The 124,486-nt window shown below is 41.2% G+C and overlaps 4 protein-coding genes across 26 annotated transcripts; 3 read left to right on the forward strand and 1 right to left on the reverse strand.

Annotated features, from left to right (window-relative positions):
- The first annotated feature begins 21,527 nt into the window (after positions 1-21,527).
- GCM1 (glial cells missing transcription factor 1) lies at positions 21,528-43,338 on the forward strand. Of its 2 annotated transcripts, none has more exons than XM_039725305.1 (5): positions 21,528-21,722; positions 23,274-23,526; positions 24,471-24,583; positions 25,567-25,695; positions 37,587-43,338. In XM_039725305.1, the coding sequence occupies exons 1-5, from the start codon at positions 21,621-21,623 to the stop codon at positions 37,638-37,640; spliced, it is 651 nt and encodes a 216-aa protein (XP_039581239.1). In that variant the 5' UTR covers positions 21,528-21,620; the 3' UTR covers positions 37,641-43,338. The 2 variants fall into 2 exon arrangements, with proteins under 2 accessions (XP_039581239.1, XP_039581247.1); XM_039725313.1 differs by lacking the exon at positions 37,587-43,338 and adding an exon at positions 28,192-28,948.
- On the reverse strand, positions 42,328-61,249 carry FBXO9 (F-box protein 9). Of its 3 annotated transcripts, none has more exons than XM_039725271.1 (13): positions 60,920-61,249; positions 57,068-57,145; positions 55,925-56,083; positions 55,431-55,488; positions 52,942-53,041; positions 49,741-49,871; positions 48,462-48,576; positions 47,815-47,933; positions 47,445-47,535; positions 46,359-46,454; positions 45,568-45,661; positions 44,737-44,891; positions 42,328-43,706 (listed from the first exon to the last, which is right to left on the reverse strand). In XM_039725271.1, the coding sequence occupies exons 1-13, from the start codon at positions 60,920-60,922 to the stop codon at positions 43,598-43,600; spliced, it is 1,308 nt and encodes a 435-aa protein (XP_039581205.1). In that variant the 5' UTR covers positions 60,923-61,249; the 3' UTR covers positions 42,328-43,597. The 3 variants fall into 3 exon arrangements, with proteins under 3 accessions (XP_039581205.1, XP_039581215.1, XP_039581226.1); XM_039725281.1 differs by having other exon boundaries at positions 57,068-57,141; positions 60,920-61,188; XM_039725292.1 differs by lacking the exon at positions 55,925-56,083 and having other exon boundaries at positions 60,920-61,058.
- A 70-nt stretch (positions 61,250-61,319) lies between these two features.
- Positions 61,320-88,920, forward strand: CILK1 (ciliogenesis associated kinase 1). Of its 15 annotated transcripts, none has more exons than XM_039725155.1 (15): positions 61,320-61,459; positions 61,659-61,755; positions 66,818-67,079; positions 68,957-69,011; positions 70,503-70,624; positions 71,946-72,025; positions 74,365-74,497; positions 75,034-75,205; positions 75,768-75,935; positions 78,430-78,726; positions 79,813-80,003; positions 80,838-80,992; positions 82,331-82,462; positions 84,742-84,855; positions 85,318-85,651. In XM_039725155.1, exons 3-15 carry the CDS (start codon positions 66,979-66,981, stop codon positions 85,470-85,472), a joined length of 1,875 nt encoding a protein of 624 aa, XP_039581089.1. In that variant the 5' UTR covers positions 61,320-61,459; positions 61,659-61,755; positions 66,818-66,978; the 3' UTR covers positions 85,473-85,651. The 15 variants fall into 15 exon arrangements, with proteins under 15 accessions (XP_039581089.1, XP_039581100.1, XP_039581120.1 ...); XM_039725166.1 differs by having other exon boundaries at positions 66,897-67,079; XM_039725186.1 differs by having other exon boundaries at positions 61,340-61,532.
- Positions 88,921-90,179: 1,259 nt separating this feature from the next.
- LOC120510821 (glutathione S-transferase 3) lies at positions 90,180-118,843 on the forward strand. 6 transcript variants are annotated; one of them, XM_039727068.1, is made up of 12 exons: positions 90,180-90,302; positions 92,582-92,688; positions 94,477-94,528; positions 95,244-95,376; positions 96,488-96,629; positions 97,605-97,736; positions 112,618-112,734; positions 113,525-113,576; positions 116,674-116,806; positions 117,128-117,269; positions 118,261-118,392; positions 118,542-118,843. In XM_039727068.1, the coding sequence occupies exons 2-12, from the start codon at positions 92,602-92,604 to the stop codon at positions 118,662-118,664; spliced, it is 1,245 nt and encodes a 414-aa protein (XP_039583002.1). In that variant the 5' UTR covers positions 90,180-90,302; positions 92,582-92,601; the 3' UTR covers positions 118,665-118,843. The 6 variants fall into 6 exon arrangements, with proteins under 6 accessions (XP_039583002.1, XP_039583038.1, XP_039583018.1 ...); XM_039727084.1 differs by having other exon boundaries at positions 90,223-90,378; XM_039727077.1 differs by lacking the exon at positions 90,180-90,302 and adding an exon at positions 92,067-92,107.
- Positions 118,844-124,486: the final 5,643 nt, after the last annotated feature.

Here is a 124,486-nt window from a genome sequence, read left to right on the forward strand (position 1 = left end):
TCTATAAAATGGGGATAATACCTCTCCCCAGAATGGGAGCATTTTTGCAATTTCCTTTTAGCACCCCTTGCCCCTAGGTGATTGTTTTAGAACCCTCTCTGATTTAAGTGTTTAACATTGCAACAACCCCAGATAGGCTGGTGATGGACTTGGTAAAAGAGAGCTACTTACATGGCTGTCTGTCTTTTCCCTTGCAGGCTCTTCAAACAAAAAACATAGACCAGGGAAATGGGTTTACACTTCGTGTGAGAGGCTCAGAGATTTCATGCTATGTTGGTCTCCTCTGGGAGGGTTCTCTGAGTGCCTGAGGTAGTTGCTAAGACAGTTTCCTCTCCTTCACATGCCAGTTCAACTATGGAATTATGGAATTGTGTGTGTTTCTAAGCAAGGCTCAGTAAGATGCAGTTCTTTGGCTGTTAGGCCAGATCTCCAGGAGGTACCTGTAAAGCAGAAGCCACAGCACCAAGCTGGCCTCCCCGTGTGAGGCAGCAGAGATGGGGCTGCTGCACTGCAAACCTCTCCTTCACGGTTAATGGCATGTGGTGACAAAATCCAGTGACTTTGTCCAAAACTGGCAGGAGATGCGACCTTGGGAACATCAGCAGTGTCTACACCCATGTGGCAAAAACTGTGGCTCCTGGATATCTTCTGCAGTCTCAGCAGCAACTGAGTGTCTATGGGTTAGATCAGACATCATCTTGCCATAATCGATGGACCCAAGCACGAGCCTTGGTGTGGCAAAAACTGTGGCTCCTGAATATCTTCTGCAGTCTCAGCAGCAACTGAAAAGTGTCTGAGAGCTGGATGGGTTAGATCAGACATCATCTTGCCATAATCGATGGACCCAAGCACGAGCCTTGGGTCTGCCCACCTGGCTCAGCTGCCAGTGCATCATCTGATCTGGGGCAAGTAACAGCCTTTGAGTTGCCTCTGTTCCCTGATCAGTAGTTTTCCTAATAGCTGGGATTGGTGCCTGGGACTGTGAGAGAGTCCTCAGAAAGGACTTCTTGTGTTGTGAAGGCAGGAGAGTTGAAAAGAGATGAACTGCTGCCAAGAGGATGGAGAGGTTTCATGTAAAGGTGGCTGAGGAGAATGACACAGTTCAGTTATTTGCAGAGAGAATGACCAAGCTACAAACCATTAGGTTAAGATCTTGTGCAGTTCATGAGCTGACCAAATCCCTCCCTGCACTCAGGCTCTACAGCCTCGGTGATGAAAAGAAATGTTAAGCTTTTGTTCAGCTGTGAATGGGATAGGTAAGCTCAAATGCCGGAAAGCAGCTTTTTTAGGGTGATCCTGCTGTTGACATTGAGTGCTGCATCATGGATGTGCAAACCACCTGTGGGACTGGGATCACTCAGGAACTGGGATTCTTAGGTTGGCAGGAAGAGGAAAAGCAGAGAACAATTATGGAAATCTTTGTGGTTGACCATGTATTTTACTTGATGCAAGAGAGATACTAAGTGTTGGAGCTTATGATAGGACTTAGAGCCCCAAAACTGGGGTAACAAAAGCCCCAAACCTCATAAAGAGCTATTCTGTGGGTTGCCTCTGCCTTTGATATTTGGTAGTTGTCTTGAGTTTAAGTTGATAAAGTGTGTTTCTTTTATGAGACTGGAATGTATGTTGTTAAAACATAGTGTTTTTACAACAAGTGTATGCATTATTCAAAAAAAGAGATGTAAGAGATGGATGCCAAAGAGAAGTATAAATAAAATCAGAGGCCAAATTACTTGAGCTGTGTGGGTTCTGCAGGGAATCCCGTTGCACAATGCAGTGAATGGTGAAATACAGGTAGAGATCTGTTAGGGAAATGCTGCTCCAAGCTGTATTGGTACAGAGAATTAATTTACGTTGTCATTGTCATCCTCTTGCCAAGAATTACTGCACCAGCAAAAGTGATTAGTTGTGATCATCAACATGTTTCACAAACTGATTTATAAAGCAAACTTTGATTCCATTTTTGATTTTTAAATCATTTACTTTAAATAGCTGGATATACAAAACAATATCCATACATTTCTCAATTTCATTAGAACACATTTGTATGAGCAGGGGAACCTGGAGTCCCCATTGCCTCCCATGACATGAGAGTAGTAGAGGCATTTGTTTTTATGTCAAAGGTATTAAAATAATCTCCAACAAAAAGGAGGGGAAAGGAACAAAGGTCCAGTAAAAAAAAAGGGGAAAAAAAAAGTATTATGTTTAAATGAGTCAAACTGGGATGTGGAGAAGGAGGAAAGAAACTTACATGTCTTGTGTTTCAATGATATATAATGTAGATACTATATTTTCTATAGAAGGAATGTAAAAGGTCTCTGGTAGATGGTAGACATAATAGTGTGATTTCAGTATGATGACAGGTTTCAGAATAAATGTGAAGAATGAGCAAAGGGAAGTAAAAAGAAAATGGGAGAAAATGTAACAGTGCTTTTCTGGAAGTAATCACATCTGATTGACCCATATTGGCTTTTAATAAAAAAATACTGTGTAGACAAAGGAAATATATCTTCCATGCCTCTGGAATGGGTAGTATTTTTAATCTTGGATATCGTTATGTAAACCAGAGGGTGTGGTGACCAGCAACAGGATCCATGGATAAGCAAGGTCAAACTGATGAGCAGATGCTTTGTCTCAATGCTTTCAGCCAGAACGGAGCCCATTAATAATGTTTTAGGAGAAACCCTGGTATAAAAACCAGGACTATTGGCAACAATGTTTGGAGATGACAACATCAGAAAGCACTGTCAGTGCCAGGAAAGATTACATCTACATTGACTACCTTGATGGCTGGAGTAAGAAATGGAATTACTGTAAATCCCCCTTAGGTACCAGTAACAGAATTTCAGCTGTTTCCATGGGAGTTCCAGTTGGACATGACTGAAGAGAAGGAAGGTATATTTCAAATCATCTCTTCAACAACTTAAAGCTGCAACTGCGAAGAAAAAAAAAAAGGGGGGGGAATCTCTTATTTGCTAATTGGTCCATTTTTAGTAGGAGGAATGTGCTAGCGTGGGAGGATGAGGCTCTAGCAGAACTTCCTTTTGATGAATACATCAGCTCTCAAGAAAACTGATTTTAAAAGATCTGCTGTACCGAAGAGTTACTGGGATGGGCAAAGAAATGGAGAAGTTCTGCAAAACAGATGTTTAACAAGAACAGTGTTGAGAAGGCATGTAACCTCAGCCAACACAGGCATCACATCAGTAGATTCAAATTTTTGTGAAGGAAAATGACCTATTTTAAGTGTATGACACAAATCAAATGGGTATAAGCTACCCAAGAGTCTTCCTAGGCTAGAAATAGGGAGAGTGCTTTTTTTAGTGGAATATGGCTCTGGAGCATTTTTCCCATGAGAGTAGTGTGGAGGTCTGGGGGATTGCTTGAAGATGGGTCACTGACCACTTCTGAAGCTGGTAAAACCAGGGGTGGGTCCCCCTGGTGTGCTGCTCTGCATTCTGGCAAAAAGCAGCTGTTGGTACCTCTGTGAAAGTATATCTAAGAAAGGGCAAAACAGAGAGAGGAGCGATGACAAAAGTGTGAGAAACAGCCCTGTAGACACCAAGGACGGAGAGGAAGGAGGGGAGGAGGTGTTGCTGGAGCAGCTTCCCCTGCAGCCTGTGGAGAAGCCTGTGGCCAAGCAGATCCCCACACTGCAGCCCATGGGGGAGCATGTGGTGGGGCAGGTGGACATGCCCTGAAGGAGCTGCAGCCTGTGGAGAGCCCATACTGCCAGATTTTCCTCAGGGACTTCAGCACATGGGAAAGGCCCACACTGGAACATGAGCAGGAAGGAGGAGAGAGGAGCTGCTATGGACTGATCAGAACCACCCCCACAGCACCTGGAGCATGGAGGTGGTAGACAGGTGGGAATGAAGGAGTGAAACAGCCTTGGAAGAAGGGAGTAAGGAGTAAGTGTTTTAGTTTTTGTCTTTGTGTCTCACATTCAGCTCTATTTTAATTGGAAATAAATTACATTCTTTTTTCCCAGAATCCATTTGGGCCATGACAATTACTGCTGAGTAACCTTCCTGTCTTTATCTCAAACCTCAATCTTTTCATCTTATTTCCGCCCGCAATCCTGTTGAGGGGGAGAGAGAGCAGCTGGCTGGGTGTCTGGCAGGTGGCCAAGGTCACCCCACGCCACATGGACCTTTTGTTCTCTTACAAATCAGCAGGTCAGGCAGAAGGCAGCTTCCTTGATCAGAAGGAAGATCTGCTAAAGGCCACGAGGTAGCAGGCACCAGAAAACCTGAAGGCCATTGTGGTACATCTGGCAGTCTTGTAGTCTGGGAAAATATGCTCCCTGGAATGAACCAGCTGCTTTAGTTTTGGGGAATTTTCTTGGTTTTTTTGGTTGTTTGTTTTGTTCAGTTTTTGTTTTGTGGGGACTTTTTGTTTATTTTGGTTTTTAAAATTTTTTTCTTGTTTTTTCCAGATCCAACACATGTTAAAGCAACACATTTTCCAGGAATCTGTCCTGTAATTCTTGGAAAGTTTTTAAAGGCAGTGTAGGAACCTCCTGTTTGCTAATGGAAGGTACTGCAGTGGCACAAGGTGTGAAGGAAGCCTGTGTTCAGAAGAAAGGTCCTGAATTCCCTCATGAGAGGAGCTGCCTCACACCCACACCCTTCAGAGGCAGCTGGAGCTCAAACGGGGATGGTCCAGCCATGTGACAAAAAGAAATGCAAAACCGTACTCATTGTCACCTTTCATTTGGGAGCAGGTGAGACTTCAAATGTACTGAATGTGTTGACAAAACAATGCAATCCCACAGAGTTCTTTACACCTGTGCATTTGCTGCTCCTGTGCTGGTGTAATGGGGAATGCACAATCCCTGGGGCACAATTGCACTTTTACTGCCTGAAACTTGCCTAAGTGGATATTCACAGCATTTCCACCAGGATTAGCCAGCACCAGAGGTAATTTTATGTGGTGATAAACTACTTGGTAAAAATACTTACAGTGAAATGAAGTGAATTTTTTTCCACACTTACTAAAGCAAGGTATTGTGGTATTTGTGTAATTGATTAGACATATGGTGTCTCGTCCCATTTAGCAAGCAGGAAGCATGTCTTTATCAGCTGTTCTGTCTGCTGCTAGAGGCCAAATGTTTACTAAATGCTACTAATTCAATTTCACCAGCTGTTGTAGGAAATCAGAATCTCAGCTCACCTACCAGAAGTAAGAGCTTTATTAAAATAAAATTTTAAAAAAATCTGTAGCCTTGTAGTTAAGTGCCTTTCTTCCTTTAAAATCAATGTCATTCTCAATGCTTTAGTGCCTTTCTAAGTCTAGCACCTTTCTGTATATTTAGAAAGGATCGCCTCTCTAAAAGATCTTCTGTTAATTTATCAAGTTGCTTTTTTCCCACAGCACTTGGGGTTGGAAGGGAGTGTGAGACCAGCTCTTGGTGTGCTGGCCTATTAGGGACTTGAGACATGTTTGATGCAAATGCACTTTTGCTCAGTAGAATAATGATGAGTTTGTGAGAAAGACCAGGAAATACATCCCATGCATATAGATGGCATAACTATTATAATCCAACTATTATCAGCTGTGCTTCCTTTTAAAATTGTTTGCACAGATTTTTTCAAATCATCATGAAAAAGACTCTTCTGTTCTCAGAAGTTTTAATAATAAGGTAAGAAGTAGTCTTTACATCTGACTCTGGTTTCCATGCTAAGTAGATGTGAAGAATTGCTGCCCAGTCCTACTGTTATGAAGCTGTACAAGTAGATTTTCAAATGAGTGGGAACTCCTGAAACCCGAGCAGGCAATTTGGTGGTGGATGCTCTGCTTAGTTTCCTGGTATTTTTGCAACATGCAGTATTTGCCCAGTTTCCTTGCAACATAGGAAAATAGGAATAATTAGCAACTAACTCTCTTGCTCAAAAAGGAGCAACAAAGTTTCAGAAACCTCCAAAACTATGAGGCCAACTTCCTGGCTCCATCCATCCAGAGCACTTAGAAAAAAAATACAGTCAATGTGAGATTTTACTTTTTGAGGTAAAAGTAAAAAAGTCCCAAAACCAACTAGACAAATACCCACCCCCAGCTGCTTACAACCAAACCCCATTCATCTCACCTTGCCAGAATAATACTAAAACTAAACAAACAAACAAAAAAACCTAAACACAACTATGTTCACTTTTGCCTTCTGGCCTCAAAATTGGAGAGAGTAGATCTAAACAATATCTGCAGAGGTGTTTTCTCTCTTAGGCAGATGATTTTAAGGAGATTCAAGAATGGTGTAAGCAAGCACCGGGGTTTTAAAGCTAATTCTCCAGTAGTGAGGTGTGGTTAAACCCAGGGCTGCTGTCAGCCCGGCTGGCTGCGAGGGGCATGGAGGAGGTGGCAGCGGGCCCGGTAAGTGCGGGAGCATCCAGGGCCAGAGGGGCGCGGGGGATGCGCTGTGAGCGATGCCCTCTCCTGGCGACACCTGTCCTGAGAGGGCACAGCTGGGGACACGCTGCTGCTCCTGCACCCGCAACCAGGAGCATTTCATAGCAAGATGCAGCTGACAGCAGTGACAAATGTGCCAGCATTTAGTACAGGCAAGGACAGCAGATCAGTATCTGTACAGAGAGATAGATATTTCACAGGCAGAGTCTTTTTCCTTGTGCTTGCACTGTAGTGTGTTCTTCGAAGATCCTGTTTAGCCCCTTCCTAAAAGAGGAGGACTGGGCAGAGAGGTAAGTGTCAGGTAAACAGAGCTCCTGACCCCTATTGGAAACATCTGCACAGTAGTTCCTGGTAGTAGTACAGATGATCAGAGTATGATTGCTTTTGAATACCACATCCAAGAATAAACCACTGTGTTGTCTTCATTTCACTGCTGCAAAGATTTTGTAATCAAGAGCATTTCCTCGTGTGGAAACAGGGGTTATAAAGGGAGAGGAGATTAAAAGCAAGCATATCCTATATAATGGCTTTTATAATGCACCTGACCTTGATTGCACGAATAACCTTGGGAACTTTGGCTTTCATGGAAAAGCAGGAACTGTTTTGTTTTGAATTATCAGAATACTGATCTGTGCATCCTGATACACAGGAATATTTAAGAGCATTTTATAGGTAGAGGTGAATTTATGCCTTAAAGCAGGGAAGAAAAAAAGAACAAATTCATTAAACTCAGGCCAAATCTCAAATCAAATGTATTTTCTTATTAAAGCTTACCCAGTAATGGTTATTAACATAATACATCACCAGCTGTCCCGCACATACAAGTGACTGGTAATTATTTAATAGCACTCAGTATTTATCATGCTTTATAGTAGATAAATTTAGGTGAGCAAACCCCAAAATATCTGGCCTTGTAAGAAGACCATGAAGGGTGGTGCTAGGACAGCAGCTTCTCTGCATTACAGAAAACAGCATCCTCCCTGCTCTGACACCTCAGTAACAGAAGTTTAGCTTGGAAAAAATGAGGAAACACTTCAAAGGAAAACATAAACAGGAAGCAGAAAACACAAAATGCCAGGAAAAAGAGCTAATGGGGAGAGAGGCTCTAGTAGGCAAGAAAGAAGAATGCCCTCATGGCAGTTTTGAGAAGAGGGACAGGAAGAGAAAGTGGAGAATACGAGCTGAATTGCTCTCATTTTCAGCAAGGCAAGGGAGATTGTGCAGAGATGAGAAGGTTACACTGGATCAGTTTTCTGACTGGCTGCAGTTACTGTCTCAGCAGCAGGTTTTTGAGGAACACCCAAAACCATCCCTGCTCTCTGCAGAGCAGCTACAGCTCAGCTTGACACAAGGGCAGGTTTCCCTTAAGCAGCATTAAGAAATATGTTCCCTGTCTTTACTCCTTTCTTCCTTTGGCCTTACCTCAGAAGACACAGTCCCCATCTAGGCATGGATTTGCTTCTCGTGACCTCAGTCTGGGTCTAACCATTGCCAGGTCTGCTGAGCCTCCTCCTCTCCTCTGCACAGAAACCTGGGGCTGCACTTCCACCACACATGGGGATGTTGCTTTTGCTGCAAGCATCTTCTGGACTAGGCTACCTGGTCATGTTTTGTTGAGTGGAAGCTCCTCTGCCTTTCATAACCCTTGTCTCCAGTCTCGATGGCTCTTGCTGAGTAGAATCATTTAAAGTATCTCTAGAGGGAGAAATAGGTTGACATCGGAGAGGCACAAATAGCATCCAACACTGGTGTTGAAACAAGTGCCATAGATCTTTGTGGCCATGTTAACCCTTGATGCCTTTAACAGTGCAGCTTTGTGGGTTGTGTGGGAACACCTCTCTCCTGGCACCTGGCCTCTGTCCTGGACAATGGGAGCTCAGCAAAAGCTGAGACAAATCCTGCAGGAAAATCAGAATACAGTGCAGTATTGGAGCAGTGGAAGAGGTAGGGAAATGGTTACTGGGCTTCCCCCTCTCCTCATTCCCTCTGATCTTCCTGGGCCCATCCTCAGCACTATGCTGTGCTGGATTATCCCCTGAGGAAGTGAAGGTGGCCAGCGTCTGGGAGTGAGTTTTCAGTCTGTCTCCTCGCTGGAGCTCCTGCAGTAACATACTGTCCCTTCAGGTTGCAGTCCCTACTGCATTGCTCTGACAACATCCCTGTCAATCATCCCCCAGGGAATATACATCCATTGCCTGAACACCAGGTGTCACTGAGGCCCTAAGGTAACATTTCCTTGGGTTTTATTTCAGATTGTATTTTTTAGTTATTTTGTTGAAAATATCATGGGGGGTTTTTTCCCTATGGAAAAAAAAAAAGTCTGAATTTCTGTCAAAGTGATTTATAGAAAAACACAACACAAAAATACTCTCTCACAAGCAGTACTGAAACATAACTTGAAAGAGAACACACAGCCTTCAGTGTCCAGAAGTCTGCTTGATATTGTCATACTAAAGAAGCCATCTATAAAAGCAAGCCTTGTCCCAGCAGCTGCTGAAAGAGCAATTCACTTCTGTGGAGCAAGTTTTTCTCAGAATAAAGATCAGAAACATATTTATGATTGAACCAGAAGTGCACTTTTGTTGCAGAATTGTAATAACTTTTCTGTCTATTGAGATGCAGGATCCTCTCAAGGGAAAGCTTATATATTAATCATTTAAGGTATAACATGAAGAAACGAGGTCATAAGGAGACTGAACAAGTTCTAAAAATAATCTGGTGGAGAAATGAAGAAGTCTGCAAGATGCAAAATTAGAGGACACTCTGACTTGACTCTTTTGTCCTTTGAAACTTGAAGATCCCAAATCAAATCCTGACTGGGTCTTTAGGAGTATAAGAACTGAATACGTAAAGGTAACATCCCAGGATTAACTTTTAATTGGGTGAGATTGTTTACCCTGCCCACCAATGCCCAGCAAGGATGACCTTTTTTACTAACTCCATTGGGCTTTTAGGCAAAATGAGATATTTGGAAGTGGCTTGTCTATACCTAAGATGTCTGAAGTCTTTCAATTGTCCTCACTTTTTGAAGCTGCCTATTGGCAAAGCACCTGTCTGCCAGAGAGCACTGAGGTTCAGGGAGCTGCAGAGTAAAGAGGGGGACACCTCACAGCTGTTCTCAGCTGCCTCAGGGTGATAAGGAGGAGGATGGACAGAGTTTTCGTGCCAGGGCACAGAAGAAGACCAAGAGGTGCAATGGAAGGATAAATGCATAAATTGCAGCAAAGGAAATTATGATTAAATGTATGGAAAAAAATCCTTCACAATGAGAGCAGTCAAAGACTGGCACAGGCTTTCCAGGGAGGCTGATCTCTATCCTTGGAGATGTTCAACAGGTCAGGCCCTGAGCATCCTTCTGTAACTTTGAAATTAGCTTTGCTGTGAGGTGGGTGCTCTCCAGAGGGACCCTTTACACCAAATTATTCTGTGATTGTGTCAGTTGTCTGTGACAAAGACAGACATCTGAGATGTAGTTTACAGGGGGGAAGCAGCTGTGATAAAATCACTACTCTGAAAGAGTGGAAATGCTGTGCCTTGGACTCAGCCCAAGCCAAGCATGTCTGCACAGGAGTGGAAGGCTGGTGACAGCTTTGTAGCATATGAACTTTGCATAGATGAACTCTGAGAGTGACTGAGAGAGAACCTGGTTTGTAACTAGCACTACTGAACTACCCATTAGTAACCCAGTGGTGCTTATTTGTTCCTCTGTCCTACAAGGTTTCAGTCAAACAGAAGAACAAGCCTTAAAGAAAGGCAAGTTATAAAGATAAAAGAGCAAAGCTGGAAGAGAAATGTGTTGCACACTTGGGGATAAGGAGAGAAAATATCACCAAGAGCTTGCAGGTGATGTTTTTTTTAATTTGTTTCACCAAAACAACAGCCTGCTATCTCCTACTGACAGAAATAAAGACATTTTTCAAAGATATGTTGGTATTCTTCATCAGTGTTCTCTTGGATTGCATCTGGGAGACCGTGCTGCTCCCTGTGACAGAATGGTGGCTGATGGCACCTACAACTCCCTCTGTTACTGATTACACGGTGTGCTAAAGCATGCATGTCAGCTGCCCTTACACTGCCGTGCCTCTCAGTGTCCTGACTGTCAGCACTCGCTGTCTCCAGGCTTTCAGTGGTGCGGAAGACAGCTTTGTTCCTGCCCTGGGACACTTTGTTCTCCTGCTCTGCCAGAGCCCCACAGGAACATTGCCGACTCCTTTCTGTAATTGCCTACACGCGGCAAAGTCAAAGACTCCCAAGACTGGGGAGCCCAAATCATGTTTGGTGGGGTTCTGCTTTTTTTTTTTTTTTCTTCCCCTCTTTTTTGGTCTGTGTTCTCATTCCGTCCACAGACAATAAAAGACGCAGATCTCTATCAGGTGGACAGGGTTAGGAAAGTAAAAGCGAATGGAGGAGGACAAGGAGAGGAGAAAGGCCGGGCGAGGGCCGGGTTGGGCGCGGGCCGTGACTCACCGATACGGCAGCGCCGAGCACGGGCAGCCCCGCCAGCATTTCCAGCTAGAGACATCATTTATTGCAGTGAAATGATTCACTGACCTTAAGAAGCAGCCAGAGGCTTTCTCTGGAGACTGCTGGAGAGGCAAAGTAATCTAATAGATGGGAAACTGCACTGAATACAGTTTTTTCTTGGTCTTGTTAATGATCTCAGCATGCACTGCTCATTTCACCACTCTAAATAGTTGGCAAGTTGTTCCTGAGATTTTTCCAGTCATTTTAGGGCTGGTTTTCAGTTACCACTGAAGATTGTAAGAGATATTTTGGCTGTGTAGTGTTAGCTTCCCAAAGTGATGTTTGAGACCTTTTGTAACATAGGTGTCCATCTCTTACTTATCAACATCACTACAGAGCACTTTCCTCTAATAAAATAAAAATCCACCCTAAGGCAAAACTAAGGCACAATTTGGGTGCAAACTGCACACAGCTTGGAGCAGAAAGAAACAATTCAGATGAGCAGTGGGTTTAGGTGACTTTTGAAGTTTGTTACTCCCAAATTTAAAATTCTGGAACATTTTTTCAATTTCATGCAACTGTGCTAAATATGAAGGCACAGCACATGAAACAGGAGCTAGTAACATCCAGGACAAACAGACAGTGTCTGTCCAGAGAACAATTTTAGGACTTTATACTTGTTCCTTTCAAATCTGCGCTTAGGAATGGTCGCCTCAAGTTCCCACGTGATTCAAATGGGAACTTGCCCTTTGAGCAGCTCAGGTGACATCGAGATTCCTGGAGTTGTGCTTGAGCACCCACAGCAGAGTGGTGATGGTTCTCTGTGCCATCTCTGTAGAAACTGCTGATTTCTCAATATCCTGAAACTCAGGCCAAGTCTTCTGCTGTCTGTAGACTACAGCAAAGCTCTGGTTCCTTACCAATGAAGAGCCAGTAGCAGGAAACAAATTCAGGAAAACGGACACGGGCAGCTGACTGCCCCACAACATTTCACCTGGGGATACTTTGGGGCTGTTCAGCAAGGAAAGTGCCTGGAAGTCTCTTCACCTTGTGAATTATTTCCATGGTTTGTCAAAGACAGGGACAGAAAATGGATGAGAGCAATGTGCAAGGACATTGTGCATCCTGCACCTGCACAAAGCCCTTTCCCATCTTGTTCTGTTTTCCCTCTGTGTTTCATTACATAGTGGGTTTGATACTAACAATAGATGTTTATCCCAAATCCAGCCAGCTTTTTTATTATTTTCCCTAAGAAGTTGTTTGTTCTGAATAAGATGACTGATTCAACTTTTTTTTTTCTTTTGAACATTTTGTTGACTAGGAGTGAGAAAGGCAGCTTAAACTTTGCATTCCAAGTAGTTTCATGTTTCTACTTTTTTTTTTCTCTTGTTATGTGACTAGTAGATGTTGTAATGGTTGCTATAGTCATGGCTGAAAAGCCCTTTACACAAATTCTTTGTATATAGATAAGTGAATTCTATGGCTTTAAAAAAAAAAAAAAGCCTTAGTGAGTTCAGCTCTTGCTGTCAGCAGCAGTCTCGACCTCCAGGATGGTCCCTCATTAAAGTGATACTCAATCCTCACTTTTCCACATGTGCCTCAGAGAAGCTGCATGACTAAGTGTTAATGCCAGTAGCCAGTGTTGCCCCTTTTGTTGGTGTTGCTTTTCTCTATTTTCCTGTACAAAATCTTCTACGGATTAATTTCTGTGTTTTGACTGCCTTAAGGGATCAATAGATACTAGTAAATTTGTGTGCTCAAATATGCAAAATATGCAGCAAAGGTAGAAGATACCATTTTTATGTCCAAGGTAATTTATAAGAGCATCTCTTGCTTGTACTTACTTAAAACTTACATAGTTCAAATATTTTACATTTCAAATAAGGAGAAGGAGCAGCAAAATTAAACAGCAGCTATGAATGGAAGTCATCATTTGCAAAGCCAGAGGACTAAACCATAGTCAATACATGTGGAAAGGAGAGAAGGCTCAGCAGATGAAGAGGGGATAGTAGGAATTTGTTTCTGAGCAGGGGGCAAGCAGTCAGCTTTTGAAGAAGGCATGAAAACTGCTGCCAGTTAGAGAACTATGACACTATTTTAACAGCCCTCTTCAAGTTGTAGTTCTTCATATGGACCTTTCCAGATCAATTTGCTGCCTTTGTCAAGGTGGAGTCATGCACATACTGTGGAAGGAATGGACAAGAATATTCTGACTTTGTCTTTCTCACTTTGCAAGAACTTCTGCTTAGCAGCTTTGAAGGTAATTGGAAAGGGTGTAAAAAGCAATTTTCACTTCCTTGTCAACAACAATTGAAAACACACATTTTTGCCACAAAATTAGAAGATCCCCAGAGAAGCAAGGAGCTAAAAAGACAGCTAGAAAAAAGGTAATTCAGAAAACAGCAGTAAAATTATTCTGGGCTCAGTGTTTTGAAGTGAGTTGTGCAGCACCACAGCTCCGTTGTGTCCATAAGGTTAAGATGTATAAATAACACCATAAAATAAATAGGAACTCCTGCCATAGGTTGTGGGGGTCTCTGCAGGATTCTGCCTAAACACACAAGTTCCCTGTCTGCTGCCGCCTCTCATTTGTTGCCTTCCTGTTTCTGGTGGCCCCACAAAAACAAGGTCTAGGTTTCCAGGGCAGTCAATGACAGCTTGCTTCTGGTTAATGGACACTGTTCTGTAACTTCTGTCCTTGGTCTCTGCTTTTCCATTTGATGCCAGTAGCAAGGTCCCTGGTCTGTGGCACCAGGACCACATTGCACAGTGCCCCCCCTCACTGCTATGACAGATACAAGTCCAGAGGCTTCAGTTCAGAGCAGTTCCAAAAAGCTGCTGGGTTTCTTCTTCATGAAGGACAAATGGACAAGCAAAATTAAGAGAAAACGAAAGACAGGCTTGTCCTTCTGTGCTGAGAGGCACACGAGGTGTAAGGAAACCCAGTGGTGCTTACCAGACTGCTGCTGCAGTTTGTGCCACAGCACAAGAGCAGATACGTAGGCAGTCACTGGAGGGTCATCAGATTACCTGAACATTGCTGCTCCATGATATTAGATATGCTGAAAACCGTACTCTATCTAGTTTCAAATGCACAGTCCATCTCCTGAGAGGGCAGTGGTTTCTTTGGAGCAGTCTCAGAACAACCCACAATACCGTGCTACTCATGTGGTTGGGCTTTTACAGCAGGGCTGCAAGAGCTAGAGCCAGCAGAGCTAAGTGACCTCGGCAGAGCAGCCTGGTCATGCAGCTGCAGAGCCTCCAGTACCCGACCAGCTGCCTTGCTTTTGGAGGCATACCCACTTTTGGTGAAGTGGGGGATCAGGCTGCAGGAGTACCTGACAAGTCTGTCAGTCATTCTGCAAACATGAGTCAATCAAGGCAAGAGCAGAGGTCAGCCTCAGAGCTAAAGAACAAACCAGGCATCCTGGGCTACTAGTTTTACTGCCTACTATTCTATACCAAAAAAAAAAAAAAAAAAAAACCGCTGCCTACTATTCTATACTAAAAAAAACCCCAAATAAAACAATACCCCCTACTTGGAAAATTTGTAGGTATTGTAGATTGTAGATCATTGTAGTGCACTCTCCAGATAGCTGGGGAATAGGTGAGTGGGAATGGAGAAAGAAAGTGAGGCAAGGAACATGACATGGGGAACAATGCTGCTGTCATCACTTCTGGGAAATTAATCTGTTAGCATGTGAGTACCTTAGCTGCAGTAGAGAGTCCATTGTACTTTCAGAGAACAAGGTGTTGTCTTGTGCCATTACTGGAGTTACAGGTATCCTAATATGAATCCATGCTGCCAGTGAAACAAGGTCTGCAACACGGCTACCACAGATAGAACCAGGAGAGAATACAGGGGGGTGCACAGGAAAATGTGCGGGTGAAGTCCCACCCACAGGGGTACTGTAGATATCAGACCAGCTCACAAGCCTGAGAAACTCAGTTGTGTTCCTTTTCCTGGAAGAGATACAATAGCAGAGTCAGGCAAAACTTATAAGAAGAGAGATTTTTCTCAAGCCAGTCTTGAGAAAGAAATAGCTTAGAAGTGCACTAGTGTGATAGATAAGCACCAAGTGAGAAAAGGACATGTTGGCCATAATATCGACAAAGAAAGATGTGATAATTATCACCTGATCAGTAGAAGCAGGGACTGCCCATGTGGGTGGACTATTGAACGCAGGGAGCTCCTGATGCAGGGAATGATTGGCATCTGACTCCATTGATTCAGAATGCTGAACAATTGCCTTATTAAATGATATTATATTGCTTATACTATGCTATATTAAAAAATACTATACTACTATACTATACTACATACTAAAGAAAACTCATGACTGTCTCCTGACAGTCAGGACACAGCTTCAAGTGATTGGCCAAGGAAACAAAACAATCGTTAGCAGAATCCAATTGCCAAATTCCTTCAGGTAAACAATCTTCCCAACACATTCCATATGTGCAAAACACCAGGAGCAGCAAGCAGAAATAAAAGTTGTTTTCCCTCTGTGCTTCTCCAGGAAAAAAAAAAAACTGAGAGAGAGAATTATGTCTCTCTCTGTTCAGAGAATGTGAATGGCACAGGTGGACATATCTGTCTGGATTTGGCTTGTTACCAGTTTCCATAAGGCAGAAGTGTAGCTGGCCTTTACAAGTTTTGTGAAGGACATACAGAAATAGCTGCTGGGGATTGCTATGAAGGCCAAGGAGAAAAATTTTGAATAGAGGGTATTGGAGCAGTTTTTGTTGGGTTGCAGCAGATGAGACCAATGGCATGGAGGGAGCTGAGAAGTTCCAGGGTGTGACAACGTCAGGAAGCTACACCAGACTGGCAAACCTAAGCTTATAGCTGGGATTCTTCTCTCCTAAAACCAACAGAGATAGGACCTGGAATAAAATAGATAATCAAGTGTAATCTGGCACTCCTCAAACTGTAAAAGATCTGATCTTGTGTCTCTGTTAATATTTCCAGCAGCCTGCTGCATACTGAGCCCAGCCCGGCAGGAAGAGTAGCTGTGATTCTCAGGAGTGAAGAAAGTTGTGCTCTGTTGCAAAGCAAGTGACCAGAACAAAGCTCAGTTTCCCCACGCAGTGCTCCTTCTAGTGCTCAGGCTGTGGAAAAGTTCCTCTCATTCTTGAAAGTATGGCAGACCAAATCAGTTAAACTTTTACAGTTCTGCCTGAACACTTGAATCTGTGAGATAACATTGGCAGTAGAAAGAGGAACACACACAGGATCTCCACAGCAGCCGAGTACACCAGAATCTGGCTGTTTGAAGCTAGGGCATGACTAACTGATAGGAGTTCATTTTGGAATTACCTGCAGCTGAGGATGGATTTGGTAGCTATGATACTCCACCTGACCATGGAGAAAAGTAGAGCATGCTGTCAGAGATATCAGAAATTAGTCAGCTCCAACAACTCAAAAATTAGAATGCATATTGCAGCAACAGAGTGGGAACAAGGAAAACAGCAATCATAGTGACATACCAAATTCCTGTTCTGAAGCAGAGGGACATGAAAGACAACTTATTTAGCAATTACACATTCTTTAAATCACAAAAGGGAAAATCACAGGATTTTAAGGAAAAGAAAAACACAGCATTCAATAAGTGAGTCAATCCATGAAATGAGATTTCGCATGTACGTGATGTTCATGCCAGGCAGAGCTGCAAAATTAAGTGTATTTATACCAGCCGCAAAGACAAGATGAAAAATGGAATATCAGATCAAGAGACAAAAGGACTGAATGCCTGTGGAATAGCTATAATGAATTTTACCCCAGTAAATTAATATGATGTCTAGAGCATCACATGTTTTGCAGAGTGTCTGATATGTTAAGACAGAAAAATAAAGAGGTCAATAAAGTAAATAAAAAACTAGACTTCACTGCCAAAAAACTATAGCTCACAGCTTTAATAAAGAGATACCAAGAAATAAAGGGAAATATGTATTTTTTATATATTCAAGCATTACAAACAATTATTAAAATGAGCTCAGGTCTCAAACCTTTCACTTGGAGCTATGTTCTTCACATGGCAGAAAAAGACACATTCCTAGAATTTGGTACTAAAACATTGTTCTGGAGAAAAGGACAAAAAAATTAACAGAGTATTGATTCTATTCTGTTCAATAGTAAGTTGTTCAACTACCAGGCTCTCAGCTGAGAACACAGCTTGGAAGCTGATTCAGATGTGGATGAATATCAGTGTCCTCAAGAAGAGGGACTGAGAGGCCTGGCAAAAATATTTACTCTGTGCAATCCAAGTGTGTGGACATGAACCTCATGTGGTAGAGACTCTGAAAAATCATGCCCCCAGCTGCATCTCTCTGCTGCAAATAGCCAGCAAAGTAAAATAGAAGATGAAAAATTAGAATATTGCAGCCAAAAGACTGTTCAGTTGACACAGAGGAAAAACTAAGATGATTGCAGGCAGCTGAGTAAGAGCTGTTCAAGAAATTACCATTCCAAGAGCAGGATTTGAATATCCCCACAGCAGATGGTCCATGTGTGCATCCTTGGTCTGTGCAGCACAGGCAGGAACACACAGCACCTCCCAAGCACTCTGGCAGAGACACTGTTGTAGCGACCTGGTTCCAAGGAAACGCAGCACGACGGCCTAATGCTTTTGGCCGCTCGGGCTAAGGACACGCAGACATCAGTGTGATAGACGGTCCAAAGGCCCTTTATTGGTTTTCTCCTCGGTATATATACCCTTGGTCCTTCCCCTACCTTCGGGGTCTGACTTTTACCTTATATGGTTAGTAAGGGGACTGGGCGGAGGCCGTGTTAGTGGGGGGTTACAACATTCTTGGCCTCTTGTCCTGCGGCTATCCTTATCTCTGGGAGTCAGGGGAGAGAGGCCCTATCAGGTTTCCGTGACAGCCCGAGATCTTCCGATCGCCTGTCCCTATTCTCTCTGCCACAGACACCCTGAGTGTCTGTACTGAGCAGTGGCCTGAGCCCGAGGGCAGGAGTGATGTAAGAAAAGAGGCCAAGATATTGATCAGTGTTTGAGCTTTGAGATGAACTCTCTGCTAATCTTGTTGGTTTACAATCTGTGGTGTAGATATGTCTGTGTTACATGATGTGGCAACCGGAGAAGCCTGCAGACTATGTCACCTGAGAAAGTGCTCTAGAAAGAGGATGTTTGGAAAAAGTAGGGAACTAAAACTTCTTTTAAAAAGTATTTTTTAAAAATTGTTCACTGGATGTGACTGAAGCAGCAAAGCCAGGATAACTACACCACCTACAACTGCTTATCCAGAGCAGTCCAGAATTCAGAAGTGTGGTAACTGAACAAAAATATGAGCTTATTAACTGTTACAGATCTCAAGGGCCATTAAAATAACAGTTCTGAGAAAAGAATTAAAGAGAAACTAAGTATAAACAAAATCAACCAAGAATTTATAAGTATTTCCATCTCAAAATACATACATCTTCCAAGACCCAGATCACAGGGGAGAAGCTTCCACTTTTGGATACTGAACAGTTGAAGATAGCATAAGCATTTCAAGTTATGTTGAATACAGAGGCAGCCAACTTGAGGCTATATCAGGACAATCTGAAAACAAAAGTTTGTCTTAGTGCTTATTGAAAATACACAGCATCTCCAGTGCATTTTTCCACAGGCAGAAACTGTCTTCTCATTATAAATGACACATCTATTTTCAGTGAGATTATGCTCTGCATCTGGGGATAATCGTATTGCTTCATCCTGCTGCCACAGTTATCAAACAAAAGGGATGAACTGGAAGATAAACTTGTTGTTATTTTTAAGTTTACAGAATGTATTTGAAAAAAAGATAAAAAGGCCAGTCTGGAGCAGTATTCCTCAAGGAGTATCAGCAGCATCTTGGTATAAACGTGCATGTTCCTTGGTTCTTGTGGAGCAGCACCATGAAACTCTGCAGCAATAGAAGTGGGACAAGAAGCATGCAAAGGCAAACAGTGGCAGTGGAGGAGAGGCAGGAGAGCTCCCACAGCAGGGTGAAACTCTGAGTGTCAGAGAAAACCATGAACTTGAGGCAAGGCACAAAGGCAGCCGTGGAAGACAGTGCATCATAGGCTATTTGTGGGACAGGTAACTCAGCCCAGGTAAAGCTCCACTGACTGCACCTGACGTCACTTAAAGGTTGTCATCACTGAAAGATGACACCAAAGAGCAAAAGGGAGACTGATGGATGCACTGCCTAAAGAACGCTCTTTGTGTGCTGGTGAAACGATGCAAGAAAGGAGCCTGATCTGGAGACTGCTTTGTGACAGGTGACATCCAGGTGCTCCTGCAGCCGAGCCTGGCAGCGGGACAGCAGCAGGCAGCCCCTGCAGGGACAGCTGCTTCCCTCGGTGCTGCTCTGCGGGCTTTGCACAGCCCTCTCCAGAGCAGGAGCCTGAGTTCGAGAAGCCTTTTACAGCTCCAGGCCTTCTTTACTCCTCAATTTCTTGTTGTAGAGGGTTGCTGAAGAACTGCTGAAATCTATGTTTGTGGTTTGCCAGATTGTCCTTCCAAATACAATTTCACAGACAATATTGAATTAATTTAACCTATAGGCTCATGTAAATTTGTAATAAACCTAATTTAGTTTAAAAATTCATAATCCTTTTCCTAAGTGGTCAACACCAAGTACTTGTAAGGAAAATAGAGGAAATTTTCCAAATCCTTGCTAATTAAGTCATAAAATATATGGCTTAAATCTCTTTCCAAATGTATTGTAACCTATCTCAGATGTTATATAGAAATAAGAATTAAATAGCAGATCTTCAAATATTATTTCTTTCCTATGTTTTTGACTTTGTCTTGCCTAGTGTTTGACTTCCATGATATATCACAGCAACACTAGTCGTAATGCTGTAGCACAAGAGTCTAGAGAAATAAGTAGTGGAAGGCTTTGCCTATAAGTAGTTAAATATGTATGATTCTCTTGAACTTCATTTTTTGTGTGCATTATGATGAAATTACCTATTAATATAGTATAAAGAAGAAATATTCCATTTTTTCTAATGAATAAAATTAAAAATCAATTTCCAAGCTCTTACTTTTCTCTCATTTAGAAAAGTAATTTTAAAATCAATGCAGCTATAATTTTGAATTGTGTAACAAATCAATTAATGTTTTAGAGCACACAGTAGTCAAGGGTGATTTGTTTAGCAAATTCAACTGAGTTTTCCAATGCAGCTTGTGTTTTGTTTGTCCTGACCTTACTATCTCCATTTTCATTGTAGTACAGTAGGAAAATACATGGAGACCTAATGTTTCTTACCGAGGTTTTTATTACTGATTTACTGTGTTCCCTTCTCCTCTGTAATACCATCTCATTTGAATCTGTTGGGTTGCCCTCCCAGTACAGTGCCCTCAGTTCAGATTCCTGAATTTGGTGCTGACTACCAGGCCCCCTCTGTGGGAGTCTGTTTCTGTGGAGGGTGTTTTGCTTCTTTTTCCCCCACAATCTGAGCCACCACATGGGGTAATGGTGCTCTGACTGTGATGCCAGAGAATCACATGGCCGAACGTCTCAAGTGCTCTGCAAAAATCCTCAAAGTCTTCCTTTAGAGGTGATAACGTAACATGAGAAAGTAAGATCACAGATGTTTTATAAACAAGTACACTAAGGACATGGAGGCTAAGTCACTTTCTGAGGGCCATACGTATATGCAGAGCCAGAAATAGCAATGAAATACATTATGCTTTTGAAAATCTATGTACTAGACTATCAGGTAGATTTTATTTCTCTCAATACTCAGTAGTCTTTAATAAATCCTTAACTGGCATAACTATAGTGACCTTCCTGAAAACACAGAAACTTTCCAGTTTCCAGAAAGCAAAAACTTATTCACCTTTTCTCTTCTTAACAAAGGAAACAAAGTTTTTCATGCATGGGATCCCTGAGGATCAAACTCAAAACCATCTCTGTATTATCAACCCTGTGTTCATAACAAATCCAATACTGCCCTATATCAGCCACAGCGAAGAAAATTAATTATACCCCAGACAAAACCAACACAGTATTTTATTAAGCTTGGCTGGTACTGAAATTCAGAGTAGGGCAGCCACATACTTAAAAAAAAAATTCAGGGAAAACCTGTTGGTTTTAACAAACATACATTGGTGGGGTTTTTTTTCAGTCTGCCATTGAAATAGGAAAATGCAGATAGCCCAACCTCCTTTTCTATACTTCCCTGGTGCAACTGGTAAACTCTCAGGGATACCAGCAATATTTGAAATGGTGGAGCACCATTTCTTCTGAAATGCTGGAGCAGAGCCCTCTTTTGCCATCTTTGTCACATGCAGAGTGAGAAATATCTAATAGGTAAGGAGCGTCTCAAAGACCCCTCAACAGCTGCTGAGCTGTTCAGTCAGTTTGGCTCCGGGAATCCAGAGCCAGAGTTGGATCAGATGTACAAAGAGCCCGTGAGCAGAGTTACATGGCTATAAACATGGTATGAGAGGAGATTGAGCAAAGCAAATCAGATGCCACAAGCACGATTTGCTTGCTGCTAATGATGTCTCTGTAACATCACAGGCTATCTCTAAGCTATATTTTCCACTGCCTTGCTGGCTTGCAAAACTTTTAATGGAACAAGTTTTTCTGGCAGAAGAACACTGATTTTTATCTTTAATGAGCAGCCTCTCTATCATTTAGCTTCAGGAAACAGCTTCCTGGTTGTAAACTGCTTGAGACTGCTGACAGCCAGGCAACTTCAAAAGCAGCCAGGAGCAACTTTCTTGCTAACTTTGGGAAGGAATTCAAAAATGCTGAAAGATGCAGATGATTCTGTTATGGAGCAGGAGGACTCTGCTTCCCGACATGGAGAAATGACGAGTTGGGATATCAATGACATCAAACTTCCTCAGGTATGTGCATGTGTCGTAGAAATTTATTTAGTTCTGACCAGTCATCTCCACCACTGATCTTAAACGCTTTCTCAGTCATCTGTGACTCATTGCCTTTATTCTCATTGTCACCTCAAGGTGTGGGGGAATTTTGCTAAAACATATTGAGAAAATATTGACATTTCCATGCATTTCTCCTTAAATGTATTATTGAAAGGGTTGTTGATGCATGAAAAACGGCAACGCTGCAAAGGCATTGTTTTCCCTGGTGGATTAGGTGCAGAGAAAGCAGAGGAAAAAAAGGTGCCTCCTGCTATGGGCACTTAATCAGAGCTGTCCAGGACTTGCTTTTTGCCCTGGGTGGTGTTTTTTGAGAAGGGAGCACAGCACCCACCACTGCCTTGCTACTGCGGGTGTTCAGTCTCATTGCAGATTGGGCTCCAGCTCCAGAGCTGTCTTCTTACATGGAGGCAAGTATTTTCAGGAGCACCTAGGGAAACCTTGCTTCATGTTTACAGGTTTGCTGAGAGGCACAATAGTCATCTTGCCCTCTCTCTGTGCTTTTTTAGTTCTCTTAGCTGAGAGTTTCAACCATGTTCTCCACTGAAAGCCCACACCCTGCACATCGACGTCACCTCCCTGTCCCTCAGCTCTGCAGATTTCTGCCAGATTCCTCCTGCTGCAGTCCTTCAGCATGCAGCTCTGCCTTTCAGCTCCCAGCCCTGCCTTCTTACTGGATCCCAGCCTCCTCCCTACTGTAACAGTGCTGTTTGCCCAAAGCCTCTATGTTCCAGAATGTCCCCTGCCCTTCAGCCCAAGGTCACCTTCACCTGCATTTCAGTCTGGAGGCATCATGGACACCCTTCCCTACACTATCCAGTGGCTACTAGGGGAGCATGGGAATTTTTCTCTTCTTGATTGATGTTCTTACTGCTGTCACGGCTCTCAGTCCTGGGATTAGCAATTTAAAGGAAATTTCTACTAAGCTTTTGTATCCCTTATTTTAAGAACTTTTCCCTCAAAATCATAATCAGGTATGGTAGATGCTTTACAGCTTACTGCATTTTACTGTATTGACTGTACCCACTGGTGTACACTGATGTGATGTGTATTTGGGGTTTTTTTCCCAGTTTTATTTTTATTGCTCCTTACTCTGTTGTCCTTGAGGCTTGCTGTTTGTTTAGGGGTTTTTTTGTTTGTTTGTGGGTTTTTGTTTGTTTGTTTGTTTATTTTCTTTGTTTTTGTTTTGTTTTATTTTTGTTTGTTTGGGGGTTTGGGAGGTTTTTGAGGGTTTTTTAGTATTTTTTATTATTTTTGATTGGTTGGTCGGGTGAATGAGAACAAGCCCCTAGCCAGGCCTTCCTGATGCTCTGGGGCCTGTGGGGAGCCACAGAGATCCATGTTTTTCCTGCCTTATCTCCACTGCTCTCTCCTGACAACCAGCATCACCTGCTGGGATGCTAGAGTCACCTAGGCTGGAGGAAACTCAGGAGAGGTCCAGCTCTGCTCAGCTCCTGGACAAGCTTTTCTCTTCCCCAGCCTAAAATATGGCTTGCTTTGCTTTTTCCACAGCATGTGAGCCAGACAGACTGGTTTCAAGAATGGCCAGATTCCTATGTAAAACATATCTATAGCTCAGAGGATAAAAATGCTCAGAGGCACCACAGCAGCTGGGCAATGAGAAACACCAACAACCACAACTCTCGCATCTTAAAAAAGTCCTGCCTTGGGGTGGTGGTTTGTGGTAACAACTGCTCTACCTTGGATGGAAGGAAGATCTACCTAAGACCAGCCATATGTGATAAAGCCAGGCAAAAACAACAGCGTGAGTACAAACATGACAGTTCATTGTATGGCAGTTCATACAGAGCAGAAATCCAAGTATAGGATACCCTTTGGATTACCCAGCCTTCCTTCTGCCATTCCTTATATTCCAATGCAATTCTTGATTTGGAACACAGCATTTTACACTTCTTATTGTTGGGGCATAGTCATCTGCTTGTTTATTTTCTTTTTTTTTTTTCCCCTAAAAGTTTTTAAATCTCTCTTTCTGCTGGTTAGGCATTGGTTCCCAGCCTTCTCAGGCCCATTAGTGAGGGTGCTGAGAAAGCTGTGCAGTGCAGAGAGTTCCTGCACTGCCCTGCTGTTCCTGCCCACCTGCGTGTCAACTTCACTATTGCACTGGCCCAAGAGTAGCTCAGGAGAAAAGTCTTGCAGGAAAGAAGTTGCTCATAAACTGTGATGACTGGAAAATAGGCCCCACAGTCACGTCACTGGAGCCAGACAATGCAAACAGAGAACATGAGCTGCACACACATTTTTAACAACACCATTCCAAACAATTGTGATTGCTCAGTAGAGCTAGTGCATACTGATTTCTAGATCTGATGAGCAATTTAGCTAAAGAAAGGTATAACTCAGGTACTCACTGAAGCCAGAACAGTGTTCTCTAGAAACATATATGACATTCCAAACTCTGACAAGAGAAAAATTAAAACTGACCATGATAATAAATGATAAAATTGTGATAAAATTGTAATAACATTTTAATAGAAATAATTTTTGAAGGTTCTATTTAATAACAGACAGAATAAAGTCAATGATAAGTTTGTTTATATTGATTTTTGCTTATGTTTGGAAGTTTTTCACATAGTTTCTCTCAGTGTAATTTCTTCTGAAAGAGCACCAAACCAGAAGTGGCAATCTGCCACCAATGAACCATTGTATCACATGTTGTATAGAGAATGTTTCCCCCTATCCTTGTTCCAGGGAAATGCTGTCCAAACTGCAGTGGACCACTGCGGCTCCTTTCCTGCCGAGGCCATGGTGGTTACCCAGTTACCAACTTCTGGAGGCATGAGGGCCAATTCATATTTTTCCAGGTTGGTATAAAATTCCTTAACATTATGTAAGTTAATTTTAAAGACTGGTATTTAAAGTCTTATTTAGCTTTTCAATTTTTTTTTCTCCCAAAAAATAGAGGTTATTGAATATGACAAGGTCAAATAAGTAAGGAGAAAAAAATTTCACAAGGTCCTAGACAACCTGATCTAACTCTGAAGTTAGTCCTGCCTGAGCAGGAGGTTGAGCTAGAGTGCCCTTCCAGCCTAAATTAACCTATGCTACTATGATTTTACAGCACAGTGCATTTTTTATTTAGGCTTCTGTGAAAACTTGTTGATTTGGAAGTGTTTTGCCTCAGGTACATAGGAACCAACAAATCCTCAGCAGTCAGAAATACCATATTATCTCTTCTCCTTCTCCAAGGAACTACACATAATTGAGAGGGAGTCTTGGAATAGGAAATGGTTGTACCCAAGGGACTGTCTATGGAAAAGGCCATCTATGCATTATATGTAACTTATATCTGGAACACAGTGTATGAAAGTGTTTAAATAATGGGCACTATTTCTGGAAGCTGTAGTCCTGGTTTAGTAGCATAACCATTTTCCTGTTTTCCACTCTTTCACTTATGTGCAGGCTAAATAAAATTAATTCTCTGTGGAAGCTAATGGAAATTAATGTTCAGATAAATACGTCTAAACTGTAAGACAAATTAAAGTGACTGCAGGGACACTGTAGCCAAGCTGCAGAAGACTTTTTGGCTTCAGCTGGGGCTCTTTGGGGGGACTGTTTTCTACAAATAAATGTGGTGCACATTATTTTACGATTTCAGAGGGTTTCTACCCCATCCCACTTCATCTGGGATATGTTTATTATTTCACCTCACAGTAACTAAATCCTATTAAATACAAAGCATTAAATTAGGCCATAATATGTGATTTTGGCCTGTGGTATAAATTCTGTTCCCTTATTATTAACAAGGTTGCTTCTACCTTTAATATACCATAATTACTTTCTAAAGTCCAAAGGAGCTCACGACCACCCACGTCCAGAAACAAAACTAGAAGCAGAAGCAAGAAGATCAATCCAAAAAGCAAAGACAGCTTTCTCTTCATCTTCTCTAAGACTAAAAAGAGTCCAGGAGATTGAGGTAACTCTTGCTGTTGATCAACAACATTTTGGTCAAGCGATCTGCGGTTCAAGGCATGGGGGAGGCTGTCTGGGCTTTGGGTCTGGGTGGGAGCAGGCTTTACATCTCCACATTCTGCATGTCCAGGATCAGGCCAAGAAGGACCAGGGCTGTCCTGAGCATCCTGCTCTTCTTAGCGCTATCATCCACAGCCAGCATCTCCTCTCCAGAGCAAATTTGTGCCTGGTAGCAGCAGGAGATTGCATCTACACTGGTAAACAAAGCAGGGCTGCAGGGCAGGCTAAGTTTCATCACCATTCAAGTGGAACTTCCTGTGCATAAGTTTCTGCCCATCGCCTTTTGTCCTATTTCTTGGCACTACCAAGAAAGAGAAAGGCATGCTCCACCTCTGCTTGTTCCCCTTGAGTTTCGGCAATAAAAGGTGAGGGTACATAACCTGTACCTGGTTTGCCTGGTTTGAAGGCAGCAGAGTGCTTTGAAGAACTTTCTGAAGCATTGATGGTAAAACACCAGCTGTGACGGGTGTGGAAACACTTGTGAAAGCATCTCCAGAGATCCTTGGGACTGCTGCATAACTGATGGAGGGGATCCCAGTGACTTTCGTTGCAAAGGCTGTGTTAAACTCAATTGTCATCACCAGTATTCACATGCAGTGTCTCTTGATGTATTAGGGGTGGTGCATTCCCCCAACCTGGTGTTAGAGGTAGTAATCCATGCCCTTTCAGCCACAGACAGAAGGGATAATTGCTCTCAGTGGGGACAGATTTCTTTAGTGGATGACATGGAGAAGCAAGGGGATCTGGGAACCCAAGAAGCAGATAAAATGTGCACACAGGAAGTTAAACCCATTTGAATAGAATGTGAATTTAGAAGCTGCAGCTATTTCTACTGGAAATACTCAGGAGGACATTAAAAACCAGAACCTCTTGACACAAGTGCCTGGGAACAAAAGCATAAGAAAAACCAGCTAATCTAATTGTCCAACAAATACAGCAATAATGCTTTTCCTATCACTGGTTTAGCTATGTTTCCATGAACACTGAAATAGTTTCTACCTAGGAAATATGACTGAGCCACATGGCTTTCTTTCTTTTATAACTGAGCCTACTGGTGAGCCTACTTGCTTAGGTCAAGTTTCCTATAGACATGTATTCATCTTTCCCTTCCTAAAGCATCTTCCTGAGACTTTCAATTGTGTGGGATTAGAAAGAGACTAAAGATGTCACAAGTGTCTAATAGTAGAGCCTGGTCTTTGGATGTTTTGATTCTGTACAGTCAGACTTAGGCCATTTAACCTCATTGGGTTTCCAGTTCACGGCTCTCCAGCAGGTTTTCCTTGGGCATAACCCATCATATTCCTGTTTTGCCAAACTAGCTGTGATAAAACTAACTCAGGAGTCTGATTTTTCACACAGAACCTGTGTCACTCAATCTGCAAAAATATATTCCAAAAAGATTCAGTTTTAATGTGTTCAATCTGGAAAATGTATACTGAAAAGGTTCAGTTTTAATGTGCTCACAAGAAATCAGGGAGTAGAACTTCAGAAAAAGGTATGAGCCCAAAATAGAACAAGTGATTTATAGGATGCTCTCCCTATGGCATCTGTGGCGGGTCTGTAGCTGAGGGTGGGCTGGGTCCTACACCAAATTGTTGGAATTTTTTCTCATGATGAGTGGAGAACAACTGAAAGGCACTTTGCTGTTCCAGCAGTCTGCAAAACCACTATAATTAAATGGATAAAAAAGCAGAATTATAAAGAAGAAAGACCTGCAATCACTCATTAGAAATGAATGTTCTGAAAGGAATTAAAGTTTGCATAATTATAATCCAATAATTGGAGCAATTAAAGAAGTTGTGAAATATCCAGAACAGAAGACCCAGAAGAATAATTATTGTGTGCTGATACCTACCTGAATGAAATTTCTGTTTGTGGGGTAAAAAAATGTAAAGATAAGAAAATTTATTAGTTAGAAATAGACTCTAGAAAAGCTGACAAGGAATATTTTTGTAGTGAAAAGATCACTTCAAAACAATCAGTATAAAATGATCATACTTAGCTTTTCCATTCTCCATAGAAGAAAACCCAAACCAGTGGTGTCAAATATATTAGCATAATTTCATTTTTAGGTCCTTCTTCAGTATATGCTGGCAGTGGACCCAAAGGGCTGTGAATGCAAGGTCTAAACAACTCTTTCAGTGTAAAACAGGCCTTGGGCAAAAACTGGTGAAACAAACGCAGAGCCAAGAGCTGGGAGCCTTGTTCAGTTTGCCCCTACAGCCCATGGGCACCCCCGCTATGGTGGGGAGACTCTGCTATGCCATCTGCTTTGTTACCTGTGTTCACAGAGCCACAGAATGGTCAAGGTTGGAAGGGACATCTAACTAAGATCATCAAACCCAACCATCGTGTTAGTTGAGTGCCTTTGTAAGCAGCTCACAGAGGAGAGGTGCTATGCCACACCTTGTTTTACTAACCCATGCCTTGCTTTCCCAAGTCTTTAGCAGGTGCAATGCCGACACAGGAGCCTTTGCCTTTGCTTCTTTCCAACCCGGATGCTCACATGCCACCTGCTAATTTCAGGGGACATTTAAGCAAAAGCTCCCAGGAGCCAACGCTGAGCAGCTGCTCTGGGCATCTTCCATACCCAAGGACAGCTGGGGAGGATGGGGCCTCCAGGGAGCCACCAACCTGGAGCCGGAGCCTGTCCCTCAGGGGGACGCCCAGAGCCGAGAGGCTGTGCAGTGTCCCTGCTGTGCCCAGCACAGCCCCTTCTCCCCAGCAGTGCACCCACCTCAGCACCCAGCACATCCTGCCCGTGGCACAGGGTGGCCATGACCCCTTCAGGTCTGGCACGGGCCCTTTGGGAGATGGATCCTGTGGGGTGAAATCCCCGCTGGCCTGCAGCAGTGGCTGCCTCTGCCTGCCGCCCCAGCCCGCGCCTCAGGCAGGGCCCTGCCCCACGGTGAGTGCGGCACAGCCTCACCCACAGCTCTCGCTGCCTCCGAGGGGAAGCGCAGGAGACAGGGGTGGGGCAGGCCACCAAGTCTCTCTCAACTACTGCAACAACGACATGTTTTTTAACCTGTACCCATTACGGTGACTGGGTTCAAATGTCCCTGCTCGCCCCTCCTCTTGCAATGGGTCCAATTCTCCACCCCTGTGGCAACTCAGACCTTAAAAGTGCTACCACAACAGGTCTCACTTTAGCTCCTCTTGCAGGCCCCAGAAGGGGCTTTCGTACCTGAAGGCTTGTCTTTGTTCCTTTTTATTTAACAGTCTTATTTCCCACCACTGTTTCATGGATCTAATAAAAGCTATCAGCTCCTCTTACTGACTGCCTCGCTGCCATTCTGGTTTGGTGGCATTTCAACCCTCCTAGATACACAGCTTGTTCAAGCCTGTGGGACTGCGGAAGGTGTGGATGGATGATCCCAAGGACCACAACTGTCATGTGCAACCTTCTGCACTCTTCAGGCGGTCCCTCTTCAGACCTAAGTCCCTGCACTGCACCAGCCTTGCACTTGTGTTGTATGGAGCTGGATGCAAGACTTCACATGGGATCTCATGAGAATGGTGTAGATTGGGAGAATCCTGCTCCTCCACCTGTGGCCACATTTCTTTTGATGCAGCCCAGGAAACATTTGGGCTTCTGAGCTGCATATGCACACTGCCAGGTCGTGTCCAATACACCAGCTGCCCTAAGTCCTTGTCTGCGGGGCTGGACCCAGTTTTAGATATGTATATATTCAAGGTGCCTTGCTCCTTTTTCCAGGAACTTTTAATTTCTTTCATTGCAGACTGTAAAGAACCCTTCAGCATCCCTTCCATACATCATCCCCTTTGCTGACCACTACTATAAGCTGTATTTCAGCAGGACCCATCAGTTCTCTACATTTGTTTAAAAAACTAGGGTGCCAAATAGGAATTTTCTTGCCTGAACTTAGTGGCTTAGACACTTTTGGCAAAGATTCCTTTATGTTTTCACATAACTGACATCTGCTTGGCTTTGCTGCATGACCGGCCTCTGCTGCTCTCTGGACTGGGTTTCAGGGACCACCAACCTCCCCTGCAGAGGCAAGCACTGACACACTGCTGCCTGCTGCCACCTCTGCAAGAAAGAGCTGAGGGATGTCATGTACAACATATGGAGCCACATTTTCTGGTAGGACAGTATTACAAAACAAGTGGCAATAAAAACTTCATAGTACCTCAGAATGGGAAGTATCATGTGTTCATCAAATAGGTTCAGTCTTAGCACTTTTCTTCCCTCCCTAGTTTTTATATTAGTTGCTAGGGAAACCACTCTCCTTGTGACGGGTGTAGTTCAGAGACATTTACAAGACAATAATGAATTGTATTTATAGAATGTTTCAAAATGTTTATTGGAATTTGTGAAACAGGATGCACAGTGATTTAAGTGGAAAAAAATCTAAATGTAGATCGCAAAATAACAGCGTACAAATGTATGTGAAGGTCAACTCACCAAAGTTTTTTTAGTCATTGAGTTACTCCCACACTAATTCCCAACTTGGCATGTTTTATGATTTTTCAGATCACTAACTCAAAGAAAGAAACTTTGATCAGCATTTGTAACAACCTCTAAGACACAAAAAGAGAAATTAATAGGAGTCATGAACACTTGTGCTTCAGGAGATGAGCTGCAGGATTAGGGACAGGCAAGGCCGCCAGGGCTGGTATCCCATAGCTGGGATTCCTCAATCCAGTCACACAGGTGAGGGACTGCACAGGGCATGGCCCCTGCCACGGCCATCTGGCTCTGTCTCTTCTTGTCTCTCCTCTGAATTCCTTGTTTCTCCACTGCAATGCTGCCAGCATCACCTCTCAGCAGCAGTGCCATTCAGATGGGTGGCTGGGAGGCTTCTTGGTAATTGTTTCCACACCAAAGTTCTATCAGTTCCCCTTACACTCACCAACCACTTTCCAAAATGAAACCTATTCCAGTGATCTCAGCTCCCCTGAGTAGCTCCCTGCCATGCCTTCTTGAGGCTTCCATGCTTGTAATCCTGCACAAGCAGGACTGTCTTGCAGTTTGGGGGGGACCCAAAATTCATGCAGCATTCATGCAGTGTTCATTGTGCCCAGCCTCTTTCCAACAGAAACACATTTCAGCCTCAAGGAGGACAGGTTATTAATTTTTAAAAAGGAGGAACTAAACCTTTGTGATTTTTCTAAGGTTAGACACAGAAAGTCTTCCCAGATTTATAACCTGCCAGGGTAATTTCCAAGCTCTTGAAGCAACTTCTATGCTGGCAGTAACTCCCTCCACTTCGGGTACGTTCAGCATGGTGGGTCAATATAGCACCAAATTTATTTCTGTTTACAAAGATACCAATCCCATCTCTGACCTTCACAAAAATTAAATTTTCAATGTGTTTGGGATATGTGAAAAAAACCCTATATGTATGATTTCTTTAAGCCTCTATTACCAGTTCTAAGGTACTATGCCCAGCTAGGCAGTGGTAATAGTAGAATCATAGGATGGTTTGTGTTGGAAGAGACCTTAAAGATCATTTAGCTCCAAACCCCACTGCCATGGGCCAGGACACCTTCCACTAGAGCAGATTATTCAGTGCCCCATGCAGCCCCCCTCTAGGTACTGGAAGGTGGTTTAATGTCATCTCAGAACTTCCTCTCCTCCAGGCTGAACAGCCCCAACTCTCTGAGCCTGTCTTCATAGAAAAGGGGTTCCAGCCCTGTGATCAACTTAGTAGCCTCCTATGGACTCATTCCAAGATGGACAGGTCCATCTTTTTTGTGTTGGGAGCCCCAGACCTGGATGAAGCACTCCACTCTAGGTGGAGTCTCATAAGAGCATAGTAAGAGGGAGAATCAGAGGTGAAAGAGCACTGGATGCATGATCCCCTGATTCTGTATTTAAGAAAATATAATGAATGCTCAGGTTATTCAGATTAACTTAATGAAGAAACATCAATTGATCTGTGAGGATCCACCCATAGATAACCCTGTGACCTTGCTCTCTCCTGCAGAAAATGGTTTTCTGCTAGGCCCAGGTGCAGCAAAGCATTAGGAAGCCAGCAGAGACTCAAGGAGGTCAGGACGTAGATGATTACACAGGCAGAATGGTTTGTTCTGGCTTATTGCTGTTTCTGATGGCTGTAGCTACTGCCAAAGCTAACACAAATCCCCATACATGGCATGGATGATCTACACATTCCTGAGGTCCTAGCTCTGAAAGCACTGGCCTAAGTATCTAAGGGCTAATTCTTTGGGACCAATCTCTGTGCATTTTTATATATAAGGGCTCTTTTGAGGCCATCAGAGCACTACAATGTTCCTCAGAATCCTACATTAGCCAGGCTGTATCTTACAGAAGCCTCACTTTTATGTTTGGAGGATTTTGACTCATGCAGCATTTAAAGGTGAAATATACATATAATGATAGGGAGCTACCCAAATAGTACAAGGCAGCAACTGCACACCTGAATTTATTAGTGTATTTATCCTGAGAACATCAGATTGAGAAAGGGTAATGTTTTTGTATTGTCACAGCAAAGGGGAAATGAGAAAACAGAACAGGGATTTGACCCACATCTCTCCAGCCCTGGGAACACACACTGTGTTTCTTCTGGCCTTCCTCTTCCCAGGACCTCTGCCTTTGCATGTGAAATGAATTACAGGTCAGACTGAGAAAAGACATATTTTCCTTGCCAACCTCTTGTACAAAGCTCCTGCCCCTGGGAAGATTGGCAAGGATTAGAATAATTTCTACAATATGATCCTAAATGCATTTTTAAATGAAACAATGTTGTCAAATTTCTGGTGGTAGAAAAGACTTCAGCTGAGAAAGCTTTAGGGGATACATCCCCATTAATTGTAAAGAGCTTTTCTTTCCTTGTGGTTTTTGGGATATTTAGTAATCTGTGTGTCTGGTATTCCTGGCAATTTTGCTCTGCTTTCTCTCAGGGTAGTAATTTGGGGCTTTTAAATAACTATGGTCATGGAGTCAGGGTTTTACTTCACTGCAAGCAATATGTAGAAGTGACCCCTGTGGTAGATCTCAGCAGGAGTATGGCCAGGAAAAGGCATTGTACTGAATCAGGATCAGTCAGCACAGATTGCATGAGTCAGGTTCAACTTCTTTGGGTGTTTAGATGTGCAATTCCAATTGCTATTCATGCTCTGCTTTGATTACTGATTGCATCTATTTTACTCTGACATCAGCTGACTTCCTTAATTTTTCTTTTTAAACTAACTGTATAATTTTCCCATCCTCCTCTGCCTCTCCTGGGTCCTCATGCCGTGTAAATCCTCTTCCTCCCTGAGCTGCTGCAGTCCCCAGGCACTAAGGGGTTTTTGTCATTCACAAAGTGAACTTCCCCAACATTGTTCATCTCCTGAACTAGGAGGACTCACCATCAATGCAGGGGAAACAGGTTAGAGAACACTTAAACAAAGCCAACACATGTAAGTCCATGGGCACCCATGAGCCCAGAGGAAGCTGGCAGGTGTTATTGCGAGGTCACTCTCAATAATCATTGAAAAGTCAGGGTGATTGGGAGGGTCTGATGACTCCAAGCAGTGTAACTTTTGTCTTCAAGGAGAACAAGAAGGAGGATCTGGGAAACTACATACTGCCTAGCTACACCTTGAAATACACAAAGGTAATGAAAAAAATCCTCTTTATAACTTTGCAAACACACATACGACTAAAAAGCGATTAAGGCCAGTCAGCATGGATTTATGAAAGGGAAATTGTGCTTAACCAATCTCAGAGCAGTCTACAGTGAGAAGGTCTCCTGAACTAGGAGGACTCACCATGCAGGGGAAACAGGTTAGAGAACACTTAAACAAAGCCAACACATGCAAGTCCATGGGCACCCATGAGCCCAGAGGAAGCTGGCAGGTGTTATTGCGAGGTCACTCTCAATAATCATTGAAAAGTCAGGGTGATTGGGAGGGTCTGATGACTCCAAGCAGTGTAACTTTTGTCTTCAAGGAGAACAAGAAGGAGGATCTGGGAAACTACATACTGCCTAGCTACACCTTGAAATACACAAAGGTAATGAAAAAAATCCTCTTTATAACTTTGCAAACACACATACGACTAAAAAGCGATTAAGGCCAGTCAGCATGGATTTATGAAAGGGAAATTATGCTTAACCAATCTCAGAGCAGTCTACAGTGAGAAGACTGGCTTGGTGGATGAGGAGAAAGCAGTGGGTATTTTTTATCTTGTTGTTAGCCTGCCTTTCAGCACAGTCTTCTAAAACATCCTCGGAGATAAGCTGATGAAGTGTGGAATTGTTAAGTGGACAGTGAGGTGAAACCTCTGCTATTTTGTGATTCTGGTAACACTTAGGATCAGCCATAGCTCTTCTCATACCAGAGAGCTGCGGTCTCCAGATGTTTCTGTTTGAATTAGCCATGTGCAGTGTAGCATATCCAGAAAGTTATCTGAAATGTGGCATATGAAAGACCCTAGGGCAGCCTTTGTGGCCCTAAAGACAGCAGCATCAGCAATGTGATTGCCACAAGCAAGCTTTTCTCTCCTTGTTGGATTATTTGATTTCTGTGAGCAATGTGAGATGATCTCAGCACAGATGATCTCTTAGGGGACAGGACAAGTGAGGAAGGTCTTTGGCCAGCTTTTCACTCTGACCTCATTTCTGCTGTTTCCAGTTAGTAAGTGAGGAAGCAGAACTGCCTTGGGGGGCACGTCTCAGATGAGTGTTTTTCATTTCTCCAAATCAGTTGTGTCAAGATTTAAATTTCACGTCTTTCTGAAATTGTGTCATCAGTGATGTGGCTTAAGTATTCTGTATCCAAGGGCTGCCCAATCTATTTGTTCTTCTGAAGACAGTCATAGAGAATACAAACCACAGCACAAGAGTGTCCTCTTTGCTCAGTGCCTTCTGTGCCTGGTGGAAGCTGTTAAGCAAAGGTCAAAGCCACATGGCAGCAAGGGCATCCAGCACCTTTTAGCTTCTAGAGGAGATAGCAATTCCCTGTGGCAGGATCAGGTCCTTCACCCCCAGCAGAATGTCCCTGCCAGGACGTGGCATGGACCATTTGGTGGGGCCTTCTGCCCCAAACACCAGGTGAGCAGTGGAGGCACAAGGACTGCCTGCTGACCTCATGTCTACAGCCTCACCCCTGGCACCTGCAGGTGCTGGCAGCCTTACATTGGACCCTGGCACCTACAGCAATGGGTAATGACTGCCACAAGAACAGCTGTGACCAACTTAATGTCTGTGGATGCTAAAAACATTGGGTGTCATGAGAAGCTGTTTGCCAAGCATCCAGATTTTCTCTGCTCAAGTCACAGCAAGGACAGGAGGTAACAGCCATGATCTTCAGTGCAGACCAGCAGTGGCTGTGGGCAGAGCAGGATCCTTCGGGGCAGGGCCCTCCAAGCTGACAGCAAAAGCAGCAGTGCATTTCAGGGTGGAGAAGGGCTGGCTTATGTTCACTGCCTATAGACTTCCCTGATTCCCCACAGAGAGGAGTGGGATTCCCTGCCTGAGAGGCTGGAGATGGTAGAACAAGGGGGTACATATGGCATGACTAGAGATTCACTGACTCAGAGGAAAATCTAGGTGTAGGAGGACAGCAGGAGAAAAAAGAATGAATATTTGGTCTTGGGATGGGTGAATACTGGATGAACAAACAGATCTTGGCCCAAATGAGTTAAAATAAAAAGTAAATGGATGGTGTCTTGCCAGTTTACTCCACTGGAGTCGATACATATTGGTCTCTGTATGCTCAGGAGAAAACTTTAGGTCAGACTGTAATCCTGCTCTGACCCTCCTGCACTTTAATGCATTTAATCACCTCACCAAGGACAGAACTTTCCAGAAGCACCAAAAACCTGCCAAGAGAAATGAAAACCAAAATCTGTTTCTCCTTGCACAGATGGGTTAATGCTTGGCCTCCAAGGCAGGAAGCCAGTGGAAAACCTCAGCCAGCAGAGCAGGTATGGCAGCTCCCTGCTGATGGGGGATTCGTACAGAGTGCTGGATTAGCAGCACAGACCACCATCACACCACCTATGGAGAGTGACAGATCAAAGCAGTGAAACACACAAAGCTCACCTGAGGAGCATCACCCAGCAGGTTACTCTGCTCTCCTCTCTTCCTCTTGCACAACACAAAATGCCCCACTGGGAATGGGCAGAGGGAATTTTTTTCCTCCAGTTCAAGCAAGTTATGTTCTGGGGTTTTATTGTTTTATAACTCAGTAGTTAATGATAGTTGTGTAGCTAATTTAACAGGGCTTCTGGTGTTACTTGACTTGCTCTAACTTAACTGAAGCACTTAGACTGAGTACTTCATTGAAATAATACTAAAACTCTTGTCATGCACCAGCCTCCTCTTGTGAAATTCCAGAAAATGCTCCTTCAGAGATAGTGAATTATCTACAGCTTAGCCCTGCTTCCTCCCAGTTCCTTGTGGAGCCCTTCCTTGGGGACCAGAGGAGTTTGCCTCACTTGTTAAATTCGCTGTTAACATTCACCGTTAAGACCTTTATGCACAGCAGTACTGATAAAGGTAAGAAAGAAAGAAAGGTTGGTGTACAGCCAGAGGGAACTAATCCCCATAACCACGATTTGCCACACCTTTATGCACAGCAGTACTGACAAAGGTAAGAAAGAAAGGTTGGTGTACAGCCAGAGGGAACTAATCCGCATAACCACGATTTGCCACTCACAAGCATGTCTGTGTCCTTCCTGCAGCATGGCAGTCTGTCCCTGAGCCACAGCACCAGCTCCCAGCCCTGGCAGCAGGAGGAGAATGCTGCTCCATGGCACCCAGCAGCCGGGCTGGGGTGGCCTCGGCAGCTTGGTGAGGGTGCAGACTCTCCACACAGCAGATCTTTCCTGACCCCACAAAAAAAGTCTGGCTTGCTCTTTCCTGTAAAACTAATGCTTTCTCAAAAGGTCCTTTCTAGGTGCCTACCAAGGGAGTGCTTCAGTGTTTTAAAAAAATTGGTCTCCTGAGAGCCCTATTCTTGTAAGAGAAAAAAATCTCATTATTCAGAAAAAAGCTTAAGGTTTTTTATCTTCTCAGTGGGTTTTTCTTGGCCACCCACACTCCCTCAAACAACATATAGCTACTCTTCTCTAAGATGGATCACTCCTTCATACTGGAAACCTGGCATCCTGAACTCCAGACAGCCTTCTCCTTCTCTCTTGTCATTGCACAGAGTGGATTCATGGTTTTCCATACTTATTCTTGAAGTTTAATTTTGCTTTGAAAAGCTCATGCAAAATTTTACCTACTTGATTAAAATCTTGGTCTACATGACCGTCACAGAAATTGTGAAGCTGGGCTTGGCCTCCTCTGCCACACTCTTCCTTGTGAATTCTTTGGGTTCTAGTAATGGAACTGTATCAAAGTATTGCAAAGATAATCTGTGATGATAAAACCTGAAAAGAGATGTTGTACAACAGGCCTTCTTCCCATGCAGAGACCAGAAATGTGTGTCTTTCCCCCATTGCCTATTTTCATTATCAAAATGTGGTGCAACTGAATCTTTGGTTCATCTGTCAAATTTATTTCAAAACTAGTAAGCAAGTTCAAAAGCTTTTGGTGGAATCTGCCAGGCATGACAGATGACTGGTTAACACTAGTTTTGTTAGAGATCTGTATAAAAGGCTCTACAGAGGCATCTGGACAGGCTGAATTGATGGTCCAAGGCCAATTGTCTGAGGCTCAGAAAGGCCAAGTGCTGGGTCCTGCACTGGGGTCACAACCACCCCATGCAGAGCTACAGGCTGGGAGCAGAGTGCCTTGTTCTGTTGGGTCTTTTGGAAGACTTTAACTGAGGCTTACTGTAAACCTGGGGTAACCTCTTCTCTGTTCAGGTGCCGTAAGTTTAAACTTGGTTTGGGTTACAATTTTTCTATAGCAAACCATCTTCAAGCTTGATGAGAAGCTGAACTGCAATTTTAGGACGAGATGATCAGGAATGCTGCTGTGCTGAAGCTCGGTGATCACCAGTTGATAACAGTGCACCTCATTGTTATTTTTTAAAATTCCTGTGGACATTAGTAGTGACATGCTGACAATACACTATATGATTATGGTTTCATAAAAGACTCTGAGTCCTTAAAGAAGAAAGAAGAAAAACTTGATTCACTGTGTTGCACACACCCAGACAAATATTCATCTTATCTTATTAGACTACTTTTTGTGGTAGTTTTTCAGGTTCTACAGACTTTGGTGGGCTTTTATGTGAAATGTTTAAAAAGGCACACTTTTTAAAGAGGGAGTAGGTTTCAAACAAAATTGCTGGCAACTGTGTTAGCCCCCCACGTTAGCCCCCCACTATTATCACTGGGAAATGTGGCTGACTTTAATATCTCTAAGTTTATTTGTCTCAGACTTTACTTGCCAGATCACCATCTGTCCAGATACTGTCCATTACTAATATGTGTACTCAAGGCAAGTGTAAGGGTACTCAGTATTTTCTCTCTCAATATTTTTATGATTAAATTTACAGGGAGAACAGATCTAACCCACTATATTAATGTTTGTCATTTAAGACAGATGCCAAATTGTCCAAAAGAAATTGAAGACCTTTGCATTGATTCAAAGTAAGGAAGTTGTGATAAGTACTCTGAACCTCAAAGGTCTTCTTGAAGTTTGTATAATAGGAGCAACATTTTCCTTGGAAATCCTCTCCACTCCCCCAAAAAAATCAGTGAGGCGTGGGAAGGCCAAACCCATTTGGATAAATAAGCTAGTAAAAAAACCCTAAAGCCCCTGATATATATACTCTTAATGATAACTGGTTGTAACTGATTATTACTTTCATACACATTTGTCAGTTTTCTTTTACATGAAAACATTTGTGTATTTTACTCTACACTAGGCCACTGAATCCTATTCCCCAACCCTGAGATGCCTGCTCCTCAAGTTATCTTGAAAGCAAGTCAGCTCTTTGTGTGAACACTGTTTGAGTCAGGAGGCAATAGAAAATGGGCTCTAGGGAAAAAGGAGGAAAAAAAAAACCTTTGTACCTTTTTTCCCTTGAAATATGCAACCGAGAGCTAATAAAACTTAATGCCCCTATAAAACATCTTAACTGGCCATCCCAGGTTAATAAACTCTGAAGTGTGAGGTACTAGAAGCTGCCTGAATGCTCGCTGCAGTAAGAAACCCCTACAGTATCCTCTTAATATGAGAAAGGATTGTTCCTTTTTGTTCCCCAAAGACAGCAGGTGATGCAACATCAAACTTTGGTGGAGACACACATCTTCAGCTCAGGGGTTCACTTCTCTGCTCTCACTGAGGCACCCCATTCATATCCATGTTTAGCAGTTTTACAGGGGGTCTGGGGAGATATTTGTTATTCCTTATTAAAGCTGTTCTATAACAAATCGATCACTTGCACATACTGCAGGGCAGGATGTCCAAAACTCCCAAAAGCATGTCTGCTTGGCCCTGGCTGGGGCCACCAACCTTGCCCCAGCAAACTCGGACTGGACAGAAATGTTCAGAGCAGGGCAGGGACTGAAATGATGACCCCTGCTTTGGGAATGTACACTCTCCAAGTGGCACTTCTTTTCAGTGCATCATCCATCATCATATAACTTTTCATACTGGCTGTCTCAGATCCCATTTGGAAGCCATGATTCTGTGATTCAGATAATTAAAATCCCTTCTAAGAGCTGGCCTTTCTGTTTATTCCCATTCAGTTGTGTTGCTGTAAATGTCTTCCTAGTGCAGAAACATCAGGAGATGAATGCTTGCCAGGCTAAATGTGTGTACCGATTGCTTGGTCCATTTCCTCTATTTTTCCTGGAATGTTCTCAAACTTTAAGTTCTAGGGGAAAATAAATATACTTAGTTTATGAAGTACAAAGGAAAACTTCACACTGTGGCAAGCCACCTCACGGCACAACAGCAACAGCGTGCACCACCCCAGGAAACGCAGGAAGCTGCATTCCAAAGCTGTTGTTTACTGCAAAGCTGCAACAACCTGCAGGGGCAGCACTACCTCGGGAATAAAATAAAATTTAAAAAGAGGAAAAATCAAGCGGGCAAATTCCTTTGCCAAAAAAAAAAAAAAGTTTGCAAACTAAATCTGGCAGATTTGTTTTAGCAACTTCAGCAATCTCTTGGATTGGAAGTAGAATTAATTACTCTATTAATTTAGTATGGAAACGTAGGGGTCACAGGGCTCATATGTAAGAGGAAATTCATTCCTTCAGAAATAAAATGTGTGGAAAAAATGTCTACTCATATTGGCTTTCACATTAAAGAAGTATTTAATTTGGCAGGATTTAATAGTGTTAGTTTCCTTACCTCTGCATCATATCCAGCTATTCCTCATTCTGAGACTAAATTAATATATGTCTTACATGTATCTTCAAAAGATGTAAAAAAACTTGCAGCTGCCAAGGAAGGATGCAATTCCCAAAGATGCAGGAATGCTGTCTTTAGAAGCAGTCGTGCCCCATTATTTTTTTTCTATTCATACTATGAACATGTGTTAAAAGGAGTTGCTCTGTACTGTAAGGTTAACACGTGCCTTGTATGATAGGTACACAACTGCATGGTGCAACTTTCAAATGGGCTACGCTACCAGAGATGAAAGCAGTTCTAGCTAAGAGAGAATGCCACTTTTATATATCCTCAGAAGGTCCATTCGATAAAAGTTTTGTTTCTCTTCCCAATCCTTTGTTTCAGTCAGTTTTAGATGGGACTTCTGGCTCTAACAGTTATTTTAAGGATTCAGGAACTAGACTCTGAACAGGCCAGAGGCAAGGCAAAGGTGTTAACTGTTCCTTTTAAGCAAACAATTATGCAAATCATTTTAATAAGCAAGCTGCTAGTCTTAGCCTAAAAGACAAAGCTTGAATCCAGACTGAGCAACAATCAAATGGAAATCCTTGATTTCTCTACAGGTGTTAGTAATACTAAGTAGCATAGGTAATAGTAATTTCAGAAATCCAAATTTCACAAATGTAGAGCAGCTTTAATGTTTTTCTCATATTGGACCATAGAAAAAATGGAGTTGCACCTCAGTATTTCAGCCATTTTAAAGCCAACAAAAGTTTCCAAATACCCCGGCACACATTCCAAGGGAATTCTTTTGAATTAAAAAAAAAAACAACAACAAAACAACCAAACAAAACAGACTCTATTGTTCTCTTCCATTAAAGAACCTCATGTAAACACCACATGTTTTTTATATCCTGACCAGTTTGGCTCAGGGCTATCGAGTGACTCAGGAGCTGGACTAGCAGCTGGACAATGTCTGCTGGCTGGTCCCCTGCTCAGGGCGCTGAATTACAGAAAGAGAAGGTTTAAGTGATGCTAATCTCCAATCAGACTGAGACAAAGCAGTTTAACATTTGATCACTTGAGCATCTTCTCTACACAAAACTGTGCACCCTGCTGTCTTTAATTCAATGCATACAAGAGATCTACCGGTCCAAGAATTGTTTCTGTCACCTTTTGTAGTCCCCCTTTGATTTTTGTAAGTTAGATTGTCTCAACGTCTTCAGTAAACTCTTGGGAAAAAGGACTGTATAGGTGCACACCTTATTCTTTTAGTCAAGTTACTAATACAATTAGTACAGGACAATCTCTACTTATACCAACTAATGTAATATGATAATTACAAGGACAATAAAAATTATAAAAACATAGAGTCTCTAGCAATTAGAGCCCTGGACTACTGAATAACACCACAGAGAATGAAGGAAAAGCAACTAATCACCAATTCTTTGCTGAAGCAGGTGCTATATTAATAGCTACACATGAACAAACAGTATTTGCTCATTAACCATTTCAAAATACAAAACTAGTTTGGCTCTTAAATTGCTTAATGCAAGCATATTCATCACATCTCAGTCTCATAGATAGAAGGCTCACATAATTTTCTTGGTGAAGGAATATTTCATATAATCTCAAAATAATCATTGCTTGAGTCTTCTTTTAAATCAACATCTCTATTTGTAACTAGCTATCTTTTCCTTATGCCCAGACTAACACATGGCCAAAGCAAGGGAAAACAAAAGGTCAGAAGAATCAACTAAGTCTTGGTATGAAAAGAGCTCTGTGTTGAAAGGCTCCTCTATTAATCCACCTTGCTTACTGGACAAGACTAAACTAATAATCACTATCATCATTTGACTCCTGTGGCAAAACTTTTGACACTTCTCAGCAGGCAGAATCAGACCTTTACCTTTCACCCTCAACAAAAAAGTGTAGGTAATTAACAGATTTTCCTGTTTACAAACTTTGCAACATTTCAGAACATCAAGCAGATATTCTAAGCAGTTGCTTTTCCTTTGAGCAATGAGAACACAATAGACTCCTTATTAAACATTCTGTTTTAAGTGAAACTGAGTCTAAGGACACAGACCAAAGTCTTGTAGGCAGAGCCTTATTACAGTAACTAGAAACATCATCAACTTTCAGATATACATGTCCTTATTGAGAACTCATGTACCTGAAAACTTCTCCACTTTTCTTAGGCAATCTGTAAGTAGTGTAATAAATAGTCATTAAGAGGTTAATTCTACCTGTAAATCTTGCCTGGCATGTAGTTTATGCATGGTAGCTCATAACTAATCACCATTAACTGTATGACAATAAGAATTTCTTGGGAAAATAAGAAATTGCAAGGGATTGCATGTTCAAAATCATAATTTATTGATGTATTTTTTAATCATGTAGCTCCTTGCAAAGATACAGTTCATAAATTATAGAACAAGTATAGTTCTTTCCACAGCTTTCATATTTTAGTCCTCAAGTCCAGGTCAGTATTTTGATACAAGACGGTCAAAGGTAAATTATGCAAAATGGCTTAAAAAAAACCTACAGTAAAAAGCTTCAGTTCTTCCAGGATCCAAGACACACATAATAAGCAGCATTACAATGTCTGCACTACACCCCCAAGCGATATATGCAGGAGAAGCAGCGTACAGTACCTGTACCAGACCTCAAGGAACACTTCATGATTAGCAGTACACAGCACCTGAACACCTACAGCAGCCTCAAAATTTATTTAGTAAAACAAATGCTCAAAGGGTTTACAGCATGTGTGGCAAGGTTAGATGATGGGTAGTAACACATTACAATCATGTCCAAGTGAGCCCTGCTTAGCTGTGTATTCACACCAGGCCAGTACACAAGCAGGACACACCACCATTTCACCCCTGCACTGTGACACTCCCCAGGCAGGGCCACGTACCTGCAAACTCATCCTACAGTACAAGGGAACAACTCATTGCATGTATCCCTCTCCCCTCTGCACACATCCCCTGGAGAAGGCAGGCTCCACTGAAATTCTACCAAGATCAAATTACACTGATGACCAACTGACTGCATTGGTGGGGATGTACCTCTGCAGTTAAATTTTATATTTTGTGCTTGCTCGCCATTGACGGGTTTTCCTTAAGGTTGACGTCAACAAAATGCCAGATCTTAAAGGCAAACAAAATAAGTTTAATTTAAAGAAAACATTTATTTGAAGTTCTTTTAAGTCAGAGTTTAACAGATGACAACTTTCTCCCTTTTCACATTTCAAGTCTTCAGCAGAGACCATACACACTGTCCCATGGACAGTGAGATTTTCCTATTGATTCCTTTTGAACGAATCGGAGTCTAGGCAGATGAACATTCACATTTTAAGCAAACTGATTAAAAATTTTTTTTTAAAAACCCAACACAACAAAACTTTATCAAATTCTTATCACAAATAAAATGTGTTTAACACTCATAAGCTTCTCAAAACAAAAATCAAAACAAAATCCCAGCAATTCACAATCAAATAGAACATACTGCCTTCAAGAAATTTCCCAGAATTTTAAAATGCTCCAAATATATACACATTTATAACTTAAGTGCTTATTAGCTACAACCTTTTACTCATGCAAAAGTTGTGAGAGGAGAAGGTGTTTCTTAGAGCGGCTTTTCTGAATATGCAGTAAAACTCTTCACTCGTGCAAAGAACAGAGGGGTGTACATCTTGTCAATGTCAAAAGTAGTAACAGCTGTCTCACCAGTTGATCTGCAAAGAGCATTGTAAAAGTTAAATGAGACACAAGTTGTTGTTTGAGTCCCTCAGGCAATCATGTTCCATAGTACTGTGTGTGCACCAAACTACAGTTGGAATAAGTGTCTTTTTTGATGCCTCGTTCTGAAAGCACTTGACTTTTAGCTGAGCAACGCTATACAGAACATTCATAGCTAAGAAACCACTTTCCCCTTCCACTCGTATTATGAGCTCCAAGACCTGAGCAGTGCAGAAACTTCATGCTGAAAAGAATGTCTGCAATATAAATTAGGTATGACAACATTAGCTTTTAAAAAAGCAATTTTTCCATTTATGGAAGTTACCAATACTCCCAAACCCCAAACAGTTTATTTCCTGCATTTTATACTCTCACAGCTCAAGAGCTGAGCTATGTTCCTATAAAAACACTGAATATTAAGAATACTGGAAGACAAGGACTAAATCCACCCCAACTGCCAACATCAAATCTGGAAAGCCAACTTGCCAGTAATTTGCAGTGTCAGCTGCAAGAACAGTGGTCATGGCTCCTGCCTGGTAAGTGATCAGAACAGCTGATCACAGGCCCATATACGGCACTGCTGAATTATACAGTTAGTAACATTAGAGTTCTCACATGAAAAGTACAGACATCTTTAGTCTGCACATCCACAGTGGAATAGATATGTATTTTAATGAATACACACTTTCTACACCCCCTCACTAACACCACATTAATTCAACCCTGATTCAGTTCTGAAATCAAATACTCTGCAAAAATCCTTTAAAGAGCTAAAAAGCTATAGTTATACTACTTAGGAAACTTCCTATTATCATTAAAACAGGTTACCAAAATCTTGGGATTTCTTTACATAAAAGTTCATAATGTATTTAAAATCAGGACCAGTTACTGTTTTCATTACATTTTATTAAAGCCACCTAAGTTTCAGACTCTTTAGATTTTCTATACTTAATACTGGACAAGTCAATATCACTTTTAATTCTACAGTTTAGTATATTTCTTTGCTCTTATTCTCCATTTACTCACCTGCAAGTGATGTGACAAGAATGATGTATCCACACAAGTTTGTTGAACCTCTGGCGCCCACTGGAGCACAACTGTAGTCCTACATGGAAACTGTGATCCGTTTCTTGAGCAGGAACTCGGCGGAAATACCTGTATTTGTGGTAATCAACTGGTTTCTGTACAGAGAAATAACAAATTTCATGACCTACAAAGATCACATTGTGCAACTATTTATCCTAAGTAATTGTGAGACCAGATTGGTTAAAACTCTCATACTTAAAAACAAGTACTACTGTTCCTGCAAAATACATAAATGTTTATGTTAATGATGGAAGAAGTTTTCACAGAAAGCAAAAGAAGCATACAGGACACCACCCAAGTGTGCATAGTCACTGTGACACTTCTTACTCTTCACAAATTTCTCCTGACTAGCACTCTGGTCATCAGAAGAATTTTTTCTGAGTTCAATTAACAAATACTGCTTATCTAGTTTTACTAGATGTTGTGGACCATAACTGCATACAGTCAAATTTGTTCTGAGAAAATGAGAATCATCCTTCTTTCCCGTTAATAATGTTGACACCTAATAGTACTATAAATGGAAACTAAGTCTAAGGGGGAGAACAACTGTTTAAATTTGAACCAGGTATTTATTTGCCTTAATAAATTATTAGATTTAGGGACAAATGTAAGTGACATACTTATTTATTTATATTTTATTTTTAAACTGTTTAAAAATTAAATTAATTTTTAAATCTTTTGGTGTAAGGCAAATCTTTGGATCCCTTAAAACACCCAGTCTGAGTAAAATCTTGTTAATCTATTTCTCCTCTATTCTATTTTTCTACGTACCTCGTCCTTTTTCTTCATTATTACAGCAAATACTTTGGTTTGATTGTCTGTTTCCTGGGAAAGGCGATAATGGCCAAGCAAGATTGCATCCGTTCTGGAAGGTAAAAAAGGAGGATAATGTCAAGGACATGAAAATATTCTGTGTCTCAAAAGTGTGATATTCTTATAATACAAGTATCAGCAATGAAACAAAGACTGACTACATAGCATAATGATACAAACTATTTCTTATTTCCATTCAGTAAAGCCTAATCAATGATATTAAATTGTGAAAAGATTTTGGAAAATTGCTTTTAATTTTCCCAAACAGAACTATAAATGTAAGTCAATTGGTTCTACCTAGCCTACTGCTAAATATTTACAGATTTCTGGTGAACACCTCAAACCTGAAGTTGCAAAACTATTTTCTGTGTTTTTATGTGCAAACATCGAAAAGTACTAACTGCAATATATCCCACTGAAATCTTCACTTGCCTTCAGTTAAGAAAGTGTGAGAAGGCAGACAGTAACAAAAAAATATCTTTAAAAGGATTGTTCCATCTACTTGCCTTAAAAATTTCAAATCACATAACCCACAAAGGAAATCTAATTACAATATCAGGACCCTAAAATGAAATATATCTTTATATAAAAATGAAAAGTTTTTGTAGTTCTTATAAACATCTATAACACAATATAAATAACATTGTTTTGCTATAACAGAACATAGAATCTGAGACAAAAGTAAATAGAAATTGCTGGGTAAAAGCAAAATGAAAACTGTAGAGCCAAATACTTTATTTCAAAATAACCTTGTGTTTTTAGTCCGTAAGCGAGGAACTATAGATTGAGGATCTTCAGGAGTTGTTAGCATCATAACTTGACCATCTGGAAAGAATCTCAAATACCTGCAAAAACATAATTACACAATGCAAACCTAGAAAATACATCCTTTTCCTGTTTGTTTGCTTTTAAAATCAGAGGATGTTACCCAGAAGGATTTAGAACTTAATTGGTAATAGCATTTGAAAACACATTTCTTCACACATAACAGAAAAAAAATCAGAAATCAAAAGAAAGTTATGAATATTGAAAGAGGAAGTGATGAAATTTTGTCACCTCTACCAAAGCAAGGTGGCTACTGTGGGATCAAAACTGACCTCAAGTTTCTCCATTCCTATCCACTGAGACCAATGCAAAACAATCTCAATTACAGCATTAGTACAAAATTAGTAATGTCATACAGACTTTTTTAGGTTCTGGTACCTGATTGATTTTTACAGTACTCCAGTACCGTGCTAATGTTTGAGACTACAGCAATAGCCATCAGGTTCAATGGTGACTATGAACAGTTTCCAGCCTCAGAGGAGACTGCAGAATGAAACAATAAATGCTGGGAGCACAAGATGAACAACAGCAAAAAATCAGGCTGAGGAAACAAATGGCAAGGCATTTACAACAAGATGAGAAAGCTCAGCCTCTTGATTTTTACAACTGATTACACATATGCTAAATGACTGATCTTGTATAATCACATGTATTCTCTTTGCTGAATTGTGTCATGTGTTGTATCAGACACGTAAAGCAAAAGTCATTTAGGGAAAGCAATCTGTAGATAATTATTAATTGTTATAAGCCTTCAAGCTTTTGCCACGTGACATGGTTTAAGAGAGGATGAAACATGTTTTTAAGCTCATTTCTAATTATCACAGAATTCTATTATTAGATCTATTATTAGATTCTATGTCTAAAACCTATTCTCAAAAAATACACATCTTACACACTGTAGCAGTCCCATTCAGTTTTACAGAATGATTATTGCCTGTGATAGCCAGGGGTGGATTTAAGGAACTTAAGAGAGAGAAACATTTCACTCACTCATTGTACTACAGCTCTACCTGTAATATTCCACTTGGTGCCATGCTCTATAGAAACCATCAAGAGACTGTTCTCCTTGACGTATGTATTTTGTCTTGCTGACATATACACCTACAGAAAAGGAAGATATATGAACAAAAACTAACAACATAAAATATTTATGATGAAAAAGCCAATAATCTAAAACTTTTGAATATGGTTTTGTTACTTAAATACATGGAAGTTTTTATTTTCATCTCTTGCACTTTTCCCTTCTCTTTGCATATATTCCACAAATTGAAATGCACAAACAAATTCAGATTAGGTCTAACAACAAACATCACAAACACCAAACCCACCTGACTGTTTTTGTCACACATAGTTACAACTATTTCCAAAAATACAACTTACCATCAAATCGAACGCGAGGCCTTTCCAAAAACATGTGCCTCCAAGATGTATATGGAACAAGTTTATTGCAGCTCCTGCCCCATATTTTCAAACACACTTGATGCCAGATTTCAGGATCTCTAGTGAAAACAAGAAAAAAGCAAACCCCATAACTTCCCTACAAACCCTGTTTATCTTTTATATATCAAAGTAACACTCTCCTACTTAGTTTGGATGCAACTAAAAGAAACTTTCTTGAACAAAAATAGCTCATAATTTAAAACCCTTGACTAATTTACTTAATCCTGGAGTGTTTGAAAGCCTTTTCTTATTCCCAGTGAAACTGAAGAACAGACTGTCATTTTCATCCAAGTACAGAACCACAACACTGCAGCACCCTGGCACTTCTCTGTGTGGCTATATGAGCATGACAACAGACCATATTTTGGAGACCCGAAACACTGATTTGCAAACAAGATAGAGCAAGTAATACTTTCTGCTAGATTTTTATTACAGTAAAGTCATCTATCTCACATACCATTTAGTAGTGTATTAAAAAACTGATTAGCTCTGTGAGGAGCTTAACATGAAAAAGTCCATGGGAAGGAAAAGCAGGACATACTAGTGCAAAAAAAGAAGTTTCAGTTTAGATAAGTTATCTACAATACCTGGCACAAATGTAAAATCCTCGACAAACAAGAGATAGTTGCTCCAATGATCTTAGATCCAAGTCACTTGAAACCACCCATCGGAAAATGTACATTAGTACTTCCATAGGCAACGCTAAAAAGAGAAAAGAAATCCTTGTTAGATGCAGCCTGTAAGTCAACAGCTTATTTATAATTCCAGGTTTGGCTTTTGACTTTCCATTAAAAAATCCTACTTTTCACATTGTAGCCCAATGCCAGAGAACAACAAAAAAAAATTAACTTAAAAGGTCACTATAGATTAGATGTGACATCCATAAAATATCCTTTTGATCCTTTTTAGCCTACTAACTTCTGAAGCCAATGTGATTTTTTTAAAAAGTTTTCTTTCTGCTATAAAAAAGTCAGTAAAAAAGACACAGGACTGGCTGGAAAGACCAACATTGTGCTCAAAGGACACATCTCCTGAGATCATTTTAGAGTAAGGTCTGCAACATCTTGTCTTTACTGGTAAAAAAAGAAAATACATTTTCCCAAGAGTACAATGCACCAGTTATTTAAAAAAAAAAAGTTTCAAAGCCTGTTTTCTTTATGTTTTGATTTGCTTCACTTACTTTATTTTCTTTCCTTGACCAAAACAAAGGAGATCAGGCCAAGATTTCAAAGTGCAACTGATAATTTAGGATGCAGAACCAAGCCATCTGTTTTTAAGAGAGATCATAGGTCATATACACTCTCTACAATTTAGATCTCATAAGGAATTCTCAGGATAACTGTCCTAGAACTGAAGCACTGAAAGTCATTAACTTTCAAAAGACTTTCTAGCTTTGTTATTTAGTCTTTCTGACCCTAAAATATATTTGTTGCAAGAATCTCATGCAGTATCAGATGAAATCAAGAAATGTAAAGATGCATAGTCTACAAAACAATTGTTTTTGACTCACACTTAAAAATTGTAATAATAACGGTATTTGCAAACCAAACCAAAAGAACTGGAAGGAAAACTGGAATACACTTAGTTCAGCAAGTCCATTCCTAGAAGTTGCTACTTTTAAGTATGCCTCTGATCCTGAAAATTCTACTCAGAAATACTACATGTGTGAAAATCTTGTGTGATAAAGACAAGATCTGGTATGAGAACAAGATTTGTTTACCTAGATGAAAATTTTTTCTCCTTTGTATCTAACTACAGAAATAAAGAGATAATATAGGTACTTCTTAAAAGGTGGCTTTTGAATGAAGGAGACAAATGTTTTAATAAAGTGAAACGTCAATATAAATTCTGCCTCTCAACTCTTACCTGAGATGTGGGTCTGGCTGACATAAACTTCAGGCTGACAAAGTTTGACTGAAGATTCCTGAAGAGTTAACTGCTGCTGGAAATCCGTCAGGAGATCTGCCATTTTGTCATCCTCTTTGCTATCCTCAACACTAGAAAAGGAGCAATGCCAACACTGTAATATTGGACAAAACATACAAACAGACATCCTCATCTTGGCATCAGTCCACTGCCATACTCCCATTCAACAGAGTTGTTTCCTGTACATTTTTAAAGCAATCATATTTCATCATACAATAAAACAACTACTGAAATGTGATCAAGGTCATTAAGACACTGCTGGAATGCCTCTGAGAGTAACAACTGGCGCTTTTTCATTAAATTCCCATCCCAGTTTTTTATTTTGTATTTCAGTTTTTTATTGAAGTTACTGAAGAATTTCTTGACCTCATGAAAAGAAAAATCTCATCTTTTACTTTGTCTAAGATATAGCATATGCAGGAAATAAAATGTTGTTAATGAGAAGTTGTATTTTGTAATCCTTCTCATGATGCAAGATATTGGAAACAATTAAGGATTATTTTTCACACTTGTGTTATTCACTAAAGAGTGATCTTTGGTGGGTGTATTCAACAGTAATGAAGGAAAACTACTTTTGTACCTATTCTATAAATAGGCAGAAATAATAAATTTCAGGAGCCAGAACAAAATAGCAGAAGAGAAACAACAAGCTTGCTACTCATCACTAAATTTGAAGGATTACTAAGTCATAAAAGAACATTACCACATTAATAAAATAAATCTAAATTTAAGTTGTATATCATAATATGATCTTTTAATAGCTGCCTGTTTGCTTGCCCCAAATAACCAGAAACAACACAAAACTCTTTGAGCACATCATGAACTACCTTTTTTTCCCTGACTTGGTATACAGGCTAATTAAGAAATCTTACAGTACCTTTTAATACTGTTCAATTCTACTCTAAACAAGCTAATAGAATGAGTTGAGACTATAAGCAAGCAACTAGTAGACCTACCAATGGGTTTTGAAGTACCAGAGAGAAGACAATTATGTTTGGGTCTGTCCTAACTAAGACTACAGTAAGATGTTGCACTGAACACACCTTCATTTTGATGATTATGATGGTCAGTCCCAGTACCTACAGGCCACACTGTAAACTGGTTTTTCAAACCTAATTGTGTAATTTGTTTTTTCTCATCAAGACTGTATGAAACACCTACAACGGTAATTCAGAAAGCACAAACTAAAATCTCTCCCAAGAAATACATCTCTACAAATACTGCTTTTAAGCAGTAGAGTAACAGTTGAGACTACTGGTTCATTTTCCCTCACTGCCACAACGTGCTCAGAACAGTATAGCAACATTTAAAAAACCAAATAAAAATCCACACAATTGTAGAATCATTTAGATTGGAAAAGACCTCTGAAATCATCAAGCCCAACCATTCACCCAGCACTAAACCATGTCCCTAACTGCCACATGTACACATCTTTTAAATACCTCCAGGGATGGTGACTCAACCTCCTCTCTGGGCACCCTGCTGAAGTGCTTGACAACACTTTTTCCTAATATTAACAGCAAAGCACACCCTGAGGCCATTTCCTCTTGTCCTGTCACTTGTTATTTGGGAGAAGGGACCAACACCTACCTCTACACAAACTCCTTTCAGGTGGCTGTAGAGAACAGCAAGATCTCCCCTGAGCTTGCTTTTCTCCGGGCTTAACAACCCTGCTGCTCCTCACAGGACTTGTGCTCCAGACCCTTCACCAGCTCCACTGCCCTTCCCTGGACTCCCTCCAGTCCCTCAATGTCCTTCTCAACGTGAGGGGCCCAGCACTGGACCCATCAATGGAGGTGTGGCCTCAGCAATGCTGAGAACAGGGGGACAATCCCTGCCCTGGTCCTGCTGACCACACTACTGCTGATACAGGCCAGGATGCCACTGGCCTTCCTGGCCAACTGGGCACACACTGGTCATGTTCAGCCAACCAGGACCCCACGGGCCTTTTCCAACACTCAGCTTTCCAGCCACTCTGCCCCAGCCTGTAGCTCTGCTTGGGGTTGTTGTGACCCAAGCACAAAACCCAGTACTTGGCCCTGTTGAAATTCACACAATTGACCTTGGCTCATTGATCCAGCCTGTCCAGTTCTCTCTGCAGAGCCTTCCCACCCTCCAGAAGGACCACTCCTGCCCAACTTCAGGTCAAGAGTCTTAATGGAGTAGAGAAAATTATGCTAAAGAAAGAAAATAATCCTATAAAACCCAAGGTTTTTACATGACTATAGTGCATGACCCGGTAGTTTTCCTAGTGCACAAATGCACAGCAAAGATTTCATGCCAGCAACACATTCAGATATGAAACTAATGGATGGAAATAAAGCACTTAGCTCATCTTGCATTCTTTTATATTAAGTCAACAGCTGCACTGGAACTGTACTGTCCTGAGCCAACAAGACAGAGCTAGTGATACCCAGTGACACGGTTGTGCTTTCCTTTTTAATTCTCCATGTTAAAACTCTTGATTTTTTGATGCAGCTATCAGGAGCACCAATAGCTGCTATGAGTAAGCAAGAATTTGGGAGGCTGTTCCATAAGCTTGTCTATGTTAGGCTGCAGGGGCTGGAACAGAAGTTTTGGCCCTCCTTAAACATGAGTCTTGGGCTCAAGTTAAGGCAGCCCTAAGTCACTGCACATCCGCTGCACTGAGGTTAGGGGTATTCTGATGTGTGCAGTGATGAAAGACTAGATCACTCAGACTGCAGTCTCTGAGCTTCTAAATGTATTGCTCTACTGAAAATGCTCTCATTTGGCTGTGTTGGCACAAGAACAGATTATTACTTCACTTAATTAAGATGCTTATTTTATTACTATGAAGCTTTAACTAATTAATCGTTTTGCCATCTACAACTTTGTATATGATCCTAAATCTGAAAATCAAAAATCAAAATAGTGACTGATGCTTTTTTTAATTAAGCAAGAGCATAACTATTTGTAATCCTTCCCCCTGACATTAGCTACCTCCAAACAAGCCTGTTACTGTCTTCAAAAAATATAGTCTACTCAAGTGAGAGTCGGTGAGATTTCCAGATACTAAGGGACTTACAACTGCATATTACAGGAGGATATTGATATCCTTCAGAAACAAAATGTCATGTTTCAGTACTCCTATGCACTTAATTAGTAAAATTTCATACTTACCACCTCTTTCCAACTCCCTCACCATCAGGGGACCGTGTATAGGTGATCTTAAATTCTATATCAGGTACAAGCTGCATGGCTAGACGATAAAACTTGATGGCTGAAAAGAAAGGTTTGATGTTCAAACATATCCGATGTCCATATTAGCTTACCAAGGCAAAGACTGCTTTCAGAGATGATTTCAGCTAAAAGCACTAAAAAGATGAAAAATGCCTTTGCCTAGGAAAGTTTGTTTAGTCTAAACTGTTAGTTTTAAATTCAATACAAAAGAGAGGAACATTAAAGACCTGTTTTCAAAACTAAAAACCTCATGTACTTTTTTAGAATAAAGAGTTAGCTTAGATATGTTTCAGTTTTTACAGATTTACCTTAATTACCACAAATTCAACTATGGAGTAGAAAATTTTCCACTAAAACATTACAAACTCCTGATGTTGTTTGGTGCTTGGCACTTCCAAAGATTTCCCAGAGAAAGAGGTTCAGGAACATCACTGTGGCAACAAACAGTTATTTAAGCTACAGAATGTCTTCCTCCTGAGTCAGCTCTGTGAATCCTTCTTAATTTAATCTGATGTATGCACATTCAATCTATTTTAATACCAGTAGTAAAATCATGTGTGTATGTATATGTTTCTTTGTATTCCAACCAAAACTCAAATAAAACATCAGTGATTGCGGAGCTCAGAATTTGTCTGATGAGTTTGAGAATCTCGAGTTTGAGACTAGTAAATGTTCCCATTTCCTTGAGTTCATGTCAGGGCCAGTGACTGACAAATAATATCCTTTGGCTGTTGAGGACTGGAAATACCAGGAGCCAGCTAAATAGAGATCAGTCTCAACTTTAGCATTTAATCTTGCAGACAAGGCCTCTACTGTACTTAAGCAAGAACAAGCTGCAGCACATAACTGTCTCACAAACATCAGGTATCAGCAGATTTCAGAAGCAGGCTTGGATTCTGGTGACCTGGGCCAGGTCAGCAAATAAAGGCCTGGTCTGAAAACAGATGTCCCAACATGTGCTCAGTAATACATCTGTGTCTGGCGTAGGACCGTGCCTCTAAGGTCTCATACAGATCTATGTGTAGAAATAGTTCAGTTCAGTTTCTCTAAGTCTCAGATCAAATTCAGTTGAGAAAGATGAATTCACACTCATGCAATCCAGATGTCTGAAACACATGAATGGAACTGTTAGATATTAGTTCTTCTTTCCTGATATGTTGAACAAAAAAGGAGTGCACTGAAGCAGATGAAGCCACAGCTTTCATTTTACATACACAATGTTTAAATAGACCGCTTTCCTCACCTTTTTTTCCTAACTTATTCAGAAAGAACCTTCACAATTGACTACGTGATTTCCTAAATATGTACCAGATTTTTAGTGCTGACATATTTTTTTTACTGTACATTTAATCCTTTACCAAACACTTACTGTATCTTAGTCTAAAGTAATTGTGCCCTGTAAAAACACGTAACAAATTAGAAACTAAGACAAGCGATTTTATTAACTGCAGGGGACTCATATTTTTTTCAGTTAATATGAGATATAAAACAAAACCAGAAATCCCTCGAAAATGAAGGAAAATTCCCATGGTGAAGTGAAAATTTTGATTCAGCAGGTGGCTGAGTTCAGGAGCTTTCAGAATTCTCTCAGATTTCAGTATCTTAACATATTTTGCACCTGCACTTTGAACACAGTGGCCAAACCCTCTGGTGGATGAGAAGGATTGCACACACATTCTGCTTTGCTTTCTTTCTCACATGAAAGAAACAGAAAATTGGTATCTCCACTACTGAACTATAGGACTTGGAAGTCAGGACAGACTTCTTACTCTCTAGACTCTGAAAACCAAATATAAGAAAAAACCTTTGAATTTCCATTTTTACTAGTGCTGATAGCAAGAGTGCAGGTAAGCAAGCTAAGCACCTTAAGTATTTTATGACAAATCTCAAAGACTACCAGATTTGAATGTTCACTGCAGGAATTCTTGAAAAAGCCATTTTAGCATGCTGTGTTAATAAAAAACAAACAAACAAAAACCCCTAAACCCAAAGAGCCCTCTCCAAAAAAAAAACCCAACAAAAACCCACACCAAAAAACCCCCACAACCAAATAACAAAGCATTAAAGCAGTAGTTTTGTTCATAGTGGAATGATGAGAACCGTGAGCGTAGGAAATAGTTTATTGCCTTAATTAATTATTACGCTAATTTCAAGTTGCAGTAGTCACATAAAGAGGCATTCTAAGATACTGTTATATTGCCTGAAAGCTAGAAACTCCTTTCTTGATGTCATTTTTGCTTTACCTCAGCCTTAGAACTGTGATATGACGGTTCCTTCCAGAGCATGTTTGTTTGCTTATCTGAATGACAGAGCTCTCAAACCACTGTTAGCCCACAATTTACATTCACTGGCACCATGCAGATTTGCCCATAATCACAGGTGTTAGATTTCTGCACAATAAGGGTGTCCATTGCAGACTTTCATATTACCTTCATAAAGGGCCCCATTTCGCTCTTCTTCCACTGCCTTCAGGAAAAGTTCTTTTGCCTGCACAATAAATTACACACAGCACTTCTTCAATTCCTTAAATTACAAGTGCAACATCACTTGCCTTAGAAAAATTTTTGACCTTACCTACTGTACTTAAGACAGAGATAACAAAAAAATTATATAAATAGAGAAGACATACTCATGTGCTACAAGACATAAGATGACTGAAATTCCCACTTAACAAACTATCTATATTCCTGCTGTTTGTCCCTTACATACAGTCTTTCAGAAAGCAGATTGTGAAGGTGACACCAAGGCAAACATAAAGACTAGAAAAATCAGTGTAGGATTATGTAGACATTAGTATGGAGCTAACAAGATACTAACCTCTCTTGTTTCTCCAGATTTAATTCAGCATTAGCTTTTAGAAAAGTTATAGTGGAACAGTAATACAGACAAATAAAACCTCAAAATGATGCATCTTTTTATGTACCTTTTCTTCTTTTGCTATCTCCTGTTTTCCCCTGGCATCAACAGACTTTAGTCCAGGTTCTCTTGATGATGCTCTGCATGGCAGAGGTTCCAACCCACTAGAACTCACACCTGGGGCAAGCTCAAACATCCACTGAGCTCTGAACATCTGGAGCTCTGCCTAAAAAACATGATTAATTCTACATAGTATCACATATTCAGACTGTATATCTTCTGAGGAGAAATTATAAAGTACAAACACAAAAAGGAATTTCAAAACGTTTCCAAGTGTTAGATGGCTTCAGTCAATTTAGGCACAGAGAGTTAGCAATTGTTTTATGGTAAATTAAAACAAAAAATGCACAAGTACTTGTTCAATCTCATTCAATAACAAAAGTGCTTGTTTTCTGGACTGTTCACCTCAGAAGAAAAACTGATGTTTCAAGAAGTGCTTGTTAGTACCATGGTTATGACCTAAGATTCCATGGAAAAGTGGTCTTTCCAGACATGATTATGTTTGTTCTTGTTCATGTAGAATTATCATAAGCAATAAATCAATTAGCTCTTAATATTAAAATTTAGAAAATCCAGGTTTTTGTACACAAGCCAGTTATCTCAGTTATCATTCAAGAAGGCAATTTATATAATATACAAATAAGACCTTACTCCTTTCTCTTTTAAAAGTATGGACAATGCTTTGTGAAATAAAACAAGTTGCAATTCCTGTCATGCCTTTTTTTTGAGCATCTTTGAAGTTACACTTTACACGTCTCTTGCAATCATCTAAGCTTGTGGGGAGCAACTACACAGAAATCTAGTCTTGCAGGAGAACCCACTTTTCTATTACACTGCTTTTATCACCTTTCTTGTCCAGTAAAGAGTGACAACTGAATCTGGAATTTGATCACAGAAACTGCTGTCCAAGTTCTACAGTTTTTCAAAGAAATTCCAGATCTGTCACAAGCTTTCTTTTCATCTACACAGATAGCTAAAGACTGAATTTGACACTTGGAACACAATGTAAAATTTATCTCACTTTTGGAAGGATAGGCAGAATAAGCATTTGTCAGATCAACAGATGTGTGGTAAATAAATGAGGATAAGTGATGCAGTTTAAATCACAGCATACTATGTTTGTAAAAACCCACTAGCACGAGAGACATACCTGAAGATTTGCTTCACCAGATCTTTCACTGTCATCGGTTCTTACCAAATCAGGGTGACAATCTTCTTCAGCTTCTGCCTAGTAAAGAGCAGTCAAATGTGACTATAGGGTCTGCCTAAGTCCCTACAGTACATTCACAAAGAACAATTGTCATGGACACACATTAAAAAAAAATAATTAAGCATACTTCCCTTTTGATGATAAAAATTAATTTTAAAATTAATGAGATCAGTTGTACTTCCATATTAATGAAGTTCATATTCAATGAAGATGGGTTTTGCATTTTAATCCAACACAGATTAGTTGTGTATCACTCGAAGGCTGGCATACCTGACTAAATACACTGTGTCTATGTCAAAGCACAGAGCAAAAGCTTCAGTATTAAACAATAATGTCCTTTGTCCAACAAATTAAAATTTAATCACTGTCTTCTCATTGTAAAGATAACCAGTAGTTTTGATTTGTTTAATATTTGCAAGAGCACAAAAATGCTTTGAATAACAATAGATACTTTACATATACATGTGAAACTAAACAAGAAATGTACTGGAAAATAAAATAAAAAGCTAGCATGAGAACTTGACAGTTGGTTTTATTTACAGTACAGCTGTGAGACAGTTAAACAAATAAAACCTGAAATAAGACCTTTGACTAAGCCTAACATGGCTCTACATAGCAAGTTAAGCCAGCTAGTTTAAGAAAAAAAAACTTAAAAAGATGCCAATTAATTATCATAGTGAAATATACTGAGATTTTTGAGTCTACACTAAAACAAAGGAAAACTAATTCTGAGCATTAGTGACAAACTACTACAATGATGACAACAACAGCAAGATGCCAGAAAGGGGGAAAAAAACCACCCCAAAATCACAACTAAGAGATTTGTTTAAGATTTTTCCTGCAGCTGAAGCAAACGAGTTTTTCTACCATTCTGCACTGAAATTCACATCTATAGTTCTGCAAGTAGATAATGCAAAGTGAGATTACGAGCAGGCAAACCTGACTTTATCACTACTACTTAAAATTTTTATTTCCCACTCCTTCCTTTTGTAGTCAGTACTCAGAGACTTGAAGTGACATTCTGCCAGTGAGATTCTACCAAGCTCTCAAAAAGAAATCCATACCTCCTGCACAGTCAAAGTGCAGAAATCAAAGCATTCTTGTACTCAGAAAATTTATACCATTTTTAGAGCACCTGGCAGTTCTGATCAAACTACAGAATACTAGCAAAGGTGATGGGAAGGCAACCTTTAATCACCCTGTCTGGGTGACAAGCACCTCCCTGGAGTTAGCACACGTCTTCAGATTCCCCAAAGACCATAATCTTAGTGGTTTGTCATCTGTAAAAGTGTTTTCACTGATGTTTCATATAATTTATCATTTACGATTGATAGACATGGTTGATTGGCTGAAGATAAACAGATATTGCATCTACTTCTACATTCTCATTTTTAATTTCTGTACATTTTTAATTTCCCGGTGGAGGAAACAGGTGAGCCAGAACACTATAAAACAGTAGTGGCATTAAATCTCAGCAAGGAGTAAATAACTTGGAAATGTCATGGGCTTTGATTCCAGGATTTCATTGCAGGCAGTTAATGCCCTGTGAGTTGTGACAGCCCTACCACATTATCAGCATCCAGGAATATTCTGTTGGCCAAGCAGAGCCAGCCTAGGAATGAGCTAGCTCTGAAATGGGTGTCTGTAAGTGCATTATTATGGCACTGGGCTGGCAGAAATAAGGCCTAATTCTGTCTGTGCAGAGTGCAAGTCTTCTGGTTTGCAGCTGAGTTATGTCCAGGCAGCTCTCCAGTCTGGGCAGAATAAGCCTGGTTTTATCTGCAAAATGCAGAAATTAGCAATTTCTGAACTAAATCAACACACTATCTTCTCATGCATAAAGCCACGCCCATTAAAACCTTTAACTCCTGAGTCTGTAAACAAACTGATTTAAGTGTTGAAACTACTTAGAAGGTTAGGGAGCTGGATGAAGTTCACCTCATTCAAAAACTTTGTATTTCACAAATCTGTTCAACTCTTAATTTTTAATCCCTCCTCTCCTATCAGCTGCCCTACTTCATTTCTGAGTCGCAGTCAGACACGGCAGTGGACCAACTGCATCCAAAATGTCATTTGATGCTCTTTGAAACCTAAATATGCTCTCAACTCAAACCAAAAACACCTATGAAGACCTGGCCTACAGTCTAAAAGCTGTCAAAAACCATCATGAAATTGATTACAACCGAAGTGCTGTCATTACCTTCTCTATACTGTATGCATGTGCAATCTGCAGTCTCTCATATCAAAGGTCTGTCTTGTGGCAGTAGTGGCAGCCTAAGTGGCCACCCCTCTGAACTCACTGGTAAAGCAATTAATTCATTGCTACTGCATAGGAATGAACTGGAAAACTGATGTCTATTAACAACCTTTCCACTGTTCATCTGACCTGCTGAAATCCCATGATTTTGCTGTGACAAAAGGGAGTAAACACAGGTAGTGTGAAGCAAGGACCTTCATGAGCAGACAGCTCATGAGATCACACCTAAAGCACTTCACAACGTGCACAAAGTGGCTCCTTGCCCTCGCTCTGAGAATACTTGTGTTGTACTTAAGAGTTTCTAAAATTCATAGAACACTGTGCCCTAACTGCTACTTAGGGGATAAATCTAGATAGTTCATCGTTGTGCTGCTGGCCTTTCTTCTGATACAAGTCAGCTGTCACACAGAACAGTGACTTCATCCTGATTGAAAGGAAGACATCATAGTGTGTACTGGCTGACTGGCTTCATTAATTTTCCATGAGGAAAGTAGTAGTCTATCAAGCCACCAAAAGGTAACTTGTCAAAAGTAAGTATCTGATTTAGGCTGCAACTCAGAAAAATTAAGTCATCTGAATAGATTCAATTCTGATTTGTTTGCAAAGCTTCAGAAACCATTTGCCAAATGCAGAACTAGTTTATTTGCACAGTTCAGTTTTGCTTTGCAATCAATAATTGCATGCTGATTTCCTCAGAGTACTGCTCACTAAACTGTCTGTAACATCACGTCCTGTAATAGTTCTGATCTCTGTTTCAGCAAAATAAAACCAAGATCAGAAACAGTTCGAAGCTGAGTGTCACCAGTTGAACAGGGCTGTTATGTGTGAACCATACAGAACTCAGGGAGGAGCAAGCACGGCAAAGCGAAACAGGGACTACCAGCTAACATTCCTCTTGGTTTTATTAAAAAAATTAGAAAGTCGCCCTATTTTTCGGTAAATGTGGTAGAAACAACACTGTGATCAAAATTAAGAGTTTTTATAACCGTGGTGAGACATTTTAACAGCTCCTGCGTGATATAAATGATTTAACTTTGAATGGTCGAGTTCTCATCATGGATACTTGAATCCATATTGAGGCGCAGTCAGTAAAGCAATGCCGAACCAAGGAGTATTTCTGATATGTTAAATGACAAACTCAACCCGAGTCCCGGGCCCGCAGAGTCCTTTAAACGACTGAGTGACTTTATGCCACCACATCTTGGGGAAAGGAAGGGAAAGGAAGGGCACGCTCCCCCGTAATGACACAGGGATTTTGTCCCCGCGTTCCTACGGAGGGCTGGATCTCTCCACAACCAGGCAGCCCCCTCATCAAAGCCCCTGCGGGGGCGGCCGTGTCAAGCCGCGGTGGGGCGGGATCACGGCACGCTTCCCACAGGCATCGCCCGGTGCCCGGGGGCGGGCAGGGCAGGGCAGGGCAGGGCTGCCTGCCGGCAATGCGGCCAGGGGGCCGCTCCCTCGCACAGCCCCTCGTCCCGGTCCCGCCCGGCCGTCCGTGCACGCCAGCCGAGCCCCCGCCGCCCGGGCCCGCTCACCATGCTGCCGACGCTCGGGCGGCGCTGTCCCGTCCCGGGGGCTCTGCTCCCCCGCTTGGTCCGTGTGTCCTCCCTGCCCGCGAGGGGCACTTAGCAGAGTTCTCGGTCGGAGAAGCGCACCACGCAGCGGGAGTCCCTGCGGGCCCTGCGGACGGCAGCCATCTTCCCGGCGAGCAGGGCCGGCGGCGGGAGCGGCGGGACACGGCCCGGGCGAACCCGCCAGGTCAGAGCGCCGCCTCCCGCGCGGGCCGCTACGACGCGCGACCGCACGGACTCCCCGTCCCAGAGCGCACCGCGGCCCGTGCCGCCTCTGCCGCCCGCGGCGGCGCGGCGCAAGGCCTGCTGGGGAGCGTAGTCCGTGGTGGAACACCAGGGGAAGCGCGGCAGAGCAAAGGCTGCCGGGAACTGTAGTGAGTGGGAATCCCGACAGGCGCGATCCCAGCAGTGGGAGCCGAGGTAAAGCGGCGATGTCCGGGAGCCGCGATTTCCGCTGCGACTGCGGTCAGGCCGGGACCTTGGCACAGGCAAATTGCCGACGAGGTAACGGGAGAGCGCTCGGTGCCGCGCTGTGGCGGTAACAGCGGTGCCGAGACCATTGAATCTCGTGGCCCTGGTAATTTGCCCGTCCAGTTCAGTGAGCACAGTTATCACCTGCTGTCAGCACACGCCTTATCAGGTTTTCTAAAACTGGACAAAACCTACTTTTTTTTTAAAGCGTATCACAGTGTTTTTGTTCTAGAAGAAAACCACGTGTATGGATCTGTGAAGCTCTGTGCATGTCTCCTGCCCTGAGCGTTCTCAGGAGGAGGATGAGGAGCCGTGTCCTCTCTGGAGGGGTAGGTGAGCGCTCAGCCTGGGGCGGCGGGAGATGGGGGTGCCAGGGCTGTGGGAGCCGGCACCGGCGGTGGCTGTCAGGTCCAGGTGACTGCAGAGCCGCTCTGTGGAGAGGAGAGAGTGAGAGGCAAGGGGGCTGCCCCACAAGGCCGGGCAGCCGGAGCGGTGGGGAGCAGCGGGACAGGTGCTGCTGTGTGAGCCTTGGAATGGCACAGCGTGGCCGCCTCAGGCTTCGAGATGGGGTGCTCATGGCTGCAGCTGGTTATCGTCGGTGCTGCTTCTCGTTTGGAGCTGGAGTCAAAGCTGATTTTCTCCTACCTGGGTGTGCCTCTGCTTAGATACGAAACGTTACATTTTAGTGCGAAATCCTTTACTGTGAGGGCGGTGAGGCACTGGCACAGGTTGCCCTGAGAAGCTGTGGATCCCCCATACCCGGCTGTGCTCAAGGCCAGTTTGGGTGGGGGTCTGAGCAAGCTGGTGTGGCAAAGGTGTCCCTGCCCATGGCAGGGGGCTTGAAACTAGATGATATTTAAGGTCACTTCAAATAATTATATGATTCTATTGGGAATGAAAAAGCCTTGCCTGTAACAACAGAAAAACGGCATCCTGTGACTGTCGCAGGGCTGAGTGCTGATACGTGGTTGTGCACGTGGGATGCAATATGGGTGGCTTAAAGCAGAAATCTCATGTAATCTCGTGTCTCACTGCTCCTCCTGCCTTCACTGAGAATCATGCCTGTCTGTTGGAGGGAATCTGAATCTTTATGATATATTTGTGTAAATATAAAGATTAGCCTCTGACTAGATGGGGTGGGGGAGGCACCCAGAGTTTTGTTTTTCCCCACACCTGTTTTAGCAAATGAATGTCATGTCCTACACTTAACTCCTGAATTACAGCACTAGCTCATCCTGCCTTTCCAAACCCTGGGAATTAACTCTCTGCTTTACTCTTAAAACCTAAGGGATGAAGTGTAAAAAGAAGCTGTCTCTTCCTGTATCACAGTCCTTATAATCAATTGTTTTAGAACAACTTTTTGTTCCTTGTTTTCCTTTTACTGCTCTTTCCATTATGTCTTAGGCTGACCCTGTCAGAGCCAGGGGGGGCTATGGTGCTTGGGTGAGGAAGGCACGGGCCCCCACTTAAAATGTCTATATTCTTCCCATTCGTTCACAGTTTGGTATTTCTGCATTCTAGTTTTGTTGTTTAAACTCCTCTCTGAGATGTGAAGGCCCATGAGTGTGGGGTTTGTGTTCGTTTGGCTGAATCACAGAACTGTTAGGGTTGGTAAGGTCCTCTGAAGTCATTTAGACCAACCCCGCTGCCAAGGCGGGGTCACCTAGAGCTGGAATACAGGAATATGTCCAGGGTGGGTGTTCAGTGTTTCTGGAGAGGGACTCTGGGATTTCCCTGTGCAGCCTGTCCCAGTGCTCTGCTACCCTCAAGGTAAAGAAGTTCTTCCTCACGGTTAATGGAACCTCATGTGTTTCAGTTTATGGCTATTGCTCCTCTTCTTGTCACTGGCACCCCTGAAAAGAGTCTGGCACCATCTTTCTTGGCATCCCCCTTTGAGATACATCTATGAATTAACGAAATCCCCTCCCAGTCTTCTCCAGACTGAACAGGCTCAGCTCCCGCAGTCTCTCATAAGAGAGATGCTCCAGAGATGGTTTGTTTTGTTTTTTTCTCGTTAACACCCAGCTCAGCGCCGCCTCTGCCCCGGCCGCAGTCGTGGGGCGCTGTCCCCCCGCGGGGAGCCCCGGCGGGCCGGGCCGGGCCGGGGGCGCGGGGGCCAGGCCGGGCCCGAGCGGGGAGACGCGTCCGCGGTGAGCCCTGCCGGGCACGGCGCGCCGGGGGACCCGCGGCCCCGTACGGTGAGGAACGGGAGCGGGGCACTCGAGTGCACAGGGCCGAGGCTGGGGGTCGGGCACCGCCGCAGCGCGGAGGCCGGGCAGGAGCCGGGACCTGGCCTGAGCGGGGACCCGCCATCGCACATCGGTGCCTGCCGTGGTGTGCAGCTCACCCCAGAGCCCTCTGACAAACGCGGCAGCCGCCGGGACCGCACCCATGGACATCGCCGGCTTTGAACCGCGTCTTTCTCACTGCTTCCTGCTGCTAATACCTTCGAGTGATTGCCACAGCGCAGGACAAGTTTAAAAGGCACATGCTGTTTGTTTACTGTCTGCGTTTCTTAGTTGTGGCAGAGCGAGCCAGTTTCGCTTTCAGTTCTCGGTGCTTCAGCACTTCAAACAGGAGGGGATACGTATTTAAAGGGTTCATAAGCGAAATAGTGGGTTTGAGTTGTACTTAGAAAGCACTCTCGAATTAGACTTGCTTTTAAAGGCGTTTTGCTGTTCGATTTCTGCGGGGAAAAAAAGTATAGGTGAGGTAGAGTTTGAACACGGTGTTACAACACAATGGAAATAAGGGGTTTACATTTTACTCTTTAGTATCAACACACTTTTTACTTTAAGATATTTTTGCAGTTTATTTACATCCTCTGGTGCTGTGTATTTGTGTGGATTGTACTTTTAGATGATCCGTGTTGTAGCTCTGCAGACTTCTTGTCGGAGACTCGTGCTCTTTTCAGTAATTTGAGTGGGACTCGGGTAAAACAGTCTGAAGGCCAAGTAAAGTAGATTTTGAAAAGAACCTCACTGTTAACAACAAGAAATGACGCTGATTGAGTTAACCAGAGAAGACTTCATTCAGGTTTTGTCAGCGATTTTCACACAGGTGGATTTGTGCTTCCAGGGGGGCTTGGTTAACTTCTGTGCATCCTGGCATGTTTTTTAGCATTAATTCCTCACTGAAATAAGTATTTTCTGACTAGTTTGTTTTTTATTGTTGTTTTTTGTTTTGTTAGGGTTTTTTGGTTTATTTGGGGTTTTTTTTGGTTGGTTGGGGGTGTGGGGGATTTTTGTTTGTTTTTTGGGGGTATTGTTTCATTTGGGTGGGGGTTGGTTTTCTTGTGTTTTGGTTTTTTGTTTGGTTTTGGATTTGAGGGGTTTTGTTGTTTTTTGGAGTTTGTTTTTGCTGTGGTTATCAAATATGAGACAAGGGTGCTCCTCCACTGTTCAGTCACAGTTCCCTGAAAGGGATATGTGAATGGTAAATCAGGGACAGCATAGGAATCTGTGAATTTTAAAACATCACAGCTGTCTGGATCATGGTTTCAGAACTCTGTCATCAGGGCAGTATGTGCAGAAGAGTCCACAAATCCCAACTGTGTTGATTTGAAATTACCATATAAAATTATTTGGATATTAATAAATTTTAGGTTTTCAGACTAGGAGAACATGCAAGATGATGTCATTGTTTGAAATCTTGTTGCCAGGGATCTGAATAAAGGCTTCTGAGCTGCTGTGCAGTCACTGAGCAGTTGGAGTAAGCAGGTTAAAGCTTTTTAACCTGGATGCTGACCATTGAACTTAGCTTTATGCTATTCAGGTGTACAACCTGAAAACCAGCCAAAAAGGAGCTGGTACTTAAACTGCTGTTGTTACAGACAGGCTCTGTGTTCCTTGGCAAGTAGTACAAAATGTGGGATTAGGTCTCTAATGTAAGGTGCTCAGTCCTGGTTCTCTGTAGTAGTGAGTGTGTGGAAAGAAACAGGTACTGCTAGAGGGCAGTTCTTCCTGCCTGTCTGAGACACTGACCAGTGTCTGAGATAGATTTAGAGACATGTTGCACAGTGGGTAAATTGTCAAAAGGTCTTCTGACTTCAAATTGCCTGGTCTTTATTCCTGTACCACTATTAGTAGGGCTATTAGGCTTAGAAGATGGAAAATAGAGGATGTTCACAACACCTTGCAGCTACAGAATAGTGGTTGTGCATTGATGTCAGTTCAGCATTCCAGTAACATAGTCCCATTACTTCTAAAATCATAATACAGCTTTGTGAAATAAGGGAGATATAAGGCAACTACAAAAAAATGTGACAATGTAGTTAAAATACACATTACAGAAGGCAAAAGTCAAAAGCCATGTATATCCTTGTCTTTTTTAAAAGCTAAAAAAATAAGAGAATGCAGTGACTAAACCTTCATTGCGGGGGAGTTCTGCTTTACTTCAAATGTATGGTTAGTTTGGATAGAATAGATTACATTTTTGTAAACTATAGTGGAGGAAATACCAGCAACAGTTACATTAAACTAGAAACAAGAAGTTTTTTCCTTTATTATCCGGCAGAGATTCTGTGGATGCCCCATCCCTGGAAGGATTCAAGGCCAGATGGGGTCAGGCTTTGAGCAACCTGGGTACTGGAAGGTGTCTCAACCCACAGCACAGGGTTGCAACTAGATGATTTTTAAGGTGCCTTCCAATCCAAACCATTCTATGTTGGTGGGTTTTGGTTTTATTTTGTTTTGGGTTTTTTTTGGTTTTTTTTGGGGGGGAGGTTTTTTTGGGTTTTCTTTTTGTTTGTTTGTTTTGTTTTGTTTTTTGATTTTGTTTTTGTTTGGTTCATGCAGTGTCACAACAAAAGATTGGGTAGATAATCTGATGTAGCCACTGCTTCTGGAGACTGATTCATGCTTAGAGTTACTGTAGTAAAATACATTTGGTCTTACCTGACATGAATGTAATATTTTTCCTCTGCACACTTTGTTTAAAGGAATGCTTATGTCTCTGCTCTCTCACATAGAACCAGATGGAAATTTAGGATATTGGTTTAACTGATGGCAGTGTGACTTGTAAGTGTTGACCTAACATGCCTAAAAATTTGTCTAGGACAGATCCTATTCTATTGTATTGTAAAACTTCATTTTTTTCTGGTAGCAGATTGTTTTGTCCAGGCTGTGAGACTTTATCCTGTGACTTTAGTAATAGTGTCTCCCATCAGGACTGCCTGCAAGCTTTCTGTAAGGTACCTTTAGCTTTAGGATGGAACTGGCTTTGGGGATTATACCCACTTAGATCCAGATACAGGCTGGCCCTTCTGGTGAGACACCAGGACAAGTGTTTGTGTACAGCTGACAGGGACTGTTCTCTTGGAGGAGAGTGGAGTCTGCAAAAGCAATCTCAGAAGGGTACAGAAATCAAATGGATTATGTTCTGTGCTTTCAGACCAAAGGCTAAGTCTTGAAAACATGATTCCTGCAACTGTTCACACTGTCCTGAGTGCTCTATATTTATGCTGCCACAGAAAGAACTGGTTACATTCGGAGGAGAAAACACACAGGAAACGCCAAGAACTGAAATGAGTTTGCAGCTGAAGTATCCTCATCATGAATAGGTACAAAACTATCAGACAGCTTGGTGATGGGACCTACGGCTCTGTTCTGCTAGGGAGAAGCATTGAATCTGGAGAGCTAATAGCCATTAAAAAGTAAGTGTTCTCATACATTACTCAATAATGCATAGTCCAGTTTTTCCTTTCTAGGTCCGCATGCGCTTGGTCGTGCTGGTTTGAGTACTTCACGTTCCATGCAGCTTCTTAATATGGAGTTGTATTTGGGCAGCGTGAAAAAGTTCCTTGTATCCTCCAGATCCTTAGCAGGAGATAAAAAGGGTGGATATATAGGCTTATTGTGTAACAGCACTCTGCTGCTAGATGAATTAAAACGTGTTTTACGTATTACTTGGAGTATTCTGCAATGCTGCTTTGGAAATCTATAGCCCTTTTACTGCTGCATACAGGTAACATATATTTTGTAGTCTAATTTTCAATGGAATATTAATACTGCAGTGATAATTAACACAACTGATCTCCTGTATCTTTTATACTCTGACATATTGGTCTTTTCAACTTAAGATTTTCTTGAAATGCCTTGAGAAATTCACTTGATTTTCTCTTCTGCTTCAGCAGTGACTTTAGTTGGTAAATGGCTTATTTGTCCTAGCTATGGTAAGATACAGCTGTAAAGCATTGCAGGCACCTTCCTGAAATACCGACCATGACAAGGGACAGACTTGTCAGAAGAGCTTTTAGTACAATGCTGTTTTGTATGAGCAGTCAATAGCTGGCTTTAGCAACTTTCTAAATCCCCTCTGCTGAGGGTGTTTTGCCTGTATTAGACCTTGCTTAGAAGGTCTTGCTTTAATTTTCAGTTTGCAATATGGGAAAAAACTAAAAAAAATCAGAACAAGCCAGAAGTTTTCTCTTAGCTTAGGTGTTAATGCTGGTCCTTTGTTAAAAACAGAAGTGGCCTGTAACTGAGTGCACAAGACAATAACTGCAAAAAAACTGCTAAAAAAAATTCATACCCCTTCATGACATGAAGGGCTTGTAGTTCTTAAACTACTCTAATTGTGAGAGCCAATTTCAGACTGGAAACTTGCTATAATAATAAGTAATACTGAATTATCATTAAAGGCAAAGGCTCAGATGTTCAGAGAGTGCTTAACTTGCTCTGAAATCCAGACTCTACACAGTTAAGTATTTTTGTAAGTTTTAATCTGTTATCTTCTGTGTGTGAGCCTTCATCCTTTTGGTCCTAAGGCATAGAGTTATGTCTCAAAGAACTTAGTGGTAATTAAAATATGTACGAACACATGGAACCATACGTTACACAGAAATACTGTGTTCAGAGTTACAGTCTGGCTTGGGAGAAAACTGGCACACAGTTTATTTCTGCTAGAGCAGAGTTGCTTATAAGCTTGAAGAGAAAGCAGAATTTGAAAAGCAGTTGGCATGATAGATGCACCTTGCAAGGGAAGGAGAAATATGGGGAGTAGTGGACAAAGGAAAATGTGGAAATACAGCAAAATACTAAAATCGCAGAGAAATAAAAAATAGAGAAAAGGGGTAAGGAGAATATGATAAAAATGGAGACCCAGTGAAGTGATTTGCTCTTCATTTGATTTGTTTCAAAACTGTCAAAACTACCCTTGTTCTTTTTGTAGTTAGACTCTATTCTACCACATTGTTATATCAGAAAGAAAAAATAGCATGCCTGGGCTTGTTGAAGGATGTGAATTATTTTCAGCAAGATATGTATATAGAAAAGTGCAATCCTGTGTAATAGTAACTGTTATTTGACTGTAATTCTATTTGAGTTTGTATTCTAGTAAATCAGCTTGACTATACCTTGTCTAGAGCTGTAAAGTTTTTTGACAACCTAGCATGTTGTATTTTCATGGAAGAACTGAATTAATTCTTTTCCTCTCTACTTTTGTAGAATGTAAAGTTTTTTGACAAAGGAGCTAGCATGTTATATTTTCATGGAAGAACTGAATTAATTCTTTTCCTCTCTACTTTTGTAGAATGAAGAGAAAGTTTTATTCCTGGGAGGAGTGCATGAACCTTCGAGAGGTTAAGGTACTTGTTTTGTTCAATGGTTGACTTCAAATTAAGTGACCACTGTCACATTGTGGGGGTAACATCAATTTCTTTACAACTCTTGTGTCAAAACACTACTGCCAAAGTGAGCTGTAGCATATGACATTACAGTTTTGTTTCCTGACTCTGCGTTGGAAGGGAGTGTCGGTAGTCTTATAAAAAACACTTATTGAAATTCTGTAGTCTTACAAAAAATAATTAGTTGTAGAGAGTGCTTCCTCCCTGCAGTGAGGGGTGTGTGAGTGAGGGCTTTCCTGTCCAGCACCTGGAATTCATTGGTGCTTGTTTTTCAGAGCTTGAGAGCACATGCCTGTTGTGCAGCATTAACTTTTGTACGTGCAGTCGTTTCTCTGTAGTTGGCTTGGGGACAGACATACAGCATGAAGTTCTGATGACAACGAAACATCGGGGTAGAGTCTGGGAGCCTCCTTCATTTATAGTCAGCACTGAAAACATGCAGAAAACCTAGGCCATTTTTCTTACTGTCTCATGTAAAAATGGACATCAAATACACTGAAAATCTGAAAAAAGAAGCAAGACCCAAGTTTGCTAGTTTTAGCTAGAGTTAGTTTTCTTCGTAGCCGCTTCTGTGGGTCTGTGTTTTGTATTTCTGACCAAAACAGTCTTGACAACACAGGTATGTTTTAGTTATTGTTGAGCAGTGCTTTCACAACCTCAGGCCCTCTCTGTTTTTCATGCTTCCCTGTCAGTGAGTAGGCTGAAGGTGGGCAGAAGCCTGGGAGGGGATGCAGCCAAGACAGCTGGCCAAAGAGACATGCCATGTGACATTGTGCTGGGCAACAAAAGCTGGGGAAAGGAGGAGAGGAAGCAGGAGACCTTCAGAGTGATGGCATTTGATTCCCAAGTAACCATTATATGTGATAGAGCCCTGCTGTACTGGAGGTGGCTGAGCACCTGCCTGCCCATGGGAAGCAGTCAGTGAATTTCATAGTTTGCTTTGCTTGCGTGCTTGACATTTGCTTTACCCATTAAACTCTATCTCAGCGTATGAGTTGTCTCACTTTCTGCCCTTCTGATTATTTTCCCCATCCCCCTTGGAGGGCTGAACAAGCTCAACTGCCTGCAAAAGTTAATCCACAGTACCAAGGAAGACTTTCCAGGGTTGTTTTTAGTCTTGACTCTAACCTGACTGTTGCCAGTGCAGGTACAAGAAGAGTGTGAATTAGGAAGTTTATTACAGAGAAAATGCTATTGTGTTGGTGCTTACAGTGACAGCAGATAGCTGGCTTTTGAATGAGCAGCACATTAAATTGCTGCATAGACTGTATATATATGTGGTAATGCTTGGAGATCTGGTCTTTGTTCTCAGAGCTGTCTGATTATTTAAGACACCAAAGAGTTTTTGAAGTTAATACTTCTGCAACAGTGAAATACGCTGGGGGTTGTTTTTTTTTCTCCTTCACTATTTTAAGACCCTCGTAAAATACTGTTTGTATTTTCTGTTTCTAGTCTTTGAAGAAATTGAACCATGCCAATGTGGTAAAGCTGAAAGAAGTTATCAGGGAAAATGATCATCTGTATTTTGTGTTTGAATACATGAAGGAAAATCTTTATCAATTAATGAAAGAGAGGTATGTAACAGCATCACCCATCCTGATATAAATTAATTGCTTGTGTAGTGTGCTTTTAACACCCCTGATATGGTTCAAAGGACTTTGGGTCATTTATTTAGGCTCGGATCACTACAGCTTAAGCTGCAGGCTGCAGTAGGAGCTGTGACTGTCACCTTTAAGCATATCTCAGCCAGTCTAGTGAGAGTTTCCAGTGTCTTGTCCCACATTAATGTGGTAGGGGAGTAGTGTGTTCTTTTGAGAGGTAGGAGCTGTGGATTTTTAACAGTCCTCACACTGAGGAGGCCTTGGACCTAGAACTTCTGGTTTCTATGTAGGTACTCCAGTGGTGCTTTTTTATGAGAGTGGTATCACCACCTCTTCTTTTATGGCTTCCTTGAATAAATGACTAAATAAAAAGTAGTTGGAACAGTAATCAAGAGGTGTCAAATTTTGGATTGCTTCCAGGAATTATTTTTCCTTGCAATTTGAACTGACATGACCAAAGACTGCTTGTTTCATTTGTCAGCATTCTGAATAAAAGCTAGCTTTTTGATATTTGCTGGAGTGTTAAGAAAGTCTTAATTTTAGCCTTTGGGCCATGATAACATATACCAGAGGATAACTGAAGGCAAAATTTCCTGCTTTGAATTGTTTCTCTCTATGGACCATCATATCAGCCTGGCAGCTGACAAGAATCTTCCTTGATTTAACAAAGTAAAGTTATTGTTACAGTTCACATATATCTGTGTGAATGCCACATGAAATACCTTTTTAAGCATAAAAATGCTTACTGTGCATGCACAGGTATAGAAAACAGTAATTTAACTGGGCACATATGTATGGATATATATAATGATATGCTATATAATTTTTATATATATATAAATTATACATATATACAGAGAGAGTATGAAATAATGAACTTGAAAGAAATGGTTCAAGTCTATGACAGAAAGCAATTATCTTTGGGAATTTCACAGAAGTGCTTGATATCCTACCTTCTTATGGAAGCAAAAAGCCCAGATGTCTCTAAAAGTATGCTTTGCATCATACTCTCTACAGTTTAGCTAGGCCATGAACTTCTTTAACATTGTGTAAGTCAAACCTTTAAGAATGTGATTTATTTCCTTAATTCTTAATTAAATGGCCAGTTTTGTGCCAAGGGTCTGTAGACAAAATAAGAATTTCTTCTGTAACTAGAAAAGATAGTAGGCAAATATGAAAAGCTGACTAGCAGTTTTATTTGTCATTGCTATCTTTTATCTTTGCTTCATTAGATAGCATAAGCTAATGTATGAATTTAGTCATTAATATTTATTTCTTCCCTTTTATTCCACAGAAACAAACTGTTCCCTGAGTCTACAGTTAGGAATATTATGTATCAGATCCTGCAAGGGCTTGCATTTATTCATAAGCATGGTAGGTTACATTTTAGCTATAAACCTTCTGAATTAGAGACAGACAGTGTTTGTGTAAGTTTTTTGATTAATACATAAGCAACTACATTACTAACTTTAGTAGAAGGGATGATCAAAAGAATGGCTCTGTATGACAGATTCAGATGACTGAAAACACCTGTATTTTATGGTTGCCTAACACTTCATTCTGGAGGTCTTCTCAGTTCCTTTTCTGTAGACTTCAGCTTTCTCAGTCTGGCAGCTGGCCATTCTCAAACTCATTGGATGTTAGTGAACACATTCCTTGATAGATTTAAAGGCCCCCTGAGACTGAGAATAAAGAAGAAATTACTCTTTTCTCAAGGTACATGCAGATACCTAAATAAAACATACATTTTCTAAAAGATGTATTTAAAGTAGTAAAGTCCGAGTGACAAGCAGCTTTCATTGCATGGGCTTCCAACTAATATTTATAGCAATGGTAAAAGCTAAAGCTGATGTACCAGCCAGTAGTAGAGACCCACTTAACCAATAAAAAAATCTCAAAACAAACACCTTATTTTAAAAAAAAAAGCTTCCTCACTGTTTTTTGCTGGCCTCTGTAATATTATTTGCTAGATACACTGAGGGGTCTGTTGCTGGGCAGCTCTCTGGGTTATCAGAAGAGAACTGACATCAGTGGCCAGAGTCCTGGAAGCGAAATGCTTATAGGGACCAGCATTACAGTTCACTTGAAGAACACTGTGTTTTGCAAAATACTTTCCAGCTAATGACTATTCACTCTTCTAATGGGGCTTGGATACTCATCTGAAACCTAACTATAAATTTGAGTCTGTTTCAGTGACATACATAATATATAAACACTGAAAAAAGCTGGCTTAGAGTTTTGCAAATCAATCATAATATTTTTCTATGAATTGTCAAATGGATCACAGCATTTCAGAACAGCTTTTATTGCTATTTAACTTACTATAGCTGTTAAGACTGAACAGTTCTACATCAAAACTGTCTTCTTCACTGACCTGCTACCACACTAGACTTGTATTTCTGCCAAGATGTTGCAAATATGTAGTTAAGAACACCTGGAAATGTTTGGCCATCAGGATGGTTGTGAAGATATTGTGGCTCATGGTGTAAGAATGAGTGTCTCAAGATTCTCTCCACAACAGTTTTGGAAAAAATGGCATGAATGTTTATTTCCCCTCTCTCTATTTCTCTGTTCTGTTCCTGTGTGCCATAGAAATGCTTGTCAAGTAAATTTCTTACATTCTTTGTCCATCCAAACTCTTAATCATCTTTTTTATATTTGAGTACACAACGGATTGCTCTTTCTACAATTTTGTCATTAAATAAATTGCCTCGCAAGCATTCTGTTGGTGCATGTCTGTGCAGCAAAATGCAGAAGTGATTGTACTAAATGCTAAGAACAGCCTTGATTGCTTTCCCTGATTCCTTTCACAAAGAAGCAATAATTCAGGCTGGCACCAGAGTATCTACTCAACATCCCTAGGAAGGATGCAGTATCCTGGTTAGTAGATACCTACAGCACTATGTCTGCAGTGCTGTTATACACGAATCTGTCAAACAAAAGCTGATCTGGTTATGCTGGACAATGTAGACACATCCTATGTCAATGTTTAGTCCATTCTCTGTGGGAACATATTCAAAGCCATGAAAAAGGTAAGCATATTGGAGTTTCTGGAAAGGAACTGGGCTCTGGAAAGGAGCTGGGAGAGGAGGGAGCTCTGTCTCAGAACCGTGATAGAAAGAAGCATAAGAACAAGATTGCCGGGCTCATGGTGGAAGCAAATTTCAGAGACAGTAGTCAGTGATACACCAACCCTCTTCTCTCATTTGTATTAAAAGAGCTCTTGCCAAACATTCATTCATGATCAGTTTGAGATCCTCTTACATGGTGTTGAGTAGCTCAGTGCTTGCAGATAGGTTCTCAGATTTAAAAAGAAGTTTGAAGTGCAAAAAACCCCCTAATTTAAATATATACTCTGTTTAAAATAACATTTTATGTAATTGATTGATAACTTCACTGGACCATTTCCAGTTAGAATGAAACTACCAAATGGTGAAAATTTTTTATGTTAGAGAAGTGCTACTTGAAAGAGAGCTGTCTAAATAAGTGCTCTGAATTGTTACAAGGTAGCCAGCTTGTGTATGCTGTTCTTCACAACCTAACTGGATAACGCTGTACTGATCAGCTCTGCTGATCACATAGGACTTGATATCTGTGTGGTGCTATTCCAGCTTCAGTGCAAAACAGCTAAAGTGAAACAATCCTGTTGGAAAATAAAGGATACAGCTGTGAGTGACATTGCAATCCACATCAATATTTCATTTGAATTTCAGGGTTCTTTCACAGGGACTTGAAACCTGAAAACCTGCTTTGCATGGGACCAGAACTTGTGAAAATTGCAGATTTTGGTTTAGCCCGAGAAATCAGATCTCGACCTCCTTACACTGATTATGTGTCCACAAGATGGTAAGTGCTAGTGCTCACTTATATTGTAGGAACTTGCAATCAGTGCTTGAAAGTAGTACAGTACTGAATTTGTGCTGATTGTTATACTGCTTTTGATGCCTCCTCATTATGAAACTTACATTTAAGCTTGGTGTAATTTGAAAACCTTCAGTTAGTGCAAGATAGTTTACAGACAGCAACAGCAAAGGAGCAAAGGAGGAGTGTAGTAAGGCAGGAGGAATGTGCTAGGATTGTTGTGTCAGGAAGGTGTGAGAGAGTTTACTTCAGTTAGTGCAAGAGTTTACAGATAGCAACAGCAAAGGAGGATTGTAGTAAGGCAGGAGGGAATGTGCTAGGATTGTTGTGTCAGGAAGGTGTGAGAGAGTTTACAGAAGATTATGCAGTTTTAATCAAAAAAAGAAAAAAGTCTCTGTACAGAAGAGGAGATTTTTAGAGAATCTTTGCTATTAATAGCAAAGAATGAAGTGGCGAGCAATTTCATATATGTTTGAATTGTGTTGATTGTTGGGATTTCCTTTTCTTTCTTTCCTCTACAGGTACAGGGCTCCTGAAGTACTTCTGAGATCCACCTGCTATAGCTCTCCAATAGATATTTGGGCCGTTGGTTGCATAATGGCAGAAGTTTACACACTGAGGCCTCTCTTCCCAGGCGCCAGTGAAATTGATACTATATTCAAAATTTGCCAAGTCTTAGGGACGCCAAAAAAGGTAACTGAAGTGATACTCCAGACTGCAGTAATCCTGGAGCTGTTCTACAATACACAATGGCATGGTAGCAGTAAGCATAAAATGATAAATTTTCCTCCTTACTGTTAATTTGTGGTATTGATCTCAGAAATAATAAACGAAATTAAAACTTATTTTCTGTGCAGTAAGCATTTCTGTACAGTAATTATGCTATACCTGACACATGGAGGAGGAGAAATAGATCCCTGTACAGAAAACAGAGTCCTTAGACTGTGATTTCATTAGGTGGGAATTTAATTTTCTCTTGTACATTGCATAAAAACCTATGGTTTAAGAGGCTAAAAATTGGGATCATGGCAAGATTCCTATTTTCTGATTCCATTTGTGCCTTTGACTCTGTCAGATGTACAGCAGACTCACCTCTCACCAGAGGTCTGAGGTGAAGATTCGTAATGAAATTTTCGATGCTAAGACCGGAGTAAGCTGGACACAGCCTGTTACTGGTAGAATGTGTGCTAGTGTGCTTAGGCACTGATACCTTACAGCTGAACTTCTTTTGTGTTTGAAAATCTCATTCTTCCAGAACGACTGGCCTGAAGGCTACCAACTTTCAGCTTCCATGAATTTTCGCTGGCCTCAGTGTGTACCTAACAACCTAAAAACTCTCATACCTAATGCTAGCAGTGAAGCAGTGCAGCTTATGAGAGACATGCTGCAGTGGGACCCCAAAAAGCGGCCAACAGCTAGTCAGGTTTGATTTTATTTTCTTTTTGTCTGCTTGTGATTTTTTTCTTTTAATGCAAGGAACAGTCATTTAGCAGTTGCTCGGGGTGCAGTTAGAAGAGAGGAGAATCCAAGAACAGTTTGAAAGACAAAGGAGAGTAATTAAGAGAGAATAATTGATCTTTTGCATGAAACATCAGCTGCTTGGGGTATGTGCTCATTAATCAAAGGTGTGACTGCAGCACGTAAATACACTTGAATTAAGTGTAATCCAGTCACTGTGAATAGCAGCAGAGTGAAGGTAGGATGTATGGCTGAAGGCTGTGATGCTGTGTTCATTGTGGTGTGTCACAGAATGACTGGAATCTGGTTCCATCACCTCGTCCTAGGCAGCCTGTGCCAGTGCTCAGTTACTCTCAGAGTAAAATGTTGAGAGCTTTGTAACAAGCTGGCTCCGAGCTAAAAAGTGTTTCTTGATGTTCAAAAGGAGCTTCATGTGTTTCAGTTTGTGACCATTGTCACTGGGCACACCTGAAAGGAGACTCGCTCCATCTACTTTGCACTTTCCCTTCTGGTTTTTTACATACTTTGATAAGATCCTCAAGAACCTTCTCTTCTCCAGGCTGAGCAGTCCCAGTTCTGTCTTTGCTCATATGTGAGCAGTCCCTTAATCACCTTTGTGGCCCTTTGCTGGACTCTGTCCACTATGTCTATCTCTCTTCTTCTGGGGAGGCCAAAACTGGACACAGGAGTCCAGGCATGGCCTCACCTGTGCTGATGCTTCAGTCCCTTAATCATCTCTGTGGTTGTCCTTTGCTGGACTCTCGACTATGTCTGTCTCTCTTCTTCTTCTGGGGAGGCCAAAACTGGACACAGGAGTCCAGGCATGGCCTCACCTGTGCTGAGCTGAGAGGAAGGATCACTGCTCTTGACCTGCTGGCATTGCTCCTGCTCTGGCAGCCCAGGACTTAGCGTTATTTGCAGCAAGGGCATATTTGGTAGCTGTTCCATGTTCAACTTGGTGTCTACCAGGTCCTTCCCTGCAAAGCTGCTTTCCAAGTGGTTGACCTCAGCATGGACTGGTGCATGTGATTACTCCTTCCCAGGACTTGCTATTTAGCCTTGTTAAATTGGTGAGGCTCCTGTCATCCCGTTTCATCAGCCTGCCCAAGTCCTGCAGGGTGGCAGCCCCTCCTCCTACGTGTGTCATCAGCAGACTTGCTGAGGGTGCACTCTGCACCACCAGCGACATCATTAATGGAGGTGTTGGAGCAGTATTTGCCCCAATATTGACCTCTGGGGAGCACAGATACTTCCTGGCCTCCAGCCAAGACTTTGTTGCAGTGACTGCCACCCTTTGGGCCTGACCTTCCAGCTAGCTGTTAGTCCACCTTGCTCTCTGTTCCTCCAGCCCAGTGTTGCCTGGATAAGGCTTGCTTTTGCTGACAGCCTCAGCTTAAGTGCATTGCGGGTACGTTCCAACATTCTGTACATAAGCATTGCCCAAGTCATCAATATTGCACGACAGCCTCAGCTTAAGTGCATTGCAGATATGTTCCAACATTCTGTACATAAGCATTGCCCAAGTCATCAATATTGCACATATGGTGGTGGTAGCTGCTGGTTTCAGGTACTATTCAACTAATACAATGAGCAGGGCACCTTTTGGAAAACCGATGGGATTCCTGACACTTGACTTCAAGGACCATAGCTGAACCTTTGTGATTTAACTGGACCTTCAGTACAAATTGTGCTTAAAAGCTTGAAATTTAATGAAAACAGTTAAAAAGTGAAATAGATTAAGAGCTCTCAAAGGTAATGAAGAATAAAAAACCACTGACTGTAACAGTATTAAGAGCATGAACAAGTGTTTTACAGTAAAGTATAAATAGACTGGGGAATCTGAGCTTTTAGAAGATTTTGCAATAAGAAATCTTTGGGAAGGGAAGATGAGTGTGCCTGAAACAGCAAGATAGATTAATTGCCTTTACTGACAACTTCCTAATTATTTGTAAGGCAGATAAAAGTAATTCTACTAACTAACTTTACTAACTTGTCAGAAAAGGTAGAGGCTAATTTCCATAAGGGTTGTATTTCTTTAACTTAATTCAGTCTTAGAAATGGAGAATGGAGGAGATGTTTCTGGGGTTATTGAGTTTTGCTAACTGAATCTGAGTCAGCAATGATGAGAGGGATGTGTTTCACACACACACATGAAGAGACAGCATGTAATGAAACATGCCTTTAGATGCCATGTACCTGGCTAACTATCTTAATTCTGCAGAACCTTTCCTTCTGTAGTACTCCACAGAGGATTTGATAATTCAGTATCTCTTGAAAATTCCCTACTATTGCAACATTTTTTGAAGTGGATTGTGCTCACTAGAGTCTAGTGTTGAGAGATGGGTCTTCTGCTGTTTCCTACCCCACAAAAAAAGGAAATTAAATTTGTACTAACACATAGGACTGGGGTAAATTAAAAACTTTGTTTTTCTAAGCCTAACATCTCTATTACTTTTTAGGCACTTCGATACTCGTACTTCCAGGTTGGGCATGCCCTGGGCATTCAGGAACTGGGAAAACAAAAGGAGCTGCATAATAAATTGTCTCTGCATATTAAGCCTGTCCCTCCAGCACAGCCCCCTCTGAAACCTCATGCCCGAATTTCATCAAGGCCTTTTCATCAAAGCCAGTCTTCACAGCACGTGGTGTACGCATGTAAGACAGACAACTCTGAAGCTGCGCCCAGTAACTGTTCACAGGAGGACAAGTCTAACCAGGTTCTTCTGCCTGCAATACACAATAAGGTTCCTCAGCAGGTAAAAGTCCTTCTAGCATAAGATAAGCTTTCTGACATACTGCCTGACTTTCTTCCTTGTGTTTCTTTTTCTTGTTCTCTTTTAAGGTTCTTGTACTTCACTAAATGGACAGTGAGTGGAACTGAAAAATGGTTCCAATGTTACAACTTTCTGCTAGAAACTGGAAGGTCTCTATTGAAATCTAAATCCAGTTGTTGTAAAACAGCAAGTCAGTTTCTTGTTTTAGAGCCATGTTGTGGTATCCTTTACACCTGCACCACTTACAGGATGACACTGATTTCATACGAATAAAACGGATGTACATTGTTCAAAATATTAATGGGATTGATGCCAAAGAGAGAAATATGAAGCTAAATACTATTGAAATGAGGGAAAGGAGACTATTACTTTCATCCATTTAAGGCATCCAATTTATTGACTGGGAATAATAGTCCCTTTGGTCATCCATAATGGACATGGGAACGAACAGATTATTCTTTCAGCATGAGAATGTACCCTTTCTGTCTTCTGATGAGGAGACTGGATTCATAAAATAGGCAATGAGAGCAGACAGTGTGAATGCTGCTGCTACAGGGTCAGTAATAAGCAGGGTCTGTACTAACCAGTGTCATACAAAGTCAAAATGTACTGCTGAGTCTGAATGACTGAAGAGACACAAACTTGTGCCTGTGCTGTCCTGCAAGAGAAAAAAAAAATTAAATATCTAGACACAGACTTGTGGAAACATAAGCATTCATGCAGTTTTATATTCCCAGCATGGGTCTGGAAGTAAAAATTGAGCATAAGGTAATGGTTTGGGAGGTGCATACTGGAACATGAACAGAATTGGAATTGAGACCCAAGAAATTTCTTCTACTGTAAGTTCAAGATGCTTTTATTACAGGACAAAATGCAGAAGATAGAGAATAATATCAGCAGGCAACATATTGTGCTCTTAGTATGTTTAATGGAAGTTGAAGATCGTGTTGTTATAGCTCTGCTACCACTATTACTCTTTGAGATAGAGGGAAAGAAGTCCTCTTTGTTCCTGTCACCTAGATTGTGGTCTAAGCCTGTGGGTTTGTTTCTTTTCAATCTGTATAACAGAAAACATCTGCTGGGTCTGAGAATATAAAGGGTGAACTTAAACCAAAACCTAGGCGAAGATGGGGACATCTTCCCAGGACAATTAAGAGTTCTGAAGACTGGGATGATTTGGAAGACCTTGATTTCAGCTCTTCCATTATGAGAATGGACTTGAAAAACAAGAAGAGGCAGAATGATGAAACTCTTTGTAGGTAAGGGGCTTTTTTATGTATGTGCTATTTGGTCTATTTCTTTGCTCTTTTTCTCTTTCTTAGTAATGTTGCTCTTCATGCTTTCTTGGTATCTAGAAATGTATATCTGTACAATTTTGTGTTCTTTTTTTTTTCCCCACTTAAAATTATAACTGGCTTAAGTCTCCCCAAGTCAGTTTTTGAATATATACTTTCGATTTTACTTGTGGACCATTTTGACATACTCCATGCATATAAACTGTTTTGGACAGTTTACATGCATGGAATATGTCAAAATGCAGTCTAAGCTGCAGTTTCCATGGATAGTATACAGAAGAGAGAAACTTACTGAGTGCTTTATAAAAACTTTAAAAGCAGTATATAAAGGAACTAGAAGCACAAATCTGATTTTCAGGGGCACTTGCATGGTTGCAGGTTGATAATATTCCCTGTTCCCTGTGTGTTTATGGTGTAGCAAACACATTACAAGGAAATGATTCCTGGAGATGGGGTGTAGTTGAAAAAGTCAGCTGTGAATATTTCCATGCATATAAACTGTTTTGGACAAGTCTAAGCTGCAGTTTCCATGGATAGTATACAGAAGAGAGAAATTTACTGAGTGCTTTATGAAAACTTTAAAAGCAGTATATAAAGGAACTAGAAGCACAAATCTGATTTTCAGGGTCACTTGCATGATTGCAGGTTGATAATATTCCCTGTTCCCTGTGTGTTTATGGTGTAGCAAACACATTACAAGGAAATGATTCCTGGAGATGGGGTGTAGTTGAAAAAGTCAGCTGTGAATATACATGTACTGTAAGAATTGGACTATACATACCAATTTTTGAATTGCAGATTTGAAAGCATTTTGGACCTGAAGCCTTTGGATGCTGTAGGTTCTGGCAGCAGTGCACGAACTTCCCATGCGACCTTTTTGCGGCAGGACACTCCTACATTGCGAGTTTCTGCAGCAAAGCAACACTACTTAAACCATTCTAGGTATCGACCTGGTTAGTAAAGTACTTTCCTTTTCTTCCTGCACTTCAACAGGAGTATTAAATAGTCATTGGTTAATTAGCTCTTATTCTTTGAACTTGTGGAGGGGGTGGCTACTGCTCAAAGGGTATGAGGACAGAAAGAGCTTGTAGTGTAGATGGCCACGACACAAACTAAATTCTAGTAGTCTAGCAGTAGAAACAAGGGGACAGGACTGTTGGTACTTCTTCCTCCCGATGGATACTTTATACTTGGAAATGCATTAGAAAATGTCTTATGTGCCAATATATATTGTATAAGTGCCAAACTATTGCCTGTCTACCTAAAAAGTGTAAGACTGGTTTTCTAAACTGGAAAAGAAAGTGCCTTGTGTTTACCTCATGAGTGTACAGTATCATGAACAACAGGCAAACTAGTAGTGGGAATATGCTTTGCTGTAGTTTGGAGTTAAGTACAATGCAGATCTCTGTAGAGAATTACATGCCTGTCTTCATTATAACCTCTGCTATACTGACACCAGTGCGGAGGCAGACAGCTTGTCTGCCAGTATATAAAATAAGATGAACATAAGTATATTCTTTCTCATAATTTCTGTTCATAAAGGTAGTGTTAGCTATTTATTAATTTGTATTACTGCTTCTTCAAAATTAATTAAGGAGACTAGAAGGTATTGTGACAGCAAACTCAGTCATTATTCCTGAAATAATAATTGACTTCAAATTGTCTCAGATAGGGTTTTGGTAGCTAAAACTTGTTTTACTAGAGAAGATTGTCAAACACATTGATTCCCATACTGCTTTAGCCATATCATAAATTGTGAGTGCATCCTTGAATGTTAGGTACCCTGCTTAAATATGGGAGCTATATTAAATACAAATAATAGATGTCATCTGAACTGTAGTGCAAACTGTTTGCATAATCTTAGGTTTCAGTAGAGACAAAGAAGAGTACAGTACTCCAAGAAATGTAATTGCCATTATTGCCTCTCAAGTTACAATAAAATCTGTGCTTTTATTGGAAACACAGATTTCATGTACATAGCAAGGTTCACTTTCTGTGACATGAGAACATTTGTGGCCTTGAGGTAAGGACCCTGTCCTCTGTTACAAGCAGCCATTGATGCTAGTGGAACTACTTACATTGTGATGTCTGCAGGATTAGGGTCTGTGGCTAGTTCCAGCATTCCTGTATTATGAGAGGATGGAGAGTGACTCAGAGTTACTGAGAGGGAAGATGTTTTGGCTAAGTTGAACCAGACATCTGCTCTAAGTTTGTGCATCAGGTGGAATGAATGTGGGCCTGTATGGCAACAGGGATTTTAGTGAAGTAATCTTTGCATTTTTACAATATAGGAATAAGCACCAGGAATAGCATAGTCTCCACTTCAAACAAAGAGTCTGTTCCATCTAATCACTGGCCCAGTTCTGGTTTGTCTGGGAAAGCCTCTGGTTTGGAAGGAAGTACTAGCAACAGGATGAATTCAGGTAAGAAGGTGTGCTTAAGACTCTGAGAAATGATAAGAAATTGTCTGTGCAATCCCCCACTGGTGTATTTTGAAGTCATCCATTTCCAAAATGTTGTCAGCTCTGAAGACACCTGCTTATTACCCTGTCTGCTCTTTGTGTTAAAATCGATTATGAGCTCTCTTCTTTGGGAGACTGCCTTAAACTGAGACACAGTAATTTCTTCTAATGAATCCTCACAAGTCTGAGATACCCCATACATAGAACGCTGGACAGCTTAGGTCTGTTCAGCCTGAAATACTTCATCCTGCTTTCAGTTTCAGTTACTGGGAGGGAAGAGGTTTTGGCTAAGTTGAACCACACATCTGCTCTAAGTTTGTGCATCAGGTGGAATGAATGTGGGCCTGTATGGCAACAGGGATTTTAGTGAAGTAATCTTTGCATTTTTACAATATAGGAATAAGCACCAGGAATAGCATAGTCTCCACTTCAAACAAAGAGTCTGTTCCATCTAATCACTGGCCCAGTTCTGGTTTGTCTGGGAAAGCCTCTGGTTTGGAAGGAAGTACTAGCAACAGGATGAATTCAGGTAAGAAGGTGTGCTTAAGACTCTGAGAAATGATAAGAAATTGTCTGTGCAATCCCCCACTGGTGTATTTTGAAGTCATCCATTTCCAAAATGTTGTCAGCTCTGAAGACACCTGCTTATTACCCTGTCTGCTCTTTGTGTTAAAATCGATTATGAGCTCTCTTCTTTGGGAGACTGCCTTAAACTGAGACACAGTAATTTCTTCTAATGAATCCTCACAAGTCTGAGATACCCCATACATAGAACGCTGGACAGCTTAGGTCTGTTCAGCCTGAAATACTTCATCCTGCTTTCAGTTTCTTTAAGTCATGTTGTCTCGTTTCCAAACTGTTTTAGTCCACCTGGTACATAAATGGCTGTCATTGCAGGAGGAAGCTGGTATAAATTGAAGTAGCCATACACACCACTCTTGTTACATGAATTAAGCAAAGAAAATCTATCATTGTCTTTCAATTGATGTTGTTTAAAATAATGTAGTAATTATAGTTTAAAAATTCTGACAAAAAGCAAAACTCTTCAGTCTTTCTTCTTCAGTTTTCTTTGGCATTTGGTATTTCAGGTATTTAATCACTGTTGTTTGAGTTGAAGTAATTAATTTATAGATTTTTACATTAGTTTTTATCAGATATAACATATTAATAATACGTTGATGTTTTTGGATTGCATCTATGTATTTCCTCTCTAAACCATGGCTTCAGGTTTTCATGTGATACAGTTCTGCAGTACCATACTTCTTTTGCATATGCTGTTTTGAAAGTGTTTTATTGCCTAAGTTTGTGTTAAATCTTGGCCCAAAGAAACATTTTAGGCCTCTAGAAACTCAGGTTAAAAGAAACCAAAACAACAGCTTAAAGTTTTGGATGTAATTTAATCAGAAAATCTTTAAAGATTCAAGATGGGAGAACACTGTAAATAGCTAAACTACATGAGAACCTTTATATACATATCATGTCTCCTTCCTGGCTCTTTTACAAGTTTTTGCTTCTTTTGTAGCAGCATAGGATGTTTTTTCTTTTTTTTATTTATTACCATCATTTCCCACAATAGGCTTTGCTACTGCTCTAGTACAGCATAGGCACATGTGTGATGGCCCTGCTCTGTGCATGATATCTTGTTTAGTGCCCTTCTGTGCTATAACTCTAGACTGTTTCTATGGCTTATCCTACAGATCAGTCAAATCTGTTCCTCCTCATCTCCGGGACAAGTTTTGTAGGTGGCTTTGAAATTTGAAATGGGCATCTGTACCACATTTTTAAGTTGTGCTCCCACAGGCTTCACTAAGAGCTTTGTGTAGCACCAATGCCCCAGACTCACTACATAGAAACCCTGAGTCAATACATCCTTAGCACATAGTTGCTGAAAGTCAAGCAAGATAATTCCAAATGAAATGCTGAGTTTTGAAAGCTTTGAGAAACCTTGAAAAAGCTGAGATGTCAGGGAGAACTGCCATTCTCTCTGACAGGTACAATTTGTAAATGTTTTCCATTCATCTCTAATGCAGTCTGATGCTGACAGTCTCCTGAATACAGGAGGTGTATATATAGGAGCTGTGGATTTCAAGTACCTTCAATTAAGTTCTTGTTTTGATCAGCCCATGATCAGGCTTGGTCTTGAAAATGGTCCCTCAGGGCACACACAAAGACATCTTGTGTCTCCTGTTGACAGTATGGGAGATCCATTGTATTCAGGTGTTTCTTGCCATTTCTTTCAGGGCCCATAGGATCAAGTGGTCCAACAAATGCCTATGTCCCTTCATTTCTGAAGAAGGAAGTAGGTTCTGCTGGGCAGAGGGTTCAGTTAGCACCAGCTGTGGACCCATCTTCTGGTAAGTCCAGGACTAAAGTTCTTTTGGTCCCTTGGTCACTACTCCAGTAATGCTGTGTGTACATAGCACTGAACTACTTATCTTTGCTTTATTTTATTTGTCAGTAGATGACTGCCTGGAAGTACTGTTTGTAACCTTTCAGAACTTCATATGGAGGAGGATTTGGTTTGTGTTTACTTTTGTTTATTAAGTATGTAGATTTATCTACAGCTTATTTCAATGGGAGCTATAGGTTGGTGTGAGAGCTGGCAGAGAATTCACACTTGCCAAATCAGTGATGTAAATACTTTTTGTCTGCTAAGGTTTTAGGGATTGGGTCTGCTATTGTTTCATGTCAGCAAACTCTGTTAAAAAAGGAGACTTACCTCCTGAAGAAGTAAGGATTTGGACCTGAACCCAGTTGTTGTTCAGTATGGACAGCTGTCACTGAACCTTTATATCAAAGAATTTTTTGTCCTTTAGATTTTACATCTGTGCCATCAGTCAGACCCCTTCTCGGATGGCCGTCGTTCAGTTCACCTACCAAAAGCTCACCGCGGTTGATGCCTCTCCCGCCGGCAGCGGAGCCGATCCACGGGCGCGTCGACTGGTCAGCCAAGTACGGCGCTCACCGCTGACCTGGGAGGTACCCTGTGAGCAGTGTGTGCCTCCCCGAAATGGTGTCCAGCGTGGGACCATTCCTACTGGTTTATATACCTGTACTTGTAAAAGGAGCAGATCTTCCATGAATGAGGCATTTTAAAGGGTTTTTTTAACTTCTTTGCATTAATCTGAATGCAATCTTGTACCTTTTTGTATAAAAATGTTTTGTTATATACTTGGGTCCAGTTATTTTCATAAAAGTGATGCATTTTGTATATAAGGCTTAGGGTATTAGGCATTTTTATACAGTAAATTTTTATAATGAACTTTAAAAAAATTAAATTTTTTATTAGGCTCAACTTTTTATAGAGTGGATTAAAAAAAACATGGTGCAATATTGCAGTGAAGGAGAAGTACTGAGGAAGGGGCATTCATTAGACATTTTCTGAAGTTTTATGTGCTAATTGAGGCTGTATAAATTGAAGTGATGCCATGTCTCAGTGCCACACTTCTGTTGTCCTATGCTTAATGCTTCAGACTGACATCAGAGGAGTGAGTGACTTAACAGTCTAAACTCCTTCACAGTCACAGTCACTGAGAGACTGCTAAAAGATAGTGGGAGGCACCTTTTTTTAATTTATTTTTGCCTTTGAAAGGTTTGTTGTTGGACTGCTATTCAAATTTACCAAATCTTACTCTTGTTTGGTGAAGGGTAAATACTCTTCTGTAGATCTGTTTTCTGACAGTGTTCCTTTTTCCTGCTTACAAGTTGTTCTTTGGCATTGTTCACTATGAAATAGAATGTGGACCTACCTCTGTTAAATTCATCTAAATGGTCTAATGATTTCTAAAGAGAAAAAAAGAGATTCTGTTTCTTCTTTTTCTTTTGTTGCAAATGTAAGAGCTGAAGCTATATTAAAGAACGTATTAACAATAAATTAATGGAACTAAGAAAACTGGTTTCAGAGTAACAAAATGTTAATGATATGCCAGCAACATAGTTTAAGGAAACAAGATCTATGCAGCTGACTTACTTTTCACAACTGTTTTAAATTGCTGCAGTTCTAAATCACTTCAGGAAAAAAACCCAAAACAACCCAGAGGAAATGAGTCAGTCTAACCTTACTTAGGTTTATACTCAGTTCTTTTTCACTCAATACATCTTCTTTTACAATGGGAAGAATATGTCAGCTTCCATAAATTAGACCTGGAGGCTCTACAGGAAAAAATGGGATCTTATGTGGTCCTGTTAAGAAAATGTTGTAAAACTGTGGTTGATTTCACTGAAATTGATACAGTTCTTTGAAGGGCAGTTTAACTCTGTTTATGAGGGTGTGATTTATATCAAGGTATAGAGAAAAGAATATATCCCCATAATCTGGTTTAGTTCTACTCCGGAAAAGAGTGCCAGAGTCCAACCATCAGCAGAAGGTTCTTTTAGAGCACAGTCAGCATTTGTCTGTTCTGCACCTCCTTCTACAGAAAAAAGATAAAATTGTTCAGTGCTGTGGGAGAAAACCTTCCATAGCTGTGTTCTGGAGCAGTGCTGCCAAAGCTGAAGTGTGCTGAGACAGTGCATCTCCCTGCAGGAGTGTGCAGAAATGCTTCTCTTTCTGAGCTCATTTTGTGATCAGCTCAGGAAAATAGTTTATTTATGAGATTTAAATCCAGCTTAAAGGGATCAGAGCAGGTGCAGTTCTCAGCTTCCAGCCATTTCACAGGAACTGAATAACTTGTGTGTCAGTGAGATCCTCTCCATGGAATCTGCCAGCACACACAAGGGGCAGCTGCTGTGGCCTTGAGACTGAGAACAGATTCTGGCCTTTTTGGTGCTTCCCATGGTGAACATGTGGGATATTGAGGAAACTGTACCCTAGGGTAGGCTGCTGGCTCAGTGCTACAGGGGGAACCACAGGGAGCACTGGTCACTGCTTGTATAGGCCCAGCCCACAGTGAGACAGTACAAGACAAAGAGCAAAATGTGCATGAAAGACTTCTACATGCCAAAGACATCTTGTATGTCCTGCTGCCCTGTTATCTGGGCATAGCAAGTGTTAACTCCAAACCGTACCTAACGGCTTCCACAGCAGTGATGCCAATGCTTAGCAGTAAGGTAGAAATTTGATTTCTGAAGTGCACACTGATGGGTGTGTGTGGGTTAGTGGAAAGGGAAATATGTATATTTGTGATAGAACTGGAAAGGTAGTTGTTTCTCTTGGAAATAAATACCTGTATTTATGTCTAGGTATCATTTAATTTATTTCGTCACCAGGTAATTTGCCTCAAGAAGGAACACCCTGAACCTATCCCAGTGTCCCTAGGCCTAAGTAGGCTATTTAAGTAGTCTGGTCTTAGTTCCTACGAGTGGAAGGAGACAAGTCATGAGAACAGGCAGCTGAGGCTTGGATTTATCATACCTAACTGTGAGCTCCTTTGTTGTGAGATGACTCACCCCTGGTGAGTGAGAATCATGTCAAAAGAAATCTTGAGATTGCTCTCTCTCATTTGAGAGCATACTAACATTCTGGAGATACCCGAGTCTCTCCACTGAGGAGGGGGACAGCTCTGTGAGGTTCAAGTAACACAGGATGAATCCGAACCTGGCCTGTAATCTCTGAACCTTTTCTCAGACTGTCAGTGATTCTTTTGACTATAGCATTCAGGCTTTAGTCTGTCCAGTCAAAAGATTAAAAAAGTAAGTTGTACTTAAAATTTTCATTTTTCTTATATCTCCTCCTTTCCTAAGTTAAAGCCTTTATTTTTGAGGAAAAAGCTAATAATCTTGACATTGAGAATCACAGCTAGTTTTAACTTAGTGAGAGAAAATTATCTAGATGTAATGGCTGTATCCTTTACTCAAGCACGTTCTTACTGAAGCTGGAAAAGTTCTTTCTGAGCAGGATGGAGTTTATGTATTTTACTGTGCTGTCTCTGTGCAATACAGATATGGAAAAGATGGAGGTCTTTATATACTCAAATCTGGACAAGCAGCATATCTGAGAATTTATGATATGTAACCTACTACTTTGTGCTTTAATACTTAGCAGCATCTTTGTGGAAAATGTTTTTAGAATTGTACTGTTTACATTTTCTCAGGCTTAGGCATAACATGTAATAATAAAGGAGTCTTGACAGTGGATTCATTTACCCCTGTAATCCAGATTTTCCAAAACGTAGTGTGTAAGTGCCATGATGTTAACAAGAAGAAAAAAAAAAGGCCAGAAAATCCATGGTGTTCCTGTATCTGATATGGCTGTTGATATGAGCAGGATGTTCCATAATGTGAGGAGGAAAATATGTACTGAAAGAACATTTTAGAACTTAATAGGGAAGGAAGGGGTGGAATTGTCACATGTGGAGAAATAATGGTTCTTGTTTATTCAGAAACATTTGTTTTGTTCAGAAACATCCTAAATTCTTGTTTCATTCCTTCTGTGTCAAATGTCCTGCCCAGAATAAAGTTGTCCTTGAGGAAGCACTGACTGACTGGCTGACTTGCTTGGTTTGTTTTGTTTGGTTGGGTTTTTCGTTTGGTTGGGGTTTTTCGTTTGGTTGGGGTTTTTTTTCAGTTGGGGTTTAGTTTTTTTTAATAGGCTGCCTTGGAGGGACACTGCACATTCACTTGCCTAGTGGTTTGAGTCTAAGCATGTAATTTCTGCAATACACTGTGAGCTCCCTGTAAAACTGATCACTTAGTCTTCCTTGGCTGTCAGCTCTTCTGAACTTTCCTGCAAGACTGAGTTATAATATGCATAACCCTTCAGGAGGACAGGCAGCTGGACTAGATTGTTGTGGGTCCCTTTCCAAGGGAAAGGATTATCTTCTGTTCCTGTGCTATTGTTCTGTCTTGTGTCACCTCTTTAGCCTTCTCCCCTGGCTTTCAAGGCAGTAGAAGCTGAAGACAGTTTATACCGTACAAGCCCAGCGCTCTTGTTAGCTGTTGGGCTGACAAGCACTTGCATAGATGAAGAACAAATTTACGTGGGGAAAAATACATGTATGTTTCCAAGGATTCCAGTTTTACCTGGTTTGGTATTTGGGGGTGTGTGTGTGATGTGAGTAGCTCACGGATTTGTAGGTGAGTGGGGAATTGAAGAAGTGATAAAGGGAAATAAAAGAGTTTGCATGCCTCTCTGTGCATTATGCACAAAACAATGGCAGACTGCCCCATGCAGCGCCTCACTTGGATGTGTCTGCAGTCTTGGAAGCTTGACTACCCTACGTTCTCCTACAAATGGACCTTGAGCTTGTTTGGAGGTTCTAGCAGGGGAGCGCAGCTACCGTATACCCTTGACCGATGAACGGTACCGTCTCTATCGGGGAGGTCGTCCTCTTCGACCGAGCGCGCAGCTTCGGGAGGGACGCACATGGAGCGTTGAGGGAGGAAGGGGACACCCGCCTAGCCAGCCAGATCAGCCGAATCAACCCTGGCGATCAATGGGGTGACAGATGTCGCAGCCAGATCGCCCTCACATCCAGACAACGACTGCTGCCTAGAATGTATTTATACCTCAGTGCTGGTGGTTCCCTTGAAGTCATGGTTTGTAAAAACAGCTGAAAATCCAGTGACACAGCGCACGAAATCAACACTTTGCAGCGACAAAACTACCCGAGAGAAACCGGTTCTTAACCCGGTTAAAAATTTCAGCGAAATTCTCTGGGGTGAGATGTCTTTCCAGAAGGCTTTGCGAAACTTGCAAATTTGCGGCTTCCCATTGGCGGCTGCTCCGCTCGTCGCCGTCCCGTGGCCTGGGCGGGGAGGGCTGCAGGCGGGGCCGGCGGCGGCTGCAGGCGGGGCCGGCGGGAGTGCTCTGGCTTGGGGCGTCGTGTGCTCGCTCGGCATCCCCGCTTCACCCTCCGTGTGTGTGAGTAATGTGGGCCCCTGCGATTTCTCTCTTTCTGTTCCCCCCGCCGAGCGGTGCCCGTGGTCGCTTGGCTCAGGTGAGGCGGGGAGCCGGGAGTCTGTGCCGGGCTCAGGCCTCCCGCTCCCGGGCTCCCCGTGCCACAGCACGGACCGCCGGTCATCTCGGGCCTGCCAAGAGCTTGTCCCCGGGAGGGGTGGGAGCTGATGGCCCCGGGCTGCTGCCTGTCACAGGCTGAGCACGGGACGTGCCCCGGGTTGGTGCTGCGGGTGCAGAGTGGCAGCGCTGTCGGGCTGCTGAATGCAGGCAGGGAAATGCGGGCCCTAGAGCCCTGCGTCTGCGGGCTGCTCCCCCGGCCCTCCTCGCCCATGTTCTTCTGGTCCGTGTTCTCCTTGCGGGGAGCAATCCCTTCTTGCGCTGATATTCATGTTCCCTCATTCCCCCGTTAGCCCAGATGGCCTTCATAAATCGCAGTAAGGGAGCAAATTTTTCACAAAGTCCATTTTCCAGCTGAGGGGAGCGGACAACAACCTACCAGTAATTGCTGCTCCTGGCTGCAAATTGCCATTTATCCCTTTCTGATGAAGGGCACAGAAGGGAGAAGCCCATCACCAGGGTGCTCATTCCATCCGACTTTAGTTCGTTCACAGGTTGGACTTTCTCCTATGGCATAGCAGGCTCAGTCCTAGGAACCTAGAATGCTGCAGCTCATTTCAAAGGTTGTTGATCCCTCGGTATTTAAAAATATATTATTTTTAAAATATTATAAAAGAAGCATCCACCATGCCTTTACCTTCATTTTTCCTGTGCTGCATTGAGGTGTGTTGGGCATCAGTGACTTGCTTATGTCCTGTGACCTGTTCACTGGCCTGCTAAGAGCAGGTCTCCAGAAGTGGCACTGAGGTAGAGTGACTCTTCTGTTTCTTTGGTTTTTTTAAACTACAAGTTAAAAATCACCATTGGCTTTTTTCTTCTTTCTCTGTGAATGTAACTGTATTACAAGCAGCTCCTGTTTAATTTTGTTCTTTTTTGTGGTTCACAGTGATACTTTTCTAATTCACTGCTATATTTATCAGTGGCAGAGATAGCACTTCGCAGTGTTTTAGTTCCCTGTCACTTTCCTGAGAGCAATTGGAGGCCCCTGAGCAGGCAGGGGTAGAATAGCCTGGCTTGTTTGAATTCCCATGGCCTGATGCAATCTCATATTTTGTGTTCTCTTTTCATGCCTGTTGGCTAACAAGCAGATCACTTTGTGCATGCCCAAGGTCTTTTTTTTCCCTCTGCTTATGAAGGAGCTCTTGGAACATTGGAAACTGGAGGTTATTGTTCACATGCCAAGGGCCTCTTTTCCAGAATTACTTGAACTGTGGATTGAAGTGACAATAAATGACCTTACAGAGGGAAAACAGCTCTCAGTTGCAGCAAGGACTTGCTGTAAGGGAGTTCTGCATGTGAAATGCCAGTATGATTAAATTTGATTGCTCTCTTGGCTTATGGCTCTACAGTGGAATCCAGTTCCTGCTGAGGCCTAAACAGTAGTCTGTTCAAAAAAATAACAATTAATAGCCTCATTTATGAAGTCATTAAAGAACTAAAATGCTGCTTGCAAAGCAGCATTGGATCATCTATAAAGTCCATAAAGTTTTGCATAGCAACAGGGTTTATTAATAGAAAGAAATGTGACCTCTAGAAGGATAAGTTGTGCAACACTCTGAAACTTTGTATTTTAATTTGGATTATTACAGAAGAAACAGGCCATTCTTCTGAAGTTTCTACTGATTGCTGGATCACTGCAGCTAGAAAAAAAAGTGAGAGGCTTAAAAGTACATTCCCATGCTTCACCCAAACGTGTAGAATTAATGTTTAGATACTTAGATTCCCTGATACAAGGTCTGCCAGTTTTGGAAACTCAGTTTACTGCCTCTTCTCTCTGATCAAGGCTTGGCTTTTAGTTGTGTCTGTGTAACTTCAGTGCTAAAACTTCTATTTTCTAAAAGTTTTAAGGTTTTTCTTTGTGGTGATTTTTAAATTTTTTTCTGTTACCTCCTACTTAGCAACTTGATACTTATTTTTCCTGAATTTCAGGGGGATGAAAAGTCTATGAAATAGTTTGACTTGACTGCGCAGCAAGAAAATCAAATCAGTTTAGACTGAAACTTTGCTAAAATATTTCATCAAAAATTAACTTAAATTTTTGTTGTGTGAGTGACCTGTGAACCGTTTTTTCAGCTGCCATCAGATTTTTGTATAATTATTAACTTACTATCTCTTATAACTCTTAGGTAACGGAAAGTTTGAAGTCATGTCCACAAAACCAAAACTTTACTACTTTAATGGAAGAGGCAAGATGGAATCAATTCGTTGGTTGTTGGCTGCAGCTGGGGTCGAGGTTTGTTTTAGAGTTTTTAACTTCTAGCTGCACATTGGTAAGCTTGTCTGTGAGGCAGATTGCATGTTATTAGTCAAAAAAGAAAAGGCATCCCAAGATGCAACAGTAAATGAATGTTGGCTATTCAGTGTAATTAAATACTTTTACTTCAGGCACACAAAAGCATGGCTTCATGTTGCATGTTTTCTGAGCAGTGACACTGTAAGCAGTAACACTTGCTTAACACAAGAATGTGTAATCTTTAATTAAGCACTTGATTACTGAGCCAGAGCTGCTGAGCTGATAGATGTGTTCCTCCCATAACAAGTGTTATCTCTGCCCTGTAAAACAGCAATTCATTTTCTCTAGTTTTTCTGTTTTCAGTTGAATGCTCACACAGAGATTTTTGTTTTATATTTCACTCCACTGGCTGCATCCTTCATAATAAGCTGTAAGCTTTCATCATTTAGATGAAATTTAGCAGGGTGAAGTGAGCCAATTGAACCACATGTGTAGGGAAATTAGAAGTCTCCAAGTACTTGGGTAAAATGGAGGAGGAAAGATACCACTTTAATTTTTTCTAATGGTGTATAATTTACTTTTCATTTGCTGGCCATCTTGGTGGTAGACTGGTAATACAGTTTCAGGACACAAAGGACTAGTATTTGTTCTGAGTGCCCTCTTTTACACAATAAGCTGTTACAGTACATACAGTTACTTGTGTACTGAGCCACAGAATACACGGTTTTTAAAAAGACCCCCAGTCTTTTTTTTGAAGGCCTTGCAGAAGACAGAACTGTCTGCTTCCCTCCATCATTTGTTCCTCTGCTTTAAGTCCCTCTCTCTTTTCAAGTTTAAAAAACAGCTGTTGATAAATACCAATTACTACATTTTTTTCCATGGAATATTATTTTCTCAGCTTCTCATCAGCAGAAATCTGGGTTCTAAATTTTAGACTGTGATCATACTTGCTATGGTTGAACATTGGCGGTGTGTTAATGTGCCTGCTCTTCTGGGGTTTCTCTAGTATAACAAATCTTAATTACTGAGTGGCACAGATGTAATTAGAGAGGCTGACTGAGCAAGGCCTTTAGGGATTGGAAACATCAACCATTTTCTAGTCTCCATGTTGTGCACTGATCACAGACATGTATGACACATGCAAACAGATACACGTAGATGTCTAACTTTGGTGTCTTAATCTTGAACTCAGTTTCTCCATAAGCAACACTGACTGGACCAGCTATCCTCAACCATATTGAGTACAACTCCATCCATCTGATCACCACCAATTCTGTATCTTCTTGTTTCTCATCTTGTGAATGTTTAATCTTCAGGTGTCTGAAATATGCATCTGTATCAAACTTCCTGCAGGGCTTGCTACTTGCACACTATTTTCTAAAAGCTTTGTTTTAACTTCTGAAGAAGTTGTTCCTGTCTAGTTCCCAAATCAAAATATCACACAGCAGATTTTTCCACATTCCAGAAAGCATCTTAAGGACAGCTTAGACTGTATTGTTGTTTGTTACACGTTACATTGCCTGTTTAATACCAAACAAACCATCCTCACTCCAGTTCTTATTGCCTGTTGTTCTGCTAGGGTTGCTCTTAGCAGCATTTATCAAGTGTGACAGTCCAGGAGATACTGCCAGCACTTCTGTCCTTGGTGTGTTCTCCCTTAGAGCCATATCTGAAATGAAAAGAACCATGATGTATATTCTTTTCCTTTTATGGTGCTTTAAAGGGTTATCTCTTCTAGAAATGTGGAAAGATTCTTATTTCCTCTTCTTCCTCATTCTTTTTTGTCAGTTTGAAGAAGAGTTTTTGGAAACCCGAGAGCAGTATGAGAAACTCCTGCAAGGTGAGTCCATATGAAACCTCAAGAAAAGTGTAACCAGACTTAGAGAAGATGTGGGAAGTCTTTGAAGACATTATGTGTCTTCCTTTCCACACAGAAGAGTAAAGCTGAGAGCTGTGAGCAGCTGAAGAGGCTGATTTTTTTCCACGTGTCTTTCCAACCTGGAGGGTTTGCCGGGCCTATGGATTCTTCTGTTCTCCATTTGTCTATGCATCCCACCTGGTCCCACAAACTTAACCAAGGGCTTCAGTAACCAGAAAATATGCATCCCAAAGTTTCATGTTATGTCCTGATATAGCCTGAAGATTGGTCATAAGAGAGAAATCTGTGAATCTAACATTTGCTTCAAATACTGTTTGAATAACGGAACAGAATTTTTTTTACATTGTTTGGAACTAGACACTTTGTACTCAGTTAAGATGTTTAGTGTGATTTTCTCCACTGCATTTCAGTTTCATTTCAAAAGCTGTTGTACACAGTCCTGACTAAAACTTCAGTGAATTTTATTTAAAGGAAGGATGGTGACCCACAATAATTGTATTTTTTCAGTTTAATTTGTCTGCACCACTGTAATTTTTCTTTTGCATGGAAGAACTTCAGTTTAATACAATGGCTACCCACAGCAAGCTCATCATAAAAGCAATGTTCCTCTGAAGACAGCAAGAAACCTGACACAGAGTTATTAGATGAGCCGAATAATGTGTGTCTGTCCTTTTAGGTGGATCCCTGCTGTTTCAGCAGGTGCCCATGGTGGAGATTGATGGGATGAGGATGGTGCAGACCAAAGCCATCCTCAGCTACATTGCAGCAAAGTACAACCTCTATGGGAAGGACCTGAAGGAGAGAGCCTTGTATGTAACAGTATTACTCTTCTTGAATTTACTGTAGTAGTTCAGATGCATCTAGAATTAATTGCATAGTTGCACACACACCTGTGCACAGTCACCTGTGGGCCTCAGGAGATTCACAGCTTGCACTGAGCTTGAGAAGCCACAGCTAGATGCAAGCCAACTGATTTGTTCTAACTCAGTTACTTTTCACATAAAAATATTTGAGTTGTGGGTTTATTGTGCCTTACTGAAAGATTAATACAGCCTGACACAGGTATTTGAGAGATTACTGGCATGTAGATGCTGAACTACTTTTGTAACCAGAAAACTCTGAAAAGAAATGGTTTGTTTCTAACTTTTGGCTGCAAAATAAGAGCTGTCATTGGCATTATCTGCGGTTGCATGATATCCCACTGCACTGTAAAAAGTGCACAGTTTAGATCTTTGGGAACTGGGGAAAGAACTGCTAAAAGCTGTTGAAAAACTATTGGTTTCGTATGAAATAACATCCATGTGAAATTACATCTTGATGTTGTGTCTGTGAAGAAAAAAAAAAAGTATGATGGGGCTGTCTCAGTATGTAGCATTTTAAATGTCCATTTACAGTACAAAACCTGCTCTGATAGCTCTGGAAATAGCTGGATGAAGAACCTGGTATGCTACAGGCTTCCAATCCCATTATTTATCTATTTGGCACTACTTGGACTTTGGATGAAATTCTGAAGGTGGGATACATCCAGACAATTAAGTCAGTTGGGAATGGCTCCTTGTGGTGCTGTGTGTCTCTTTGGTGATTGTGAAGTGATCTGTAACACCAAAGTTACACACTTAATCTCTGCAATCCTGTTTAAGCATGCACAATGAAGCAAGTAAAAAGCCAAAATCACTACAAGACTCCCACTGTGACATATTTTTTTTAAATTGCAGAAATAATTTCCATGAGAGGGTGTGTTTGAGATTGCTTAAAAAGCATTTCTCAGATCACACTGCAGCCTGGAAAGGAGTAGGCAGGGGGGAAGCACCATGACAGGGAGATGGGAAATTCAGTGTTTACTATCCTGAAACAAATACAAGGTGATTCGGCTTGTGAAGGTGCCTTCTATTTAAGGATTTTGTTTGCTTTGGTTTTAAGGATTGATATGTATGTCGGAGGAACTGATGACCTTATGGGCTTCATTTTGATGTTCCCTTTCTTATCAGCAGAGGATAAAGAGAAACAACGTGCCTTAATAGTTCAGAAGGCGACAAGCAGGTATTTCCCGGTGTATGAAAAGGTATGGAGGAGGATCATTTTCTTCCCTGATTCTGGAGGGATAACAATGGGAACACTGGGTATTTCACCACAACCAGAAACAGAAGTGTCAGTGCAATACTTTACACCAGAACATCCATTCTGTCTGTAGGCTGGAGGGGGTTCAGAGCAGTATCAGATATGTTGGGGTGGGTCAACCCAAGAGACTTTCACTCTATTTTCTTCCCCATGTCCAGGTGAGGAAGGAAGTGATAGAGCAGCTTTGGTGGACTTCTGGTACCCAGCCAGGGCCAACCCCACCACAGTAATTTGCATTGCAGAAGCAGTGCTAATTGTCTTCTTTGTTTAACATCTCAAATACATCCCAGTTGGGTATTTGTAAACACAGTAATATACAGCTATCACTGCTGACTTCTAGCCATACTGGAATCTTGGTGTTTCTCTAACTGATAATTTGAGAGATAGGACCCAAGAGGTACTCTCAGTGGAAATTAATATGCATGGACAGGATGATCTAGCAGGAATAGCTCCTCTCCATTTTAAAGACTAAAGAGAAAACAGTTTTTTGCTTTGTAAGGTCTCCTGTAGGTGGTTGCCAGGGTGCATTCTGCCCTATATTCCACTTGTTGCATCTTAGCCCTAATGCTTTAGGCTGATCACCTCTCTTTTATACCCTCTATTTTCTCATTGAATCTGTAAAAATGTATAGAAAAATTCCAGATAAATTAGACTTGAAAGATGTGAATACCAAGAAGGTATCTAACCCTATAGCCTAGTACACAAGGTTACCTAGAGAAAGGATTGGTAAGAAAAACCCTGGGATTCTAGATTTCAGCTTAGGGACTGCTGGCATATCCTGATCCTCCTGTTGGCTGCATGGGAGAGAAGGATGAAAAGGAGACAATAGTGTTGTCAAAGAAGGTGTGCCTATGAATTTTGAAAACATGAACCTCAGCTGGCTATCCAACCTGAGTGTTTTCATCTATGACATTTCTAGGTTTTGAAAGACCATGGGCAGGACTTCCTTGTTGGCAACAATTTTAGCTGGGCAGATGTTCATCTTCTTGAAGCCATTTTAATGGTAGAAGAGAAGAAGTCAGATGTGCTCTCAGGCTTTCCTCAGTTACAGGTACCTTGCACTAATGAGATGCTCATATGGCTATAAATGTGATAAATTATATTTCAAAGTCTATTCTATGTAAATAATTCCACAAACATTTGTTACTTTTTCATTGTAGTCTTGCTTTTCCTGCTTTAGGAAGAGCCTTTTAAGATGTTTCATTTAGAGAAAGTGTTATTTTCTGGAGGAACCCCTGTACACATCTGAAGAAATGCACCCTCCCTTTTTTTGACTCTCAGCAGTTCTGTGATACTAAGTGGAAGATATTTTCTGGATCACAAGAACGATTTGAGCAATGTACACCTTAGAAACCACAGATAACAATTCATCCCATATCAATGCAAGACAGATGGCTCATTTGTTACTGTGGAAAATAAAAGGATTGAAGTGAGTGGGAGTAAAATTCATCCACACTTGAAACCGTATTTCCTGTCTTCTCTCCACATACAGCTAGTTAAAGGATGTTACACAAATCAGTAAAACAGGGTTTTTTCTTGTGTTATTTTTCTGTTCTTTAAATATCATATATTTACTGTTTCCCTTTTAGGCATTTAAAGCAAGGATAAGCAACATCCCTGCCATCAAGAAATTTCTTGAGCCGGGAAGCCAGAGGAAACCTGTTTCTGATGATAAATTTGTAGAGACTGTCAGGAGAGTTCTCCGCATGTATTATGATGTAAAAGCAAATTAAGTTTGCCTGGCTGCAGGCTGTAAGAGAAGTGCCAGATTGCACTGGTCCAATTACACTGTGAAGGAAGGCGAAGGGGTGATCCAGAGGTGTTTCAATGGGCAATCACACAAAATACAGTAGGCAGGTATCTTTTATAACACTTAATACTAGCCTGTTTTCTCCTTCATTCATCTCAAGATTTTTTCTGGTAATTTTAAGCAATTGACATGGCAGCAACCATGAGTTGCTAGAGACTGTGGAACAGCAGAAGAGAGAAATGTGAGTTTCTGACTGATAGCTACAGTATGTCTTGCTGTTTCTGAGGACATTTTTCTAGATCCAGATCAGATTTTTATATGATGATTGCTTTCAATGTAGGCCTTTATTCTTCTTTAGTATCACTGTTGGCATATGAAACAAGGTTTTTAAACAAAGTAGGAGTGAGGTCTTTCTCCTGCCAGTTCTACTGGACATCAGTGACTTGTCTAAATGTCAACACTGTGCCTTTATAACTAAATTGCACTTTTATTACTAAATCGGGAAATAAATGGACTGCCAAATAATGTTTTTGTTTAACTGCTCTATCTGGAGGACAAATCAAATAAACTTTTTAGATAGTCACATTATCCTGTTGTCTTGTGAATGAAAGCTGGGGCTTACAAACATAATTTTTACTTTTCCTGGAGGATAAATTCTTTTTATTTTATATGAGGAGGGTCATTGTTAATCCACATGCCTCATGGAAAGATATGTTTTGTTTGTGTTTATAAACAAGAGAATGGAGATGTGAAGGAGAGGTAGTAAACCAGCACACAAATTTGATATAATGCCTATCTAGTACCAAGCAAACTCAAAATGTTTCTTTTCCTCTTTTTAAAAATTGTATGGTTTCCACAGACAGCTAGACTAAGGAATTTAAAACTGTTTTAATGACTTCAGAAAATGGCACTTAGGTTATGAAAAGCTGCTCTGCAGGATGTTACCTTGGTGTTTCATATTTGTTATTCATATTCTACATTAATGACATAGTTTACAAGAAAAGACTTGTGCTCAATCTCCAATGGCCCTGGTTTATTCCTGTGTCAGCTGTGGATTGAGAAATAAGATGCTGCTTGACACTAGGATCTAGTAAGTACACTCATCTGATATCTGAACAAGTTCCCCACTTGAGAGCTCGTCAGACTCCCCAGCTTCAACACGATTGAAGTTTTCAGTGCTACAAACATTTTCCCCTCATTGCCAGGCATACAAAGTTTGTATTGACTTACAGTAATTTATCAGCTAATGTAATGTCAATTGCAATTACATTTCAGTCTTTAGTTTAATCTCAGATTAGTTCATTAGAAAAGTTTGGAAAACACTGTAGTTGTTGATCGTAATTCCTTTGCTAAGTGAACTTTTTCTCCACAAACTGAGGAAAGTTATTGTGTAATGCTGTTCAAGAGTTCCACAAGCAAAGATGCAGCAGATGTAGGTGATGCCTCTGGCAGTACTTTTTGGTGAAAAACCTAACAGCTGATGGCTATTCCTAGTAGTAAATAGAGTGGTACAACAGCAACGAATGTGAGCAGAAGAACAACTGGCATTGAAGCCTGTATGTGTTTGGGACAGGGTTAACTTGAGCATAGCTCAAGAGTGGTTGTGTGGACTGAATGACACTTAAAACAGCATTTGGTGCACTCTTGAAACATATTTTCCAGTTTAATTTCAGCCAGAAAGAATCCAGTTTGTACACTCCAAGATCACACTATGATGGGAGCCAAAGCACAGTTAAGAAATTAATTTTTAAAACATCCTCCTCTTCCAGACCACTAATGTAGACCTACCCTGTAAGGCTTCAGGTCTGGCCCAAGTGATGGTTAATTTCCTGATATTTCAGTAAATTGTTGATAAGAACTTCAAATTTTATTTCATTATTTTTACTTATCTTCTTGGTTTGTTTTGAAATTAAAAATACCTAAAAGTGTTTCTTCTCCATACAAAATTACAGTAATGTTTGCTTATGCAAGGCTACACAGTGCTGTGGCTTAACTCTGTCTGATAACCTTCTTATTTTGATATTCCCATGCAGGTTTGTCAATTTACTTTCTAACCTTATGTAAAGAGCAGCAGGTTTGCAAACTGTTAGTGTGATCTTCCATATTCTGGGCAAACTAGGGATGAAATCAGCTTAAATGTAAGTCTATTACAGAATATCTTTTTTACTGAGCAACCTTGAGTCCCGGTAAGCACTCCAGCAGTAATTATTTAGGGTTGTTAGCTGACTTCAGTAATGCTTTTACAACACGTAAGAGCTCTTCATTTTTATTACCAACCTTCAAGACAGTGGTAAACAAGAAAAATGTGCACATGTTTGTTGCTGTTTCTCCTATGTCTCTCAATATTGCCAGCCCAATAATTCCTGGCTAAATATTACTTAACTCATAGCAATCTCAAGATTTGTTTCACTTTTACCTGTCACAAATCACTTAGGTGTCAGATAGGCAGTTTTGATGTGTTCTCCAAGGACTAGGGGTTTTCTTCATCTCTTGCTCTGGTAAGACCTATTTATTTACAAATCAGCCTGAGCATCATTCTGATAGCCAAGTAAATTATGCTTGGTGGAGGGAAGGGTTGTGATCCTATACAACCATTTTTGGTTTAAAACACTCCACCAATGGAATGACAAGTTCATTTCCACTGAAAACACTGGGATAATTCTCACTGATTTACTAGCAAGTACGGGATATTTGCTTTAGTACAAGTTATGGTTTCTGATGACTGTATGGGATCTTTACTTCTGCTTACATTGTGCTTCCTGATGTTTTGATAGACTGCAGTTAATTCCAGTGGAACTCTGCTATTTGTTTAAGCCCATCTGAAAGTGCAAAAGTAGCATCAATTTTCATAGGAATTTTTCAAGTCTCCTGCATGCTTCTTGTGGCACTTCTTCTCACCCGAGTATAGCAACATGAACCAAAAGAAAGAAAAAAGGCAAAATGCCAGATTCAGGGAAAACTAGCTAGGTCGATTGACTGGAGGATTCCTAACACTGCTTCTAGCAGGCACTTAGCAGATATTCCTATGTTTAGTATCACTTGCCAATTGCCACTATATGCAAAATAGAATTGATTTGGGGGAAATTTCTTTTATTATCAATTAATATAGTTGGTGAGAAACAAAAACTTGAACACCTTCCTCCCACTCCTTTTCTTCTCCGACTCAGCCTCCCTCCTGCGTTCCCGAGTCCTCTGCCTTCTCCCCTCCTTCCCTTCGTGCATTCGCACGCACTATCTCCTCTCTTTTTCCCTGGCACTCTGCCGTGCAGTGTTTGGCCGCTTGTTAAACTATTCCCCACTCCCAACCCGGCCGTGGCCCAGCCCTGCCCGGCTGGAGCCGGCCGTGTCCGGCGGGAGCAGCCCCGGCCTCCCCTCACGGAGCCGCCGCTGGAGCCAATGCCCCGTACTCCGTGCCTGGTTTAAAAAGCTGCTCCCTCAGCGGGTTTCCCAGCGGTTCGCGGGCATCACGGACCTGCTGGTGCTGGTCACACCTTTGAGGTCCAAGAGGGCAGAGTTCGCGTCCCAGAGGCGTGCAGGACGCGGACAGCAGGGCGCCCGGACACTATTGGTGCAGGCAGGTTCTCAGGCAGCTGCACTCGCAACCCAGCCTTGCTCCTAGGAAAGGCTATTTGATTTGCTGCTGGGGAAAAATTTGAGTGGTAGGCGTGTCCCCGGATTCCCTGTCGGGGACTCGGGAGCTCTGGGCATGGAATTAGCCTGGCATTACTTTTCCTGCCCCCAGGTGGGGCCCTGCGCTTTCCGCAGGGGCTCTCTGCGGGCTCTGGCTGCAGCGAGGCGATGCTTCCCGGAGCCATCCTCAGCCGCAGAGCCCCAAAAGACACCCGCCGTGGGAGCACCTGAGGGACAGACCCTGCTGCAGCAACTTCAAACCTCTAAGCATCAGATGCTCGGTTTTAACAAGTGACTAATTTTGGGGTCAGTGGCAACAAATAATATCAGAATGCAATTTATCTGTAAGGCATGGTTAACCTCTGAGCATCTAAATACAAGTGTGTCTGCAAGCTGCCTTGGAGTGCAGGGCAGAGAAAATGATATATACACACATTTCCAGCAGCTCCTTCAGGCTTTTTTGCAGTGCAGATATCTGTTGGAATTTCTCATGCTGCAACCTGTGCCTGTTGTCTGTTCTACTTTCACTACAGCCCTCTGAGGAGAGCCTGGTCCTGGCTCCTCTGCAACTACACATTTGGTAGGTGAAGAGAGAAACCAGATCCTTGGCACTTCACTATTTCATGTTTCAAAGGGCTAAAAGAAAAATTAGCACATTTCATAGTATATAAAGTGATAATAGGTAGAAAAGTTGAAACTCAGTGATCTGAATCAGTACTCCATACATACATACATAGGAATTAATAAACCAGAGGCATTTAGTATAGTAAAATGCATCTTGCCACTGATGTGAGAAGCAGGAACTCAGAGGAGGAGGAGCTGAAGAACACAGTGGATAATCAGCCATATGCCAGCTTCCAGCGTGCCACTGACATCTGAAAATGCTAATGTGACCTTGGTGTATAGTGGAAATGTTCAAATAGCATCATTGTATGTCTGACTCTGACATTGACCCAAGAGCTACCTAGCTGTAGGCATCACTTATCCTAATGCAGAGCAGGGGACAATTTTCTAGTTATGCTGCAGATTTGTGTTGCTTACCCTACAAGCACTACTTTTCTTTTCAGACCAATTTCAACACTGCAGTTCTACCATTTAATCTCACACCTGGAAACACCATCCAAAAGAAGAGGGAATGAAATGTTAGGCTTTCTGGCAAGGGAGAGGGAGCTTCACATCATCGTTCAGCCTCAGATGCCAGAGCTCAGTACATACTACCCCAGCCCTGTCAGCCTACTTGGATACACATTAGTTCAAGCAGAGAATATCCTTCCAGTTGCTTTCTCAAGGACATAGTTACCTTATTTAACTCTTGCTATTATTCAGCAGACAGTTTTGCTGCAGAACATTAGTCGACGAGTGATCTGGGAGACAACTCTTCTGGATTTCTTTGAGAACCTGACTTGGACAATTATTTCTGAGAAGTTTCAGAATGGGTTGTACAGAGACAGCTTTGAAATAAGTAGTGTAACTCTCATACTTTGCAGAGCATCTTGTTGTTCTGTGTTCTCCCAAAGTATGCCCACACAACAAAACAGAGCTGTGACAGGAGTGTTTGTGTCTTAATTAAACAGGCACACTGTTTTTCTAGTGCCATGGTGCTTTTTTGCTAATAGTAACAGGTGCTAAAATGAAGGCAGTGTAGGGCTGAGACTGGAGAACATGTATCTGCAGGATCTGGGGGTCATTTTTACCCTATAAGACACCACGTAAGACTTCACTAGTTGGATAGTGTCCTGGCTCTCCTTGAAGCAAGAGGGATGCCTCTTCAAAACTGACAAATGAACTGTATAGGTTAGGATCCCAAAGATTTTTGTGCCTTTTCTGCTCATTCCAATGTAGAAGATTAGGAATCTCCACTTTCAGTAGTGAAACATATCACCATCAACACTTTTCTAACATGAGTGTACATCCTGTATTTTATTATTACAACTTCATTACCTTGGTATAAAGACCACAGGCAGTTTCAGGATGGTTCTTAAGCACACCCAAGCCATCTTTCAATATTGGTGCTATGGTAAGGACAGTTCAGGTCTCTGTGTACATCCATTCAGTTTAACCTCTCACCATGCAGGCTGATGAAAAGAGGCCCATGTATGTGTAAGGGAGCTGTTGTCTTTGTGGACTGGCTGCTGAGGTCTATAGTGCTGCTAACTAGCAGGGCAAGATGAACCAGATTCCCATTCCATTATCAAATTTAAACTGAGAACTTCCCCTTGAGAACAAGAGAACAAAAGCACATGAAGGTTTGTATCTGACCCAATACACTTGTCTTTCCCAAGACACTTTTTATGTGTCTTGTACCATATCGCCAATTTCTTCTGATATTTTTTCATTTGTAATTTTTATGGAAATGTAACAACTGTTGTACATGTGCAACCTACAGAACTGACTGAGGATGCAGAAATAAACCTGAAATGAAGGTTTAGATTGTTACTAACTTCATTGCCTCTGTTCTGGAGCAAAACTCAGAAAACTCATTAGGTTTTAAATTCCTGTAAACATTTTTCTGCTTGAATCAAGCTGGTTTCAATCTTTCATATCTGTCAAACTTCTGTGGACGGAAGTCCAGCAACTGATGGAAGCTGTCCTGATGGTAGAAAAGAAGGTGCCCTCCTTTCTCTCAAAGTTTCCTTTTCTGCGGGAAATTAAATCAAATAGTTATGCGCACATATTCATTTCCAGTTTTGAGGAAGACAGAATGCTTGCCAGTTTCTTGCACTCTTACAGAATGCATATGTAATCAAGAGAGTACCAGGAAATACAACCAACAGAGTAAAATACAGACTACAAAAGGAATTGTCTTTGTGGACTGGCTGCTGAGGTCTACAGTGCTGCTAACTAGCAGGGCAAGATGAACCAGATTCCCATTCCATTATCAAATTTAAACTGAGAACTTCCCCTTGAGAACAAGAGAACAAAAGCACATGAAGGTTTGTATCTGACCCAATGCACTTGTCTTTCCCTTTCCCAAGACACTTTTTATGCGTCTTGTACAATATCGCCAATTTCTTCTGATATTTTTTCATTTGTAATTTTTATGGAAATGTAACAACTGTTGTACATGTGCAACCTACAGAACTGACTGAGGATGCAGAAATAAACCTGAAATGAAGGTTTAGATTGTTAATAACTTCATTGCCTCTGTTCTGGAGCAAAACTCAGAAAACTCATTAGGTTTTAAATTCCTGTAAACATTTTTCTGCTTGAATCAAGCTGGTTTCAATCTTTCATATCTGTCAAACTTCTGTGGACGGAAGTCCAGCAACTGATGGAAGCTGTCCTGATGGTAGAAAAGAAGGTGCCCTCCTTTCTCTCAAAGTTTCCTTTTCTGCGGGAAATTAAATCAAATAGTTATGCGCACATATTCATTTCCAGTTTTGAGGAAGACAGAATGCTTGCCAGTTTCTTGCACTCTTACAGAATGCATATGTAATCAAGAGAGTACCAGGAAATACAACCAACAGAGTAAAATACAGACTACAAAAGGAAAAAAGCAGAGCTGAGAAATGCCTGTGAGAAGTGAGTTACAAATCAATTAGTTACAAAAATTGTTAGATAAATTATTTTTTATGCCTGTGATTTTGGTATGAGAGACAGAGAAGGGCTTTCATCTCCCCTATCTTATGATAGAAGTAGAATAACACAATTAAATATAAGCAGCAAAATACAAGCAAATAAAAGCAACATTTTCACACTAAGACAGTGGATTTCATTGTTAGAGGATGTCATTGAGGCCAGGAATTTAAATGGATGAAAGTAATGTGAAGGATATAATGAACACAGTGAACTCTTGAAAGATATTGAACATTTAGGGGCTAAATAGCTCTCCAGTGCAAAAAGATTAAATTCTGAAAGGCAGGGTATCCCAGTACTGATCACTGCATGGTTTTAAATCTTGTGTTGTAGGCTTGTACCCTTCTGACTTGCATCTGCTTTTCTGTGAAGTTGGACCATCTGCTTTTAGGAAATTGCCTCCTCCCTCATCATCAGCCCTGAGCCACCATCCGATGAAGCTGATTTCACAGGCTTTTGTTGGCTTGATTAAAGGATTCCCAACCCCTATTCTTAGTAGTAGAAAATAAAAAGATTCTTTAAACCTAAGTTTAGGTTATTAGTAGTTTTAGTTGTAATAATGCACATAAAGTGAGAGTCTTAGAAAGACCCCCAGAACACAACAGATACCAAATAGAGAAAACATACACTAATACAAGTTTCTGTCAAAATATGAAGTGCAATACATGAGCTATTTAAGTTAAATATTTTACAATTAAATTTGTAAAATATACTAAAGGTATGTTTCAGTTGTCTTTGAAACCTTGATCTTGCCTATCTCATGCCTCGACAAAGCAGCCCTTTGACCATGTTGAGATAGTTGGATCAATAAAGACTAAACAATCCAAATAACAATGTACTGAAAACCAACTCTCCATTTAAACTCTCCTCACAGCACTACAGTGGGTGTAAATCAGAATTAGGGTTATTATTTTCAGATTTTCCTATGCCAGTGATCTAGCTGAGAGTCAAAGAGCACAGGGAAATGCGTGTGAGGATTACTACAGGCTTGGTTAACCTTGCTTTGGGCAGTCAGTAAAGCTTCCTTCACAGAACCTGAAGGTTTGCAGCAAGGCTTAAGTGATGCATGACTTGTTTGAACTATTCATGTGGACTCAGATTATGTTTATCACAGTGGTGTTGTGTGTCAGTTTAGGAGCATGCATGTTTAGGAGTGCAGTAAGCAGCATGGGGAGAATCCTCCTACCCTTCTGTGTTTAATTCTTTGGTGGCATTTAGTGATGTACCCTGTGCTCACCTCTGAGAAGATGCTGCAATCAGGCATCATTCCCCAGGCCAGCTGCTTAGTGTTTTGTGAGGATTGCAGGTAGGTACATTTTGAGAAGACTTTGAACTTACCTCATCTACAGCACAAGGAAGTATGTCTGCAGAGCACGGTGGGAAGGTGGCATGCCAGGGCATGGTATACTCTAGTTAAAATCTGCCTTTGCCCAAGCCCAGATCACTTCAGCGGCACCTGGGCCCAGTGCCCACATCTTGAATACTCATGGGTGTGGCTTAACAAATCATGTGTAAAAGAAACGTATTTTCTTTTCTGCTGTAGAGGTTTACAGAACACCTATTCAAGTTATAGTTAACAGCAACCTCCTTGATATGATTATCTTCAGATTCCAAAGGAGCTTTGTAATTACATTATGAAAGGCTGGAAGCAAAATAAAAAGAGAACAAGGGAGAAAGTCTTTCTGCCAAACAGGAATGGGTAGAAGGGGAACAGCAAACAAATCTGGATGTGGCCATATTCAGCAGATCCAAAAAGTATCAGAATGCTTTGCTTGACCACTCAGTCATCCCTGACCCTTAAATTAGGGACCTCTGCCTCCCATTCTTTGCCACCAAGCCTAGTGCAGCTTTTGTCCTTGGCAGCTTTTGAGACTGCAGAGAACAAAAGATACTACAGTTACATGCATGCTCTTCTGCAGTCTCTGTTCCTGAACCAACTCTTGCACTCAGGTGCATGCTGATATTAAAGACCTCAAAAACAGGAATAGATTAATATAATAGATTAATTCAATACTGCCATCATGGATAGGTATGAACAAATGCTTCTTTCCTACTCAGCTATCTCTGTATGTGCTGCATTCCTACTGGAGCCACATCTGCATTACAAATCTCCAGCTGTGAGGAAAATGTTACCTGGAGACTTTTGTCCTGAGATTCCTTATAGTGAGGTGCTGTGTTAGTAGAGCCATGGCTTTAGACAGACAAATACAATTTTGATAACAGTGTAGGTTCTGTGAATAGATCTTCATATTAATTGTACTGATGTCTGCTGCAGGGGTGTAAAGCAATGCCCAACATCACATGTGGGTGTGTGCTAGAGGAAAGAACCTTATCTTGGCACCTAAATCCCATTTTCCATTTGATATGCTATCTTTGTGTCTGTTCACGTCCACTTTCAGGTTTGGGATTTTTAGATGAAATACTAATAGAAAAGCTAAAACAGTTACTTCTTGTGGGTAAGAAAATCATTGTTTATTTAATCTCTGAGTGTTAGCCGTGTACATTTAATTTAAAAAATGAGTGCTATTGCCTTGAGACTAGGGTGAGTTTTGACATAAACTGCTCATCCATTTTTTATATCAACTAAGCTTGATACTGTATTTCAAAGTAATTGAGCCCTGTTATTCTATACTTTGAGTAACTTCTCTGTGCCATACAGCAGCAAAAATAAAAACCTGCCAAATAATTAAATAAGCCTTAATAACTCTAGTGTTTTTTCTTTAAATGATTACTGTTACCTTAAATATGACCCAGAAAAAAAAAATCTGTAATTTTCTCAGTGTTTTCAAATGTCTTGCTCTTGTATTTGGGTAAAATGCCCCTATAATTCCAAGAGAATATTTCAAATAGATGGCTACCTTAGAAACTGTGAGGTTGGTGTCATGGTGTAGTCAAATCAGCAAACAAAGACTTTCTCTGTTTGGGTGTCAATTTTCAGAGCCATACGTCTTTAAACTGGATAGTGTCAGTTTAAGAGCATTCGGAGGCTTTTTTCTCTTATTGGGTATGGCTGGAAACTCCCCCAAGCTGCAAAGTTTAAACGGCCCTGGGGAAGCTGCCTGTGCTGGGTGGAGTCTGAGTTAAGGTCAGAAGGTAAGAACTTAAAAATTCCTTCCTTAAAGCGTTTGCATGACTATTTTTAAGTAAAACAACGAAGTCTTTTAGGGCATCTGCTGGTGTATTGTAAATTCTCTGCTCTCCTTAGTCTGTCTATGTGCCAGGTAGACTAAAAATGGCTTAGCAGTTATTCACCAGTGGAAGCTGCAGGAGAGAAAATGCTAGTGAAAGAGGTGTTTTAATCAGGAAGTTAATTCTGTGGTGCAATCTAGAGCTGACCAAGGCAGCCATGAAACAATTGAGAGGACAAAGTGCAAGCCTCGAGCACTGTGTTATTTCTTCTGGGTTTGAGGAGGAAAGCTGGCCTGTGGGATATGCTGGAATCTAATCTCAGCTCCAGGGCTAAACAGCACTTCATGCTTAGTGCTGTTGTTTTGCAAGATGATGATCTCTTCAATTGTTCTTGCATCCCTAAGATGTATGCTCAGAGAAATTCTGGACAGGCATGTTACTAAAGCTCACAAGGCAATAGGAAACAGGATAGGAATATGGATTTTACACAAAAACAATTTAAAAAATTGTATGTAGTCAAATTTTGTGTTGAGGTTTTTGCTAGATATCAGGGCAGTGTATGTGAGATGCAATTATTTATTTTGCTGCAGCATAAATTCATGACCTGAACCAGTTCTTCAGCAGTGTCTGGGTTAGTGCAGTAGTCCTCAAATGTCCTGAGTAGAGATGTATTTTGGCTGTAGGACTCAGATATTACTTAATTAAAATTACAAGGTTTTCCATGGCTGTCCTCAACAGTCCCTGGACATTTGGCCATTTGTACCTTCTGCAAGAGTTAATTTTCTTCAGCAGGAGCAGTCAGGCAGCTTTGGACTGAGTGGTGGACTGCTTCATTTGCAGTAGTTAGTCAATAACCTGTATTCCAGTTGCTGCTCAGATAATATGACCACCCACAAATGACAATTCCAGATTAGTATTTAGAAACAGCACATCTGTTGCATCTGCTTTTAGGCTTTGTGGGTGGTTACTTCACAACTGTTGTGTCATTCCTTCTCCAGGAGGAAGTAGTGTAGTGGGATTTGGCATGTCTGTTACTATCCCAGAGGCTGTTCCTTGCCCTTCTTGTGCAAACAAGGTGAATGATTTACCACAGTCTGGCAGTCCCAGGACAAGTGCAGCTAGCTTCAAAATCCTGAATGTCTACCTTGTGTGTTGCCCAGTGAATGGGTTCTTCATCACCTTAGGTTATCAGTATCAGGGGTTTTTCTATTTCCTTGAAAGAGCTGTCTGGCGATGGCAGAATCCAACTTCTGAAAAGTGTTAGTTTCTAGTACCTGGTCTTGGCAGATTTTGAGTTATTTTAATATGATTTTCAGATAATGACGACTCATCTTGCTGAAGAATGTAGCACAGAGATTCTATAATTCTCTTACCCAAATTGTAAGTTATATAGAAAGGCCCAATGACCATTTTTAATTAAGGCAAACAGTAAGAAATGGGTGACAGCTATACAAGATTACTTGGCTACTAATAAAACATCAACACATTCTATCAAAAATGGATCAACTGTTTTAAACAGCACATCCTGAAAGTCTCTTAGTAAAATTAGAAAAATAGTGAAGGTCTAAGTGAAATCCTGAGGCCTTGGCTCTGTAGGCTGTATCTTTCCCCAAATAAATGAAAAAAGGTGTTGAGAGTCTGGATGAATAGGTTTGCTTTTTTAACGTAGAAGTTGCTGATTTTCTAGTTAGTTGAGGGTTGTATCTTCTGATCTTTAGGGAATCTTGGGTGTCAGTACTCACAGGGGAATGAGCAACTAAACTGAGCCCACCAGACAAGACTGGAGTCCAGTCCAGACCCACTGACTGAAAGTAGCTGCCTGTGAGCTACGGGTGTCAGGTCCTATATAGTCAATGGAAATGCATTCAGCAGCTCTAAAGATTAAGGTGGCTTTTGGTTTCTTTTTTTGGTTGTTTTTTGTTTTGGGTTTGGTTTTTTTTGGTGGTGTTTTTTTTGGTTTTTTTGTGGTTTGTTTTTTTTTTTTTTTTTCCTATGTGGGAAGATTAAGGTAACTAAAATCTGCTCAGAGCTGACAGAGTTTTTTAAATTTAAAAAAAAAAATCTTATGGCAGATTTTAATTCTATGTTTGTCATTGTTCTTCTCACATAATTTAATGCCACATAAAATCTCTTGTTCATGTGAAATGATAAAATGATGCCTGGGGCTTCTTACTCCTACTCTTCTGCAAACAAAAGATAATGTTTCCAGGAGCATTGAGGTTCATATACTTGGTATTTCAGTCGTTGGCTTTTTTAGTTAAAGGAAAAGTCTTATTTACTGTAAGTTTCTGTGCGTTACAAGTTGGGGCAATGTGTGTTGAAATGATACAGACGCAACGAAGCTGAAAAGTACGATAATGAAAGAAGCACTAGGTAGTTGTTGTGAACTATGTTGATAAACTGCCCTGCAATGAAAAGTAGTCACACAAGATGCACAAAATAATAAAACACTGTCCCTAGAGCCAAAAATTTGAATTAGGAACAGCTATTCACACTTTAGAACATACTTTTTTCTATAATGTGTATTTGGATTATATTTACTAAATTACCCCAAATATCCCTATTTATTGTAGTAATATGGCTCAGTTCTTACTGGAATTTCTCAAGGGAGAACCTCAATCGTGTTTATTTAAGTCAAGTTTGGGCAAAATACGTTCCAAATGTACACCTACAAAACACTCTGGCTTGAACCACTGAAGTGCACTGAGCCTGATTCAAATAAGAAATGTCAAGTGGATGCAAGGTGTGCAGATGTAATGTTTCAGCTTTGGCTTTAACTTTGGGAAAACTGGAGTCATCTGGAAATTTTTTTAAGTGAGGCACTCTGAGCCATTAGGATATGATTAGGAGATCTATTTTAAAGTGTTTTTTCCTTCTGATCATTGGTGTATGATACAACCATTTTTGTGAAGGGGAATGTTATTTGTGTTGTTTTAGTAATTAGGGCACAAAGCACAGAGGAATTAAGGCCTGGATGTAGAAATGCTTACGCTCACATCTGAGCAGTGCCAGTCCAGCTGGTTGCCCCGTGTATGAAACAGCTCGGTACGAACGCGCTGCCTCTGCCGCACGCTCTGGGAGAGGCAGAGTTAACTCTGGGTTACAGCAAAGCATCGACAGCCTCGATGTGCCAGTCCCCTGGAAACACAGGGCCCCCATGCCCAGGGGGTACTTCTCAGGGCACATGAATCAAATGCAGCTAGGTTCCACATCTGGCTTTGAGGAGCACCTCAAGGCTGCCATAAGCAGCAAGGAAATGGGCTGTAGCCATGCAGGATGGCCAAGGATCCTGTTTCATGCTTCGTCCTGTTTCATGGAATAAAGGGAATATCAGCAATTCATTCACCCCTATTTGAGGAAAGAAATGGACTGCATATGAAGCTGCAAAATGCACACATGGCAAAAAAAGCTAGGCAAATTTCAGCCTACTGGTAAAACATGTTCTCCTTTCCTTCTTTTCTTCTTTTCAATAATGATGATGACAATGAGGCTAAGTGAGTAATTTCCCTGAGGATGTGACAGGATTTTCAGTAGCTTTGTATAATTTTCTTCATAGGCAGCAGTGTTCTCCCTGTAGTTAGGGACTAATGCCACTTGTTTAAACAGGTCTGTGTTTGCTTGCAATCATAAGAAACCTTCCCAGCAGCACTGGGGAAGGCTTTTCAGATTCACCCATCTTTCCTTTCCTGGCACTGGCTGTGTGGTGTCACTGTCTGTCTCTCATTTTATGTTTTGAACCAAATGAAGTTTAAAATTCAACAGACATAGCGACAATAAAAGGTGCTATCTCCCCTCAAAATAACCGTGCTTAAAACACCAGCTTTATGAGATACTGTTTCCTGCTTAGTATCTTTCAGGGAACCAGGAGCTCAGGATCATGTCGGGGAAGCCCAGGCTTACCTACTTGAATGGAAGGGGCCGGATGGAGCCCATACGATGGCTGTTGGCAGCAGCTGGTGTGGAGGTTGGTTGACATTTTCAGTAGAGTGTTACAGACTGGTGTTCTCTACTTTCCTCCATGAGGGACAATTTAACATGCATGTGGTGAATAAAAGCTGCATGAGGGTGGGTAAATTCTTCTGTCCAGTGGCACTGCATGTTTGCAACTACCTTGTTCCGTGGTTGATGCTTGGGATGCAAACTCAGTGGCATTTAGAATTTATTAGAAGTAGTAGCAATCTCCTGAAGTGATTAATCATAAGGGGACAAAATGGGGACTTTTTTAAAGGGCCTTTATTAATTGCAAGTTATCTAGCCGTGCTAAACCACCTTAACTCAGTTTTATTAAGTTTGCAGTTGCAATGTGGGTAAGCTGGGGTGGGGTTAGAAATATTTGATGTACTTTGTGCTTCCCTTGGCACTGGCTCCAACCTGTCTTGTTTCTGTAGATGCCTGCACTCTGTTTGTGCTCGGTCTTCAGTTATTTCTAAATCAGTGCACTGATGCAGAAGTGTCCAGGCCCTTCTTCTGCTCCCCATCAGCTGCCAGGGTGTGTGAGGGATCCTTGGGACATCCGCACCTAAACAGTGCAGCTGAAGATCTGGCCCATTACCTTTTGCTTGACTCAGTAATTCTGGGCATGGTTATGTGCTATTACTTAACAGAAGAAAACATGTTCAAATACAGCAGTGTGACACTCTGCTCACTCTGTTCTCACTCCTTTTTCAGTTTGAAGAAGTTTATTTGGAAACAAAAGAGCAGGAAGAAAAATGTTCAAATACAGCAGTGTGACACAGTTCTCACTCCTTTTTCAGTTTGAAGAAGTTTATTTGGAAACAAAAGAGCAGTATGACAAGTTAATCAAAGGTAAGAATCCTGACACCTGAGACTTCAAAGGTGCTTTAAAATAATTGTCCAGCCTAGCTAAACTTATGGTTTGAAGTGGTTTCTTTAAACCAGTGGAAACTTCTGGGTGCACACCTTGAATAGTGCAGTACTAGTTTTGAGTAACCTGCTATTTCCAGTGCCAAATAACTGGTATAAGCTAAAAGCTGGAGCTTCTGTGTTTATTGTAGTACACAAACACTTCTACTTAATACAACTTACTTACCTGTGCTGTTGAATTGTTAGCATGGTACCTGGCACATTTTTGGTCCAAGACAAATAGAACTCCCTGAGTCTGAGATGTGAAGCTTCCCCTAGTTAAAAAGCATGGAGTCAGCAGGGAGACCTGTGGAAAGCCTGGAAACTGGAAAGGCAGTTCTTTCCACATACCAGTGCAGACCTCTACCCACTGCCCTTGATATGTGGTCAGAATAAATCCAGCAGTGAACCCCTCTACAGACACCCTGGGAAGAGAAGACCTTCCTGCCAGAATGGGGAAGGAGTTGGGACAGTGAGGAGCAGTAGAGAGTGCGTATGCCCCACAGTTTACCTGCTGCCCAAGACACGTGAGAGAATCCTCAGAGCAGGCTGGGCTTGCCAAGTCGTACAAGGAGACTTGGAAGAGGTCTTGCCTGCATTGTTGCTGAACTTAGAAGGAAAAAGCTGTGTCTAAAGAAATTGTGTCAGGGAAAACTCAAGTGAACAAAAATAAGATAGAAGTGGTTTTAAGAAGATCAGAATTAAATTTGCAGGTCCAATTTTTACAATATGGGAGGACAGTGCAGGGTACACAAACCAATTAGCACAGGTACTGAAAGCCCAAATCTCTGGATCATTCACAAGAAAAGGTTATCTAGAAAGAGTGATACTGTAACCAGGATTGTATCTGAGCTTATTGCTATCCAGAGAGAAGAATTAAATGGTGGTGAAAAGGACAGGGAAGTTTTAGAAAGAAGATCAAGCATTTTATGTCTACATATTGAGCTTAAGATGGTGAGGACACAAAGAAAAAAAGGTGTGGTTTAATAGAATGGGTTGAAGAAAGATAGATAAATTAGTCATCATAAAGGCCCCCTGATAAAGGGGCCTCTGGAATGTTGCCAGTTGTGCAGGGCAGGACTCAACAGGAGTAACTCCACATTACTTTTCCCTTAAACATTTTTTCTCTCCCTACCAGTATGATTTTTGACAGTTTCCTGTGTTTAGACACTACCACATTGTTTGACTGGCCCAGGCATGACTTTGGCCTGTGCCAGCTGATGATCCTGCAGGCAATGCCCCAGCAGTGTCAGGATGATGCCTGAGCCAGGGGCTGTTCCCAACAGGCAGCTTGCAGAGAGACAGCTGTTTTGGAGGCAAAGAGAGTTAAATAGCTTTGGCCCGTGCAGACCTGTACCTGTTGACCTTTGGGATGGCTAACCTGGCACAATCTGTGGAGCCAAAGGTTGCCCAAGTGGTACCTTGGTATCAGTGAGCTCTGCTGGTTGGTTACAAATAGCAGGTCATTGTTTTTTAACATGTGCTGCATAGACCACCTTTGGACAGCACAAGCCAATTCCTGGAATTACTGGTAATCTCCTTTTAATCCTGCATATGTATTCTGTGCTGTGGTTATGTGAAGTGGTTCTCCCTACAAAATGAGGGAGGAGAGGCAGTCCACTACTGATTTTAAGAGGGACTCCTATTTTCTGCAGATAAGAAACAAATGGTGTATTCAGTCATATTTACTGTGTTGCATTTTGTCAAGGGCCAGAAAGACAAATGGTATTTTTCACTTCACATCTTTCTGCTGAAAAAATATCCTTCCAGGTCTATTAGTTTTCTTATTCTATTGTTTCTGCTAGATAGGTACCAAATAATGTTTCTTCCTTAAGATGCAGAGGTGTATTCTGGAAAGACAAGAACACACATGGCATTTCTGTGAATGTTTACAAGAAGTAAATACAAGCTATTTGTTGCTGGAGAGATAACTACTCTTTGAATTTCAACTGTGAATTAATAATGTAGAATGAGTCAAGAATATTAATTCTAGCCTAGCAAGGTACTTTAACAGCTCTGGAGAAAAAGACAGACAGATGTGCCTGTTGAAATGAACCTTCATATCTGAAAGAAGGATTCACCAAACAGATATAAATTGAGCAATTAAAAGAAATCATTGAGCAATGCAAGTGGCAGCTGCCTATTTGGATTTGGAGTTCTGCTGTGATTATAAACAGGGCAGGATTGTTCTCTGGATGCCATTAGTGTGTAGATGGAGGAGGGAGTGTCTCCAAAACCAGTGAATTAGTCCAGCAGAACACTGGTCTAGAATAGACTGACTTTGCAATGCTATATCTCTGTGTGTGTACTTAGCTCTTAGAGCTGCCTTGCTGAAAGCTCAGACAATTGCTCCGACCAGCACCAGCAGAAAATGGACTATAAAGATGTTTCTATATAGGCCTAAATTGTTGTAGAGTGGCACTGAGACTAGGCTTGTAAAATCTATGGGGACACTCAAACTCTAGTCCTGAAGTGACTGTGTGAAACTTACTCAGACACCAACAGCTGTCAAGGCTCTGCCTTCAGCTCTGTAGCTTCAGGATGTTTAAAGTGGCCTGACCCCTTCCTCTATTCCTGCAGCTTGGTTTTGCTGCTGTACAAAAAACCCCCTAACATTTATGTCCCTGACAGGGGATTGATCTACATTCAAAAGAATTGGATTTTTTTAAAGTTCAGATTTACTAGATATCTTTATTCTCCTCCTATTCCTTGGGTTGGAAGTGCTGGTTCAGGCTTTTCCTGCCAGCATGAGGCAGGCTCCTGAAATGCAGAGGTGCAGGAGGGCCAACTCCCACCAGCCAGTGAAGCTCTGTCAATGCTGCCAAGCCCAGGGCCCAGCTGTGCTGTGGTGACTTTGCTACAGGGGTGTGATGCAGGCTGTTTGATCTTCCCCACAATGTTAGTTGAGTGCTGTGAGTTTTACAGTTAGAGCAAGACATCAGTGGTTTCCTGCACTGCAAGAGAAATGTGCTCAGTGTCTCACTCTCCTGTACACCCTGCAGGAGGAACTAACAGACTTTCCTTCACCTCTCCACCCTAGATGGATTCCTGCTCTTCCAGCAAGTGCCCCTGGTTGAGATCGATGGGATGAAGATGGTGCAAACCAGAGCCATCATGAGCTACATAGCAGGGAAATACAATCTGTATGGGAAAGACTTGAAGGAGAGAGCCCTGTATGTAACACCTACTCTCACTAACAGAGCAGTCTGTTATTTGATAGCTACATTATATAAACCAAATTCAATCCTATAAATCCCATATAAAGGCATCAAAAAAGCTAACAATAAGATTTAACCACTGCTTCTGAAATGCTCCTAACAGAAACAGGCTTCTATTCTTTTAGAAAAATATTCAGGTTTCATTCATGCTTAGTTTTGGCTGTGAAAATTGGCACTATATTGGTGATATAAAATTGCTGTAAGTTGCCTTAGTTAATTGGAAAACAGATGAAATAACTTCTGTGCTTTTTTCTACCATCTTCCCCTGATCAATAGGATTGACATGTATGTGGAGGGAATATCAGATCTGATGCAAATGATTTTGATGTTTCCTTTCTCTCCACCTGATGCAAAGGAGAAAAATCTTGAGTCAATTAAGGAGAGAGCAACTAACAGGTACTTTCCAGTCTTTGAAAAGGTAAGTGACAGCAAGTATGTGTCTATCAAACTTGCAATTATCCAAAAAGCTTCTGCAAAATAAGAATTTGTTTGTAGTGTAGGTCAGTTCCCAATCCTCAGCTGCTTTGGCTATCAAAAAAGGGAAATTCAGCAGTACATTTTCCTCTCTTTGTTTGCTTGTGTTGTCAGGGCTGTGGTATTTGACCATTTGTGAAGCAGTATGTTCTCAGCTGTACAGAAAAACTTTTCACTAAAAGTTTTGTGATTATTTTTCTTGAAGGAACTGTTCTATACTTATATTTGTTTAAAGCCCATCTCTCTGCCATACTTAATTTCATTTAGAAAAGTTTTGCTGGAGGACTGCAAAAATCCTTTGTACACAAATCCTGTAGAGAGGAGTACTTTAGTAAAACTTCAGTCACAGATTTATAAAACAATGAACCAAACCCATATGATTCATGTATCTGGCAATATTTCCCACTTTTGTAATATTGATCTAGTTTTCTTGCAAAACAATAATAAAGGCTGAACAGCACACAAGTTCTTAGCACTAAAACAGTCTGTTCCCAAAGGCAGGGATTTTGTTTAGTTAGTTGTTGCAATTCTGCATTTCTATGTTTGCTTCCTCATATCAGCATTGGACATCACTTCACATGAAACATCTAAATGGGAGTTGTATGAATTCCTTGAATTGCTTGTTGCTTCCTCCATTATCCCAATTTCTAATTCCAGGTCTGTTACTAGTCTACTTAAGCATGTGGTTTTGTTTCTGTTCCTGGTACCCATCACCATTATTACTGAGTGACCAAAGTTTGTAGTCACAAAATGAACAAAACTTCATTTCTTCCCAGCAATAATGAAATTTAGGCTCAGCTTCAGCTGAAAAGTTCACCCTAAAATTTCAGATAGAATTGCTGCTCAGCTCTGCAGCTGTGCTGTAAGGCTTAGCTGCCAAGGATGCTCATACACCCCACTCTCATCTGCAGCCCACTTTTTCTTGTCTTCTCCAGGTTTTGAAACAACATGGCCAAGACTTTCTTGTGGGCAACAAGTTCAGCTGGGCGGATGTTCAGCTAATGGAAGCCATTTTAGCAGTGGAGGAGAAAGTTCCTGACGTGCTCTCAGGGTTTCCTCAGTTGAAGGTAATTTAATTACTGAGCGTGCTGTATTCAGGAGCAAGAGGTCAGTCCTGAAGTAATCATCTCCCCATGCTGGGTAAATGATATTTTTGTGGCCGGAATTCCTCTCTTGCTCTGTTTTTTAATATATATATATATAATTTTTTTTTTAGGTGTTTAAAACCAAAATGAGCAATATGCCTACAATTAAAAAGTTTCTGCAGCCTGGCAGCCCAAGGAAACCCCCACCTGATGCCCATTATGTCGAAACTGTGTTGAAGGTTTTTAAGAAATGAAAGGCGTGCCACCTTTGGAGAGACCCAAAATGCTGGGAGAGCCGGGGAAAGCAGAGCAGCAACTCCAAACCCTAAACCAAAGGAGAAGGAAGCTCAGCAAATTAGTATTGTTTTAGTTAAAACCAGTGCTAGAGGAACAAAGCAACCCATACCAGAATAAAGCATTCTATTACACTGGCGATGTGACAGCAGCTTTGTCTTTATTGATATCAAAGGCTTGGCAAAACATGAAAACAAAGGAGTATGGAGGCAAAGAACTATTTGTAGGGTAGGGAATTTATTAATTTGAGAAAAGAACAATGCAGTGTTAGTATTGTCAGAATGTAACTTGTTGCAGAAGATATTTTCTACATTAAAAGAAGCTCGAGGCTAAGAGCTGTGGAAGGGAAGAAAGAAGACTCGCAGCACCACTTACCTAGCTATTCACAAGCTGCTTACAAATACATTACCTCTTGAGAGCAAAGTGTTGTGAAAGCAAGGTGCAGTCTGTTTTGCAGACTCTGGCAAAGCAGAGGGGATTTATTTCTACATGTTTAGGACAGAACACAGAGCAACAGATACTCAGGTTCCATTGAATTTCAAATAAAAATATTTACAGCAGACAGTAACAGCCTTGTGAAGTGGCCTGATACAGCAGAGAAAGCATCTGCTTAGAAGAAAAGTGTGTTCCAACAACTGTCAGTAACCAGATCCAATGCTTAATAGTCTATGACATGAGTGAAGAAAAAAAGAGATTAGAAAAAATATGGGAAAATGAACCTGAGGGAGAAAACAGAAGAATACCATTTCCCAAAATAGCTGAGTGCAGCGACATTTTGAAAAGTCAAGTTATGAGACAGACTATATTGGACTTAGTTGCCTGAAATCTCAATGGAAACTTGTGACAGAACAAGAAATGTCAGTGTTGGGATTAAAGCACCACTGAAAAGGGTGTGCTACTCTCCCCTACCTCTAAGGGAAGGCCCAAGGGACTGGCTTCATCTAAACTTTTAACTATCTCAGTTGAGACAGAATAATTTTGAGTAGTTCAGTTGTACCTGAGGGATTCCTCCGGAATTTGGACCTATTGGAAGGAGACTAGACAGCTAGACCTGATGTAGGTGTCTCCAAAGTTAGGTGAGATGGGTTTTCCTGAGTTGTCTACACTATCATTAACTTTCAGGCTTGAAATCATGTTTCCCTGCCACGTGGTCACTAGGCTCAGGATGTCTCCTGGAGTTAATCAGGGGCAGGCTTACGAATGGTGAATCCAGTCATGTTACCTAAGAGGGAGTTTGGGTTTGTGAAAGGGCCATGTGCACCTTGGTGCACATGTCACTACATGGAGAGCTTCCATCTCCTACATTATCCTGAATTCTGTGTCATAAGTCATATGTGTCCAGAAATGTGGGAAACACTGTTTCCAGCAGTGTCAGAGGCTGGATGGAAGACCTTCCCAAAATGCAAGGAGGGGACAGAGGGACACAGAGCCCTAACCAGAACGGGGAGCTACAAAAGGTGCTCTTGGTCGTGGGTCCCCTTTTGTGAAGCCTGGCTCCCCTTAGGTGCCATGTGGGATACAGACTGTTCCACCTGGGGACTAGGCACCTCCTGAAAGACAATACATTGTAGTGGTGGCTCTTTTGATGCCCTGTCCTCTGATTCTAGCTCTAAATAAATTATTAAGCTTATTTTATTGTCAAGCGTGGAACACATCGACGTAACAGGTACCAACAGTGAGGACTGATAGGATGAGGCTCATTTTCAGCTACCAAGCAATGAAGTGGGCATACAGGAAGGACATGAAGGAAACAGCCTGCTATACAGCAGCTGGATGTGATGTCTACAACAATTAACCAGGTAGATTAGATAGGCAGGAAGGTACATGGGAATGTATGCTGTATTGACTTTTTGAAATCCATTCAGTTGTTCAAAGAAAGCAGTCAGGAGTGCAGAGTGCAGTTTGCCTTCTGATGCCACACTTCATTCGTTGTTTCTTACAGCTGTCTTTGGTGTGTATTTTCACTGAGTCAAATTCAGATAAACCTTTTTCAATGAAAAAAATAACCAACCCAGATGTCTAGAGAGGATTCGGCAGAAGTGACCTGAAGGAATATACACTAAACAAGGCATAGAAGCTTGTGAGAGATTCACGCTGAAGTAGTTGATGTGATTTATGTAAAGTGGCAATGGGTAAAAAGTAAAAAAACCAGAAAACATTAGAAGAAAAGTGTGATTGCTATAGCAGCATCCTTTCAATCTGAGCTTTTCAGCTGTTAGAATTGTTTTTAGCTAGCATGGTAGCAAGCAATGAAAATAGGAGGCATATTACCCTTTTGAGCTAAAACAGATGTTTCCAATGATCTGATTTATTTTACACTTGTACATTGTCAGCATGAGTCAGGAATTTACGTTCTGTAGGTAGGAAGTAATTAAACACAGCAATGTGGTTTTGTTTGCTTAAGAAAGAGAAGTGTCCAGTTTGCGGAGGGCTGTTCAGAAAACTCTGTGTAGGAGGGGCTCCAGAGTTATATAATCTTAAGGCAGAACTGCTGAGAGTTTAGAGTGAGTACCACAGTGCACGAGGTAAGTGGGATTTTTGCTTCATTTTTCCCTAAAAATGCAGGGAGTTATTGTATGTGAAACACAGTCATTGAATGTGTTTTATAGATTAAATCTATGTATCTACTTTCTTTACAAACATGGTTAGGTGTACCAAATGATAATTCTTAATCAGCTCCTTTGGAGGTAAACAGAATTAAGAAAAAGGAGTGCAGATCTTACAAATGGAGAGTGTTGCCTCTGACCTCCTCCTTCCTATGGTAGAAAAGCTGACATGTTATTTACAGGGGGAATATGGTGGTGGTTTGGCCGTTTTCCATTTGCTGCTGTAAAAGCTTCAGCCTTGTTGCTGGCAGGGTGTCAATAGCTGTGAGATTGGTGGAGGCTGGGTGCTGTTTGTGTGTGTTTGTGGCTGATGTGCACAGTGGGTGGGTGGGTGACAGTCTGCCTAGAAAATGTTGTTGCTTTAAGTTTGTGCCTAGAAATTGTTGTTGCTGGAAGTTCCAGCAGAGTTGGAACTGGACCAAGCAAGCATTGCCCTGAGGCTGTGCCTGTGCTGAAGGCAAATGCAATGCTGCCAGAAGCAAAATATATTTCCATGTTTTGAAGGTTTGTCTAAAGAAATCAGAGTAGAGAGTTCTGCTTAAATATTCTGCACGTGTAAGTACTATTTGAAGACCGAAGGACAAGGCAGTCTCTCAATAGAATCTTTTACCTCCACTGTTTTTTGAGTCAAGTCTTGAACCATAAATCAGTGGCTTCAAACAAGACAACTTTGAGAGCCAGATAGAGACTCAAAATTTCAAACCTTTTTTCTTTATTGCAGATACTAGGGAATCAGGCACGAGGAAACATGTCTGGAAAACCCAAGCTGCACTACTTCAATGGACGAGGTCGGATGGAACCAATTCGGTGGCTCCTGGCAGCAGCTGGGGTTGAGGTTTGCTTCTGGTCTTTTATACTGAGATCCTCAGTCAAATATGTGCTTTTACTGTTCCTTCTGAAAAGAGTGACTGAGCAGCAGTTCCAAGCTCTGCCTTTAGTGCATTGCTGAGCAAGGCAACAGTGACCACAAGCTTACCCTAAGCAGGGGCAAGTTCCCGTCTCACACACATCGTGTGCAAATCCCGCTGGTAGCACCACAAATGCTTCTCCCCCATAGCTAGAGAGAGAAGAAATTTAAAACGCCAGCGGCAGAACCTTGCTTGTTAATCTTCTGACCACAGAGGTCAAGCAGCTGCAATTCTGAGTACCTTCACTTAAATTCCAGTGTCCAAAACAGCTAGAGATTATTATTGTAGCCACAATGTAGTTTACCTTTGGAGGTACTGGATGTTGTAAACCACAAAGTAATTTTTTTAAACTTCTGACAGATACTAAACCAGAGATGGAGCATGGGAATCTGTGTGCTTCAAGGTCCAGGTCTTTCTGTCACAGAGACTTTCCTATTCTCTTATTTTTATATTTATTCACATTATATGTTGGCCAGTGCTTAGAAAGTCCAGATATATTTAGCAAAACATGACAGAAACTGGCTGGATTAGATCCTTCAGTCCTTCTCGTCTCTATTAACCTCCATGGACATGGTTTAGTGGTGGAATTGGGCATTGTTGGTTTGAGCAAAAGACACTACAGCACCAGCTTTGACATCAAGTTTCTTCCTGAAGAGCAGATGACCCTGTACCATACATGCTATGTAAAAGCATTGCAGTTCCTTCTGTATCTCATACAGCTCAGCCTTCAGTGCAGCTACAGCAGCCAAGGCAAGATGAGCACAACTGAGCTGCCAGACAGAAATGTAGAAGTGAAAGAGCTGATAGATGATGCCTAGGATGGCAGTGTCTTCAGGTCATTGTTTGTACTACAGGTGTTTGAACTGCGTTTCCTTCTTTCACAGACAACTCTGCAGTATGTGACCCTGCTTTGAAGATGTCACATTATTTCTGAGAAAAGAACAGAGAAAAGACATCATCTGCTTCTGGTTCTCTGTTTTTAGGTTTTGAAAGACCATGGCAAAGACTTTCTGGTTGGCAACCAGCTGAGCAGGGCAGATGTTCAATTACTTGAAGTCATTTTAATGGTAGAAGAGTGGAAGCCTGATATATTTGCCAAATTTCCTCTCTTGCAGGTAAATGAATGGGCAAGTTGAATGGATAATGAAAGGAAAGGACCAGTGGTTTAAAGTGGCTGAGAAATATGGGAGAGTGGGAGGGTCAGAAGTAACATGCAAACTAATAGATCCCCTAAGGACTTTTTGCTGACCTCACATACTCTTTGTTATTTCCACATTCGGCCTCTTATGCTTTTGGCAGTTTGCCAAAAGCATAAGAGGGGGAAGCATACAGGTTCTGTTGATGTCATTTATGTAAAGTGACAATATGTAAAAAGTAAAAAACCAGAAAACATTAGAATAAAAGTGTGATTGCCATTGCAGCATTCTTTTCAACTGAGTGAGCTTTTCAGCCATTATAATTATGTTTAATTAGCAAATAGGAGGCATATTACCCTTTTGTGCTAAAACAGATGTTTCCAATGACTTTGACCTCTGATCAGCCTAACAATTCTACATTGTCAGCATGAGTCAGGAATTACCTGCAGCCTGGCAGCCAGAGGAAACCACCATCAGATGAGGATGTTGTGGATAAAGTGATGAAAATTTTCTACTCCTGAGCAGCACTCTAAAGCAACAGAAACTGGGTTTCATTGTATTTGCAGACAGTAGCAAAGTGAAATTAATGAAAATAATGGCAATGTCAAAATAATGGAATGAGTGAAATATAATGTTTTTGATCTTTCCTTAGCTACAGTGCTGATTTTAGCCTACTGCAGATGCTTCAAGGTAAGCCTACATGAGCAAACTAGCAAAGGAAACAATTCACTATATAGAGGTATGTTGGACAACACTGGATGCCCTAAACATAAAACTACATGAAATAAATTCTTACTATTGATTCTCCAACCCAGCTGGTCACTGATTTCTTGCTGCCACATCTATGACGAAGATCTGTCTGGTTCTGGTTTTCTGGCATTCCCAAGAATTGTTGCAAAATTAGTAGAGTTTATTCCAATTAGTAGGCCATGTATTTCTCTTGGAAATTCATAGAAAAGCCTGCAGGTTCTGGCTAACTGAGGCTGGAAGGTTTGGGTTCAGCTTTCCTCTGAGCTTAATATGGAATATGCTTGGACCAGAGCTCCTACTGCACCTCTGCTTTGTCACTAGACACTTAAACTCTTGTACTGCAGCTTCACCAATGTTCCCTTTATCAGAAGGTCTGTTGCAG

This window comes from Passer montanus, unplaced genomic scaffold (genome assembly GCF_014805655.1).
Source record: "Passer montanus isolate IOZ18808 unplaced genomic scaffold, ASM1480565v1 scaffold11, whole genome shotgun sequence".
Classification (NCBI taxonomy): Eukaryota; Metazoa; Chordata; class Aves; order Passeriformes; family Passeridae; genus Passer; species Passer montanus.

Coding starts and splice junctions, on each gene's coding strand:
- FBXO9 (XM_039725271.1), bottom strand. Junction 47,536..47,814: donor GCCTCGCGTTCGATTTGATG/GTAAGTTGTATT, acceptor CCTTTTCTGTAG/GTGTATATGTCAGCAAGACA. Junction 44,892..45,567: donor TAATGAAGAAAAAGGACGAG/GTACGTAGAAAA, acceptor TTCTCTGTACAG/AAACCAGTTGATTACCACAA.
- GCM1 (XM_039725313.1), top strand. CDS start 21,621: ATGCTGAAAGATGCAGATGATTCTGTTATGGAGCAGGAGGACTCTGCT. Junction 21,723..23,273: donor ATGACATCAAACTTCCTCAG/GTATGTGCATGT, acceptor CTTTTTCCACAG/CATGTGAGCCAGACAGACTG. Junction 25,696..28,191: donor AAAGAGTCCAGGAGATTGAG/GTAACTCTTGCT, acceptor TGCTTTCCCAAG/TCTTTAGCAGGTGCAATGCC.
- LOC120510821 (XM_039727068.1), top strand. CDS start 92,602: ATGTCCACAAAACCAAAACTTTACTACTTTAATGGAAGAGGCAAGATG. Junction 112,735..113,524: donor TGGCAGCAGCTGGTGTGGAG/GTTGGTTGACAT, acceptor CTCCTTTTTCAG/TTTGAAGAAGTTTATTTGGA. Junction 116,807..117,127: donor GACTTGAAGGAGAGAGCCCT/GTATGTAACACC, acceptor CCTGATCAATAG/GATTGACATGTATGTGGAGG.
- CILK1 (XM_039725155.1), top strand. CDS start 66,979: ATGAATAGGTACAAAACTATCAGACAGCTTGGTGATGGGACCTACGGC. Junction 69,012..70,502: donor TGAACCTTCGAGAGGTTAAG/GTACTTGTTTTG, acceptor TTCTGTTTCTAG/TCTTTGAAGAAATTGAACCA. Junction 75,936..78,429: donor AGCGGCCAACAGCTAGTCAG/GTTTGATTTTAT, acceptor ATTACTTTTTAG/GCACTTCGATACTCGTACTT.